General features: G+C 41.1%; 1 protein-coding gene across 6 annotated transcripts; it reads right to left on the reverse strand.

The window, feature by feature from the left end:
* Positions 1-2,488: 2,488 nt before the first annotated feature.
* FSHR (follicle stimulating hormone receptor) lies at positions 2,489-87,791 on the reverse strand. 6 transcript variants are annotated; one of them, XM_010393539.4, is made up of 10 exons: positions 87,498-87,791; positions 58,282-58,353; positions 31,580-31,654; positions 31,114-31,188; positions 23,671-23,742; positions 21,417-21,494; positions 17,675-17,743; positions 17,489-17,563; positions 12,410-12,595; positions 2,489-6,582 (listed from the first exon to the last, which is right to left on the reverse strand). In XM_010393539.4, the coding sequence occupies exons 1-10, from the start codon at positions 87,758-87,760 to the stop codon at positions 5,355-5,357; spliced, it is 2,193 nt and encodes a 730-aa protein (XP_010391841.3). In that variant the 5' UTR covers positions 87,761-87,791; the 3' UTR covers positions 2,489-5,354. The 6 variants fall into 6 exon arrangements, with proteins under 6 accessions (XP_010391841.3, XP_019138009.2, XP_019138012.2 ...); XM_019282464.3 differs by lacking the exon at positions 21,417-21,494; XM_019282467.3 differs by lacking the exon at positions 12,410-12,595.
* Positions 87,792-144,179: the final 56,388 nt, after the last annotated feature.

Raw genomic sequence — 144,179 nt, forward strand, 5'->3', positions numbered from 1 at the left:
GAGCAGTGTTCTGGCCTTCCAGCTGCTGATTTCTGAAGAAATGTTTCTAAGGGATGTGGATTCTGTTCCTTACACGACTGCAGGTAAGAGCAGAGCACTTCCAAGCACAGACAGCACAAACCATCATTGTGGAAAGGGACAAGATGCAGTAAAACTGAGGCAATGAGGAGGCAAGAGTACAAATATCCAAGGTGTACGTGCCTATCCACACAACATATCCAAGAAACATAGAAACAGTGAGCATTTCAAGCTAGTCAGGAACTTGTAGCTCACAATGAATACACAGAATTGCAATGCAAAGGTGACTGGTGATGGTGCAGTGTGGTGCCTAGATGGCCCCTAAAGGAGCTGCTATCTCTCTTTCCTGAGACATATCTGTCTTTATACCAATCTTTTGCTTTTAAACCCCACTGACTCGAACTTCTTTTAAATTTTATCTCTCCATAGGATTTTTCCATGCAAATTTCTATTACTTGATTCCTGGGAACTATACTTCAGCCAAAACTGCCCCTTTGATGCAGAATTTTGGCACTGGATATTCAAATGACTCAATAGAAATGTCCATATTGCTCAGTTCTGCCCTGCAATCTTCCACCCACTCATGAATACGCCACATTCCCATTTGTGCACTGCTCTCATCGTGAACTTGTTGATTTTTCCTGTTCTTTTTTTGGTGGGGGTTTGACCTGGTGCAGGTGTCCAGGCTGGGGTTAACAAAGACCCAGGTAACACATGGCAAACTCTGCATGAGACAGAAAACAGAAAATAAAATATTTTAGTTACAGCAAGGTTAAACAAAGTGTATATCTGATGAGTTGGGCCTGGAAACACATTTTTATCTCACCCAGCACCATTTCTGTTGGAAAACCAATGCTTTACAAAAGATTTTTAATGGACTTGGGGAAGTGGAGGGAAAAGGGCTCCTCCGCAGTTTCTTAATGTTTGAAATCCATTCCTGAGTACTTTCATCCCTAATTAAAGGTCACCTACTGGTTCGTGAACAACTGTTAATGAAGAGTTTAATTATCCAGATGACAGCTATAAAATCCTGCTCCCGTGCTTGAATATTTTAAAGCAACAAGGCCCAGATTTTCAAATATGTGCTTGTAGCCAAGTAGTTAGACAAAAGCTCTCATGGAAGAAGAGTGTGTATGTGCAATTCACATTTGTAAACAAAATTGGAGATTGCATATGCCCACATTAAAGATGCAAATCTGTGAGGAGGTTTGTAAGTGCTTACTTGACCATTTGAACCAGACCCACCTTTCTTTTCTGTTCTTTCATTCAGGGAGGGGAGGGATGGTTAAATTATTCCTTGAGGATAAATCATTTCGCATTATTAACTCTTCTTAACAACAAAACTGCATAAATTAAATGTAAGATTATCTGCTGTGTCCTCAGTGGAATGATTAGGAGGGAATCTAAAGGAAATAAATGTGGTCAAATGATTTGAAGGCTTGCTAAATGGAATGCAAATCTCATCTTGCATTCTTAACAAGCTCAGACACAGACCTGCCTCCTAATGAGCAAACTCTGCTTGGCATATCTGTGCAACCCCAAGAGCAAAGTTGTAAAGAAAATGAACCATGGTTCATTTTCTCTACTGAGTCAGGCTTTTGCTTTTATTGGCACTTTTGACCAGGTGCTTCTGGTGCTCCTATTACCTTTACCCATGGTGGCAATTTTCGTGATGCTGCCTTTAGTCTGCCAAGCTGAAGTGGCCCCATTTCTCATTTCCCATCACAACACCTGATGAATGCTTCTTGGGGAGGTCAGGTTTGGATTCTCCACAAGGTACATGCCTGAAGGAATGATGCTTCTATCAAAAAGATCAAGAAGTTGTTTTTTGTGTCCTCACTGCCAGCACAGTCTCTTTGTGTCACTCCGGTGATTGCACCATAAGGGCCAAGACAGTCATAACTCTTTAACTCAGCATTTTTGGGGGCTTGGTGAAGACTAAAATGCAATGAATGGCCACAATGAATGGCAAGTCTATCCAAGATAGAGCAACTTCAAGATTTTTCCTGTGAATCAGAGCTAGGCTTTGATTCAGTTTCCTTGTTACCGGTGGCCTGTCTCTCCTACTCACATGGGCATATGTTCACACACAGACACACACTTATTTGTCTGAGCACAAGGGAAAAGAGAATTATAAGCCCTGGCTATAAAAATGAGGGAAAAAGAAATTAGAATACATCACAAAAGAAGAGCCATTCATATGAATTAAAGAGGAAAAATATGCCTGTCTGAGTTCTGTCAATGGTTAATATCTTATTTCATGATAAATGTGAGTTAATACAAGAGATTTGTTAAAACAAAGGTATGTCAGTCTTTCTGTGTTATTTGTTGAAGAGGTTTCAAGCACACCTTTCTGTGCTTTGTTAACTCTCCAGAAGGCTACAGGAGGGTTTTCTCTGTGGAGTCTCTCTTCTGGAGGTCACAGTGACCCGACTGTGGGGGCTCCGCCGCACAAATGGAGCTCTCCAGATAAGCAGCAACATTTATTGCACACTTTGCCAACGTATCTCTGGCTGCACACTTGCTCTCAAGGCACTCTATTCTGATATTGGTTTTATTAAAATAGATTTGAGAAAGGGAAATGTAAAATAGTTTAAAGATTGCAATATAAACATGTTGTTCAGAGCTGAGGAAATCCACACCAAACACCAGCAGGCTTTTTGCACATTACAAGCATGAACAAAATGTATCTTGAGGGCTTTCTTTGTTATACTGTTTTCTTCAAATAAAAACACTGCTTAAAAAAATGATACAAAAAGACCAATATCTCACACAGGGAAAGACACAGGTCCCATAATGTCCCTCACAGTCTGTAAGATTATTGAAATTAAAATCAAAGCTAAGGCCAAGGACGTCTAAGGAATAGAAGAAGGAGATTTTTGACTTGGTAACTGCACAGTCTCTCAGCTTTGGAGCTGCCATCAGAGCTCCTGAGCAACATGTGTGGGCAGGATGACATGTCCTCCTGTTAGGGATGAGGTAAGGTGTCCAACTGTGCACGTTATCCTTGCTCCTCAAGTATCAACTCATGTCTCCTTTGGAGGAAGAGCCATGGGCTAGGTGCCTCAATCCCTTGGGCCCTGGTCTGACTCCAGCTACAAGACATGATCCTGCAAGGTCTCTTTTCAGGGATGTTAAGTGGAAAAACACATTTAACTGTGTCCTGATTCTGCAAATGTCTGGGCAATGGGTTTGCATGAAGTACATGGTCTGTATCGTGCTCATGTGCCTGATGTACCTGTGAGAGGACTTACTAGACTGGCTTCTAGATTACTATGCCTGTGCTTTCCTGAGCTGCCAGGTCTCATTCTTGGTAAATGGACAGAGCTCAGGCAAAAAAGCGTGACGTGATGCACTGCAAGAATTTTCCCTATTTATCATCAAAAGTGGGGTAGTATTTACCAATGAACATCCCTCATTTTTAGCCAAATAATAGATTCAGGAGCCTTTTTAAAATATAACTAGATTATCTGTCATTTTGGAACACCATCCTTCAGTCACTTCCACTGGGATGGGTTTTAATGGCTGCATGCCAGCACACTGTATATGACATAAATCATTTGTGAAAAAAAAAAAGATTCCTCTGAGTAGTCAGATGATCTTCCCAGAGATTAACTGTCTTTCCCACTCTTCTCTTTCATTCTTCCTTTTCTTGGATCTTGGAGGGAGTGTTACTTGTGTTGAGTAATGAAATTTCCCCCGCCAAAACACACTGTCTTTGATCTCCCCTGTTTTATGCACTAGGGAGCTGATAGTTCCTTCCTGGGCTAGGACTGAATGAATAATCACCTCCTGTTGTTATTCACATAAGATTCAGATGCTGAAATGTGAAGCTGGTGACAGGGGAAATTATGGATAGAAGCATCAAGATTTGCCACTGAATTTTATGAGTTGTAGGTAGGAAATACTCAAAGCACATCACATTTAACCATGAAGTCTCCAAGCTTTTATAATCTCATTGGGCAGAACTGTGAGTTGTTTGTGAGATGGGAATGAAGCCCAGACTGCTCTCCTGGTGTTTTCTTTATGCCCACATATCCATACACAGACACATAATCAGCATGAGAAAACCCTACCCATCCCTGAATCTTTGTTGCAACTTGGAATGATGAACCATGCAAAAATTAGATATTCAAATCATGCAAAAAGTCTGCACATTCATTGGGACGTTAAACCCCTTGTAAAAATCAGGAAATCTTGATTAAAATTTTTTTCTTCTTTTTATCTTGTTGTTGTTGTTGTTATTTCAACATATGCAGCTTATTATTTATTTCAGGTCTTCCAATCTGGACCAGCACTTGATAATGTGTGCATGAAGGTGTTTTTTTTAAAGGAGAGGAGAAATCCTAAAAGGATTATACAAAAAATTTCACATGAACTTTTGTTCAGGGATTCAAAAGCCATGTCTAGATCCATTGTCCTTTGTGCAGCCCAGACAGTATTGTATACAAATGCTGTTGTATGGCAAACCTGCCTCACATATCCTCGTGGAGCAGCCCATTGGCTCATGCTGGCATATCCAAGGCTCCCAGACACACAAGTGAATTCAACTTTGTGAAAACAACTTTAGAGAGCTCCCTTTTTACTATGAGGCATTTCTCTTGCCCTCATTCTTGCTCTTTCTTACTTGAAAACAAAACCCAAACCAAACCAGCTCCTCGATACAAACTCAGATGAAACAGGTTTCTCTGAGCCTGCCAATTTAAACCAACACAAATACCACCCAAAGTGACACTTTTGTGCAGAGTAAGGCAGGTCCACACAGTGTGGAACAGCAAAGATCCAGCACAGGTGGAGATGCCTCCTGCCTCCCTGCTGTACTCACCAGAAATGGAAACAACATGAGATATTCTCATTCCCAGCAAGTCTGTGCTGGAGGAGGGCTTAAATTTGCCTTCTGTCTCCTGTAACCCCAGGAGATATGATTAATGAAAAAAGCTAATTATCTGTATTGTTATAACACAATTCACAGGAAAAGAAATTAATCCTACATATTTTTTCAACTGCATATAACCATTACTTAATTCTCAATAAACATCTAACATCTCCCTAGAAATGAAGGGAATCTCTGCCTGCATGGTGGGAGATACCAGCTTATAGTCTCATTTATTTCTTGAGACAGTTCTACATGAACACTTTGGCACTTTGTTCTTCAAGAACTGATGAAGATGATATGTCATCTCTGATGGTTGTTCATTGAACAAAAATAGAAAAGTGGAAATAATTTTTTTTTCTCATAAAACATAAGTTTGCATGTTATGCTGAAGTCATTATTCAAATTCACATATTTGCAAGTGATTAGCCCACTGCCTCAGACACAAATTTATGCAAGCATTTCAGTTCAAGTGATTCAGGGGCACTGATGAATAAATAGCCTCATCATTGTTTTTAAATGCAGGAGGGCAATGGCCATTTCTTGTATGGAAAGTATGAGCAGATGAGGAGATCTCTGTTCTGTAAATCTGAGCTTGCATTTCACAGCAACCAAACTTGCTCAAGAGAATGAAGAAATCCCTGCGGAAAGTCTTCGTGAAAATGGCGTAGAGAAAAGGGTTAGCGCAGGAGTTGATGGGGTAAAACAAAACCAGAAGGATCTTGGAATTCGACACTGTGATGAGAGGAACCTTGAGTGAGGCTGATATGGCAAAGAAAGATATTGGTGCCATGCAGAGGAAGTCTGTGAAGATCAGTATGGCCATGCGCTTGGCGATGTTGGTGTCGCTGCTGGAAGAGACGACGCTGTGGTTTCGCACAGTGAAGTAGATGCAGATGTAGCAGACGCAAATAATGACAAACGTGACGACATTCAGCACTAAGAGAAATATAACGTAAGCCTGGGCAAACGGTGTTTCTATATCCATGGGCAGACAGATGCTGACCTTCATGTAGCTGCTGACCCCAAATATGGGAAGGAGTGCTACTGTGAAAGCAAACACCCAGCCAAAAATCATGATAATCACGGCATGGCGCAACCGCACCTTGCGGTGCAGCTGCATGGCGTAGGTGATGGTGTGCCAGCGCTCCAGGGTGATCACCGTCAGCGTGTAGACTGAGAGCTCACTTGCAAACACTGTGAAAAATCCTGCAGCGTTGCATCCTGCCCCAGTCTGCCAGTCTATGGCGTAGTTGTAGTACTGGCTTTTGGTCTGGATGTCTACGGAGGCAATAAACAGCAGATAGATCCCTATGCAGAGGTCTGCAAAGGCAAGGTTGCACATTAGAAAGCGAGGAACAGTGAGTTTGGATTGACTGCTTATTAAAATAATGAGGACAACAGTGTTGCCAGTAATAGCCAAAATGCTGATGAACCATATCAGGACTCTGAGAATGTTGTATCCCATGATATCTTCACATGGGTTGAAAGCATCAGGCTTAGGTGAGCAGGCTACGTTAATTACTTCATTGCATAAACCATAGTCAAATTCATTCTCTGCTAGGTCAAATCTGGCACCATAGTTGGAAATATAATCTTCAACTGCAGATCTTCTCTGTAGTTTCTTGCCAGACTTCTCCTCAAAGTCTTGCTTCACCTGAGATATGCTACATATCGGATGTAATTCAGTCCTGAAATTGTAAAAAGAGTAGAGTTGGAAGTTGACAGACACAGTATGAGGCAAACAACAAACGCAAAATCATCCAGTTTCCATTATCAGCTCAGTTTTTCTGGTTAGCTGATTATATGGATTACCCTGGAGCTTGAAATTAATAGTCTGGCTGGTCCCGATTTATAAAATATTACAGGGACATGTAAACGGCTTGGAAACATCATAAACTGCAAGGGAAAGGAAAGCCTAATGTTTGCCTAACACTCATGATGCAGTTATTCACCTGGATAACAAACTCTGTAAAAAGCCTCCCTGATGTGAAGCCAATTTCTCACCTAGCCTGTCACTGACAAGCTGATTTGTGCATGGGGGAAATGCATGATGATGAACACCAATATAAGGTTGAGCTTTGAGGAATGACTGAAGTCAGCTGTGCTCATAAGGAGTCTGTATAACCACAATAATGCTACCATCCCTTAAAGTTATTCTCAAACTCCCTTCTTCCTAAAGGTTTTGACCATCACTGTCTTGTAACTCTGTCAGGGCACATAAATCCATTTTGTGCTGTTCATTTTTAGTACCTCATATCATATTAGTGACTAGCCAGTAACACAAGTAAATAGCACAAATAAGTTCATGCAGGATTCCAGATAATCTTTAAATGACAGATGCTAACAGAAACACAAGGCACAACACAGCATTTTGCTTAAAAACTGTTTTCCAGAAGAAGTGGATTAGAAGTCAAGTGAAGCGAAGCAAGACCAAACCAAACCAAACCAAACCACACACCACACCACACCACACCACACCAAACCAAACCAAACCAAACCAAACCAAACCAAACCAAAATGAACATTTTAATGGAAACAGTAGTTGCTTTTGTTTCTGTCAGAAAGTATTTTTTAAAGATTTTAAGAAATTTTAGTAGCACAGGTAAATACTAGTATTTTTGATAATTTTGTGTTTGGCTTTATTTTGTAGAGTATCAGCTCTATGCCCTTCTCCATGCATAGACCTACAGAAGAAAGAAATATTTTGGCTGACATGATAGGAAGATGATCAGCTTCAACAAGACTGTAAATATCAAGAAATATCAAGTATAAACATGAAAAGAAGGGTCAGTTTCTACAACAGCTTCTAGGCTGCCTTAGAGTTTGGCTGTCCCATAAACTTGCATCCACAGTTTTGGATGCAGATCTAATCTGAGTTACGGAATAAAACAGATGACACTGCGTTGTAAAACGAACCCAAGTTCAGCTCTGCCTACAATCAGCTGCAACCCAGACTGCAATTCAGGCGTGTCATTTCTAGGACAGGAGCCCAGCTTATCTTCCACCCTGAGTACAGTTGAGGGAAGAACTCTCTAGGCAAGCAAAGTTAAAATTTTGACCAACTGGTAGCAGCCTAAAAGGGAGAATTCTTCTTTGTAACCTAATTTTACCCTTTGACTTTCTGCACTCACTACATCTCCTGAAAATTGAGTTTAAAGGGTCTGCAAGAAAGGAAAACTAATGAAGGTCCAGCACCAGAAGGTGAGGGACATTTCCTATGAGATTCTGAACATCCTCTACTATTATCAATATTTTTTATCTTGCCTGTCAACTGAGTCAGAAAACTGATTTTCTGTGAGGTCAAATATGCACTATGAAGGTCACAGTAGCAATAACAAGGCATTACATTTTGCTCTCCTGTGTTCTACTCGCATAAGGATGAGTGAAGGGTCCAGAGTATTGATCAATATATCAACAATTCTCTGGCTGAAAGGGAATACAGGCTTCCAAGGAGCAATAAAAGGAGAAAAAGTCCCTCATTTTTTAGTGCAACAGGCACTTGGGGGCACTGAAAGCTACTGCAATTGGTGGTTCTTTGAAAATGAACTGAGGGAAATGTTTGTAGCCAATAATTTCTCAGCATGAGATAAAAATAAACTTTTTCCAAAATTATGGAGGCACTGCCTGAACCTAAATATATCCCCAGGCAAGAGTGCTATGTAAGGACAATTAAATATTTCTGATTGTTACAATTCATTAATTCTTGCCTTATTATACAGCCAGTGGTCCCACATAAAACCAGGGTTCCAAGGAGTAAGCTGTTTGCTCCAAGGAAGGGTAACGAGGAGTGTCCTGCTGGTTCCCTGTATTGGGAGCAGGTAAAATGAAACTCCCAAGGGAAGGAAGAGCCATCCTCTGATACTGACTCCTTGCCATATCTTTGCCCCGTGTTTCTCACCCTTTGGGCTCTGAAGTGCACTCAGAGCAGCAAGTTAAAACATTATTGGCCAAGGGATGTGTGGGTCCTTGCTTCCTGCTGAGCCTGTGGGTGTCACAATACAGTTAAATTATTCCCTCTCTTTGTAAAATTTTCTTACTGTTTAACATTATTTTTCTCAAGTAAACTAGAAAAATAAACTGGAGAAAGGGCAACTTAGAGAACAAAATTGAAATTGGTAGAGTGCTCTGACAAAAATAAACAAAAATTACTACCTTTGTACAAGTTGTTATTTTATGCGCCTCGTCTGGATCTGATGACAGCAGGCTCTTGTGTGCTGAGAAACATGCTCAGCAGAATAAATAGTCGTGACCTCTGTTCTGTAATAAGTCCTATCTCAAACTAATCATCCTCACCAAAAAGTGCCATTAAGTGAGTTGTGAGCAACTGATAGTATGTTCTTGTGAGACAAGGCCCAGACACTATTCCTGATGCTGCCACATTTTTTGAGAAAGTAGGATTTCAAGTGACAGCTCCTCCAAAGAATAACAATCAAGTGTAAGGACAGAGTCATATCAATGCCATTCTTTTGGGCAGAAGGTGATCTTTATGTCAAAGAAAGCCAAAATCTTGCTGAAGTTCATAATGGTCTATGTCAAGTTGAGGGTTTTAACATCAGGCCTCTGCCCTCTCCACACTTCAAGGATATTATTTTCCAGTCACAGAAAAATATGAGGGGAGTTCAACATACTATACTAGACTTAAGAATGCAACTTACCTTCTCTTAGGCCAGCACCACAAGAGTCCAGTGTGATCAAACTACAGGTCAATATTTAGCATACAATCCTTAATGGAATGCGAAAAACATTCAAAACTTTCTGTTTTGTGCCTCAGACTGGCAGAGCTGTGCTCGATGTGGCATCCTCCAAAATTTAGAAAGCACTGTTGCTCTAAAAGGTTTAAGCTTTCCTTTATCACACCACCACCTGTTCGCTGCTGCAGATGGTTTTTGGAGAGGTGATTGAGCATGATCCACTACGGTAACTTATTTTATCTAGGGCTTTGAGTGCTGCAAGTGCCTCAAAAGGGGGAATCAAACATGAACGGGCAACCAGAAAGCGGCCACACATCCCAGCCTTAATTCCTTCCCACAGAGTTCCCAGGTGAACACCAGCTGCTGGTGTGATCCTTAGAAATGCACTTCTGGGAGTGATGTGGCATCATTTTTATACTACCTGGACTACCTGGCAGTATTCTGAGAGCCAGATGGCCACAAAGAATGACCATCTCCTGTGAAGGTGCATGACAAGCCAGGTCACACCAGGGTTCCCAGCACCACAAGCAATGCCTGCTGCTCTGAGCCAAGCACAGCTCTTACCAAAGGAATATTACACATTGTGTGATCAGGCACTATGCAAACTATTAATAACTTCTAAACAGCCTGAGCAGCCTTCAGTGCACATGCAGCTTGTGCCAGCTGTCACAAAAATGGCTTTGATATGAAAGAGGGTGTAGCTACTGTATGTGTGACTAATCTCTGCAAAAGTGTATGGTAATACTTTCAGTCTTCAAGCCAAACACATGCATCCACTTTCTCTCTTTAATCTGGAGGGAGGATCTCCGTTTCCCACCAATTCAGTACAAGAGACAAGACTGTATGAAAGAAATGACAATTTTTAATTATGTTGAAAAGCAGCTGACAGGAAGGGTTCGTCTAAATAATAGGTTCTCATAATTTTGCATATATGCTTAATATTTGGTAAAAAATACATCTGGTTTATATACATAAATACATTAAAGGCATGGATAAATATGTCCAATTTTGTTCTGTTGACCAGGGTGGTACAGTTGTGACCAGACTTGCTCCAGAAGCAGCCCCACCATGGCATGGTGTTCCAGAAGCAGCCCCACCACCACAGCCTGGAACATCTGTACTGGGGCTATGTGAGCTCTGCACAGTTTTGTTGGCATTTCTTTGCAAACTTACACTTACCCAGGCTGTGGAAAGGGCTGTGCTATGTTCTCCTTGGCTTCTTGCCAAGTGCTGGGGACTTCAATTCCCTGGAGCAAGTGTGTGGCATGGAGGTTTTTCAAAGCAAGTGAGGGGACTGGATGCTGAGAGCTTACCACAGGGTCAGGACTACTTCCTCCTGTAGCTTTCCTTCAATAGCAGCTCTTACTTTGTTTTTGAAAAGTCCAGTTGCCTAATTTAAGGGGTGGGTTCTGGGATTTAGGTCCTGATTAGGCCCAAGCAGCTCAGAAGCCAAGTACCTTCAAAAATATGAATCACAATGATGTCAGTGTTCCTTTGCAGATCCGGGACTAAACATGCTTTCACTGGACTCATTGGGAAATAACACTTTGCTACCAGTTCTGGAAGGGCTGGACCCATTTCTGCTTAGAAGCTACCAGGCACTGTGTCTGCATAAGACTGCACAAGTGTGTGAAAACATCTGCTGATAAACTGTTTTAGTGAAAAGTTAGCATTTTGGATGAAGAATGGGTGACTGGGGAGGGATTCTGTCAGATACTTCTGTTATCACTGCCATCTCTGCCATCACACTTGCACTCTTTACACAGTTTTGCAAACACGTGTAAGTGATATTTATTAGCTATCAGCAAACTCAGTTATCTTCCCTTGTCTGGTGACAACAGAATGTTAAAATAAAATAAATGGCTATTAAGGGTACTGAAATAGAAGCTACTAACAGTTCATTCTTTCTCTGCATGGTTTCACCTTTCTTTGAAGTTTTATGCCACTTCTGAAGATGACATCTTGAAGTCTAACAATGACTCATATTTTTTTTTCTCCCATGGAAAAGTCCAAGTCTTTCAGGACACCCAGTAAAGGAATAATTTCAAACAATAACAAGGGTTTCTGTAAGTACCAGTTCCTTATGTTTTCCAGTGGCACAAATTCAGGAGGTTCATTAAGTACTGAATGTGTACATTTCAAGACTGCATGACTGTGGTGAAAATACTCAGTGAGAACCACTGATACCTGAAGTCTCACTGCAACTTGCTAATGGAAAATTTAAAAAAGCATGGAAGATTACCTTTGGAGTCTAAAAAGACACCTTAGCCTCCCACCCTGCTCTGTTGATTTGTGTGAAATGGATCTGCTCAGAAATCATGTCCCAAAATGCTGTGAATATGAACTCTGTGATGTTTGGCCAGACAGTGCTCCAGCATCAATGAGGCCTTCTGGGAGAAGAGTTTGGGATCACTCAGTGGTCCTGTTGGCCTCCTGCATTGATGAATAAATGCTGACCAGCTTCTCTACACACACAGCTTTCCTTCCAGTTACTTTCTGAAAAAGTTATCAAACGTTTTCTGTTTAATGTCTTCAGTGTGGCTCCAGGCTGGTCCCAGTGAAAGATGGACTTATGACAGGTGGGGGCAGATCTGTGCCTAGGGAAGTGCTGATGCTACCAAAAATTTAATAATTCTCTGTAATGGAGGGGCAGTGCACTGTGTAGCATGCATAAACCTGTATCTATTTTGCATTTGTTTATTTCCATCCATTTACTTACCTGCACTGGAGAGACCTTTGCTATCCACTTTTTGAGGAATTTTATTTAATTCACTATCAACTGCTGAAAAGCACCAAAAAGAATAAAACAAATTAAATCACTTACTTTTGTCTTTTCCAGTTTGTAAATGCACAGCAATGGCTAGGATAGGTGAAGTTTGCCTCAATCAAAGATCTAAATTTGCTTAAATCAGGAAGCTTTTTTAAATTGTATGTAGACCTTGCTCTTAGCTTCTTAATGAGTTCTAATCCATGACTTGGCAGGAAACTGATTTTCGTGCTGGAAATATCCCTTTAAGAAAACATATGAGAATCTTGGTAAAAAGCAAATTTACTTCTGCTCAACAATGGATATGTGTTTAAGACAGTCCTACTCATTCTCAGAGTAGTGACTGGAAACAGATCAGCTGGAAATCCACACTGAAAAGAGGATCCAGTGCTAAATTGGGTGTTCCTCCAGCAAACTGAGCTAATATCCATTGCAAACAACAATCAAGTGATGTTAGTCTGTGAGAACAAAAGAAAATAATCCAATAATGTTCTGGGTAAAAATTAGCAGGCATATAAACTATTACTGCCATATGATTCTGGGTTTAGTAAATACCCAGTAAATGCAACAATCATCCCAGAATACTGTTAAAGGATAAAAAAAGGCTGATGAAATCACAATGGAAGTTTGCTTTATGAACATCACATCATGGGAAGGCTGCTGTAGAAAAGGCAACGAACACAAAGAGAGAAGCTCACGTGAGTACGGATGTGAGGACAGGTTGGAGATACCAGGTTTTGTACTCATTATGAAGAAAAACAGATTAAAGAGAGACAGGGGTGGCATTGTTCAGGCTGTTAGGAACAAAAAAAAATCCCAACAAAACCTTCTCAGAGGTTTAGAAAACAAATATAGCACAGACAGAAGCAAAGAAAGGGGCAGTACTGCAGGAGGTTAGGAGAGATGTACTTATGTGGAAGGCAATTACTGTGGGACAGGCTATCAGAGGCAGCTATGGAATCAGCAGCCATGAATGTACTAAAGAGGGCATTAGAGGGGCTTTTGAGAGGAAACATGTTCTGCAAACACTTAATCTTGACTTGTGCCATGCGAGTGAAGAAAGGGAAGAAGGACCAAGGGTGCACCATCTCCAGGCTAAGAGATACTTGGGAATCCATCCCCATAGCTCCAGACTGCAACACTTGGGGCAAAACATCTCCATATTTCCCTCACTAGAACACAAACCAAGTCCCTCAGATCATGACAGCCTGAGATCCACTCCTCTGAAGAGCAAAGGTAAAGATGAACTGCACAAAAGCACCCTTCCTCCTTTAAGCCCTCCTTCCTTCCTCTCACAGCCTGAGACTGATCCAGGATGATAGAGTTTGTTGAGGTTGCTCTGCTCTTTATTCTCCAAGAAAAGAAAAGATTTCTCCCTAATCAAGGAATTGGACTGACAATATTTGTACTTTTCTCCATGTCCCCCCGAAGGTACAGTTTCCAATTCATCTGTGACAGTGTAATGCCAGGACATGTTATTTGATCTCTATCACCCAACATCCACAAATCGTTTCTATTATCATATTAATACAGGAGAGTGGTGCCATGTGAGGGGGAGACCAGGTTTTAGCAGCATGTAATAAAGTTTGGACAGTTGTGTGCAAATGTATGTGCGGACCACACACACATTTGCACCGCTGTTGTCTGGTCTAGGAAGCAAAATTAATACCAGGAAAGGGCTCTGTTTGAATGCCAGCCAGGCCTAAGAAGTTCATAGGCAGCTGATGAAGCATTTTGTAAAATTGGTGGTGGGTAAAGATGATCTTTGTGTCCATGCTGTGCCCACAGTTGAGGTTTTACATCCAGGCTCTGAAGGAATGCACCACCTTCAACAACTGGACAAGGGACTGTGGCAGCAGAGGATCAGACACAAACTCTACTCCACTGCCCCGACCTGGGCCCTGTGACTTTTACTGGAAGACAGACTGGGGTATTAAAAAGTGCTATGAACTTCTGCAGGGCAGGCTGAGAGAAGCCACAGCCCTCATAGAAGAGGTCCCGAGGTCCTTGGCCTGTTTCTACAGGAGCTAAAACCGGCAGCCAATGAGAAATTTTAGGCTATCGATTTCTGCCTTGGACGCTTGAAGAGGTAATTAGGTTGCAGTGAGCAGCCTCAGTTTTCACATGTGCTGACTACTGCCCTCAGTGCTCTGCCTAATGAAAACTGTCACCCAGAGTATATGCTCATGAGTCAAAAACTAAACAGCAGGTTTCTGCTTAAATCCACAGACAGAATCACTCATGGCATCATTAAGAGAATGTGTAACTTCACAATTCTGAACAAGAGCACAGAAAATGTTTTCTTTGGCTTGTTAGCTAAAAATCATTACTGAGTCCAAATTGGTGTTACACTGTGTGCAAATAAGCAAATCTGAATAGGAATAGCACTTAGACTTAAAAATATCTAAGAGTTTACTGAATCTCTTGTCATCTCTAAATAGTTTCATAGATATTAAATATTTTTTCCACAAAAACTTTTTCTTCTTATTTAAGAAACTTTTTATGCTCATTATCCCACATAAACAGAAGTGAGTTAGGGAAAGTGCTTTGCCTAAAACCCTGTGGGTTTTTTTGGTATGTCTGTGAGGGATAGCTATGGATACACCACCACCAAGCCCCCAAATAGCAAACACAGACACTGTGCAGGTGGTTTAGTAAATTACTCCACTGAGTTACCACACGCACACCTCAGTGCAGAGGTTCTTTGAGATGGTGTTCTCTAGTTAGAGGGTTGATAAATTAAATAAGCCTGATTAACAAGATTATAAAGTGGCATTAGGAAATCAAACCAGAAAGCATCAGTGAGTGAAATACGTGTTCTTATAATTGCTTGGCTGTGAGTCATCAGCCTTGACAGCAGCCAGTACAGGAGCAGCAAAAATGAATCTGCCTTCTCTTCCAATCACTTCCCTTTCCCACTGGGAGTCTCTGTTGGACTAGCAAAAGTACTGACCAGCTGATGAGGTCTGAAAGGCACCTACAGAAATGGCAAAAAATAGCTCCTGGATCAGAAATCAGAGCAGGGTAGGCAGACTGGGGAGAACAATTTCCTCCGTGCTTGTATCTAAACTGATCTCTGGCTGCACTTCAGGGACTCAGCTGTAGAGCTGGGGATCTACTGGAGCTCTCCTGTACCTTCCATGTCTGGGATTCCCAAAGAAGACAAATTGCAAGGGTGGGGTGAACCACAGCCACACCTTGCCCTGCATCAAATCAGGACACAGCCAGAGAACTAAGGACACCAGCAAAAGCTGGTGCAAGCCATGATAGCTCTGAGAGCAGCAGCAGACAATTAAATGAAACAATGCAGCTGAAAATTGAAGCTATGAAACTCCAAGCTGGAAACGGTGTATTTCTGAATAGAAGGAATATGTATAGTTGTGGGATTTATTAGCTATTTGATTTACTGGCCTACTGTCAGTGCTGAAATCCTTTAACTCAAAATTTAATGTCTTTCCCAAAGAGAGACTCTAATTCAGCCAAGAGCTGTAAGTCTGAGGGAGGAATTGATTTGTGAAACTCTGTAGCCTGCACAAGGCCTATGATTGGTGCTGTCTATTTGTGTTTGTGTTTCTTTCACATTAATATGACGAATTACAAAATAGAAGTTGGCATTAATTGACTCTATAACATCGGTTCAAGAAGGTCAAGAGTTAAACCATCCTGATGTTCATTCTATTAAAACACTGCAGTCTGCAACATGGATTTGATTGCAGCAACAGCAAAAATATGATTTGTCCCAGCAAAGATATGATTATGGGTCAATCATTTCCACAAGTGAAAGTGCATCCCCGGTGTACACTACAGTGATGGATGAGTAAGAAGGCTCTTCTTTCATGATCCCATCCAGGATAAAAAGGTAATTTCCCATCCGCGGAATAGTGGATGTATTGGTAATGGAACAGAAAACTTTTTACACAAATAACTCACTGTTAGAAATTGAACTATCAAATGAATCTCAACTACAGGCAAATCGATTTGATAAACCTCCTGAATATGATTGTATCAAGTACAGCTTGCAAAGAAAATGCATTTACTTTTTGCTACAGGAAACAATGATTTCCCAAAGAAACACCTATGACATTACTGATGAAAAGATGCTCCAGTGTCAGTCTTTTCCAGAAAAAAGAAGATGCTTTGAAGAAACAATGGAAGTGGAGCAGAATGCAGTAACCCAGACCATAGGTCTTTATGTCATATGTGCACCGACCATCATGAAGTGGAAAATGAGGCTTTCCGAAGAGCTCTGGACTGAACTCAAGGTTAATCAGACATTTTTTCTCCCTCCTTTTCAGGTTTGTAACCACTCCAGCATCTGTGTAAAATCTTCCAACAGTTCCAATGACCCCTCTCACTCATTCTGGGTGACTTTTAGTCCTCTCTGAACAACCAGGGTAGATGCAAAGAGAGAAAGGTTCCAATGAGTCGGTGAGACAAAAAAGAATCCCATGTCTCTCTTGCAGCTCTTATGTGTGGTGGCTTGTGCTCAGAAACACAAGCAGCTGTGCACACTCACTCATACATTTTTCGGACTCCATGGCAAACAGTGGCTTGAGGTAATGGTGGCTGAGACCCATGAGCATCCTACTGCTGAATTTTCTACCACTGAGTTCTCGATTCCCAGCTCATCACCCACCAAGGACATCCTGCTATAACTGAGTAGAATGTATCTCATACCTATCCCAATCCCCATCCCCGCAGGATAGGAATTTTTTGTCAGAATTAAGCTACAAAGATGCCGGGGCAGATCTTCAGTGGCAAGTAATTCAGATTTAAGCAGTGAGAACCACTCACCCAGTCTCGATTTTGCTTAAACAGAAAACCAAAAGCATTTTTTTCTAGAGGAAAAAAACAAAGCAGAACAACTCCTCTCTTGCTCAGTTTAATAAACCATGGAGAGGAACCTGGATCTAAATCTCTCACTCTCAACACTCTCAAAAACTTGAAGACAAAGTGAAAATAAAGTTCTAGACTGAAATTTCTATTATGGATTCCTTTTTTTATTCAGAACTAGACCTCTGGTCTTGAACTCCAAGGTTTGCAAGATGTTGAAATCCAGACTGGCATTCATATGTTCTTCTCTGATCTTTTCTAAGGAGTCAAGAAGGAGAAAAATGTGATCCAAATATTACTTACAAAACAGCGGGTCCATTGGCTCCCTGGAAGACCTCATTTGGTAATTTTTCTAGGTTGTGATTATCACTTAGATTTCTGAAAAACATAACATTTATGCTGAAACAATCTGAGATAAAAAACCAAAAAAAATCTTGCAGAAGTTACTATCTTCATTTTTTCAGAATTACAAACAACAGAAATAGTTACAGCTCATCCAGGTATGTTCCATTAAATGCATGATTCTCAATGTCCTGAATTCCATTTTTATTCAGCCATCTGCAATAGAGAAAAAGGAAAAAGGAGTTGTGTTCTTATTTATGCTTCATGACTAAAATGTATGCAATTCAAAATAGGGAATCTCAAACAAATAAAATTGTTAAATGAACATTGAAATAGTGAAATTTCTACAAATCCCAGCCTGTAAGATCCCAACAGTTGGAGGAAGTCTTTGGAGAGGGCAGACATGAATAGGGTGGGTAAGTGCTACCATCAGAGATGGCAGCTGAGTAAGTTCCTGAAGGGCAGAGCTGGTGAAGATGCTGGCACTGCTCATGGCTCCACTGGGAAGGCAGCAGAGGAGCCAGGCAGATCAGGGTCTTTCCTGTTGGTGCTGTCAGTGCCACTCAGTTTTACTCTCAGCAAGATGCTTTTGAAATGCTGGGCCATGGCTTCATCTCTGCCAGTTATCAGAGAAAAAAGCCTGCTGTGTGCCATGGGCTCACAGCCGCAGCCAGGCAGGTGGAGGAGGGAGGCTGATGGTCACTGAGCCAGGCAGGAGGGCATGAAGGGGCAGCCAAACTGCCCAGAAAGCAGGTGACTCCTCCTGTGCTGCTGCCTTGACAAATTACACTCCCTCTCTGCTCTGCTGCCCAGTCCTACCTCCCCAGGCTCCTTTCCCCAGGAGGAGACACAGGTACTGAACCTTGCAATTGAAGCTCCTGGGGCTCTCTGCCAAGTTTTTACTGTGGTGCATTACCTAATTAACGTTTAACGTCCTTCCCTCTGTCCCTTCGCGGTCCTAAAAATTTACATTTAGGTCAGTTATATTTATCATCTTTACAGTGCAATCTTTCATCTCGCCTTAAACGTCACTTTGCAGCTCACGCCCTCTCCAACAGGCAGCGACAGGTCTGATTGATGGCAGAAATGGCCCGATTTAATTAAACTGTCAGCAAACCTGGACTCTTTTCTAATTCACTTTGAAAAGCTGAGCATGCAAGTGACCCACTTATCTGAGGTCTGAGGTGGTGAGCTAAGGTCAGCATGGAAATCAGTCATGGGTCTGGCTGAAAGGATTGCTCTTTTGAGGCAGATGCACATGGCTCTGTGTCTGTAATGTCTGTCAGGCTGGATCAGGAGAACTGTCACCGTCCCCTTCACTTGCCAGCACTATTAGACATGAGTGAGCGGGCACGGAGGAGAGACAGGTCCCTGCTTACAGCATTTGAAACATTTATTATATTACAATGATCTTATAAATTTGTAGCTGCCAGGCTGATAGATATGTTTTTAATCACACTATTAGCACTTACTGCATTCTCTCACTGAACACGATGGTAATGCAATGAGATACTATGGTTGTAAAACAGAGTCGCTGTAGCCACGCAGTGTGGACTGCACACTCCTGTCACCTGGCTAATAGCGTGTGAGTGGTAAAAAGAGCAAAAAAAATTACCTAAATCCCAAGACCTCATTATAGTACACATCAATACATTCCTGTTGAGGCAAATTCTCCCCTCACTTCAACCAGCATCCTTACTGACTCCATTAACTCTTACATTAGCAAGGTGACAGTGGAGGCGGAGATCCAGAGCTTGGACATGGGGGCTTTTCCTTAGCATTTCATGTCTGGAGCAGATTTTTAAAACACACTTTAAAATTCACCCAGTGAAAGAGGTCACTGCCCCTGAGGTACCATTTACACCCTATTTCAGGACTGGAAAGATCTATTTTAGAGCCTAAGTCGCACTCAGACCTGGAACCAAGGTGAATTTCTTCCATAATTTTCTAGCACTTCATTACCAAGTGTCTCCTCAGTTCCCACCTGTGCTGATCCCATGCACAGCATAAATCAGATGCAATCCAAATTACTGGTGTAAATATGCTCGGTGCCTGCCACAGCTAAGCCCATTAAAACGGTTTCTCCCTAGAATGTGGGGGTTCAGTGGGCCCTGGGTGATTTTAATCATCTTGATACGCCTGCTTTCACTAAGTGATGTTGCCATAACCATAACTTTCTGTTGAGTTGCTGTGACTTCTGTTTTGTACAGAAAAATGGCAAATTTGTGTCTAAAATGAACTAAGTTCACCACAACAGAAAGAAAGCCTAAACAGGGACTCTCATAGGGCACATACAGGGCCTCTGTCCTGAACTGCTCTAGGGAGAACTCGAGCAAAGCCAGGACATTGTCTGACTGGGGTGGTGGAGGCCAGGTCTGCTCACCAGCTCCTGCACACACTGGTGGATGCAGGAAGCCCATGACAATGGGGAGCTGCAGGAGGCAGGGCAAAGGAGCTGGAAGTCGACATGATCCCCCCACCAGGACAATTTTGCTAGCAAACCAGCAGCCTGAAGTCCCCAGAGAGGTATCCTTCAATATCCAGGCAATAATCGCATCATATAATCATAGGAAGGTTTGTGCTGGAAGGGACCTTAAAGATCACCTGGTTCCAGACAGCTGTGGACAGCAACACCTTCCACTAGACCAGCTTGTCCAAAGCCCCATCCAACCTGACCTTGAGCACTTCCAGGGATGGGGCATCCACAGCTTCTCTGGGCAACCTGTTCCACTGCCTCACCCCCCTCGCAGTTAAGAATTTCTTCCTGATATAAGGAATGAAACATTCTGGGGTGGGAGGGGGAAGCCAACTTAGAGCTGCTCAAATGGCACAGAGAGGTCAAAATACAGTAAAAATCTGGGATATTAATATCACCCTTTGGTGGAATTATGAAAACAAACACAGTATTTGTTGTGCAGTGCTTTGAAAATGCAAAGTCCTACCTGAGCAGCAAATATTATCATCACAGGAGAAAAGATAAAGCAGTGAACTTGTGATATAATTACTTGAATATATATTTGAGAAAAGTCTGTGTCTATGTGTGCGTGTGTGTTTAAAACTTCAGAACTTGAAATAGAGAGAGGTTGTGCATAACTGATAGGGAAAAGGGAGAGATAAAGCTAAATGACTTGCTACTGGCCTCTCTTCATTACTGATGGTCTGACCTTGCTCCCCCCAGAATCGACATGAGCCCAGTCAGTCAATTCAAACCTTGCTTTTCTCTCTCAGTGTGCCAGCTAAAGCACACAAACACAGTGGGAATTTTTTTCAGTCTGGCCACTGGCTAAGTGAAAGGAAGGCAGCTTGTTAGCAAGCAAACAGTATGTTTTGGTATGCAGAGAGAAGGGATCAAAGAAGCCAGCTAGTTCATTAAAATACACGACTGTTCAAATCAGATGTGGAGCCGTCTAACCATGCAGCTCCAAACTGCGCTGTGAACCCGCCTGTACCAATGCATTAACACTGTGTACAAATAAACCACATTTCCACAACATCTACATACATTCTACCCAAGTAATAAATGTCTTTGAGTGATGTGTCTGACTGTAAATATTTATGAGTCATGCCATCCCTGTGAACACAATTTTTCTCACAGGGAACTGTGTAGCTGTAGGTGTTTAACCTTGGCATCGGTAATTACTAAATTTGCTCCCTGATGTGCTTCTAAAATAAAGAGCAGGACTAGAACACAACAAAAAGCCCCAAAAACATTCATTTGTTTCATGGCAGGAAAACAGAATACAGAGATCTCAGGGGCAAGGAGAAATGTAAAATCTCAAATTGATTTTGGAAGTGTATGAAAAAGTGCCCAACCCCTGGTATCCTTGACCCTGTTCTGGAAAAGAAATGAGCTAACAAGGAGAATAATGAATTTCCTATGTCTACTCACAGAATCACACTTTCAGAACTCAGGCCCATGAATGAATTTCTTTCAATTGTACGTATATTGATATTATCTTGAATATCTCTGAAAAATAAAATACAATAGAAACTACACCTTTTTGTACTTCTGTGAGCCTTTCAATACAATATGCTGCTTCAAACACAGTATTTTTCCCTTATATACAATCTGAGGAAATACTATAGACCATAGAGGGTAATAACGTATGTTTCCAAGACATTTTTTTCCCGCAGAGCACAAACCTTCCTGATAAAAAAGGCTGGAGCAAAACATTTCCCACCTGCCCCCCACCCATACTTTCCTTCCAAATAGGCTGAAGACATTAAAATGCATAAAAGCTCAGGTCTATAACCCTGAGGTGGATGAAACAGCTCCTCCAGCAAACAAACTCCCCAGAAAACGCAATTGGAGTGGCTGTGAGGCCACCCTTTCTCCCAGCCTCCCAGCTAGAAGGAGGAAAGCCATTAGCCTTTTTGGCCTGATTCAGCAGGGCACCTACCAGCCCATGAATCATTCCCCAGCTGATGTCAACAGCTGATGTTATAAGCTCTGTATGTGCTTAAGAACTTAAATGCAGAACCCCTGTCAGTGCAGTTTGTTGAATGGACAAATAGGAATTTCCGTCTTTCCTCAGTTGTGACTGATATAAAAAAAAAACGAATGTTCTGTTGCTGGCTCAAAATAGGCCTCAAAGAAGTTAAATAGTGTTACTCATAATTTAGACTGGGGATATGGCTGTCTCCATGCTGTTTCTGTTGGAAAGCATGGAACAAAATTAATTATCTGCAAAGCTTGAAATTAGGCGCGGTTCCAAAATTATCTCTTGCTGACAGCTCCGTACAGCCACAACTCTGCACCGAGTGACACTTACACAGAGGCTTCATTCAGCAAACTGAGGTCAGCAGAGACAGAAATAGGGTCGGAACATGGCACCCATGCAAGTGAACTGTATCCCTCTGCTACAGATCTGCCCTTTATAAACATCAAGACCTGTCTTTGGCCCTCAAATATTGGCACAACTGAAGCCAAAGGGAATTTTATTATTGACCTCAGAGGAACCAAGGTTTGAAGTGAGGTCTAGTTTAGGACTCGGTCAGTATCAAGGTCTATTTATTCTTACAGGGAAGTGAGGAGTTGCACCTAAAAAATTAAAAACCTCCTGCCGGTACAGGACACAGTAATTCCAGTCTAGTTAAGCCTGATGATAAACACAAAGGTGTACAGGTGAAAGTCTCTGTAGTGACACAGGTGTTGCATTTCCATGATGGTTTCGAGGAGCAGCGAAGTGAAGTTCTCAGAATTACATATGTCAAATGCATTCCTGAAATTTAGTTCTTTTCTTACATGTGTGTATACCATATTCAGGCATCCCTCTCTGTGCTTTATATGCATTTTTATTCATATTAATGTCTATTACTAAGATAATTGCACGACTAAGGTTTCTGCAGGTTGAAATCTTCCAATCAAAGATCTGAAGATGCAGAATTTTGTGCGTTAATTAACAATAAATCTTGTCCGAAAGAACGCTTTCAGTTATTCTAAGAACTGATTGAGAAATGTATGTCAAAATATTTTTCAGTGAAAAAGAAATCAAGTTTTTCTGATATGCATTTTTTCTACAGAAGAAGTGCTTTAGGAAATTAACAGCCTATTTTCGCACAAAATTTTGCACAAATATTTTTTTCCTTGTTGACACTGGAATTTTCCATAGGAAAACATTTTCATTCTCTGGATAGTTTTACTGCCAGGGGAAAACAAAAGAGGTTATGGTAGATAATTCCCTGAGTCTGGGGTTTTTTTGTCTTTTTTCTTCTTTCCTCTATGATGTGGCCACTTCAGATGGAACATAGCTCTGAGATCAGTGACTCTTCCCATGCAGGCCAGAAAAGTGTCGCCAGGTGGCAACAAATTTCCACTGCCACCATCCTGGTTTGGATTTCAGCTTCTGAAAGAGGAGTCAAAGGCTGTTATCTGTCCCCTGTGCCACCCAGACATGTGCTGACAGTGCAGTTAAAGGAAGAGTGGTCTGTAAAGTGAAGTTCCAACGTTTTGTACAAGGGAAACCTGGAGACAACTGAGACCTTCTGAGCCACATTAGCATCAATGACTGCAAAATTGCAATCAACATGCCACTGTGGAGCTAATTAATGAACACAAGGGGAATCATGTCTTGAAAGGTTTTGCTGGAGCAGAACACTCAAAGGGAACTTCCAAAAAGTGACAAGCAAACGTTCAAACTTACAGCAAAACTTTCTGGAAAGAGTGAATCTTGTGGACAGCGGGTAAAAACCGAAGGCCAGTGTTTGATATTAACCTAAGGGGAAGAGAAGATGAAGATTATTTACTCTGCCCTGGGAAAGAAAGCCGTAATTAACAAAGAAGAAAGAACATTGGACTTAAAATGGTTGTCACAAAAGGCAGTTTAGCCACAGAAGTGGGGCTTGCCAGTAAAAAACTTGACCTTGTAATTTAAAAAGGTTTTTGTCCAAAGTACAAGCTGAATTCTGCCCCACAGAGGTAAAGAGAGAAACCCTACCTTGGATGATTACACAGTCCTACCTGATGATCTCAGGAAATTGTCCATATTAATTTCCCAACAGCATTCTAAGAAGTCAGCTGCACTGACATGGGATAATTATTTTCATAACAGCTGTTTTAAGACAAAAGTATAATCTCACCACAATTTTACCCTTTTGCTCTAATACAGGATACATTAATTCTATGGGAAATTAACATTCATTGATGAAATTAGCAGAGAATTAGGACATTTTACTCCCTAGCACCTTTGATAGTGAGGAGCCAAAACCACGGGAACATTTCAGCAGTCTCTGCAACTGGAAATGGACCTGAGCCTCTATCCTTAGATTGCCTCCACCCTCCCACTGCACCGACCACCACTGGCCTCTGCACTGTGGTTCCTGTCCATGGAACACATGGCTGGACCTGCTGATTCTGAAGGACAACCCTGTACTCACAGCCAGTGAGGTCACAGGTATCCACAGAGATGGACCATGTCTAATTTTGTCAAAATTTGTTACCCAGAGCAGTAGCAAGGACAGGACAAATATGATGTTGCCATGCAGCAGGAGATTACTGGTGGCTGCTGATGGCTGGAAGGAGGGCTGAGTGCTGGAGGGAGGAGCTGGACTGGACTGGGCTCTGACCATTTGGGAGTTTTTCCCAGACACCAAAAAGTCTCATGTTTACCCCACCAAACAAAGAGAAAATTTGGATTCTTGAAAGTTTGATTATATCTTTGTGTTTTTAATATATGAGATGGTAGAGAAAGTAACCTTTCACTGAGACTTTTGGTTTCTTAAGGAACATAGGATATGGACATTATTTTTTATCATGGCACTTAGACAGAACAATATTCTTTTTTTATTAGATGCAACTTTATTTATTTTTTTTTAACTGAATCATTCCTGAAGAGTTGAATTGTGATCAAAGGACTGGTTGAGACTGGAAAAAGGTAACATTGTTCATATGATGTTTTTTTATGAACCTAGATTATTTCAGGAGAGTTGCAGTCTTTCAGGTTTCATAATTTGAACTGAAACTGAACGCCTCCATGTGACAACCAAATCCTATATTTGAGAACTCAGGGTGACACATAAGTCCATAAAATAGTCATTCACTTGCATAAGTACTGCTCTGAGCTCCCTGAGATGGTATCTGGGTATCCTCAGATGCTGAAAGGCCAACTTTGATCTGTCTCATCTTATAACAGAAAGCAATACTTCATATGCAGGGAAAAATTAAAGTAGTATTAGTGAATATTCAAGAAGCCAATTTGTTGAAAAGAAAGCTGCTGAAATGTCATGACTGTTTCGTCTCAAGAGTCAGAGTGGTCTGACTTTGGATTAACTTAAAAATAACAGCTGTCACCATGAAAGCTCCACAAATATGCCTTTGAAAAACTATTACAGATAGTTAAATAGAAGGCATGATTAATGAAGCAGGTGGATTACCACAAGGCCCTTGTTACTTAAAATATTTCTGCACTTACACTTTGTAAAAGGAGTTTGCTGAAAAAAAATTAGAAGCAATGAGAGAAGAACCTAGAACTCCCCCTTACAATATTTTAAAATACACTCTCTAAATTACTGGAGATGTACAGGGTTTTAGTTGAAAGCTGCCTTTAATTTTAAATGAGTCATAAACTAAAAATTCACGCAATCCTTTTTTACAAAGCCCCTTTTAAACACAAATTATGGCATACATTTCCCTTAGTAGGAAAAGGAAGGAGGAGACTGCTGCCAAGTAGTGTGTGGCTACTGCAGGGCAGAGAAAACATAAGAAGCTTTTCCTTCCCCAGTCCTTTCCTGAGAAAATCTCAGTCCTCATGGTGCAGCAATGAGAGGTGAGAGGACTCTAATGCATGCTATTCAAACACTGCTCCCAAGGGCAGCTTACTCCCAGCATATCAAAATTCCACATTGGTTATCAGGGCTTTCACTGTACATGTGAGAAAAAACTTCCCCAATGCCTTGGGTTAGTTCTGATCTTTCCAGTAATTCCGAAGTGTTCAAGGCTCAATTTTCACTGGTGTCAACTGAGCAGCATGAGATGAAGAGGAAAGCATCTTTGACAAATCATTACATACTGAAGTAAATCTACAGGTGGCACAAGGCACCGATTGCACAGAGGCACAGAATGGTGATTAGGAGCAGGAGAGGATGTTCTTTTAATTAAATGCAGAAAAAGAACTGAAAAAATATTTAGCTAGACTGCAGCCTAGATCTTCCCTCTCTTTTTATTCAACCAGCAAATCTCCAGAGGCCTTTAAGTGGATAATCTTTTTAGAATGTAGATAATCCAATTTACTGAATATCTTTCCTGCAGGACAGCTTTGTCAATATATTTACCATACAATGTATACATCCTTAGTACCCTCACTTTAAACAAATGTCCTCTTTAATCTGTGTTATAACTGAGTCCCCCCTTGCCTTGCTTAAACAGCTTGGTGAGAACCTGTTTTTTTTCAGATGGCTGATGGCTGCTTTCCAAGACATTAATTGTCTTTCTGAAAAGGCTTACTGGAGTCAACACTTAAGAAAACAGAGCACTACAATCAGCAGAGAAAAAAAAAAAAAAGATCATTCAGAAACTAATTCCTGGAAGATTCTGGCTGCTTATCTCCAGATATAGCAACACATCTGCTCTTTTTTTGTGCCAAATTGTAGGAGCTCTTCTGACAAATCTGGAAACGCAGTTTACCTCATCAGTTTACTGTGGGTATTTGCTAAATTGCAAACTCAAGGTAGGCAGAGATAAATACAACACCACTCAGGAAGCATTATCTTTGTGTCCCTTAATCACACTGGTTACTTTATGGTGAGAGTGAGCCTGATTCCAGCGAGACATTCCTCTGATTCACGTATCCCAGGCTTCTTAAATCTGCAGTCCCCCACTCCTGGGGAAAGGTCTTTAACCATGAGGCTGCCATGCCAAAGGAAAGAGTGGAGCATCACTTCTTTTTATTGAAGAGTCTTCTCCAAGCAAAGGGTCAGTAATTCTGTGGACTTTGCTGCACCTGCAGCAAATACAGATTTAGGTTTAGGAAGGACCAGGCAGGTCTAAGACCTTGGAGTTGGGCTCTGTTCCTTTTGCAAGCAAAACACATGGTTTTGGTGCCTGTATTTCCCCTCCCATCCAACAATTCAGCTGTATGCCCTAAAAGTTGACCTGGAAGGAGTGTTACATTTAAATCGTTGTATTGTAAACTGAGATTGCTTAATGCAGGACATCAACACCCCTCCAAAAATGAACCAAAGGACATAGATTGCATATAAGAACAAATTTTGGAAAGAAAATGGGTTTGAAAAGCCATCACTACAATATTAAACAGACTATGGCACAGGTCTTCCTAATGAGAGCCAGATAAATAATCTTGTACCCATGAAAAGGTCAGTAAGTCACCATTTTAAAGCAGTCTGTCTCTCTGGCATATACCCAAGAAGACCAATTAGCAATTCTCTTCAGTGCTTCTAAAAGACTGGTGAGAAAGTTAAGGTTGCCTGTTTCTAGAAGGTTTAGGCTATTCAGCACTGCGTTTTCTCAGCATTTTCCTCTCCTTTGTTTTTTTGCCATACTGGTAACGATGATGCAGGAGACGAAGGGAGTGGGCTGAGCAAGAAATGTGTTTGTACCCAAGCTGACAGAGATAATAAAAAAAGCATATTAATATTCAAGAGCCGGTGGCTGTAATGAACCCATGAAGCTGATGAGGGGACTGACAAGTCTAGCTAGAGCTTCTTGCCTGCCCATAAACAAGACCGAGTGGCTATACAGCTGTTTTTGTAGGAACAGAGAGAAAGCCTTGCCAACAATGTGTTGCAAAAGTCATTAAAGTAGTGGGCTGTAGTAGCTGGGCTCAATTTTGGACATTGAGACTGATTAATTTTTTTTCTCTGTGTTTTCTAAATGAAAACCACCAGCAAATATATGTTTTTCTGAAAGATTTTCTGAATTGTGTTTTTACAGTTCTGCTACAGCCACAAAACTGTGCAAGGAATCAGAGCATGTGTCTTGTACCCTGCCAGACTGTCCCCAGAGCTGGGAACTTCAGAAGAACCACAATGTTCCAGGAAGGGGCAGGCACCCAAGTCCTCATGCTTTGAGATGCTGGTTGCAGCTTGGTCTCTCTGTACCTCCTCACACAGTCAGACAGAACCACCTAACCTGTTATGTGACAAGATATTGATGAAATCATGTGCTATTCCTTCCTAACTTACAGCAATTAATGTGAAAATTAGGCAGTGATGTACAGGTTTACAAGTTTCCAGGTTTTACAAGTTTCCTTTCCTGGCCTTAAAATTTTTATCATTTCTGCAATAGCTGCTCCACACAGATGCTTTACCCTTTTATGAATTATTTTAAACTATAGTCCCACATGTTTACAACTTTTTGCCTCTGTATTGTATAAAAAACCCTGAACAACCACCACAAGACCCCCTCCTAACTGAACTGAAAAACTATCAATCTATTAACCTCCTCGACATCTCGCCTTATATTTTCAATATTGCCTCTTCCTTGTGTCAGGCATCAAGAGGAAGGTGAATATGAGAACTGGGTTACCTTCACCAGATGCTGTTTTACAGCTTTCCATCAAGGTTTCTGCTTTCTCATTAAATTAACTACCCTACCCTTTCAAATAGCAAAGCTTTCTGCCTTTTCAGCTTCCAAAAGGGCAAGCACCACTCAGTGAAACCAGGGGATAGAGAAAATGGCATCTTTCCTACAGGAATGTGCCAGAACAGAACACGAAGGTGTGGCTGTATGTAGAGAGATGATCTGAGCATGATGTAACTCAGCATCACGCCTGGCTCGTTGGACGTAGGAAGTCCCCAACAATAACTTTGTGTCCTGCTCCTGCTCCCTGTGTTGGGAAATGATGTAGCTCCACTGAAGCCAACAATATGGCGCTGATTTTTACCCCCAGCACATCTTCCTCAACCCTTGTCAGCAGCACAAACCCCACATCAATCTGTTCATAAGCTCTGAGCCACGAAACCTGCACCTTTTGTATGGTCTATAGTCATGCAAGACTGGGGGGTTTTATCTCCTAAAATGAAGGCACAGAGGGGATGCAGCATAAATCCATTAGTGGTAAACACCACAGGTGGATTTTATGAACATAACTCAGAGAAAAGCTTTGGCACAAGAATGAATGCGGATTAAGTGGCCGTGAATAAAACTAGAAGAAATCTTCTAGTCACCAAAGCATTGAGTTTCTGGAAAAGCCTCTCCTGGAAAAAAACAAGAAAGCAGGGAACAGTGAAGAGAAGCAAGACTGTCAATAAAGCACTTAATTAATGGGATATATGAAGTGGATCCAGAAAGTAATAGGATGCAGTAGCTGGAGAGTCTCTTCTAGCCCTCCTTGCTCACAAGAGAAAAAACCTTAAAAAAGCTCCAAAACACATTTTCCTCTGATATCAGCTAGCAAGAAAAACTAGCTGAAGAGGAGAAGGGAATGGTCAGGTAGACAAGCAATCATCTGTATTTTTAATCTGTTGCTTCTATAGGTCATGGTATTGCTGCTGAATTTTTATACAGGTAGAAACCCCAAATGTTTGAGTCAACATGTATGGGAGTGTGGAATGACAAATGTTCAGAAGAGGCAACATCCACTAGTGCCAACAGAAAAGCTTTCACTATTTCAGATATTTAAAGTGTGAATTTACCTTTACCAATGATTTCTGTGTCCCATATCTAAACAACCACTGAAATTAGTGTGTTCTTTAGTGTGTTCACATTTCTTCTTAAATTTCATGTGAGATAAATGTGCTCTCATTCTTTCTACCCATCTGTACATCTGACAACTGTACTCCCCATGGTAGCTTGTTCTGGGGATTTTACATGGGATAAATAAATGCTGTGGTTTTGTTCTTAGGTGGCCAGAGCTACTCAAAGCCCATTCAACCACTGCTGAATGACTCAGGCTTGAAATGGGCTGAAAAAAGCATGTGATTTCTCCTCATGACAATGCAAACTTGAAGCTTTATTTCCCTACTGTCAAGAGAAAACCTGTTCTAGTTATGCAAACACAAAAGTTAAAGTTTACCAAGGTGCCTGATGAATTTGATAAAGTGGGAATCAGTCAAAATACTGGCAAGAGCAAAAACCCTACTCCAAATCTAGCCACATATTCCAGTTCAATGAGGGCTTAAACTGTAATGTCTTCTGCAGTGCTAACTACACCTTATCTCCTAAAGTCCAAGTCTTAAATCTCAAATCTTAAAGTAAAAATTCAAAGCAATGCCCCTTGGCATTTTTGAGCCCAGAAACTGTCAGATACTAATGATTTTCAGAGACTTTAAACACTCCTTGGCTTACTGGGAGCTACTTATCAGACCACTGACCTGATTTCATCATGTATTTAAGAAATATCTAACTAGACAATGAAATGCTTACTTTTATGTACTGAAATGTAGAAATCATGACCAGGCTTCTTGGATGAGTAAGGAAAAGACGTCTTGCATGAATAAGGTTTCTTGTGTCAGTCAGGAAAATCAGATGGGGGTTATGTGCTCAGGTGGGCAGACATACAAAAGTTAAGTTGGGATCCTGCTGGGTGAATCAATTGGCATCCTGCTCATCAAAGGGCACCATTTGAGCTGTATAAGCTATGACCATTATGGTGCATATGACATTTCCTCTAGCTGAGTAAATAAAGCTGTACCATACATCAATATGTTTGTATTTTGGGGATCTAATCATCTCACATCAAAAATTTGTGAAGACCATGCCTATAACACTACCTTTGCTAAAGAAAAAGTAATTTGAATGCTTAACAACACCATGTATGTGACATATAACAGAAGGCAGCACCATAGCAAAGACAGAGGAGATTTTTTTTTTGTCCTTAAGCTCCCAGGAGGAATTTCAGCCTAAACTTGTTTCTAGACACATAAGGAAGGTCCAGCTCCTCATCACTCATTTCAACCTGTTGCTTAGAAAGGCTCAAGAAACGTGTGTGGGAGTCCTCCGTGGAAGTTCTTATCTTCAGCTTTTCTGAGGACTGTGCAGGCATGAAAATGTGGATTGACAATGTGCAACTGGTAGTGAGGAGAGGCCATTATCCTGTTTTATCACCAAAAGTGCTCAGCACCAGCTGGACAGATACAGAAGCGTGTAATTCAAAATGACTCTAGGACTTGTAAAGAACAAAAGATCTTACAAATATCTGAGGCTTGGAAGGTGTTGGAAGGCATCTTTATCAATGTACACGAGGTTGTTGGCTTTCTCAATTCTTCTGCAAAGAGGAAATGAAACATCAGGAAAAAAATATGTCAGTACATTGATCTTAAAATTGTGTTTGTCCCATGACGTTGTGGAACAATATGCTGAGATTTTCTTTTTGACAGCAGATGATCTGCATGATTTCAGGGAGCAGCCTGCCATAGACTGGCAGACCCTACCACCTTTTGATCCTGGCAGTGATCTGAGGATAAATTTTAGGCTAAGCAAGTAAAGAAATGGGAAGCTAGATAAGAAGATGGAAAAGACAAAGGGAGATTTCAAATGCTCCTATATTGCTACAAATTCTTCAGTGCTTACCTGAACCAAACTGCAAAACCTTTGATACTTGCCTATAATGAATCTTTATAATTGTCTCCTTTGCATTTAGATTGCTCATTACTTACATTTCATGTAGTTTGGGAAGGTTGGAAAACACATTTGCTTCTATGACCTCCAAGGCATCATTCTGTGAGATCTCTCTGAAAAATAATTTAGAAGTCAAGATATTTCAAGTCATGGTGAAGCAGAAAATGGACAAGTGAAAAATTCACAAGGAACTTCTCCAATTACTGATGAGTTTTAAAAACAAGTTGGGTATCAGATAAGAAAACAGAAACACTGATGAGTACTGCTGTGGCAAGCAACAACAAGAGTCAGGAACAGACATCTGAGGCTGGAGTTTGCATCTGCAGCAGCAGCCCTGCACATCCTGCTGTCACCATTCCCTGTGCATTAGAAGTCAGGATCTATCCATCATGGGCTTCTGGACCTCTGACATTACTAATTGCTGATAGAAATTTAATGAAACCTTTTAACTCAGTGAAGAAAAGAGGGGGTGAAGGTGACTGAAAACAAAGACAGCTAAAAAGTTCCCAAGAAACATGACACAACTTCAGCAACAGGACACTGCTGTCTTGACCTAATGGGAAGTACAGAGATTAAAATTAAGCCACCAGAAGATGCACCCTTGTTAACAGCAGCTGGAGACCATAAGAATGAAGAAGTCTTCCACACCTTGGAGCAAACCCTATTTCGACATGGTCTGTAAACAGTTAATGCCCACTTACAGCCAGAGAGCTACAGAATATAAAAGCCCAGTTTACTGCTATCACCCCACCAGATTGCATCTCAACAGAATCACCAGGATCACTGGAAATATGTCCAGAGCACATATTTCTTTGGTTCCATAATCTGTGGGATGGCAAAGACAGGGCTCAGGCTCTGGTGTAATTTAGAGCTCAGGAGTTCTCCTGGTGAATCAAGCGGGCATTACTGCAGTATCACCTGTCCCAATCACATCCCTGATGCTGGCACTGACCAGGAAGGTCGAGGTAAAGACAGCCATGCCAAAAGGTTCCCTGCTGTCATTTTTTTTGGAAATGGTGCCAAAATGTTATTTTCCCAGGCTGAGGTCAGCTGTAGGAAGTAAAATTTGTAATACAGCTGTAATTCAGTGATAGTGTTATGGTCTATTGCATTTTAGTCATCAGGTAACTGTGCACATATTTGGAATGAAACCTTGGAGAAATAGATTGCAAACTGGATGACACTTGTTCCTGGATATCTTGTTCTTTTGAAATGATGATGGCTGCAAATAGATTCAAACAGGCCTGAGGTAAAACAAGAGATTATAATGTCAGGTGCACAGTCAAAAAATAATCACAAAAATTAATCTGAGGAATATAAATGTATTCCATTCTCTTCCATGAGAGATGAACCATACCTGACAGATTAGCTGCCCATTTAAGACAAACAAAAACCTTGCAAAAGAAGATATGTTTTTCAGCTGACCTTTTCAGTTTTAAAAAAATGCCTTAGTGGTTTAATATTTTTCAGTTTAATAAGAAGTTTTCCCTCCTGTTTCCTCAAGGTTTTTTTATGGAAGAAATCCAGCTCTGCTCTGCTCCAGGAGCTCTAAACTGACTGGAAAATAAGAAAATAAAAGTACATGAGGACTGACAATAGGTGCTTGGCAGGGTGCACTGAGAACTGGGTTTGTTTAGCAGTGCTGAACCACCAGCTCACATGTGAGTGTGTTCCTCTTTATTAATTTTCAGTGGCAGCAAAATGTTTCAACTGAGGCAGGGATTCCTTCATGCCGTGGGAGATACAGCCCTTGCAAGGGGTGCTTCAAAGACTTTATATTAACTTCCTATTTTCTTTAAAAATAATTGTAAGTAGAAATATCCAGAAGAATAGAATAGAATAGAATAGAATAGAATAGAATAGAATAGAATAGAAGCAAACATTCTCTACTATGAGGTATTTATTTGACAGTATAAAATTCACTTCCCTATCTACAGTCTCGATGATTTAACAACATGGGAGGCGTCTCACACTCTTAAGGCTTGGTTTGGTTTTCCTTGTTCTTGTTTTGGTGGTCAGATGCATATTTGCCACTCCCCACAATCTAAAAATCAGTAGTCTAGAAGAAAGAAAATCTTCAGAAAAAGTGGCACATTTAATACCAACAAATACATTTAGCCAGAAGACACTTCATGCCACCAAGAAGTTCAGGGAAAAAATGTCATAGATTTGTTGGCCTTATACAGGGAAAAAAAGGTTATTAAGAAACCGTAATACAGTAGTGACCTCACCCAGCAGATAGTGCTGCTGAGGGTAATAATTTTTTATGATCCAATCTGCTATCTAACTTTGGAACAACTTGGATGACACAGCTTTTTTAATGGATTGCTTAAAAATGAATGTTTCTGCATCAGAAGACTGTTTTGGCTTCCTAAGAGTGTGGTAGGTTATTGGCTTTGTTTCGATTCAAGAAATGGAAGATACGGATCTGATTAAGGTAGGGCACAAGGAGGCCATGGCACTCTGGAAGGCTTGGAGAATGCATGGTGAAGGAAAGGAATGAAGAGAGGAAGATAGAAATCTCTAAACTGTTTTTGCAAGACTAGGTTTTTAAAATAGTAAGTTTTTTAGAGATTATGTTTTAAACAGAATTAACGCTTGTGTGAGGGGCCTTTCAGAGACGTGGGAAATGACTTGGCTTTCATTCTAACATTCCCATTCACAGGTACAAAGGCCACAGTCTTTTTTTTAAACAGGTAATAAAAATATGGGCATATAAAAATATGTCCATTTACAATGACTTTTTGTCTTCCAGTTGAAGCAAACCACTGCTGCAGCTGTTGAGGTTATGAACATCTCAAGATCAGTAAAAGCAACAAAAAGGAAACTTCTCAGTGGCAGAAGGCAGTAACCCTTCTGGTGCTGGGCTTCATCCTCTGGGTTCAGGGGATTGCAGCAGTAAGGGAAAAGACCCTCTGTCCCCTGCAATGAACTACATCCTCTGCTATACTCTCTCCAGGAAAACCTGTGATGACCTTGATGCCTTAGGTTTTAACTTGCATATTTTTCAAACCCTGTACTGCCTAGTGTGTAACTCTGAAGTTTCCTGTAGCCTGTTAACTGCTGCTCTCTCATGCTAGGTAGACATAGCAAAGCCTCTCCAGGCCTGCTCTCCAGGGACACTCAGACTGTCCTAGGCCCAAAAGTATAAACCAAAAGCCTCTAAAGGGGGAAGCAAGCTTAGGGAAATGACATAATTAACTGAAGCTTTAACTGGAGAATTAACCCTGATATGCAAATGAACCAAACTTATAAAAGTGTGAAGAACTCATGACCTGTTGTCCATCTTGGGTCCATTTTGAGAGTAGCCTCTGGCTCCCCAGGGTGTACCTTTGAAGGCCCTTCAAATAAACACCTACTTTTATTCCCTTACTTTGTCTACTCTCTGTTTTTAGGTGGCCTCTCAAGGCATCACCTTACCCACCACTGTTCTCTGCAGATGAATCCCAGTTTTGGGCTGCACATAAACCTGACAGGGCTGTCATTCAAGCAAGAAGGATAAATAAAATAAAACCATTCTGTTTAGGAGATCAGTCACACACTGTGAACAACAGGCAGTACTAATCTGGGGTTTGGCTGCCTAATTAGTGTGAACTATTTATTCATACCTGGCAAAAAGTGCACACCTGCTCCTGGAAATCCCAAACAACACTATCTTGGATACAGGTATCCATGACATCAGAAGTGCAAACCACTGCTGCTCACATCAAACAATCAACTCAGCAGACTCAGATCCTCTGTAGAGGAGAGCAAATAATACCTGAGGCAGAAGCTACAAAGAGAAAAAGGCATTGCTGGCTAGTGTTTGTGCAAGTGATTTGTCTTACAGTATAAATACACACAAACAGATGATTGCTCATAATGCATATCTGATTATATGTCATCAAGAGAGAAGATGAGAATCTTATTATGTTGTTTGTTTGCAATGAATGACACTATTAGTGCTACTGGTAGCTATGGCAGGAAACCCAGCCGGCAATCCCATCATCACTTCTGAAACAGGCAAGCCTTTAAATAGATGGTGTGCTGAACAGTCAGGGGCAATTTCTTAAAAAACCCCAAATATCCAAACCACCCAGTGGTTGCAAAGTGCTTAGGCATCTGCCTGAGCTTAGTGTTCACTGCATGCAGAGCTGTACTGAAATCAACAGTGATCCTTGAAAGCATAAATTGTTTACTCAAATACAGACTAAAAGATGAAAAAGCATTCAGTAAACACCTTTTACAAAGGACAACTGTTTTTATTTTTCTGCAAAGAGAATGTAGGATACTAAGATGCAACATCACATGATTAAGGGATTTCCTCTAATTTGCCACTAAAGTAGCAAACTGGAATCGTTATTACCCATTCCCCAGCAACTGACTGCAGTGTATCACTTCCACATGTGACAGTCAGAGCTTGTGTTAGAAGGGAGAGAGATGGAAAATTGTTTAATCTGCCTGCAAATCTGCCCTCAGGCACGGCCGGGGATGCATCTTCATGACATCTGTGGCAGAGCCCAGTGTGATGCTTGGGAAGGATTCCTCTTCAAACCAGCTGTACTCAGAGCATGACCCGTAAAAATCAAGATACATTGAAATGGCCTTTTAAACAATTCTGTTAGCAAGGGACTTAGAGTTCCTGGCAGTTTCTTTGTAGTCCACTAAAGGAAAAGTCTCTTAGACTAACCAAAGTCTTACAGAAAAAACAAGACTCTATTAAACTCACAAACTAATAATCTTGGAGCCAAGTGGTGTCATATTTCAAAATAATAATATACAGGAAATTTATATCTTTTATGATAGCAATTCCTTTCAGGATCAGAGCAGAGCACACAGGCATAAGGTATAGGGTAATTTCTTTCCTTGCTTGGAAATATGTCTGTTTTTTAAAAAAAAAGTGTGTTTATGTATGTGTGCCTTTATACAGACACAGAAGGTTAACACAGACCAGTAAGTGGTAACTTGTGTCAAAAGAAGAGCAGAGCATGCACAAGGCAGAAGAGCAGCTTAGACCAGCATTAGCCCCTCACACAATGCCCAGGGCTGTGTGATTTTGAGCACGAAGATCTTGTAATTCCAGCAGCGGGAATGACATAGAGAAACTGCTGCCCACCTGGCGAGCTTGGCTGTTTGACAGCCACAGTAAATGTGGGATTTATGGATTTCTGCATTTCTTCTCCCTGTGGTGGACTAGCAGAGGGGACTGCCCTGTCTGTAAAGGCTTCTCTGGTCCTTGCTTGGTGTGTGCACCTTGCCCACAGATGGTGTGAAGGAGGGATTTCCGCCTCTCCAGTCACACGGCCCTACTCTCTGGTCCTGGTGGTGAATTAATCCCTGTAAATTCCTGCAGCCTTCCTTAAATTCCCTTCCAGAGCAGGTACCTACACAGGCTGTATGTCGGGGTACCTCCCCCCCACCATGTAGCCCTGGGAAAGGGGCCCTGAGGGCACAGACACGGGGTTTCCCTGCCCCTGCTCAGCCTCGTTCCCATTGGTTGGTTTGTGTTCCCTGCGCGGGCAGAAGGACCCTCGGGTCCGGTGACTGGAACAGTTCCTCGGCAGAGCTCCGGCCATGCGGCTGGAGAAATAAACATCTCTGAAACATCTATCAAGAATTGGTCCATATATATTTCTTTTCCATGGACTCGTTTGATACATCGTGTTACAGTATCCCCACTGTAACAATAGTGGAGAATGCGGGCAGAACAATCCCCGATCCCTAAGCGACTGATGTGTGTGAGTAAACCCTAGAAACTTTGGATTCCTCTTCTTGTTTCTGTTTTGCTGTTCCATCTCTAAACTATGGAGGAACCGTGGGAAGACCCTTGGCTCTCAGAGCCGCATATGGACATTTATCTTAAACTTAAAAAGATTCTTGAACAACAATTTGTAAATTTTAGCTTGATTCAAGCTCAAAAGGAACTGAAACACTTCCTGGCATGGTTGTTTAAGAACTTTTTCTATGTTTCTTGGGATTTAGCTCTTACCAAAGACTTTTGGAACACAGTTTGGACACAGTTGATTTTTGAGTCAAAATATATGCCGATAGAAGAATATTTTCATGAATATTATTAATTACCGAGACTGTTGAGCAATGTCAGCTGTGTCCTGGCAAAGGGAAACCTGGCTCAGGGACCATGCGACCTTGGCCACGTGCACCGAGCGCTCTGCGAGCAGCAGCGAGGCAATTCCCGCGCGCGGGTGGAGCCAAGCGAGCCGCAGTGTCGGTGGCGGAGCGAGGCACGGCGGGAGTGGCACCACCCGGCGGTGCCCGCCTGGCCCCGCGCAGCGCGTGGTGGAGCGAGCCCCGTGAACGCCTGACTGAGAGGGGCGGCATGCGGGCGGCGGCTGGCGGCGATGGCGGTGGAGCGGAGCCGCACCCAGCCGAGACGCGCGCTGGAGCAGGGCGCGGGGGGGTCATCACTCGGGGCCAGGCCGAGACGTGGGTGCAGCGCCTGGAAGTGGCAGCGAAGCTGCGACCAGAGGAGGCGACGCACGGAGAACTGAGCGGCGCGGCGCGGCCCGGCCCGGCCCGCACGGCCCCGAACGCAACCCCGTGGCGAGAGCGCGCAGGCACCAGCAGCTCCAGCGGCCCTGGCAGCACTAGCAGCCCTGGCAATTCCAACACGGGAGCGAGCGAAAGAGAAAGCAAGAACGCAGGGAGACAGAAAACAGCAGCCACTTGGAAAAAGGAAAAGATCACTGTAGCTAAGGTTTTAGGAATAGTAAAATGGTATACTTTTAAACAAAATTATGGATTTATAATGAGATGTGACAACCAAGAAGACATATTCTTTCATAGAACTGCTATTAAAAAGAATAACCCTGAAAAATATATCCCAAGCTTGGGAGATGGAGAGGTGGTGGAATTCAAAATTGTACAAGGTAGAAAGGGGTTGCAGGCAGCGGAGGTCACTGGGCCTGACGGTGTTCCTGTAAAAGGCAGTATATATGCTAGAAATTGTAGTCATGTTAGACAATATCTCCATTATAAGCCCCCCTACAGTCTCCCTTTCCTAATCCCACCTTTCCCTTTTATCCTATATCCTATTACCCCCAGTGTATTCCCAATCCATTTTTTTCATCCATGGTTTCCCTCACAAAACCATGCCTTTGCCAATTGTTTCCCCAAAAATCCTTTTCCAATGTGCAGTGGGGGATGAAAAGGGGGAGAGAAGAAATTAAACCCTCTCCTGCCTCAGTTTCCCCACAAAGCATGCCCAGAGAGTCCTGTCTCCCTCCTGTCAGCCTTAAGATGTTCCGGAGAACGTGTTTGGACATTCAAAGACTCAGGAGGGTAGCTTGTTTTGTTTTGAAACTGTCCTTGCTGTTTTCAATGTTAAGTTTTACATCTCCTTTTATTAAAAATAAACAGGTGAAATGTCGGGGTCCCTCCCCCCCCACCATGTAGCCCTGGGAGAGGGGCCCTGAGGGCACAGACACGGGGTTTCCCTGCCCCTGCTCAGCCTCGTTCCCGTTGGTTGGTTTGTGTTCCCTGCGCGGGCAGAAGGACCCTCGGTCCCGTGACTGTGACAGTTCCTCGGCAGAGCCCGGCCATGCGGCTGGAGAAACAAACATCTCTGAAACATCTATCAAGAATCAGTCCATATAGATTTCTTTTCCACAGCCTCCTTGTTTGATACATCGTGTTACAGTATCCCCACTGTAACAGCTATACACTTGATCTGTTCACCTTATATTTCCTGTGATACATTATCATTGGGTCTTTTGGCCCATTATCCTTAGCCTTTGGTACAGCTTTTTTGTGGCATAGCTATCCTGTGGATTGCTATGAATGCTTCTCTTTCACTCTATAGGTACCTGCAATCAGCAGTGATACTGGAAGTTTAAGGTACTGATTCCCAGAGCAGCCGGCCTCACTGTGCTCTCTGTACTGCGACAAATCAACAGCATTGTGTTCATTTAAGGGAAAAGAGAAGGGAAAAAAAGGCCAACAATGCTTATTTCCCCCCCTTTCTCTAAATATAAATACCCTTTAGAGCAATTTTCCAGGTCAGTTAGTGGTTTGACTGATGCCACAATTTATGTCAAGCTTCAGAAGTAAACAGCAGCAATGTGGTGTCGCCCAGGCAATCCTGCCCAGCATTCACTGGGTGAGCCCCCACAGGACCAGCCTGAGAAGTGTCTGAACTGAAAAATTAAACACCTGGCTACCTCCGTCTCCTCTGTCTCTCTGTCATGGATGGAGTGGCTCTTATTTCTTCAGCCTGATCAGAAACAAGACGGTCTGAAATCTACTTCTGAAAACTTCCCTCTAAAGTGACAGCAAAATGCTACTACATTGATTTAAACAGGTTACAAAGGAAAAGCCATTTTTCTTAAAAATATTAGAGACTTTTGACCTTTTAAAAATAGATAGTTGACACTTTCTCCTGTCACCTTTCCTTGTGAACATGAAAAACTTGTCTCCCTACCATGATTTATTGAACACTGGGGAGTTACAGGGTAATATCTCTTAGCAGATATTGACGTTTCAGAAATGAAATCAAGGACTGACTCTTCTCATCATCTCTTTACTTTGCTGAAGATACACACACATGTTGTGCTGGCCTTACTAAATAAGTGGAATACCCATTTAACCAACTGAACACTGATAGCGACTCCACACTTAGAGCCAGGTAGTGTATCTACATCAGTCTTTGAGGGAGATTATCAGGAGGTGCCAATGCTGTGCCTTCCTGTCTTCTCCAAAGGGCATGAAACCATGTTCTCAAATAAATCCGTGCAGGCTTGGGAAAAAATAAAATGCAAATTTCCTCAAGGCAGACAGAAGCAAAGGGGATTTTATTTCTATCGGTGCTTTAGTACCATAAAGCCAGCAATCCAGATGAAAGTCTGTGGAGAGTTTGGTTGCATCAAATTAATTGTCCGTGTAATGGTTTTAAATCGGTCTCTCTAATCTGAAAAAGCACATGATTACTCTGCAGAATTGGGACTGATAACAACCAGATCCAACAGACGAAGCTACATCATTAGAAGAATTGATTTTATAATCAGTACAGTTTGGGGGGATAGATACCTCCTCATACTCCAGCACTAGGGAGTGTATTACACCTATTTCAGTTTATTGCCAGCGAAGCTGAAAATGCACGAAACTTTGTAGGGCCAAACAAGAAAAAGGGTCTTCGGAGGAAATGGCAGCTTTCCCCAGAAATCTGGCTCCACACAGGCAGCCCAGAGAGATGGGGCTTAGAACTCAGTGCCCTCCAGCCCCTGGGACAGACGTATCTGCTGCCCCCGGCTTCAGGTATCACTAAATTTTATCTTTGACCATGAAAGCTTGCAGGGAAGACAGAAAAATGTGTGTAAAATAAAAACACTTACTTTGTCAATGGCACTTTTTCCCCTCAGGCATGATGGGCTCCAGAGGACGTTGAGACCATGCTATCAGACAAAGATGGGTGTTCAGCTGAGGAAGGGACCTTCTCTTTCAGAGATGCTGATATTCCTAACCTGTAACTCCTTCCATGGAAATGGGCAAGCAGCATTTATTGCCCCTTATCTTTTATTACTCCACTCTTGGCTTTAGTAGCCATCTAATGATGAATAGTTTATTAAGATGGCCTGGGCAGATGAAGAAATTACATTTGACAATCATTTGGAAGAGCAGCTGAACGAGGAAGTGGGGCAAAAAATTTCTGGGGAAAATCAATAGGCAAACTGTCTTGGACTGGGAGAACATGTGGCTTCCAGAACCAAAGTCTAGTGACAGCCTTTCCACACGGATCATCCTGTAGCAGATGCTCCCAGATACTTCAGCAGACAGTTTTGAAATGCTTTAAGGAAGCACACATTCACAAGAGGCCTCTGGAGGACAGTTCATTACTAATTCCTATACATTGCAGAAACAGGAAAATCCAGAATAAGCAAGTGCCTCAGATTGGCACAATTAAACATTTTAGCTAAGAGAGGAAATTCTAAAAAAAAAAAAATCCCTCTTCCTCCTCAATTCTGGCATTAAAAATCTTCCCAGAACACTGAGTATTATTCATCAGAGCAAAAAATATAGTACATACACCCACTTCAGTGAAAATAAATCTCCATGACTTGACCCATCATGAGAAAAATATTAGCACTGCCTAATGTTAAACCCAATTATGAACATAGACATCATCCAACAGCTGCCAGCACCATGCACTACATCTTTCAAATGTCCTCCTGAAAGGATTTAGGTTTCTTTTATTTAGTGTTAGAGTCTCCCTGTGAAATATCCTCTTCCAGGACAGAGATTTCCTTGTCTACGCTTTTCTATTTGCATTCATTCTTCCCTTCCATAAAAGCCACTTACTATTCTTTTGTTTTGTGTCTAACTGAAGCCTTGACCCTGCAGACTCTTATCCTTAAGCTTTGGCAGCTAAGATGGTACTGCATAAATGTTTGTATGATTACATATAACCTAACCAGGAAAAAGAATATTCTTTTACGCTTCCAAAGTTAAATCCAAACCTCTGCCTTGCAACAGACTGCCAGACAAAACACGAGCACCATCAAGAAGTTACTAAGTCAAAAGCTTTACAAAACAAGTGTGCAATGAGACTTTTCTATCTAGTTATGTTACAATCACGAGCAGAAAAATTACCATTAACCCCAAATCTGCAGGTTCTATAGGTTCTATACTGGAGGATGAAGAGAAGACATGCAAACATGGGAATTACACACAATCCCTAACCGTTTTGCCAAGTGGCAGCAAAGAGGAGCCTGAATCAAAATACCTTGAGTCTTATTTTACAAATAACCTAACAGCTGTCCACTATGAAACCTTGAAAAATCATATGCTTCCACTTGAGCTTCTCTGACAGAAATAACCCTCCTTTATCAGCGAACACTGCAAGGCTGCACATAGATAAGAAAGTCTTAACAGGGGGAAGGGAAGATGTCATAAAACTTGGGCCAAAATTCAATATAATAATATGTTTCTGTGTTTGTGTGGGTATACACACAATATTCCAATAAAAGCAATAAAAATGATAAACCCATGGCCAGAGGATGGTTCTCAGTCACTGAAAGCAGGCAGCAGCTGCCTTTCTGCACATCTCATCCCATTTACAAGGAGGCTGCTCAGCCGTGAAGGGCCGCTGCCACCTCTGCGCTGTAACCCCGGCTGGAGAAGCACCAGAAAAACAAAGGCTTTCTGCTCTTGTGGGGCTTTCTCAAGGAAATCCTCAGGCTGGACCCAGACTTTTGATGGGGAGCCCTCAGGAAGAACCGTTCCATAGGAATGAGGCAGAACCCTTGAGAACCCAGAGGCAATTCTTGGCCATGTGAGAACAACCTGTTCCTCCTATGTCAGAGTACTTTGATCTACCTGGGAACCCTTCTCCTCCCCCCTGTCCTGGGTCATTTCTAGATGGGGGCATAGAAGGAAGTTTGAGCTAGAGATGGTGCAAAAAGCTTTTTTGGAATTAGCTCTTCCTTCTTCATCAAGAGAAAAGAGGAATCTTCCTCCCTGGCCTCAGCACTAAAGAAGGAGGCTGAAAAGAAATGTGGTTTGAATAAAAAAAAAAATCATGTTTTCCTTAGAAGTTGCTGTGTCTATTCCTTTGCTGAACTGTATTGCCTATACTTGTGATAGCTTTTCTGTCTGACTTCCCGTATTGATGTAAATAAAATTGAGCTTACAGTGTTTTCACAGCACTCAAGCCTGGCAAAACCTTTTTCCATTTCCAGTAGAACCCTTTGGGAAAATACAACTGATAAGGGGGAAAAAACAATTCCTGAAGAGATCCCAAACCACAAAAATTACCATTTGGAAAAGTCATGCTGATGGAATACACTTAAAAAATAAATAAAGAAAATTAAATCCATCATTTCTGACTACTCTCATTTATTTAGTTGTGACTGAAGGAGATTTCAGAGTCTGCACCAGAAGGAATGGAAACCCATTGGTTTTAATAGAGGATCTGTATTTACATGAACATTCTACATTTTAGATGAGTGCATATATTCCTGGAATTTTGAGTAAGTGTTTTCTCTAGAAAGGACATGGTTCAATACACAGGACACAGCAGTACACAAACTTAATGGCAGTCCTGTGAGAGCAAATTAGCTCAGATTTAGGGCAATTTTTTTTTGCATGTTAAATACTGACTTAAAATTAAAAGAAAAATGCTATACTGTTTCTTTTCCCATCAGATGAAAAAAAAAGTATTTTTTAATTGTTTTAACAGGAAAATGAAGAAACAAATATAACATGATATTATGGAACATGATCAGAATTCCCTCTGAAAGATGCTCTATCTTGAAATTACTCAAATTTGGACCAGATCCCTGGACAGGAGTGCATTTTTCTTACATGCAGAAAGTTACAGCAAAGAGAAAGCAACCAGCAGCACCAGCACATTCTTCTACACAAAGGTAATAGGGTTGCATTATAATCTTTCCATCAGTTCCAAGATGGCTCTGCAGTGTGGCTCTGGCTAAGAGATTCCCCAAATGAATCCCTTGTGTCCCATGTGAATGCCTTTGGTGAGGACAGATTATGCAGCAGCTTGAGTACGTGGGGTTTTAATTTTTGTCTTTGCCATGGGGGCTGAATTAGTAGAATCATATAATTGGTACTTCAAAATAGCAGGGTCAGGACAGTGGCACCTGTTTAGCTTCAGGACCACACAAAGCCCCAGATCAGATGTTTTGGATTTAGTTGATCCTAATGGATTCAAATATACTTCTATATTTTGATGATTTTTTTTTCTGGTGTGCTTTTTTGGGGGGAGGTTTGCTTGGTTTTTTGTTCTTGTTTTTGTCTTTCAACTGACATAGACTTCTAATCAATTTTATAACTTATTTTCAGTTAAATTAATGAACCTTTGTGAGCATGCAAGTCCCAAGAAGCCATACAGAGAATACTTATCTATGAGACCAGTTAAAAGATATTAATGCTACAAAATGACTCTATTTCTGCTCTCTTTTTTCTTTGCATGCTGCTGAAGTCAATTTAAGGACATTCATCCACTGAAGACTGAGAGGGACAGAGGAACTCCCCTGGAGTTCAGGTTATGACCTGAACTCAGGGCATGCCTATCTCCCATCTAGACCTGTGACTCTCCCAGATACATTTTGCCTCATCATTCAAAGTGTCCAGAAGGGTAGCACCAGGATGCTTGCTCTTATATCCTGCTCCTTAAAGATGTGCAGATGGAGACCTGTTAGGAGAGCTCAGATTTGTCAGGGACATGATTACTTATGAAGGTGCCAAAGGAGAAGAAGGAAGGCCTCCATTAAAGAGGGGAGAATGCACTTGATTTGCTTTTAGGTCACATTTAGTTAAAAATAAGGTAAAAAGACTTTATTGATGTGGCTGGAAAAATCTTCCATTTATCCACAGATGAGGCACAGCGCAGCCAAGGCAATCAAACCTTCCCACAGTGCCCCACAAAGGAGTGTGGATACCCACTGAGAGCCTGGCTCTGCTGCAGAGCCATTTCAAAGTCTGGCCAAAAGAGGCTGCTGCTGCTGACAACCAGCTGTAGCAGCCTTAGCTTGCAATGAATCACCATCTCCTGAGGGCACAGGCTGAAATCACCCTCTCATGGTATGCCAGCCATCAGCCTACCCATGTGAAAATAAAACATTCATCACACACATGTGGACTGGATATGAACAAATGACCCAGAAATCTGGGGGGTTCCAAGTCCTATTACCCTCTGCCTGAGTCATTCTCCTGTCACTTGAAACTTGTTGTGACATATTTTGTGTGGGCTGCCGGGTAGGGGTGGAGAACAACCCAAAGCCTACTTTGTCTTTTAGTCCTAAAATTATGTATAACTCATTCAACTGGCAAACAAAAGAAAAAAACTACCATGAAAGAGGAAAACATGGTAGCAAGGGAAAAACTTCCTTGCTGAATATTAGGTCTTCATTTGAATTCCAGCATATATCTGAATGAATTATACTTTTTAATTTGTTTAACTATGTTAATAGTCACCATGCACTAGTGGTTTTAGCAGTATTTTCTCTTTATATGTATGACTCAAGAATTGCCATAGCAACTCGCTTCCTAATTAGCCTTCAGTTATGAACAATCAATACGATTAGACAAGGTCAGCACTGGAGTAAGAGCTGGAGTAAGCTCTACAGATTTTAAAAAAGGCTACTGAGAGTGAATAAGAGCAAGAAGAGGAAGAGAGGGCTCCTGGATGGTCTTCCCCAAAGAATGGTCATTGTTCTGCCATTACTCACTCTCCTGTGAACCGAAGGAGTTGTGGCAAATGAGAGCTTTGCCACTTGAGTGCAGAAGAGCTTTCAGCCTGACAACAGATCCACAAAGTATGGGGAACAGAAGCATCCTTATAGCTGCAGATAAAAAGACACCTTACTGCCACATTGCCGGGACTGATGCTGACTGCATATCACCAAAATCAAGAACAAATACGTCCTAGATTTTTATCAATATGAGATCAATCTCCCTGTGTGGGAAAGGTTCCTGAAACCTGGAGACTGTCCAGTTCACAGGAAGGTGCTCCCTGGGAGTTAAGCCTGTGCAGTGCTTAGCTGAGATCCCATTAGGAAGCCCTCCCTCTGGAGACCTGAGTGATTGCCCACTGCTGACACAATCCCCCACTCATTTTTACAGCCTGTTTCAGTCGTTAACATGTTATCTGTTACCCTGAAAGCACAGTGCCTGGCAGCACAGTAGGATGGAAATATAATGTGCTATTCAGAGCTACTCTGGGTCCTGGGAATACAAAACAGGATCCTTGATACTGACAGATGAAGGCTTGTGAAAAGCCACTTTACTTGTTAGCGTGTTTAAGTCTGCTACCAAGAAATACAGGCAAAGCCGAGCTTATTTTTAAATAAACAGTTTGTGTTGTCAATTATGGCTGGGCACATGGCTGTCACAGATGAACTGTAATCCATTTACTTTCCTCTGTATAAATTCATTGCCACTTGGCTCTGTCCTCTGTTCCTCCCTGGAGGTTACTGCTCTGCTGCAAATCTGCCTCCAGCCCCAGCTTATAGCACTGGGTCCCCAAACAGAGGGTCAGGATCAAGGAATGGAGGAGCCAGGACATAGCATGTGGTGACAATGTAATGACAAAACAGTCTGGACAGTGCCATGTGAGGGCACTTCAAGTCATGAGTTTTGAGGCAATATGTCTTGACCTTCCTCTGCACAGGATGTCCCAAAGAAGGATGAAAGGATTTTAAGCTCAAAATAGGCAGCTTTTATTAGAATATCAACTAGGATAATTAAAGCAGAAAAACCTTATAGGATATTGGAAGGGAACTGGGAGGATTTTATATCCTCCCTACCCTGACATGCAGTGCCTTTGGAGGTTTGGAGTTCATAGAATCATAGAATGGTATGGGTTGGAAGGCACTTTTCAAGGTCATCCAGTCCACCTTCCCTGAGGGACATCTGCTAGACCAGGTTGCTCAGAGTCCAGTCCAACCTGACCTTGAATGTTGCCAGGGTTGGGTCATCCACCACTTCTCTAGGCAACACATTCCAGTGGTTCAGCATGCAAACAATAAACAGCTTCTTCCTTGTATGTAATCTAAATCGACCCTCTTTTAGTTTAAAACCACTACTCCTTGCCCTGTTGCAACAGGCCCTGCTGGAAAATTTGTCCTCATCTTTTGTACAGCCCATCTCTAAACACTGAATGGCCAAGTTCCTCAGTGGTCTATTCCTAATGGCAGTAAGCTCTGTCCAGGCCTCCTGTAAATCCTCTTCATCACCCCTGAGGCTGCTCCCTGCTCTCCAAGGCAGTCCTGGAGTGACACATATCCATCTCTGACCTGTAAAGCTCCGGCCATTTGCAGCCCCTCAGAGCTCCTCCCCTCCAAATGGGCCCTTTATCCTGCAAAGGATAAACCCAACACCCCTTTCTCCAGGGAGCTCTGCTGCTGCCAGCTCTCCTAAAGAGCCTCATCTAACTGGAAACAGAAATAATAAATAAGCACGTTCTTTTCACTGTATCGTGCTCACCCCTTCTCACGGCACAGATGGGAAAAGCATAAATCTTAAAAATCCAGCACGAGAAGCCTTAAAAATGTGGGGAATATAGATGAAAAACAGATCACCATAAAAACCTCATTCCAAATAAAAGATAAGATTGACAAAGGGATTAGACATGTCTAATGAGCACCTTCATTTCATAATTACACTAGAAAGGATAAACATTTCCAGATAAAGATGTAAATCTTTGTGCTCTTGAGCAGAAAAGCAAGACAGAAGTAAACAATGCTTCCAAATAACAAACACTGATTTAATTCTGTCCCCACATGAAATTCTGCATTATTCCTGTTTTTAGTGAAGAAACAGAATTCTAAGAGTGAGAAAACATGGGAAGACCATTCCTGGTGTTTGTGCTGAGAAGCCCCCTATTTATTATGTGCATTTCTTCTCCTCAGAGGAGAAAGCACCCTACGAGGTGGACAAAGTATATTCTCCATGTGGATGAACTATCCCACAGTTGTTCCAGAAATGTCATCTTGGACCTCCTCCTTCAGCAAGTGGCATCAGCAGCTCTCAGAGGTGAGGTTCTGGGAAAGTCAAAGTCCCTGTCCCCAGCTCCCAGTCTTCTGCTGACTACACTGGAAAACTTACAGACACGAAGAGTTCTCCAGCTTTCTGCATTTCTCTCACAATCATTTGTAATTTCCATCTGTGGTGTTGGCTCCCGAAGCATTCAAAATATTTTCTGGCTTAGTATCTGTCTACCATTCTAAATTCTAGCAATTTAAATCTTTCCCAGACTACTCTCTCTCTATATACCCACACATATGCATGTTTTTAAGTCTATATCTATTCTGCCATGTGGTGAGTAGTTTAGTCACAAAAGGTACACCACTCTTACTTGTTTTTAAAGAATCACACACATATATGGAAGTCTTCATCAAAACCAGGTTCCTGCTCTAGGAATCAAAACAAATATTCACAGTGTTTTGAGAGCAAATTGTTCTTGGCTTGGTCACAAAACAAACAATGGGCAAAATGAATCTCTGGTTTTACACCTGGGATGAATTAGGGCCAGCAGAGCCTTTGATAGAAAAATCAAAATGCAGCTCACTAATAATGATAAAATGCTCAGTTGCCTCTCCACTGAGCAAAGCAGCCATCAAACTAATGATTAAATCCACATCAATCATCGGGCATAATAAAAATAAAGGCTGTGCAATATAATGTTGTCAGAGAATCAACATCTCCTGCTTAGAAAATAAATGTCTTGACTTCATCTCAACATTTGTTTTCCACAAATGCTGAGGGTTATGTCAGCATTTGTATAGCAATGGGAAACACTCCTTCATTGCAACGTGCCAATTCCACTAGCATTATTCCTAAAATAAACGGAAAAGCTGGATAAAATTAATATGGGAAGGTGTTCCTGAAATCCTCCTGAAATTGAACTGCCATTTCCGATCTGGTGCCAGACTTCTTCTTTCTACAAACAATACTTAGTAGTGGCAACAATAAATATTGAGGAAAATCCCATTTAGAGAAAATTGGGTGCAATTTCAAGGAGGTCACAGCTTTTGCACCCACTCACTGGTACAGTTACAATACACTCAACGTGATTAATAGAAAAAACCTACAAAAATCTTTTTTATAGTTAAAAATTTCTTTCTTTCCTTTTAAAATTTTTTTTAAACTTAGTTTTGTGTTTACAGTTCTGTTTTTAAGTTAGGACATTTTAATTCTGAATTTTATCAAGAAATTTGGGAGTTAATAATTAATAATTAACCTACAAGAGGGAACTTTTTTGGCAAATTATTTAGGGATATTAGAATGAATATAATGATTTTATCAAGAAAAAGATAATTGTTTAATTCAGGACAGTATTCTGACACATCACATGAGAAAAAACATATTTTGCCATGTATAAGCAATGAATTATATTTGAAAATGTAAAATGTATATTGAACCAGCAATTCTGAGTTCTTAGTTTTGTTGTATATGCACATAAATTTAATAAATGTACCACTCACCTACCTTAAGAACTATTTAATGCTAATTAGTAAATATATATTTTTATATTTATGAAGTCACTTCGATGGTCATTTATTCTACCTTGAAAGCACACGAATCTCATCCTAAAATACAACCTGAAACTTCCTTTGTTTCAAAATAGAGTGAATCTTCTGGAGGAAAGAGATAAAAACTGAAGAAGTGACAGATTTTGGGGAAAAACTTTTGATTCCATCCTTCCCTCTTGAAAGCTTCCATCCTTCCCTCTTGAAGCAAAAAACCCACCCGAAAGCACCTGAGATGAATGTCAAAAAGCTGGCCAGAAAGCAGACATAGCAGCCTCCTCAGCATGCAGTGAACATACCCACAGGAGAAAAGAAGAAAGATTATGGGATTAATTCTGCACCACAGGATGACCATCAATTCTGAGGCTCCTTGCTAGGTTTGCCAGTCACAATAATCAGCTCCATGCCTCTAATGCCGGGACCTGCAGTGGGGCTGCCTGGCAAAACTTAATGATGCAGAGGAAGGAAATATCTCTGTGCAATACTGAGCCTCCAGCCCATCTGGGACAGCTTCTCACTCTCCTGGTGGCAGGGGAAGCCCAGCAAACTGTCTAAGAGCAGGGCAAGCCAACTGAGAAATAATCTTACAAATTGAGAAAAAAGTCTTGATAATTCACAACATTTTCAATTGCAGAAGTGTTTGGTTTTGGTTTTTTTTTTTGGTTTGTTTTCTGTTTTTTTTTTTTTTTTGACCACCGGGCTGAGACCTTCTTTAAGAACTGTGCATTTCACCCTCAAATCTCATATTGGATGAATGAGGCTACTTGAGAGCCTACATTTATATATGCAAAAAATCTTAATTTAGCATGCACTTAGTTTTATTCGTTCTGTTTGCATTGGAGGAAGGCAGAAGAACACTGGATCAAAGTTTCCTCCTAAAAAAGAGTGGGAGCTCACACAAGCATTTGCCCATGTTTCATGTTTTATGAATTCAGGTAATCTGAACAGTACGTCACTGGGGAGAGGCATTAAAGCATTTAGCATACATTTAGACGAGTTGGTTCCCTTTTTCTTTCTCTCTCTCTGTCTAGACAGCTGTGAAACAGGGACCTGAAATGATGTGCAAGATGATTCTCCCATCAAATACTTCAGTCTTTAATGCTGGCTTCACACCAATGCAGTTAACAAATAAAGATTCTGCTAACAGTTCATTACCACAAAAAGTATTTTCTTTTTTTTCCTTTCTAAATTTATTTTATCAAAGAAAGCGAGCATCAAGATCCTAAACCACATAGAAAGAATTATGGAATACTTATTTCTTGTGCTCTAATGTGTTTCAATTAAAGTATGTAAATATTAACATGTTTTTCTGGGACTTTTTGAATAGAAAATTTAGAAAATGTTGATATGGACACTATTAATTGATTTTACATTTCTTAGCTTCTTCTAAGGGTTTTTATTTTATTTGTAATTTTGTTCCACCCAAGCATTAGCAAACAACTGAGATCAGATTATCTTTCCCTGAGATGTAGCAAAACTGTAATTAAATCTCTGCTCTTTGACATTGGCAGTGAGTAACTGACATGGATAATAAATTTCTCCTTCAGTTTTTGTAATTGTGCAAGGGATGACAACAGTAACTGCAAGTGGAAGATCTCTTCCACAGACAAGCTTTGGCAGGGAAAAGCAGAATACCAAGTGATGATGCAGCAAAATGTTTATAGATTATAATAAAGCCACCTAGTCTTCGCTCATTGCTTATTATGTTTAGAACGAAAGTTACAGCTTCTACTGGCGTGAAATAATCTGAACTGAGAACACCAGACTTCCTATATATTCACACCAAACACAAAAGGTTGCTATCCAGAGGATAGTATTTCCAAAGGCTGCAGGAGGGTCATCTGAAGCATTGGAGAAGGAGAAGCACCTCAGCAGCTCACGGCTGTACAGAGAGACAGTGGCACAAGATGTCACAGCAGCACAAGGACAGCTCCTCCACCACCATGGGACACAGGACCCCTGAGAGGAGCTCCCGTGGCTGTTTGCCTTTCTCATCCCATTTCTGGGAACCCATCTCAAAGGGCAGAGGGGGCAAATGAAGACTGACACACCCTGGCTGCTGTCGGGCTGTGAAATGCACGTCTGGCAGAGGACAAGCTTTCTTACGTGATTTTGCTGCTGAATCAGAGGCCTGAAGTGCCATCAATCCCTCCACTGAGGAAAAGCCCTGTTCCAACCCACTGGTCACCATCAGACACAGTCAGTCAGATGGGGTGGGGGCATCTGGGACTTGCAAGTCCAGCTGCAGGAGCCAGGAAGCCTCCTGGGATTGCGCCCTGCATGACCACCAGCCTGCTGACTTGTCCAGGGCTGCAGAGAAAGCCCCACATCACAGTAATGGCCCCATTCAAACATTTATTCTTTGGGATAACAGCCTGGATTTTGAATTTGTTTGCCTGTGTTGGTTACTTGCCTTAATGTTTTTGAACAGTAGTCCTCTATTCCCTGAGAGAAAATGCATAGACTAATTTAAATGCATTAAGTAGCATTCTTATTTTCATGGCCTGCCCTTAAGATGCAGAATGTTACGCAGAAGTTCCTATAATGTAAATTAGAATTTAGTATCCATCTCAAGTTGCACCTTGAGAATGTACCCTGGAGTATTTGCTACCAAAGGATGACTTTTAGCTTAGTCAGTATGTATTTTTGTACACAGAATGGTCTGTGTACCACTTTCACCTTAGGGATGTAAATAAATACTTTTATAAGTATGCACTATTTAACTTATATATCACAGCAGATCCTAAAAATCCATATTTTTCCGCTTGCAAAAAAATAAATAGCAGGTTTATCTAAACAATGCAACAAAAGGTAGAAAGCAACTCCAGCCTAGATAAAATTTCCAAATGTCTTGTATACACTGAATCATAACCATTTTATCAAAATAGCTTTAATGAACTTATTTAAGCTTATTTTGCATATCAAATGAGGCAGCACACAATACACTGTGCAAGAGGAACTGGAGAAGCTGTGAAATGCTGAACAGCTTTCTTGCTAGCAGAAGACACAGACTGCTCATCCTTAGGTGATCCTGTGGTTCCTGTCTCCCCTCCTCCCACGTCTTTGGGCTCTATGCTGACAAGTGTCACAGAGTCATGTGCAGGAGCTTAATGAAGCTCCTTTCAGGAGCACATGGGATGGGTTAGCCACTTGCTAGCCCAGGCAGCTTGGTGGTTACTGCTGAAGAAGGTCTGGATGTGAATGCACCGATTTGCCAGCTTGTTAAAACTTGCTAAAGAAAGTGAAGTCTTCCCATTCTGCCAAATTTTCTAGGTAAGACTTTTACAGTCAAGCCAAGAACTCTGGTCCTTCCTCAGCCACAGAAAGAGAGACACCCCTTGATTCAAAATTTTGTCTTCTGGCGTCCACTGTTCTCAAGTAACTCCTTTGAGTTTAGATAAAACATAAAAGGTAACTCAGTATCATCTAATTGAGTCAAAACAAAGTGTGACTTGCCTTTTAGCCTACAGGGGCAAACAGGAGAGATTTTAGCATCATCCATCAGGTTGGTTGTCATCTATGAAATAATCTAGTGCTTGTGTATATAGGTCACACAGCAGCAGCTTTTGTCCTTAGGAACTCTCACTGGATCCACAGTCTCAACAGAGAGAAAACCTGAAAATCTTGAATGCACTAAGTAATTGAATAAATGCATGATTTACAGGGCTATTTTTCTCTACAAATTCATGAGGAAGCAGTAGATATCTGCTATGTTCCATGGACATAAAACTTTTGTTTCCAGGAGTGTCAGCTCTGGTGGATTCCCTCAACCCTAAAAGCTTTAGCTTTCCATGATCTCCAGAGCTCATTAAAGCTTCAGCTCATTAAGCTCTGTTATCTATACCATGGTTCATGCTCTTAAAATGTGTCTTTGCCAGCATCTGTTAAAGAAATGCCTCTCTCCAATTACTCCAAAATAAAAACAGGGCCAGTAATGCTGGGGTTTTTTCCTCTGTGACATCTTCTAGTTCAAGATGTACTTCATCCTCACAGCTGAGTTTCCTGAGGCTGCACACAGGTTGGGTTTGAGAGCAAATGATGAACCAAAGCATGTTTTAGCTTAAACCCTTCAAAAAGAACAAATAACTGATGATGAATTTTCAAGGGGATTGTGCCTCAGGGTACAGACATGAAGCCTCTTTGGCTTGCACAGGGTAACGCAATCAGACCAAACTTCCTATAAATATGATGCCCAAGTCAGGCCTTGTTAGATCAACATGCACAAATCTACTTTGCCACCTTGTAGTAACAGGAGGAAACTCAGCAACAGAAAAAGAGAGATTTAGTGCTGCTTCTGACTGTCTCTACTCCACATTAAGCACTTTCTGTGCAGGTTGAGGATGACACAGCTGCTGCAGAGCATGTCAGATTGATTTTGCCAGGTATGTGCCTGCATGGGACTGCTTTTTAATTTAGTAACTGGAGGGTTAATTAATTCCTGGAGTGTAAACAAGTTGGTTAAGCAGGAGTCCAGAAGAACTGCCATGTTCCAGTTGACTAAGATCTAGGAGTAGACAAAACATGTAGCAAGAATAACCAATCTGCTTTCCTGAACACTTATTTGATAAACTAACATGAATCCAGAGTCTGCTGAGGTCAGAGAGCTGCTGGCAACAAGATGACAAGCCTGTTCCTCACACCTGGGGGTTTCTGAAAGAGTTTTCTGTAGGCAAATTCAAGTTGCATGTTTAGTAAGAGAAGTCTCTGATAATTAGAGCCTGTCAGTTTATTTCATAGCTTTAAACATTTTATTTAAGAAGAAAAGATCCTTCTCCCAGAACATAATTGAAGAAAGTTGTTGCACCATATGACCGTCTGCAGAACGATTGTTTCACATTTTGTCAGCAACTGAAGGAATTTAGATGGGTGAGAAGATAATGAAAAACTAGAAAATGGTTCAAGTGGGCTCTCATTCTTCCAAAAAATTAAAAAATGGCAAAAATATTCCAATGACAATATCGCCAAATTAAAAAAAAATCAGATGAAACCCAAAAGATTTTGCCTTGGTAACTAAAACTGGAGCTTCACCAGGGAGGTCAGATCAACAGCTCCATGCCAACATTTCCAAGTCACACTATTTTTTCCATTATGAATCATGGTCGTTAGTGTCCATTTGAGAAAGTCCTTAGATAGTCCAAATAGAAAACAAATAAGACCTTGCCTGGGTACTCTGACTGAAAAGTTTTTGACATTTTCTGGTGTCCTGGGCTGCAGTGTATTCTATTACCATCCCCATCAGCTGTTGCAATCAGGTGGGGCAGTGTTTCCTTGCCTCCTCCCCCCAGACTATCTTTCTGTTAATGGCCCATCATTGTCCTGCCACATGACTCAGAGATAACTCCCTCCGGACTATCTTCTGTTAATGAGCCTAATCAACACTTGGCCTCATGACTCATTACCCCATTGTGAGATGCTCCACGCAGAGGGAGGAACCAAGCATCCCATCGTGGATATAATCTGGGACTCTGACCACCAGAGGCATGCTTCCCACTGGATTTCCAGAGGACAGGAGCTACACAGCCACCATTGGACTTCCTGAGGAAGAGCAGACTCTTTTACTACAGGATCACTGCTTCAGAAGACTGCAGCCACCATTCTACCAGACTGCTACCACCACCCTGCCTAACAGGGTGTCAGGTTGTACCTTGACTCTGTCAGTTTGACAGTGTTTTCTTTTACTTTTTTTTCCCCTTTTCTTTAATTTCCATTAAATTGTTATTCTGACTTGGTGTCTCCCACTGGTTTGTTTTCAAAATAGTACCTCTGGCAAAATGTATCTATTTAAAGGCCTCAGCAGTTTGAGTGTTTGGGAAGAGACTAAAATACATAGAGAAAGCGGGAAAATATCAAGGAATTATTTTTCTTTGAAAACCTGAAATTTTTGGTCACTGTATTCAAAAGCCTTCATTTGCTTTGAAGGGAAGTAGAGTTAGGATTCTCATGGAGGACTCATCTCTGTTTTAACTTAGAATCATAGAATTATTAAGGTTGGAAAAGACAGGTATTTCACAGAATATTCTGAGTTGGAAGGGTCCCTCAAGGGTCACTGACACCACCAAATTCATCAAGTCCAACCTTTGACCAAGCACCACCATGTCAACTAAACCATAGCACTAAGTGTCATATCCAGTCCTTTCTTGAACGCTTTCAGGGATGGCGACTCCATCACTTCCATGGGCTGCTCGTTCCAATGCCTGAAAACCCTTTCAGTGAAGAAGTTCTCCCTGGCTCAACCTTGGCCTCCCCTGGTACAGCTCAGGCCATTTCCTCTTGTCCTATTTGCCTGGGAGAAGAGGCCGACCCCTACCTGGCTACAACCTCCGCTCAGGAGATGTTCTGAGGATAACCACTCTTTCTGCTAAAGGCTGAAAGAAAGCATTAAGTACCTCAGTGTTTTCCTCATCCTTGGTGACAATGTTTCCCCCTGGGTACACTAAAGGAATGAGATTTTCCTTGGCCCTTCTTTTGTAGTTAATATATTTATGAAAACACTTTTTATTGCCTTTCACAGTGGGGGCCAGCATGAGTTCTAACGGAGCTTTTCTCTTTCTAATTTTCTCTCTACATGACCTAACGACATCCTTGTATTCTTCCTGAGTTGCCTGACCTTTCCAAAGGTCATAAACTATTTTTTCACTGGGTTCCCGTGAAAGCTCTGTGTTCAGCCAGGTTGGTCTTCTTCCCCGACAGCTCATCTTTCAGCACATAAGGACACTACTTCTGTGCCTTTAAGATCTCCTTCTTGAAGTATGTTCAGCCTTTCTGAACCTCTTTGTTATTAAGGACCCTTTCCCAAAGGACTCTCTGAACCAGTGTCCTAAACAGGCCAAATTCTGCTATGCCCAAGATGGCCTCTGACCATCGCATTTCTAACTTGTCATCAACTGTCTCATCCCCTTTGGATGATTCCATCATTTCTCTCCAAACTCTGGGCTTTAACACCTACCCTGTTCTCAGAAACACACTTAGGAATGATGTGCTAGTGATAAAAATCACGAGTACAGCCATGCTGGACTGCAGAGAATACAGTTTTTCTTCAGTAACACATTTGGGAAATATTGTCACTCTTCATTTTTAGTCTACTCAGTTCTAGGGGAGCACACACATACACTACATCCGAGTGTCTCATTTGTATACATCAGGCCATCCACATTTTACCATATTGAGGTATCACATTATTAATAGCTGTTTTCCTTAAATAGGCTACAGTTTGCTTAATCTTTCTTCCTGTGCATGATCTTGCAAGAGTAAAAAGGCTTTCTTACCAAGACTGTGTTTTTATATGCAAATCTATTATTTGATTACCCACTTTTTTTGTCCCTACATTATCAAGAATATTTCTGATTAATGTTTTATGGGTTAGGTTTAGGATTTGTGAGCTATGTCAATTTTTATCTGTTTGCTATATCATCTGCAAATACCACAGTTTTGTTGATGTTGATTGGTCTCATTTACATATTGATCACACTTTTATTTTCAAGGATGTTTTGCTATAAACTGACTGTCCCCATTTCTCCTCCATGTACTACTTGTAGATGGATGTATTTTCAAATTGAGCCCATCTCCATATGTAAGTTTTTTGGTTAACAATAAATCACCACTTAGAGACATCCTATGCAATGTCTTCATACACATCTAACATATGGTTTCTGAGTAATTAAAGATAACAGAAGCAGTTCACAATGCACTTTGCAACCCACTTCACAGTCCAAAGTGCTCAATGATTTTCCCTAAGGACTAGGCTAGAATGAACCCTGCAGAACTCACCACCTTGTTGCTAAATCCCTTATTCATGCAAGAGTACAAGGGAGAAGGGTAGAAATAATGCAGAGAAATGTCCTTTGGAGTTTTGCCATTACACACACAGCACTGAAAAAGGTACTGCATTTTAAACACATTTCTCCACTCCCACTCAGACTCCTGTTGAGTGAACAGCCTGTTTGTGATCGTCTCCTGTCAGGGTGGCAAGTGCTGTTCTGTTTCTAAGCAAAATGTTGTGATTTGCCCATATATGAAATATTTCAGAAAAATCATACACGAGGCAGAATAGTTCAGGTTGGACAGTGAGTGTTATAATTTCTGGTGCTAGCACCAGCTAAGCCATAGATTTTCTGTTGTTAAAGAGGAGACGTGTTACTATGGGTTTTCCCTTCTAGTGGTGGAGCTGCAATACCTCCACAATAACATACTAATGAATGTAAGATTCATCTGTTCATCAAAGGTGCTCATAATAGTATCTCCAGGCTGATCACTAAAATTCACAGAAACGAGCTGCTTACACTCTTTGTGTACTAAGACTTTTGGATCTATCACCTGTAAGAAACTTCTCTCACACATCCTGCCAGCTGCCTCTGAACATGCACAAAACAATCCTATTTATTCATTAGTCAAAAGAGAATTGGCTGACCTATTAACAACAGGAGCTCTTTCCACAGCTTCATTCTAAAACTCTCAAAATAACCAGTTTCCTATGATCTTCTGCAATGGCAGTGTATTTATTAACTGCAACAACACTCCATGCTCAACCAGCCCTTTGACTGAAGACTGCCCGATTGCTGATATGAAAATGTATTTATGACAACATTGCTCTGGAACATGGTGTCAATAAAAAAACATTCCATTTTTTCTTTAAACAGAAAGAAAACTATATGAAGCTCAGCGATAGGGGCTTGCTCACAGGCTGTAAGAGGAGCTGCAATCAGAAAGTGCTGCTTGGAGTAAAATAGTTGTTTCCTAGTAAATATTGACACAATACGTACATTTTCTCTAGGTCAACAAGTCCTGCGAAAGCTCCTTTGGGAATGACTCTCATCTTGGTGAGGAAAAACCTCCTGAAAATAGAGAAAATGGGGTGATTAGTTACTATTCACAGCACAGGACTACACAGTAACTTTGCCAGCACAGGAGAGGCCTTTCTCACAGGCACAAGGATGGTCTGTGGGCTGAAGGCTTTGGCATCTAAATGCAGCTGTAACATCCAAAATTACAGCACAGCACTGGGGCTCCTCAGGGGAAAAAGCATCCATTAGTGGTTGCCATTTCCTTATTTGCTTCAGGAAGAAATCCAGAATTGCAACTTCTCTGTTTGCTGGGAGGGAACAGCATCTTTCTCATTTCTACAGCTCTTTTGAGTGATGCTCAAGAACAGGATGAAGTAGCCCTGTGGAGCCCGACGGGGATGAGGTGCTTAGTCAAGGCTGTAAAGTGGTCCATCCATGCTCATGCAGGATACACAGATAGTTTAAGGAGTCAGCTACTGTCTCCCATCATTGCAACTTTAATAACCTTTTGGCTTCTCACAGTCTCTCTTCTAATTAGTTCATAATGTGCCACACAATTGGGACTTTGGAATACTTGATCACACGTGCACGAGGACAACATTTTTATCATTTTTAAAGGTCACAGAAAATGCTTTATGAAGAAAGCCCATTTGAAATACCACATAAGCCTTTTTGTTAACCTGGAGTCATCTCCTTTAATCACAATAAACAAAGAGGACTAGAAAACTTCTGATGGCACTCAGCAAATGATACATAGGGTTTCTACTACTCCTTGGAGAAATAAGGCGTTATGTGCATAATTGTTTTCTTTCACACATTTAATCATTGATAAGAAGTGAGCACAAACAAGTGCATATATTAACACGACATGCTCATCACAAGACATCAGATAATATTGGTTGGATTGAGAGACAGTTGTTAAAAATGTTTTGTTCTTTTTCAAAGAAAAAAACCCCACCCAAGTTACATACATGAATGCATTACATACAAAGATCACATCCTGTGATTCAGTTTCTTAGTCTATATTTCCATGGAAATGGGAATGAATTTTTTCTGAATTACCATGTAAGTCTTTTTTTCAATGAACATATCTGCCAGACCACTCCAAATTTTCATCATCTCAGAACTGGTTTTGCATGGCTGGGATCACCTTTCAGCTCAAAAGCTGTCTCATTGTAAGGTCTGCAGGAGAACAGGAATGGGAACAGAGCCTGCTGTGCAGTCCTGAAAATTTTAACACAACACCTCAAAACTAGAGACTGACTTTCTTAGCATTCACATGAAGTGTTCATTCAATCCTCATCTATGTTTTATTTCAGATGATTAGCTGAGAATTTTCATGCAAGATTGTAATGCTTTAATCAAAGTTTTAGGGGGAAAACCTATTATTCTGTCAGAGTACCAATGTGACATGTTCCCATTTTTTAATTGTAGGTCTTTAGTAGAATCTACCCCTTCATGAGTTAATATTTACTTAAGCAGGACAAAGTCAATGCACACCTCACCTACTTCTAGAGATGTTACTGTGATTATGCCAGGACTGAACTTGGTCCCACACCTTTTTAAACACTGAAATTTATGGTATTCTCAGTCCTGAAAGACGATGAAGTCAATTTGGTATTTCATTATTCTTATGCTATCATTAATGTAAATCAGAAAGAGCTTCAACACACTGTGTCACACAAGAATTACAGTATTGAGATCATTATGCAAATGTTAGAAGGATAAAAGAGCTTCCAGAAAAGGCCTAACCTGGATTAGGCAATTTGTGAAACCCGTCTGAAAACAGGGCTGGTGTAATGCATGCAAAGCTGTGGCTGTGCTTTCAGAGTGGATGGGTACAATGGATCCTTGCAGAACACCCAGCAGGCTTAGTGCTACAAAGCTGAACCATCAGGAAACCCTTTAACTTTCATCTGCTTTGAAATATCTCTCAAACTCTGCTTTGTAGAAATGCACGCCTAATTTCTGGGCCCTAGAAAAAGGGCTTTGTCTGAAAAGCCACCTATCATTTTTTTATGGCAGTGTGCTAAAATGAATCCTCTCTCTGCAGGCGTAGGTCACAGGGACATTTGCAATTTTTAATTAAATGCTGGCCTACGCCGTGCTTCACCACAACAAGAAATTACAGTCTGATACAGAAACTAATGAAAAGAAGGGAACTTCATTCATAGATGGGGTTAGCGATATGAGAAAAGCCACATCTGCATAGAACTAAAAATCAGACCTTGGGTCCTGTGTTAATAAGGTGCCGGAATTCAGGATCCATGTGTCTAATGCCCTGGAGCAATTAAAACAGAATTGAAGTTTAATAGCTGAAATCTCATATTCCACTTAAAAAAATTAAGGTTAATTGTTTTTAAACATCTCTGTGTGAGCTATATAAAGTCAGACTTAAAGGCATAACTAACAGTGAAAATTAGAATGAGCTACTCCTTGAATTATCAACTGTATAATGAATAGGAATCTATTATAACTAGCCAAATTCTCTACTGTCAATAAATCTCACCAATTAGTCTCCAAGAATCAATGTGTGCTTAACTTGAGATACTGGCTGTGCAGTACCCATTCTTTCTGAGGTACATGGAGAAAATAAATGGAAAGCATTTCCTTGGTTTTGTTTCTGGCACTATTTTAGGGCCAAATAAATGAATACAGCCCACCTTTGCTAAAGCATGTTTCATGTCAAGAGAAGCAAGTAAACAAAAGCTTCCTTTAAAAAATGTGTACTTAAGAGCGAGATGCAGTATTTGGTCCTAAAAATTTATGTTGGCACTTAGGTAACAGCAAGGAAAGCACTGAAAGGCCTAAACATTCAGTGAATGGTGTGGAATTGAAAACCTAGAGCCAGATGCCCAACACAAGGCATGAGAAAGTCCTAGAAAGGACTCCAGTGTTGGAACCACCAAAAACTTAACAAATGACAGAGCAGGAAGCATGGGAAAAGGGAACAAGCCCCAGGTAATCACATGGTTATCCTGCATTGTGTGAACAGCTGGGAATAGAAAAATGGCAATATTAACTATTGTTACTCACCATGTAAAAGGATAGATTCAAGTCAATACATAGCTTCAATACATGCCCTGATATCAAGGAGAGGTTTCTAAATCCTGACTTAAATATCTGTTGAAAGAGATTGCTGAGGAGTTTATTGGTAGGAACTGAAGCTGTCTGCTCCAGTTTTACAACCACACTCTCTATATTTCTCTGGACTGAGCATGCAAAATTCCCACAGCTTTTTTCCATTTTTCACTTTTAATTGTTTTATATGTCTCTTTATTATATCATTTTTGTTTATCTCATGAATGAGTGTGAGTAAACTCCTCTATTATGAAGCTACTAAAAAAATGTTTCTGCTTGAAGCTAGACCAGTCAGGACTAGGGCAGAACAATCTCATATAGACCTGTTTATTTATACAGAGATATCTCAACCTGGTTATTTAAAAGATTGGGGTCTCATTTGATATGAAGCCACTGACACAGATGACTTGCACTTGATATCACTATGAAGAACAAACAATAAAAATACATCTTGTTTCTGTATGGCTGTGTCCAGTATAAGAGAAATATCACAGTGCCAAATTAATCTCAAAGCCTATAGAGGACATGACACAAAGAACAGAAATTAGCAGGCACTGCTAAAATGTTCTTGAATAACCGTCTAACATTTCCAGTTATGAAGAGATTTATTGATCTTTTCTTAAAATAGAGTCTTCTTCAGCTGAAGTAGTTCAGACAGGCAGAGTATAAGACACGAAGGAAAAAAATCTCCAGAAAAATTAATGTTCTTTCATCCAGCCCCACACGATTCCAGTGACAGAAAGGAGATCGACCTCATCATGAAAGGATGGAGGACTGGATGTCATTATTCAAATATCTGGTGCTCAAGGTATGGGTGATTAAAAAGACTTGTTAAATTAGAAGATGAAAAAAGTGGACCTATACAGGTCATTTCTCCTAATTGTCTCTGAAAAAAAGTGCAAGGGAAACCTGTGAAGTGAAACCAATGTAACTACACTGTGTTTGGGAAGTTAGCCATTTATGTGCAGAATGGTGTGTTTTACATATTCATCAAATGAATTCTCAGACCCTGGTTCCACAAGTTTTTCTTGAACGATTATTAAGGTGCTCCTTGGCATAAATTTTCCGCCAGAACTCGCTCCCACATTGCTTTGGTGTCCCCTCCTCCCAGCCCCCTTCCTTGGCAAAGGCCTCCCCTTGCCACTGGCAATAACCTAATAACCTTGCACAACAAAGAACTGCACTGATTATCAGAAATCAGACTGCTTAAAAAAAAAAAAAAAAAGGTCTGCATCATAAAGCCTGGCTGAATTTAGGTCTTTCAAAACACTCTTTAAAACTCATTTCTCAGATCTACTTAAGTCACACACAGTTAATCAGAAAAGTGTGTGCATTGTAGAATTATCTTCCCTGCCTCATGTAAATTGCAAATTCTTGACGTTAAAATGAACTATATCAAGCAGACACTATAAACTTTACAACTTAAAGACCAAAGGAAAATAAAATAAAAAGCCAAAAATATTCAGTGACCATAATGCTAAATCACCAGCTTTGGTTCCAAAGAAATAAATGTGATAGGATTTTGAAGAACATTTTTACTTTAATCTCTGAGCTAATAGACTGATGCTATCACCTTCCAATCCTCTGCAGCAACGTGCATTTTGTCAAAAAAAGATTTACAGTGAAATTTAATTTACTCTCTGTAATTCTTTTTGATTGTTTCTTTGTTGTTCCTTTGTTTTTGCTTCTTGCTTTGGAGATGTGCTGGAGGTTCCAGCACAAGCAACAAATGAATTTTTGCTTTACATGAGGGGAAGACAAAATGATTCTATGACCTATTTAATGTGCTCTTGATTAAATGCACAAATCAACAAGATCCTGCACCCTGGTGGGTTTTTCCCCCCCCCTGTTTTTGCTTGATTAGTCAATACAACAGTGAAGGACTATTTTTCTTTTAATGCAGTAATGGGAGACAGATACTGCAGACCACATCCCAGATGGGGTAAATCAATTGATCTGTGTCACTTTGGTCTGAAACTTCTGCCCTAATTCTCACTAGAATGAATCACGAGATTCCTTAGAGCTAAACGCGATTTAATTTAAATTTATGAAGAACATTTGTAAGCCTCCAGCTCACTGAAATGGGTTCACACTGTCATATGACTTCACTGTGACTAGGGTCTGGATCTAGTGAGCATCTCACTGGGAAGGGGCATACGTAGATATTTGTGAACACTAAAGTGTTTTTCCTAATCAGTTGCCTAAGTAGAAAATCTCTGGAATCTATTAAGTAGGTTGTAGGTGCTTTCAGACAAAGCTGTGTTGTCCCTTTCCTAACAGCATGCAGAGAGGAGTACAAGACTCACAAATTGGATGCTAAAATACTAGGCTTCAAAAACCATCAATCTAAATTCAAAAAGCTTGGGTTTATTTGCTTTTTGGATTTAAAGTCTTTAGAGAGCACTCATATCATGCTGCTAAGCTATTTTCAACACTCATGAGGCTTTAATTTAAGAATGGGGAAAGATTTGTATTAGTCACCTCGATTCCGTGGGATCCTGAAGCAGGGACTTCATAAAGCTGAGTAAAGCAGGATCATGAGGAATGGCACAGGCAGCGACAAAAAAACCATCTCCCACCATCCTGCTGGCTCGTCTTTTCAGAGAGATATGGCATTATCTTAAGAGAAAACCAAAGCCAAGCAGAGTCTTTTTCTAATAATGACTATTCATCTAACTACAGATTCATTTCAAAGAGTGGACCCTGATAGCACAGGCACACTTGAATAATGGAGGAAGAGCTTTGCAATTCATTTGTTCAACTGAACATGATCCACGGGTTTGAGAGTCTGAGAGGCCCAACTTCCCACACATGTAAATGGATTTATGAGAGAAAGACCGTAATCCCTTGCTAACATGCACAATCTGGATTGAAGCGTCTGATCGCTGCATCCACCTAATGTGCTTAAGTCAGCTGCTCATCCCTTTTAAATGCTTGAGAAAGGAGTTATCTAGGCCATGCAGCTGGTTTATTCCTGTTGTAGGATGATAAAAGCTGGTAAAGGTCAGTATTCCAAGGAAAATCTAGGCAATGCGCATTTGAAGAATGCAGAATGAAGACAGAAAATAGAGATCCCCCCTGTCTTTCAGGCTGGACTGGGTGTGACTAGGAGAGAGTTAATTTTCTTCATGACAGCTCATATGGTGCTGTGGTTTAGACTTTGGCCCAAACTAGTAACACACTGATCTTGCAGCTTTTGCTGACCCATGTACAGAATCGAGGCCGCCTGTTTCTCACTTTGCCCCCTGCAATGAAGAGCCAGGGATCTGGGGTGTGGGCATAGGGCAGGTGACCCAAACTAACCAGGGTTATGATATGATAACCAGGGTTATATGATATTCCATATCCTGTAAGAACATCATGCTCAGCAACACAAGGGAAAACTGTTCTTTTATCTGACTGAAAAATGTAGGGTTAATCTGGGAGGGAACGTGTCCTCCCTTTCTTGCTACTTGGGAATCTCTTCAGGTCTGGGAGTGATGTAAAGGGAACCTATGAGAAAGAAAATATTTTGGTTTGTGAGCTATTAAGGTATTGTACAGACAAAGTAAATACAATTAGCACTGTGATGATAAAGTTATTAGTGATGTCTGTCTGCTTTGCAGGTCTGAATCTAAAACGCAGTAAGCGCAGCAGCTGATGAAGAATCACTTCTTAATCTTTATCAGTGGCCTCCCATAAAAATCAATTTCCTTTTCTTTTTGGAATTAGATTAAAAGGATAATTAACAGTACTGATTGCATTCCTATTCTAAATTTAGTTAACACTTACCCAATATAATAATGCCCCCCAGCCACAAAAAGCTGCAGGGAAACATTTCAAGATCACACCCCCAATGTCCTGTAGGCATTGCACTTGCAGAGTGCCCACAACACCATAGCATGGATAACAACATGCCTGTTTCCCCAGCAGAGCTGTGATGCTGCTCCCACAGGCACACAGCACATTTGCTGTGGGATTTGTTTTTCCCTGAGGACCTTGCTTAGGTCAGCTAATTAAATGCACACAGTGCCCCTAGGCAGCTAGCAGCTGATAAGGAGAGATGAGGAAGGACAGAAAACTGTTGTGAGAATAAAAAAACAACCAAGCATCTAAAAGACTGTAAAAGTGGTCAAGCAAAGGGCTTGTAAAACTTACTCTCCCTCCTCCCTGACTTAGTTTTCCAAAGCCATGGCATGTTTAGTCTCAGCACTGATACCCTTCTCATTCCTGGACAAAGCACACGCTGTCCTCAGTAGCACTGCTACATCTCCCCACGGTGCAGCAGATAGCTTCCTTCTGAGGTCACACGTGCAGCCAGTTAAAAATAAAGCTCCAAGATGCTTTTAAATAGCTCTGCTCGAATAGGGTGGGAGGAATCTGGATATGGAAGAACAGAAAAAAATAGAAGATGGCAAAGTTCCCAGTCAGGAAACAGACTTTTACCTGTTCTGAGATATTTAATGGTCTACACTTATTGAAGTTATTTCAGTGTATTTAGGTTGGGTTGACCTTACACTGAGGCAAAGCTGGAGAGGCACTAGAGTAGTGACTATTCAGACCAGCTGCCTGTGTGTGTTAAGGCATTTTGTAAAGTCCCTGACAAACAATTTTGTTGCAGATTTATGTGCAAGTAGCAGTAGCGCACAAGATACGTCACAAACACAAATGACATTAGGTGAAGCAGGCAAAGCAATGCTCTCTTGGCAGGAAGGATCTCCTCCCTTCTTTAAGCTTACCCAGAGCTCTAGCAAAGCAAAGCTGGAGCTCTGGATTCCTCTACAGTATGCATGCACAGAGACAAGGGGTTTGCTGCAGAGCACAAATGGCAACAAACAAGTCCTCTTTAGGCCTCTGAGCAGAATCACAGTTATCATGTTCGCACCTGGGAAGAGTTTAACTGCTTGGAATGAGTTACCCACAAAAAAGGCCAGCAGTAAGCTTGAAAGCACAGTTAATATTGCTTCTATTAATGTCAAAGGCATGCTGTGAAAAGTGTTCTGTGCAAGATAAATAACACAAGTGAAAGAAGTTATCCCATCTTGGTTACAGAGAGCCAGGAAATAGTGATTGCTTTATTTTTACAAATAGCTATACTTTTATTAGTATTGATTATCCTGTAAGATACTATGCTACTTTTAGAAGAGCATGTCCTCGTTACTCACAGCTTACTCACAGGGGCTTTTGAGAAATGTACAGCATGTGATGAATGTACAACTTCCTTAAAATCTGACCTTGATATCTGGAACCATCTTTATGGTGAGGAGGAGCCATTAAAAATTCATTCACTCTGAGCACACTCTTGGCGTTACATCTATTTATACTAATATCTCTGCATATTTTCCTAACAAAAGGAGCATTGTACAAGTACTGGGTATTTTGTTCTTGCAAAAAGAATGTTTTACTTTGTGTTCTTTCCCACAGGCGACTTGTCAAGGCAAATAGGGTTCTGGAAAATGTCCACAGTCTAACCAGATGGGAGGCTTTTTAGGTATTGTCTTCAAAACTTTCTTCCCCCGCTTTTGATTCAGTGCAGGAATAGCCATCCTGCTCACACACAGCCAGTCCCTTAGACTCTTTTCCTGTCCCAAGAATGTGTCATAAAAGATCAGCAGGGAGAGAACAGTGGTTTGTTCATCGTCTGAGGTCGTACCAGAAAGGTGATAAGTGTCCTTTGTGTGTAGTGTTTCAAACTCTAAGACTTTGGGACTTTCCATGTTGGCATGGTGCTATTTTTATTGACTGAGACAAATTCTCCAGGGACAAAATCCCTTAAGTTCTGTGTTGGATGCCTTAGGAAAGGTAAGAGAAAAAGTAAGCTTTTCTGCAAAACTTCTTGCTGAACCGTCACTGGATAGCAAAACACCAAATAACTCACCTGTGTCACTTTATCTTGACAAATTCATTAGAAACAGCTAGAGTGCTTTTTATCTCCTTTCTCATCCATATCATCATAGGCACTATACCTATCCTGCTTAATGAGACACAGCTGAAATATCCCAGAATATTAACAAAATAAAAAGAAAGACACTCACTGTTACATTCCCTAATTTGCACACAGTCTAATAAGTAACAGAGTCCCCAGCAAATATTTGGATTAATTTGGATACATGCAAAGGCTTGTTTGAAGTTGTAATGAGATATCAGATACTCCCAATGCCAGAGCAGTCAGAAACTATTTAAGAAACAGCACTTAGAGACTTGATTGTACTCCTCTTTCCTCTGTATCTGAATACAAGCTTAGCAAAAGTAAATATTCTCTCTGCTATCTAATACGTGCTGTATTTTCCAAAGAGCAGCGAGAGTGTCAAACACAACTAATTCAGCTGGAATTCTTGGAAAACAGCCTCTCTGGAAGGAGGGGTCCCAGAGGCAAACAGCACCTATGCTGCTCGTCCCAGGGCACCGGCTAGACTTGTGCTAACACAGCTGTCCTGAAATACAGAAATGTGCCACACATTCCTGCTTCTCCCCCATGGTGGCAAGTGGAGAATTCACTTCTTTTTACATACTGAAGTACACATTTAAATTTTAAATACTCACATTTTGAAGTAACACTAAGAGTGACAAAGGGGAAAAATCCCCAACTTCAGTCACTCCAGCAACATGCAAAAAAGGAAATCTCTGGTCATGCCTTCCTCTGCTGACTCTTTCAGGGGAACAAAAGCTGGCTTCTGGAATTGCTGCTGCATGTGCAAGGGGGTGAACCACAAAGCACATTGAGAATGGAAGTACCCATGAGATTAACGTGAGCAACAGGTTCCTGTAAATGTAAAAGAGCTCAGAGTCCTCACACTTTAAGGCACTTTGCACATTTTATTCAAGTCCTGTAAACATTCCTGTTCACTGCCCCTGCTCACCACACATTCCCATATCACTGGTCCTCTTCCTAGTCACAGAGCTCCCACGTCAAGAACTCTTCTCAGCTCATCTCTTGGACATTGCTGAGGGAAACAATCACAGGGATATCAATTGCAGGTGCCTGGACTCTTCCAGTATTGTCCTGCACTCTCCTGAGAGTATCTCTTCTCCCTCACAGTCCTTCTCTGTTATTGAGGTCTCTTCCCCACAGACATCACCAATTTGATAGGGAATGAAAAAGCAAGGAATTCTCCCTACTTCTCCTTGTACAAAACCAAATAAATAATTACATTTTCCTATTGTTTTAGGAAGAATTACCTTGCCACTGCAAAAAGCTGAATGTATCTATCTACCTTCCATTAGCCATGGATTTATTTTCACATATTAAAATGATGCTCCTGACTAGCGTAGCACTATCCTTAAAAATACTAACTGTACTATTTCCTTTAAGACTGAAAGATCTCTTCTCAGTAATACACAGCATAAAGCCTGCACTGGTGTCAAGCATGGATCTTTACTGCATTTGAAAGCGAGTATTATTGTTTCAGAAAGAGGCCACCTTGACCACACTGGCAACTGAAATGCTAGGTTGTGTTCAGAATAAAGACGTGCTTCGTGCTCTCACCTTTAGAGTGCTTCTCAAACCTGAACCCTCTGTGGAGCACTTAAAAATAATAAACATACATGGTCCTCCTAAAAAGGGTGATAGAAGAGTGAAATACAGATGGGAGAAACTTGACCTGCTCATGGCACAGCTGGAAGACCTCTAAGAAAGAGCTTAGCAGTTATGCCTGGGAAAATATATTCTTTGCAACATCCAACCTCAGTGGATGAGACTTCTGCCCCCTTCCTACACACCCTTCCATCATCTTTCTTCAGTTGACTGTCTCTAAATGACTGTGATATGCATCTCCTTGCATAAGACTGGGTAAAAAAAGGCATGTGGATGTGGCACTGATACGATTTAGTGTTTTCAGCACGTCATTCAGACTCCTGTTTCATTGCATGGAATTGGCTCCACAAGACACTACCAAAAATAAATGTGACAAGAACACTTCAGCATTCTTTAATAATGAAAGTATTAAAAGAATGTTTCAGCTCACCACAAACTTTTTTCCTAGGTCATTTTGATAATCTTTCTAAAATCAGGCATGTTGAACTGCCACTGCAAAGTCTCAGGTTGTCCCTTACTCTTCTCCCAGGCCCTTTTTGGGAGGCGGACTAGAAGGCAAATTGAGCCTCTTAATATTCTAAAGGCTTAAGGGTTTTGTGTCACTTGTTTGCTGCACTCGTTTTCCAAAACCTTCCTCTCCCTTCTCTACTGTAAAAACAGAGGGTGCAGTTCTGACCCCTTCCATCTCAAAAAGGGTATTTGAGTACTGGGAAAAGTAAAGAGGAGGGCACTAATGCTGACCAAAGACATGATATGGCTTTTGTAAAAGGAATGACCAATTTGGCTGGGACTGTTTGGCATGGAAAGCTTAAAGGCATGCTAGAGGTCCACAGAAGTCCTGGAGAGGGTGGGCAAGGACTGATTCCAACGCAAATTCCAGGCAACCCCCTGGGCTGGAATTATTTGGAGGAGAAGTATTGTGATAATGTATCTTAAAAACGTACCCAATTCTTAAGCTACCCTTAGCAGCTCCTAAGAATCCCTGTTGTGCACAGGGTACTTGAGTCACAGCCATAGCTGATATTGCAGGGACAGAGCAGGCAAAGGAGGGGGCCCTTCCTACAGAAGGAAAAACTTACCATGATCTGCCTTTGCTGGGTGGTAACCCTGCCTGGAGACCTGGGGGCAAGGAAGTGGAAACTGGGAATAGCATGGTCTTAGCTGGAGCTGATGGGTCAAATTTGGGTTGCTGACCCCTTGCAGAAGACGCTTTCTGGGCTATACAATATCTCTGTGAAGGTTTGGGGCAAGATCACATGGTAAACAAGCTGTGGGGAGTTTCTTTCTTGCTGTACCTGAACAACTGTGGTTTTGCTTAAATTATCCCATCAATAATCTACCTGTGGCTCTCAAGTCAAAACAAAGATGCCTTCCTAATGCACTTCATAGGGCATTTCTAACCTACAAAGAAATATTCAGCAACACTGACTTCATCTTTCTGTGCCTATATTGATTCTGAAGTGAAGCGCCGTGTTTTCAAAACCAGACCAAGGCTTCAGAGGATATTACTCTATATTACCTTGTTCCTGTTTGCTTCATGACAATACCAAGGCTTATGTTTTGCCTGATTGATTCCAGCTGATAGTTCTGGCATACTGCAAAAGAAATTGCAGGCTTTAGACTGTGAGAATGACCAAGTAGACCTCAGGATAAATTAGGAACTGACTATGAGGTTTTTTTTTACTGTGGAAAGAATACCTTACAGCAGCAAACACTGAAAGATGCAGTAGGAAAAATATGCAGTCCCTGCACAAGCAGGACACTCAGAGAGCTTTGAACCAGCTGAAGAATTTGGAGGTTCAATATTTAAATAATTGTGGTAAACTGGGGAAAAGAAGGTCCAATAGTATCACTAACAAAATGCATCGACAATAAATAAAATACCACAAAATCACTAAATCCTGATCTTTGCCTAGAAACTTAAAGCCAGCTTGGTGCTGAAAAGTGTCTATCTCCGTAAGGCTCTTCTTTTAATCTATTTGTAATGATAAGGGCTTCATTCAATTTCTCGAAGGCTGAATAAAGCTATTTATTTTTAGGAACTATCAGCCAGACCTTAGACAAACCTGTGCTTCCCGGGAAGTACAGGGAAAAGATGTCCTCTGCTGGCCCTTAGTTTAGGAACATGGTGAGTCCCATGAACTCCAAGATGGCAAGATGAGTGCATTTAAGCAAATACTTTTTTTTCTAGCATAAGGGTAGTGCTTTGATTTAAGACAACAGAGAACAATACACAGTGGGCTACCTTCTGAACAAAACCTGCATGAAAAAGAGCCAGGTAAACTTTCCTGAGTTCACTTCATATATCAGAAAAAGGAATCTAAACCCCCCTGCTTGCACTGGAGGTGTGAAACAAAATGCCTTTTTTCTCAGAGAGAGGCAGAGGACAAAAAAAAATGAAACACAGAACAGAACTCTGCTTGAAAACAGAGTGAAAATAAATCAGCAGTGAATGGATTAGCTTCAGATCAGACTGCCCGGAGCAGCCTGATCTGGAACAGCAGAGCACTCAGGGCTTGTGTTTTTTAAATTAGTTTTAATAACTAGAATCAATAGCTCAAATTATGAAGAAGAACAAAAGCACAGATCAATTCGATCAAGGCTGCAGCTTAACGTTATAAGCCAAGGGGTGTCTTCTCTTGTCTGAATGTGATAAGATGGCAAAAGAATCCACTTGCAGCTTTTCAGTATCTCTCCCAGAACAGCTGCACACAGAGCTGGATACCAAAAATACTCCTGGTTATCCAAACACAAACACATACTCCCTTTTCTTTTCCCTAGAAGGAAAAAAAACCACTCCAAAATAATAAATAGAACCCCAAAATAATCCTTTTTTTCCCTGAAGGTTAATGCAGGAATTTACAGGAAAGACAGAACTAAATAGATAAACAAGCACCAAGCATCCTGCATTATATATGGGATTTAATGCTCAGATGGAGAGATTCTTGGTCAGATCGCTGGAAAAGTGTCCTTCCACACAGGAGGTTAGGAAAGGGTGTTGGAGAACACTCAGAAGTTCTCTCTAACCCCAGTGCTCAGCCAAGGACTATCCACTGGAGGGGAACAAGGGAGGTGTCATTAACTTCAATCAGGCTTTGGGCAATGGGATGGGATAGGTGCACACAGGCACCTTGTTTACCCCTTTAGGCTTTGTGTTTGTTTTGTTGGATTCTTTTTTCCCCAAGGGACTTTGCTTCAGGGAAGCTGCAGTGTCTTACTAACAGGGGGCCAGGTCACTGAGGAGCTCCCATTTCATCACAGGGGTTATATCCTAAACACCCCGAGCACCAGCTCTGAAGAACAAGTGCTACATAGAAAATTAAAGCACTTAAACACCCCCTCAGCTAGTTTTTTTCCTCCCTCCAATAAAACTTTTTGTTAAATTTAAGGCAAGTACAAACTACCAGTCCCACCTTTATTTTATCAAATACAGTAAAACTGAAGAGGTTTTTGGCACACTATGGGACAACACCCTAGAGGTGTGAGAACAACACAAGGTGCTGATAACCTCTGCTAACTCCCATTCATCCTCAGGTTGAAAAGCTGGCATCAGTTATGTGGGCTTTGTGCTCACGTAGAGCACATGAGAGTCTTTTTCATTGTTGTGGTTGAATTATAGATAAACAGCAGAAGAGGAATAGTAATCTTGTAATAATAGAATATATGACAGATGTACTACTGAAAGTCATTCACATGCTCCAGTGGTGAGCATGGTTCAAAGCCTATCTGGAATAGACTTCCATCTTGCTAATAAATATTCAGAGACTTTATAGTCTTCAAGGACATAATATTGAACATCTGACAGAAAATTCAGTGTAGATCCATACGCATTTTTTACTACATTTCGATCAGAAGTAGTTTCCTTAATGTTTATATCAAGCAGTGCCTTTGCCAGAATACACAGAACTTTCCTGGGCAAAGTATTCAATGGTTAACTTCAAGTCCAACAAAACAAACAAAATACCAATTATGATTCAAGTGTAGTGTAATTTATTTTCTATTCAGTGAGGAAGAATTGATTTTCCCAGCAGTGTCACTTACACTGTAATGATTATTGCACATAAGACAACTTAAGAAAATGATGGAAAAACAAATTAGGTGGGCTGCAGATCATTGGCTTGTCTTAACTGCTCACCTTGCACAGAGAGTTAGGGAAACATAAGATACAGTACTGGATGTCAGGGTGCTTGAAACCCCTGCTCTCCTTCCACCTCTTTGATGTTTCATATTGAAATTTCAAAAAGAACCATACCAACATTTCCAGCAAGGATGAAACAGCACATCTTGTCAGTCTGCGGACGTCTACTAAATTAAAAACAATGACAACTTGCTGTGACAGAAGGCAATTAAAGGGGTATAAATTGTCTAAGAACTTGGCTTTTTCTCTCATTGTATTGTAAACATAAAATGCTCTAATTCTATTGTAAAAATTCATTCATGAGTCACGTGAGAAAATGGTTGCCATGACTCCTTGGCTTCTGCTAGCTGACACTTCAGTGCTGATGACCAAGTGCTAAAGCAATTCAGTAAAAGACTGGGCCCAATATTACCACACCATCTAATGGAAATCAGTAGGAATTCTTCCACTGGTTTTTCAATATGTATCGGACAGATCTTTTATTGCACACAGAAACCTGAATAACGGGAACACAGGTTAACCAATCAGTGGTGCAGTGATAATCTCTTCATGCTGAGATGGAATTGTCCCAATCAGAGTTTGTAACAAAAAAATGAGTTGGCCTCACATTCTTCTGCGGCGACATCCACAGTCAGCTAACGTAGCGTACATTAAGTGCTGCACATCTTATCTAGCTGATAGAGTTTGCTGCAGAGGCTTGGTTAACCATGTTTAGTAGCTTAAGGGCAAGCAAATATGACAGTCAGCATTAGCCACTGAACCTGAAACATCCCTGCAAAGTTTCACACTTGTCCTTCCAGAATCATTATGTCTTCCCACAGATTTATTTCAAAGGTCTGCATCATTATTTTATTCTAATTGCAGCTTCCTTGTGGAATCTCCTATCTTTTTGCTCTGTTTTACATGGCAAAAAGTATTTTAAGCTTCAAAGACAAGTTGGCCTGGCAAAAAAATGAGGGGATGCATGAATTTTGTAGCTGAGTACTTTGTCGAGAAAACGTGCCACTAATTTATACCCCTTAACCTGTTGGGTTAGATTCAGTGCTTGTTATTGCAGCCCTTTTGATTATGTCACCTCAATAGCCAACTACTTTTTTTTTTTTTTTAATGTGACATTCATATCTATTCTTGCAAATAGATTGTTCAAAGAGTAGGTATCATAGCAGCCATTCTCTCTCACTTTCTCAGATTAAGGAATGCTTTTGGCAATGAGAAAATGAACATTTGCTCTGGGTTTGACAGTTGTAAAGGATGTTTATTTCCTAGGGCTTTGTTTCTAAGACTGCAGTGTTTAAAAGAATATTCTCTCCTGCTTTTGGACTCCCTCTCCAGACCCTTCCCCAACTCCACTCCCCTTCTCTGGAGCCTCTTCAGCCCCTCCATGTCTTTCTTGTAGTGAGGGGCCCAGAACTGGATACAGCATTCAAGGTGTGGCCTCACCAGTGTTGAGTACAGGGGGACAATCACTGCCCTGGTCCTGCTGGCCACACTCTTGCTGATCCAGGCCAGGATGCCACCGGCTTTCTTGGCCACCTGGGCACAGCTGGCTCATGCTCAGCGCTGCCAACCAGCAGCCCCAGGTCCTTTCTGCTGGGCAGTTTTCGAGCCACTCTGTCCAGCTTGTGGCACTGCAGGGGGTTGTTGTGGTCTAAGAGCAGGACTCAGCATTTGGTCTTGTTGAACCTCATACTGTTGGTCTTGGCCCATCTATCCTGCCTGTCCAGATCCCTCTGCCCTCCAGCAGATCAACACTCCCACCCAGCTTGGTGCCATCTGTGATCGAGGGTGCCCTTGATCCCCTCATCCAGGTCATCAATAAAGATATTGAACAGGACTGGCCCCAATACTGAGCCCTGGGGGACACCACTAGTGACTGGACACCTCCTGGATGTGGCACCATTCACCACCACTGTCTGGGTCCAGCCATTCAGCCAGTTCTTAACCCAGACAAGAGTGCACCCGTCCAAGGCGTGGTCTGATGGCTTTTCCAGAAGAATGTTGTGGGAGACAGCATTAAAGACTGTACTGAAGTCCACGCAGACTATATGCACAGGCTTTCCCTCATCCATTAGGTGGGTCACCTGGTCATAAAGGATCAGGCTGGTCAGGCAGGACCTGCCTTTCCTAAATCTCTGCTGACTAGGCCTGATCCCTTAGTTACCCTGAATGTGCTCACACTGTGAGCATTTGTGATCACACTCAGGATAATCTGTTCCATGACCTTCCCTGGCACCGAGGTCAGGCTGACAGGCCTGTAGTTCCCTGGATCCTCCTTCCAGACCTTCTTGTGGATGGGTGTCACATCATCCAACCTCCAGCTGTCTGGAACTTCCCTGGTTAACCAGGACTGATGGGAAATGATAGGGAGAGGCTTGGTGAGCCCTTCCAGCAGCTCCCTCAGTGCCTTTGGGTGAATCACATCTGGTGCCATAGACTTGTGAGTTTCTAGGTGGCACAGTATGTCATGAATTACTTTCTCCTGGATTACAGAGGGTCTATTTTCTTTCCACTCCTGTCTACCAGCTCAGGGGGCTGGTTACCCTGAGGAAAACTGGTCTTATTGTCAAAGAGGCAAAAAAGAAATTAAGTATTTCAGCCTCTTTTTCATCCTATTGAAGCATTGAAAAGATAGAAAACCACAGCCAAAATATTTTCTGCCTTTGTGTATACTTTTTGATTTTCCCATCTCCTTCACTCAAGGGTAATCTTCCAAGGCACACAGATGTTTGAGCTGATTATCCTTTATCTGGCAGAAGTAGCCTCTCAGTGAGTATTGCTATTTCAGCATTGAGATAGCAGGGAATGATTAGTGATTGGTTTGACACCGTTTTCTTTCTGGGAAGTATTTTCCACCACCACTTCTTCAATAAGATCAACAAGGGTGAAGACCATTCAGATGACCACGCAAGCTAAGCATAGCTTGGAAGCATGCTCTTAGGCTAGCTGACAGAGGAAGCATGGGCAGTAGCTTCTATTAGGCAGCTGCTGAAATACGATACTGATGTTGGAAAAAGACCTTCCAGTAGGAGGAACTCAAACCCATGGAAACTCCTCCACTGCTGCTATACTTGATGTTGAAGGTGAAATTTCGACCTCCATGTAGTCTGGGTGCATCTTTTTCTATCTCTGGGCTATTTTTAGAAAAGCAGTTGGCATCTTATTTCAATAATCTTTCACCTCAAGGGTTCTGGGACTTTTGGGCTTCTAGGATTGAGAGACAATCTGATTCACTTGAGTTCAGATTAACAAAACCCTGAGTGTTGCTATGCAACATAGGCTGAAGCCCAAAGCTATTCATAAAAGTAGGATAGCAGCATGTGGTATTTTACAGGAATCTATAAACTCCTTTATACAGTGGACATTGTAAAGATGCACTCTAGCTAGCTAGTCAGGCTAATAAAAACAGCGGTCTGCCACCCCACCAAAGCAGAGGTTAACAAGCTTTCTCTGGAATGCAGGAAATCTTCAAGGAGACGCAAGCAGGAACTTCTGAGGCACCCCTTGCCTCATTGCCTATTTTAGCTGATAACCACCCCTGTGTGCACTCAGCCTGGAGGACACTGAAGAGATGAATCCACACCTAGAACCAAGGCCGGCTCCTGGCAGCCTGACATAGAGGGTGAAAAAACCGCAGTCTTTCAAAGCCTTGAACAAAGACCCAGTCTCCCTGATTTCCAGTGCCGCCAGAGTGTCTCTTCCAGACAGTGTCCACACCTCTGACAGACAAACAAAACAGTGAAGCCTGAGCTGGTGCTGGTCCACGGCCCTGAGGCTACAAAGCTGTCCCCACCAGACCAGGGCATCAGTACATCCAAGGGCAAGCACTCCTCAGTGGGAACTTCATGGACACTCATGTCTCGATATCCAGCCCGTACAGTGCTCTGTAAAGCTCTGGATGGACATGCTCCAATTTCTACGGTAAAGTGTTCAAAACCCAATGTGATTTCTGGGGTGTGGGCCCAGGCAGTGTGCTCAGCCACAGTGCCATAACACAGCAATAACATGTAGAGAAATGGAGGTCAAACAAATATTGTAAATATATATTAAAAAATTCCTGTAGATCCAATGTTCATGCATTTGTGAAGGTCTTTGACTAAGGAGAAATATACAGAAAGCAATTAAATTCATAAACGGGTGAAAACCTTCCAATTAGTGCTCCTTAGGCAGCCCTACTGACAATAACAGAGACAACAGTTAGCCATAATTGAAATACTCACAAAAATCTCCACCTCAGCTGTCTTTGAATTACTGACTGAAACACTACTGTGAAATGCTGCTCTTCTAATACAGTGACAGAAACTGATACAAGAAAAGTACAGAAATGAAGAAAGTGGAAAAGGTGATGATGCAGATGTATCAAGTCAATAAAAATGCATTTGAGGGAAAAAACTCTAAAACTTTATGCCTCGCTTGACATTAAAAAATAGTGGAGTTATGACTTCCTCTGCCAAGAAAGAGTTATTAGAAAGAAATAGAAATATGCAAGTGGTATTTTTTTTGTTTGTTTGCTATTTGGAAAAAGGAAACGCATTGCCATAGGAAAACAGTCTGGTGAATAAGGTGGGACTAAGCCACTGGGTTAAACCCTGTACTCTTGGGAAATTGCTTGCCTTTTGCAACTCATAGCTTTCCTGTTACTGTAATGGATAAAATTACACTTACATACTCAACATCAATGTTGTGAAATCTGTTAATATTTATAGAAAACCTTGTGAGCCCTAAGACACCTTGTCAATTCCCTGTGACCCATTAAAACAATTAAAATCTCCCCTAATAATTTAAAATAAATGTAAACTTTTTTTACCTATTTGATTTGCGCTTTCAATGCCCATTTTATTTTTCCCCACAGTGGTTTCCTGTCTACTGCAATAGCACAAAGTCCTGAATCTGCAAATACATGTAGACAGGTACTTTTGCACCTGCGATTCGTCCCACCGGGAAGCAGCGGAGCTGCTTGGGCAAGCAATTAGGATGTGTACGAATGCCTGCAGAATCAGACCCTGGATTTTCTTGTAGGGTATTCCCTCACAGGGCCCACTAATGCTGATTTCAAAGGACTGGAGAATGAGGTCTGGGCTTCATCTGCCATGGCAACAATATACTGCAGATAGGAAATTACAGCTCGTGGGATTCGGATGCAGCGAGTATTTCCCCAACCAGTAATTCCACCTAGAGAGAGCTGTACTGCCAAGGCACTTCTTGGTTTGCTGTCATTTTCTAACACAGCCTGTACTTCTTTTATGACTCTTCTCTTGCCAAAAATGAAAAGCAAAAATTTCCATAGCGGCTCTGTTGGCCAAAGAAAACTTTGGGGACAAGAGAAGGTTTTTAGCATCAACCTGCTGCCTTTCCATGGGTTTACAGCCCTTCTACTTACACGTTGCTTGTTCAGAAATTTATGTGTGTCTATAAAAATTCTTGCTGGGAAACTGGACTCCAAGGAAAGACTCTTCAGAATTGACTGCTTTCCACCAGTTATCAAGAAGGAAAAAATGGGTTTGGCTGATCTGTGTTCCTTTTTTTAAAGCTGTGGAGAGGCTGGAGATGCCAGAGAAAGCAGCACAGGTGGCACTTCCACCACTGGAGACAGATGTGCTTTCTTACCTCGGTGAATGTCTGTGGCTCTCACAGGCATGATGTTTCCCACTGAATAGGATACCCTTTTACAAAGGGTCTAGCCCTCAAAAATGCCTATTGGGCTACTAAAGGCAACAGCCTGATGTGCTTATACCATGTGATGGTACAAGTGATAAAAGAAATCAAAGCTTAACCTGAAGGTAAGCACTGAAATCCAAACCTCTCAAAGCCAAGGGTAGGCAGGAGTGTTACACCAGGGATTATTTCTAAGCACAGAATATGACACCATTAAAAGGCTTTCAAAGGTGTGTAAAGAAAACCACTATAATTCTTAGCCTGCCTATGTGACGATCCTTTTCAGTGAAGAAAACCAACCTCACATAACTACATATCACTTCTTCCCATCCCATGCTCCTGGTTTATGGAAAAAGGGCAGGCAGACAGTACCTCCTCCCATTATTACTCTCTCACACCTCAGCCTGAGCCATTTTAGGAGTTACGGCTGTATATCCATGCCACTGTTTTCCAATCTCATCCTCTCCGCCCAGGACCAAACCGGCAGAGGAAGAAGTTAAACACAGACACCCTGGTCACATGCATAGGTGTGTACACACACTTCTTGGGGTAGGACCTGGTTTTGGGGCAAGGGGGAGGGAAAGTGTCTTTATAAGTACCCCATTATACCCCAAAGTTTTATGTTTAGAACATAAATAGAGGACACCAGAAACTCTCCTGAGAAAACAAGAACCACTTTCTTTTCCAGTGTTCACACAGTCCATCTGGTTCTTCATTGCATGCTACTGTTTCAAATAAAAAACCCCAAACTTCTGATCTTCATTTGAAAGCATATTCCCTCCTTGCTCCACTCTCAAACAAAAGATGAATCAAACACTGAAAACTTGGAAATTTTCCCCACTGCATGTTTATGCACATAGTGTTTTTGGAAAACCACTGAAGATTCACAGATTCCTGACTACCAAATATTTACAAATTAATTCCAATTAACTGAATGTATTTGGACAAAGGTTCATATCAGAAGGTGCATCCTCATGCATCTGGATGTGGGGAAACTTTATGTCAATGGGACCATTCTCAGAATCATGCTCCACAGACATTCACAAAACAGAATTTCCAGGCAAATATGTTAAAATGCTGACTAGTAATAGCATCCTTGAGTAGAAAAGAGAGGGAGCAGAGCTGAAAGCTTCAGCCTGCAGCTCACCCAGTGGGTATATGCTTAAAATAGGGGCTGACCTGTCTATAGGAAGCTCTGAGTAAGTTACATTTAAGGATACAGCACTATTTAGTTAGTCCAGGCAAAGAGGGAGGCTCAGCAAGCTCAATATACTTATGAAAAACAAGGATTCATTCAGCTGAGTTGGGTTGGAGGCTGTTTTCGTTTCACTCAGACACATATCTCCCTCTGCCCAGAATAACAGTCTGTAAATTCTCCTCTAGCTACCGAGGAGCAAGTGATTCTAAGTGGCTTGATAAGGTAATGGGAGATAAGAACCATCCCTACCTTCCAGGCTGAGCTCCTGAAAGACTTAAGGATAGTTGGAGGAAAACACTGAGCAAAAGTAAACAAATCACAAGCTTTTGTGATCCTAGACCCTCAAGATCAAAGAAATTACTTCTGAGTAAAAGGCAGAAATTGGGCTCCTTATTATGGTGTATGCAAGATGATTAGAAGAAATAATTTTCTATACTCTTACATGAAATCCATGCTTGAGTCTGACCTATAATTTGAAATAAGCTTCATTTTAATGACTTAAATTTCACTGCTAATAAGAGCAGCCCAATCAAACTACAGGCAAAGTGTGTGAAATAATTTACAGATTTTGTCTGAAAAGGTCAAGGTCTTAAACAAAGAAAAGTGACTTTTCCTACCAGAGTGTTTGCCCCTTGCTGTGTAAAACTAAGACTGCTATGAAAAATAATACCTGTCTTTTGTGCCCAAACTGTCTTGTTTACTGAACACACACACACACACACACACTCATTCCCAATCAGCTGCTGCCAAAATGAACAACACATGGCTGAGAGAGGTCCCCATTGCCAGACAGTGAAAATGAACTGAGTTCTTTCCACTGAAGTTAATGAAGCTATGACAATTTAAATTAACTGTGAGCCTACCCCAATTATCTTTTAACTTGCCTGCACAAGGACTCAGGAAAGTTAAGCAGAACTAACTAAGATGCCAAAAAGAGAGGAGAGAGTGAGGCATGTTGAACTGTGCATGGGTTTCTTTGGCTCCTCAGTTGGGTGTCTCACAGGTTTGTTTATTTTTCTTTGGCAGATAACTGCTTGGCTCTGCAGGACCCTCTCCTGCACACAAACTGCTGGCAGTTGGAGCAGCTCTCCCTTTCGGATGGATATTCTTACTCAGCATCTCTTCTCTGGGCTCCTCTTTCCCTGTTTTTGTGTCATTCCACATCCACTCCTGTCACCCTCATTAAACTCTCGCACAAGCAGTATTTCTAGTGACATGTCAGCCTGATGAGACCCCCTCAGCATCTGCAAAGAAAACCCTGGAGGCTCACAGTAGACTTTCTCTTGCTGGCTTATCAGGTGACACATTTTATGTGTGATACTCTTCCACAGGAATGTGATTTGCAGCTTGTGAAGATACCTCCCACTGGGGATCTCTTCTCCAGAAGTCATCTCAGAAATGTAGCTAGGATTATCATCAAGTATTTGAGAAGCTTTTTTAAATTTTATTTTTCACTTAAGTGGCATGGCCTGGGATATTGAGGGAGATAATAAGCATTATTCTTCAAGACTGCAGTGCTGATATGAATCTGCTACATGTCTGATCCAGAAAATGATTAACTCAAATTCCCAAGATGCCATTTATAAAACTGAGTGAGGAATTAAAAGCACAATTGCAGGGAGAAATACAGGGATAACTGATGAACTGTCTTGGCTTGGTAGCTCTTACAGTACAGCAACTGGTACCCTGCTGGGTCAGAGCATGAGGGGCACACACACACATACCCCTTTCTCTTCATAAACACCCTGAGCTCCCTATGTAAGGGACGGGAAGGCAGCTCATTGAAGCTGAGACAGAACCACATAAGCACTTTAATGTCACTCAAACTTGTGAAAGCATTTCCCTGGAGCTCCGACTATGCTCTGCTTTCCCAGCTAGCAGCAGTCATCTTTGAGTGATACTCAGTAGGATTCCCTGTGCCAAAGTGTCCCTGCACGGGATGAGAGATGGAGTTAATACATTTTAGTATCAGATGCAAGGAGGCAACAAAGTCTGAAATACAGTGTTTTACTTCTGCAGAGTGAAAACTGATGAGCTGTGAGAAACTGTTGTAAGGGGAGTAAGTGAAGCTAGGAAATCATCCATACTGTTGAAGTGTTTAGCCTAGCATACCATTCAGAGCAAAGGAAATTAACTGCTGCGTGGCACCAGTGAATTCATGAGTCCTCAAATCTGCTTAGTGATTCATGTTCTTGTTGGAGAAGTAAAAGATAGACCTCCATCCTACTTTGCAACGTCCTCTAGGCTTACCAGTTTCTCCACTTTACCACATTTTAGTTTAAAACTACTAATTTCGGATCTTACTAGGGCTTTTCTTTCCTGCTGTGCCTCATCACTAACTCTGGTATTTACCAGATCGCATCTCATGAATAACATTACTGTCAAACTCTCCTGGGTTTTTAACTATATTCATGACTTGAATGGGGAGACACACAAGATGAAGACACCATATTTGAGACAAGAAAATGTAACACCTACAAGTGACTGGTTTAATCTTCCAAACACTTTAGAAAAATATTTATTATCATCTCATTCAGTAGGCACGTTTGGATTCTTTGTAGGAAGTGAACCAGAACATACCTAAAATGTCTAAGAGAGAGGCTTTATTTCACGACATGGAGCTCATCAGCCCAGGAGCCCATTTTGCCTGGTTTCAGATGTGTGGGGATGTGACACAGGCTGGTTTGTGTGTGTGTGTGTGTGTGTGTGTGCGTGTGACAGAGACTGCTGGAAAAAACTGAATTTATACATTGAGAGAATATCTCTGTAGCTGACCCCAGTGGAAGGAGTCAGCTTGGTACCCTCCCAACGCTGCATGCAAACAAAATCAAGTCTTGGATTTCACTGTTTCCCTGCAAAAAACTCAGTGATTTAGTAAGTCATCAAATTTTAAGTGAATGCACTTTCATTTCCAAGATATATTTTATATATATATATATATATATATATATATATATATATATATATAAATGTACAGACAACTATAAATCTTCAGACTTGGCCATACCTCTCTCGCACATACATCAAACTGCAGACCATATAAGTAAGGTGAAAGCCATGTGCATGTATTTATTTACAGCATCAGGAGTAAGCCAGCAGAGTACTGCACTGCAAAGCAGCTCCCATTGCATGCAGCATACCTCCTCATGTTCAAAAGCTCCTGAAGCTTTAGAAACTGAATGTTTCTGTAGAGATATATATTTGGTCATTTATACCAGGTGAGGATCTGTCCTGCTGAGTTTATTATCCTTTTGTGTAATTTTCTTATGTTTCTTTTTCTTCCTCTCTTATGATCTGCCTATTTCTTTTTATCCTCCCAATTAAAATGTCAAATACAGAATCCAGCCTTAAGCATAGGACCACTGCACTGATATACAAACAGCAATCTTACAGCAACTCTGTAGCCTTCTCTTTCAAAGTAGGAGCTGATCATAAATTCAGGAAGAGAAGAATGTAACCCTAACAGATGCAAAACTGGTTTGAATTAAAAACGAAAATAATTAAAAGGGCTTTAGCCAGCGTATAATTTGCTCTCAATATGCTCTGCTGTGAAAATATTCTCATCTCATCCTGAAAAAAATGTGGGTTTATTGATTAACTGTATGATTAACCACCACAACACAGGGAGTTCAAAGCTTCGTGGGTCTTCATTTTGTTAGTTTACTTTATCCTCTCACACCTTGCCTTTCTTAGGTTAAGGTCAGTCCATCAGTATAAACACCCAAGCAAGAAGTGTAGCTGTTTGCAGGTTTCAGTGTACTTTCAGCCCTAAGTGTGAAAGAATAAAAAAAATCCTAATTGCAGCTGTCAATAACAGAGTTGCAGCTACAATTCACATCATTTTCAGCTTCTCTCACTGGGAAGCACATCTGACTCACTCAGTACGTAACACAGGACTTGCTATTTCTAGGCAGCTGATGTTTTAGTGCTCAGACATCTACTCAGCCTTGACTTGATAGTCTAAAGTAAATATCCTTGAGCGATCGTACAAAAACACCTATGCAGTGAGCAAGTGAAAAACCCTGCTGTTTACAGCTTGCAGATGCTTGGGAGAAAACACTCTATATAACATACCTCTAAACTGCTCTGACAGTGGCTAAACTGCCTCCTAGAAGCATGGAGTCATTATGGCTGGAAAAGAGCTCTCAGATAATTGAGTCTGGCCGTTAAGCCCACACCACCTTGTTTGCCACTAAACCACGTCCCCAAGTGCCACATCCACAACACTTATAGGGATCATGATTCCACTGCTTCCCTGGGCAGCCTATTCCAGTGCCTAATGACCCTTTCAGGGAAGAAAGTTTTCCTAATATTGAATCTCAACTGCCCCTGGCACAACTTGAGGCCATTTCCTGTTATCCTTTTACTTGGTGCTATTCAAATGTTTCTGCTTAAAGTAGTTTGTTAAATCTTAAGAAGGATCCCTTCTGAGAATGTCATTTTTGTCTGCATTCCTATCTCAAAGCAAGACCTCTAATGAATAAATGAAATCCTGCTGAATACTGATGATGGATTACAAAACTTGACACTGGATTTTTAAGATTGGAATAGATCTTCAAGGAGCAAACTGCCTCCAGCTGCTACTGAGTCACTCCCTCCCCTCTTCCCCTGAGGCAATTAAGAGTTAATACTTTGACACAGGTGAGCCTACATTTCCCATCTGGACTTTTGGCCGCTGGTTTCTAATGGATTGACTCCAAAGTTGTAAGTCAGAGCCATCTCTTCGGCATTTTGGTATCTATTAGAAAATACCAAAAATTCTTCTATCCAGGCAAAGATTATAAAGAAAAACAGCTAATAACCACAGCCTCCCTTGCGAACACTCAGAACATGCCAGATGCAGACTGCTTGCAAATCTGCAAAAAGCAATGTACTAACCAAGCTGTAACCATCCTCTCATGAAATTTTGGCCTGTAATTGAAAATGTGGCAGAAAGGAGAGTGATGAAAGCCCATGGATTCTGATCCCTGCTCTGTTTCCACATGGTAAGTACAAAATGAAATCGCTCACTGTAAGAGGCTACCAGCCTTCCCTTTGCAACACCCTTGCTGAAGCAGGTGCTAATCCAGCCAGGACCAAACCCCTGTCTCATGCACCACACTGCAGAGCTCATGTTTGCTGCGGAGCCTAAGCTCTCCCTGTTGGGAAGCCGATCACAAGGAAATCCCTCACGGCAGCACGTGCTCAGGACCAACCCTCAAACACTAAAAAATAACAGTAAGAATTGAAAATGTCAGCAATGGCAAAGAGATAATGGTGAGTGAGGGCCCTATTTTTACCTTTATCATGAGTTTTCCTACTGAGTGTCCCAGCTGGCTGCCACATGCCAGTGTCCCAACTTCAGACACAGCTGTAGTGAAATAGAATCGCATAGCAAAGGAAGTGCTTGAGGCTTATTAGGCTCCTGTTCTCACTCTAAAGCATTCACCAGCATGTTATTCAACATTTTCAAGGCACTAGGGAAGGACTCTAGGATAATTTAGGAAAACTATCAAGATCATATAAGGCAAGGTGAAGAGCTTGAAGTGTACTGAAGAAACTCCTCTCCATCAAACAAAACCAGACTGCATCCAGACTCCCAGAATGAGCTCTTAAGAGAAAAAAATACCTTGCAGGAGCTGTACTTAGCAAGAAGTCTCTGCTTGTGGCCTGTACAGGGTTCTTAGACACCATGGCCTTCTGTGCTCCAGTTGGTATGCTGATTTAAAAATCCTTTTCACTCACTGAGACTTTCTGAGGAAACATAAAGCAAGCTTTTTCTGTTACCAGGGGTGCACCTGCAGTGTCATCTGGAGAAGTAAAACCTATTTTAGCCACCTGAATCACCCCACTGGGCACTCAGTGGAGAGACACAGAGAAAAGGACTTTTCCAGAGTTTCCCTTTGATCCTGAAGGAAAAATCTAAATTTTATCTGTCACTTGATAGCTCTTCACCTAACATATCTAGCTTTAGTAATCCTAAGGTTTGGTATATTCAACGCTACTCTAGGTACTTTTCAAAATTTTAAGCCATGCTGAAATCAGTCCCAGGGCTATACTAATGGAAGGGGACCTGGATGACTCCCCGAGAAACCAAAAGCTGGTTTATTTTGAGAGAAAGTGAGAAGAGAGTCAAGTTGAGAGATTCTAACTCCAGTATTTGCCCAGCATTGGCAGAAGAAAGGATTTGTTTGTTGTTTTCAGTCACACTATTGTTGTATTCTGCCTGTTTCAGAGAATAACACTCATGCTAAGAGGCCACAAATTAGCATCCTCAACAAACTCTTGAGAAGTTAACAAGGAGAGGACAAATCCCATTTTACTAACAGGTGCTTTTCAGCGATACTCTACTTCTTTGCAGAAATAATTAAAAAATGCTTTTGCTTAATCCCTAGAAGGCAGACCTTAACTGTGTAACCTAAAGAAACAATCAAAGCAAAATTAAACAAAATTAGCCGTATACGCCTGGAGCACAGTTCACTCAGGATTTAGATGGCCTAAATCACAGATGGATTAGTTTCTCCTCTAGTTATGAGAATGATTTAAACTTTTAATGACCTTTTGTGGTTAATGCAGACATTTCTCTCAAGTTTTCACTGCAATCTGCTTAGTGAGCATAACAACTCTTCCTTCTGAACAAAACAAAACTTCTGCCCTAGGAAAACACTGGCATAATAACCATGGATATACTGTGGTGTGTAAAATTGGGATAGGGCTATATTTTTCTAACTAGTGACACATCATTCTTCATTGTATCCTCCCTTCAAACTTGCCACTCCACTTATTAATCAAAAGCTTTATCCAGGGCTACTCCTCTTGGTTTTGCTCTTGGTTGTAACAATGCCAGATGTCTGCGGGGGTGTTGGCAAACGGTGATCTAATTTGCTTTAAAACTATTAAAATGAAAACAATAACTTGCAGTTACATACTTGCCATTGCACAAGCTCATTTGCTTGCCTGTGCTACTGACACACAAAACAGCTGCCACACACTATTGCTCACATTACTTTTATGAAAAATAAGCTTTAAGACAGACAAAACCCATCCTCTTGTAACTCAGTACAGTATCTTCATGTTGCTCACTGTCTCCAACCGCAGCCACGCTGCTGCTCTGGTGGAGGAGGATCCCTCCCTGAATGTTTGTCAGAGTCCTTTCTGCAATGCCTTTGAGATTTCAAGGGGAAAACATTAAGTTCCTTCTTGGCAAACAAGTGCAAACCGTTGGAAAGCTCCTGCAGTACAAACAAACGCTCATCATGTCTGTTTGGGGCAGACAAGTTGCTCTGCGCCCTCCAACAACGTTAAAGCAAAGCTGTAAAGAAAGCTCAGACTTTGTGCTTCAAATTAGTCACAGCACCAAGGATGCTTGTTTCAAATTTAGTCTGCACTTTGCATTATAACGTGCAAACTCCTTTCTTAACAGAGATTTTACATTGACCATGATCAGAGAAACGGAGAGGAGTTTCAAGTGTAATTAAGTGAGCGTCGGAGGAAGGGCTGTGCTCTGCAAACAGCTGGCATGAAGTCTCCCAAGCGACTCCCTGCAAACCTGACCTGTGGCTTGCCAAGCAGCAGCTTGTTTGGAGAGCCAGCCCCAAGGCTGCTGCTCCCAACCGCTCCCTTTCCCTACTTACAGTTCGGTGGTGTTGGCAGGGATGTCCCGGGGAACCTGGAGCACCTGGCTCTCCTGGCAGATGAACACCCTGCCCAGGCAGCGGCAGGCGCGGTGCTGGCATCCCAGGCAGCCCCCCAGGAACAGCAGCAAGCAGGCAAGGGCTGGAGACATCTCTGCCTCCACATCTGTGCCCGTCTCCTTTAGCTCAAAGAGAAGAACGCAGAGACCTCCCAGGCCAACACCCTGGATGGAAGATCCGCCCCGAAAGCTGGGACAAACCATGTGGCTCTTAGGGGATGACTTCTCAGCAAGTTTCACTTCATGACCCCAGATTCCGTATGGCCTTGGAGTGGGGACAGAGACGAGCAATGCTGATTTTTCATGACACAAGTATTTTGTATTTCAAGTGGTGTTGAAATCAGGGGGCCCAGCTGTACTAACCAGGGCTCTTTTAATGTGCTGGGAAAAGGTTCTTTCTTCTCAGCTATGCAATTTTTCATGTCTTGCTTGGTGTGACCAAGAGACAACAAAGCATTTTTGCTTTCTACAGCTCAGACACTTTTGTCCCTGAAGGAGAAGCACCCTATTTATGGCAGTATTTATGCTCCCATTCATGGATCCAAGAGCCCCTGCTTTTGTATTGCTCCTAGGCAAAAGTAAGGTGTTATTATTTTATATGGCATATAGTATACTTCATAGGGTAAAAGCTCTATACACCTAAAGCCAGAGATAAATAACATGCCTGTTTTTTCACAACTGTGATTATTTTTCATGCAGTTGCTGATTCCTCTCCTTTTTCCTTCAGCACCTTTATTGGAACCCAAACAGAAGGAAACTCTACAAACCAAATTGTCCCCATGGACTGGTAAATTAATTTCATCATCTGGAACAGAAATCCCAGAAATATTGCCAAATGACTATTTGTGACACAACAGGAGGAAAATAGCTTCAAGAATATCACCAGGAGGCTTGGATGTTGAATCTTGTCAATGTTGAATCTTGTCTTTGAGTCCCTATTTGTTTTGTTTTGACTGAGCTAAAATATCTTGCTACAAATATTAATCCTTGAGGAAGGGTCTCTGTGAACTCTTTGCTGTCATTGAGTCAAGATGCACCAGGCCATTGTGTGGAACCAGTGCTTCTCTACAAGACACCTGAAATGAACATTTTGGGATAAAGGTGTTTGTGGTTTTTTTTTTGTTGTTGCTTTGCGGTTCTTTGTTTTTCTTTTAAACTGTAAATGGCTGTTTTAGACACACAGGGCTTATAAATCATGTGCTTTTTAAGTAAGTAAGGGAAGAGCCATGGGTGATTCTGCTAAACTTGACTCACATTTAATCCTTCCCATTGCTTGGAAGGATTTCTTAATCTTGTTAAAAGCTGCTGTTAGCTTGTTTTTCATGGGTTTTTTAATTGCTATTTTTTTTTCTTCCATAATCAAAAAGCATTAACAAATGTAATGAGACAAAAGACAGCATCTTTCCCCTGGACTGTGTTGACCAAGATTCCATCATTCTCACCTTTAAAACAAGCCTCATAATATAGATGTTTCTTAATAGAACTAATTAAGATTTTTAAACTCATTAAAATAATTCTTAACTTAAGAGTTATCCCAATTATACCAAATATTGGTTATTTTTCCCTCAGTCATTTCAGCCTACTCAAGATGAGAATTTATATTCACATAGAAAAAAAAAAGTAAGAAAAAATCATGGCAATCTTTTTCTAACAATGGTAGGCTTATAATGAATTGTAAGAGTATTCTTTCAGTTGTATGTGTAAAACAGAGTCCATTTTTCTAAGTTTCATGAGAATGACAGTGGCTGCCAGAAAAAAAGAATTTCTAAAACCTTAGTGACTCTTTCCTCATTTTTCTCTCTTCCTTTTCCTTTGAAAGATCTTAGACCTACAAGATCTTCTGAAATGAGTAAAAACCTTCAGTTACCTTCATCCTCAATGGGACGAAAACTGCAGAATTGCACCCTATGATCAAACAAATTCCTATTTATTTAAATTTTTTCCATAGCCCACTGAAAGTTGGAATAATGGCAGACTTCAGGATTTAAACAAAGGGCAGGATGACAAATCATTTGAGGCTTTTGGGGTTTTGTCATTTCAATACAGACTCTAGCTCCTGCAGTAGTAGACTAAAAGCAGGCTGAAAAAACTCCAAAATACGAAATGTGAAGTTTGAGGAATATAAAGAGCACAGGAATATGTGGATGCAGAGGAATTTAAGCTGTATCTCTTTATCCTGAAATACATGAATATAGATGGTCATGTTATACTGATGAAATGGATAGTAGTATTTGTGACATAGTTGAAAAAGTGGCAACATTCTCTGAATGTCCAAACAATTTTCACTGATATGAAGACATCGCAATTTGATTAATTTTGGATTTCATAAATCAAACCACGAAAGTTGTTTCAGATGATAGCAATAATTCTTCGCTATGCAAAGGTCAGGAGATGAAAAAGTATCCCTAGGGTTATAAGGCATTTTTCCAGTTATTAGTGACTTCCAAAATACAGTAAGTATGTTTTATTTTAATACAACTAGTAAAACAGAGATGTTTTAAAACATCAGGTCAGGCTCAGTAGCAAATCATGAACACAATGAAGAAAAAATTGAGGGAGGTTTTCTCTCTTCCATTTTAGTTTGGTGAGGCCATTTTATCGGTGCAGTACACATTGCTCCACTTTTGCTTACATCAGTTAAGAATGAGATGACAATTATTAAATAATATAAACCCCTTATCCAGACTGCAGGCTTCTCTTGTAATACCGTGGAGATAAGACTTTGATGGAAATATGCAAGTATCATTGCATTCACTAAAATCAGGCTAGCGTGCTAAACAGAACTGACATCTCATTCATATTGGAACAAGCACTAAATCAGGACCACAATAAAACTCCCTGAGGATACATGAAGATTCAGAAGGGTCTCTCAGTTGTTTTAAACATACGATCCAAGGCCTTAAAGAATAAATTCTGGTGTCTATCAATGTTTTGAACCAGGAGACTGTGTCCTATTTCTGCACATGACTGTCAAATGTCACATAGCCAAATGAGCACAGTCCCCTGCATGGACTGATCGGCTGGTGATCCTCTCACTACCAGCTCAGGAGCACAGTTGTCTCCTCTTGGGAAGAAAATCCGTGTAAAAGAGGGGAAAAAACCCACTTCCTGGTATCTTTCTGTGGAGTTCGCACTCCTAAGTCCTTCCTGAGTGCCAGACTGGAGCTACAACCATGCCTGAAAACCCACAGGACCTGTTGCAGGGGACCACCTTCAGAGCATCATGTACTAGGAGCAAGGATGCACTGTCATTGAGATTCAAGCTGTTGAATGTGCAAATGCAGAGATGATGGTGCTTTCAGATATTTATGAGAGCCTTATCTTTGCATCCATTTGCAGAAGAACTATGCTCCAGCTGGCAAATTGGTCTTGAGAGTGTAAACTGTTTTCCTGAGTAGGAAAACAGAAATTTCCCCAAATTGAAGCACTGTAGCAACAGACATGCAATTAAGTGAATTATGAAAGATATTCAATGATGATGTTACAGATTATGAAATTAGATGGTGTCTAGGACAAACAGTTAATTCAAAGCTATATAGCCATCAAGGGATCTTTTTAAAGACAGTAGTAAGGGATCCTGGTTGATAGGACTGGCCTCTAAAATTAGCTCTGGTTGAATTTTGCAAGCACTGAGCCAGAGGAACCAAGGGGATCTGCAGACTCCATCCTCTGACCAAGCAGCAGTGCCTGTCCTGGGTCATGCTGTCACCTGGATCAATGAGGTTACAGTTGGAAATAAAATGAGCCACCTCAACTCTCTCTCCTGCCCTCAATAAACTTGCTCCAAAGACAGCTCTGAGCCCTTTCACCTCAGTGCGGATATGGTCAGGTCAACAGCTAAATCCAGCTGTTGAAGGTGTGGGAGCAGCTCTTTTCCTTAAGGCAGGAAGGTCACCAGGTGCTGGAGTGCATCAAGCTACAGGCAAGCAAGTTCACAGCAGCATCTGCTTGTGTTTGCCTCCTCTGAAACACAGCATGACAGCTAATTAAGTAAATACTGTTTCTACATACAGAAAATGTTGTTTCCCAGCCTCAGAATAGTGTTTAATTACTGACTGCCTCTTTATCAGTGGCTTTGCTTAACAACATGCATTCTCTAAAAATGTGTAAGGCAAATCAATCACCTGCATGAACAGATGACATAAAAAACACATCCAAAAGGAGTTTATCCTTCAGAGTGGATATTTCTTTCTCTTTTGATGATTTCCAGCACATAGTTTCTCCCTGTGGCTTTAGAAGCAGCAATAGCCTCTATTGTCCTGACTGCTATGCTATGAGAAGAAAAAGGTATTTTCTCTCCATAAAAGCTGGCAATGTGAGAGGGAGCAGATCCTAAGAGGAAATCAGAGGAAATTACTAAAAGGGACTTTGACACATCACCGATTTACCTTTTGTGAATGACCAACATGGGTCTTAAAACAGCAGATCATTGAGGCAAACAGATCATTGACCTGATAAAAATATAATGTTTTAGGCTCTTTCCAGAAATAGTCTTTCTGAACAGAGTATTTTTAGCTTCACCTTTTTCCACGAACGGGGATTATTTTTAAATACATTTGAATGGACAGACTTTATCTGTGCCCTCGGAGTCGAGAACATAAAACAATAAAGTAGCCTAATAAAAGCAGTATTATTGCTCTCTCAGTTCCTTTAGCCACCTGCTCGCAGGAAACTTCAGCTCCAAAAAGGAGTGGACCTGAGACAGTAAATCAGCCACCAGAGGGAGTGCATTGACTCGGGAATTGAACACACACGTGTAAGGGAAAGGATTAGAAACTGCATGGAATTATGCTCATGAGGACTTCATGTGACCCTCTGACTCTTGACTTCACAACCTGGCTGTGATGAGTTGCTCCCTTATTAAGCTGCACCCCTGCAGGAACCAGAGCTGCACATCACACGGGGCTGTGTCCAACGCAGCAATAAGCGGCTGTGCCGTGGCTCTTGCTTCCCTCCTTCTTGAAGACGAATTAGGATCTTGTGTAAACAGCCCTACCTATCTGTTTAGCTCAGGAAGGACATTACCCAGCATGGAAGGCTCTCAGAAACTTCTAATGTTTCTGCTGACACTTCTCAGCAGTGATCTTGTTCTTGTGCTATGAACTGGGGGAACCGGGGAGTTTTGACTTTCTTTATTTCACTCTGCCCCAATACTTTTATGGTTTTGATGGCTGACAAGCTCCCACTCAGCCCTTTATCTGTGTGATTTTTCTGAGGCAATCTGAGGATATAAGCACCTCATGTATTTTCAGACCACAGGAGACATATGCAAGAGACAAGAGTGAAGTCAGAGATAATCTTTGTCACTCCATCTAGTGCTGCTCCTCGGGTTCAGGTCTGTTCATCCCCAGTCGATAATAAAAGACGCAGCCCATCTGCTAGGTTTCTATCACATGTCTGTAGAAGAACAGTTATAGAAGTACTTTTTCTTTGCACTGTCCATGAGTGGGTTTGACTAGACCAAAATAATGCACAAGAGACACCAAAGCCTGCCTAGAATCACACTTTGCATCATATATTCTCCTCTGACGCCTTTCCCAGCCAGCAAAAGGTACCTGAAGGTCAGAGATGTGAGGCAAGAGAAACCTTGCCTGACTGTGGTGTCAAGGAGCCCTGCCCACAGACATCAATAACCATGCACTGCTGGCGTCAGCACCACGGGAAACCCATGGAATCCAACAGGGACAAATGCAAGGCCCCAAACCTGTGGAGGACAAACTCTCTGCAGGGATGCAGGCTGGGCACTGCCTGTTCAGGGAGCAGATCTGCTGGTAAATTGAGAGAATTGATTATTCCCCTTTCCTCAGGACCACGTGGACAGCACTACATCCATTCTGGGGTGCCCAGTAGAAGACAGACATCATTTAACTGAGGGAGTGCAGGGAAGAACCAAGATGGTCAGGGCAGGAGTGCTTGCTCTGTGAGCTGAAGCTGTGAGACCAGGGTTTGTTCAGCTGAGACAAGGAATGGTCTGTGGGCACCTAACAGTGGCCCCCAGTGCCTATGAAGGGGTGACCTGTGGATACAGAAGAGCAGTCCCCAGAGCATACAGGACGGTGATCAAGAAGTGGACCCAGGCTCATTGCAGAGATGGAGGGTGGGAGAGCAGAAAGCACCAGACTTGGGTTGAAATAAGTGGCATTCAGAGTGGCTACAAGGAGATTTTTCACGTTGAGGAGAGTCAAGCAGCAGCACAGGCTGCTAGAGAGGTCATGCTCTCTCCTTCCATAGAAGCTTAAAAGACCAGACTGAATAAGTCCCTGAGCAACCCAGTTTGACCTCACATTGAGCAACACGTGGGACCTCCCCACGTCCCTCCTTCACCTGAACTCTTTTGTGATTCTACTTGTGGCACAGGGAGAAAAAAATCTCCCTAGGATGATTAAAAGAGAGGCTGAGTGTTCATGCTTTTCCTCAAACCTACACTGCTGCTTGCTTTTGAGCATGGTTACGATATACCACTCAGCTATTTGTCTTTAATCCCTAAAGAAAGGAGAAATGTTCGTCAGCATGAACAAAATAGGCTGGCAATGCTTTCTGTCCAGTGTTTCAAAGTTCATGAACATTCAGGGATGGTTTAGTGACAAACCTGAAGTTCTTACTCATTAAAATTCAAGAGGCTATTAATTTTTTCAAGTACAATTTATTATGACATAAAATGAATTAAAGAAACTTTAATGATGCCTCCACAACATGCCATAATTATCATCTCATATTAAAGAACGAGAGCTGCCTGGCAAAGCATACGTGAGAAATTTCAAAGATTTAAGTACAGAGATATCTCTAAGGAGGAAACTTGCTTAATCCCTCTGGTGCTTTAAAATTGGCCCATGGACAGTGCTGTTGTTTGGCCAGAGCAACCAAATTACCTGAAATTTTCTCAGGTTGGGTGAGCATTTCCAGCATTAAAATATATTAAAGAGGTCTGAAATGGAAATATCTTTACAATATACCTATCTTCTATTTTTTTGACCTCGTACAGCCTAAGAGAAACCATCTCTGCATGAGAAAAGGAAGAACTCAGCTGTGATTGATACATGAAAGACACTTAATATCCTTCCGGGAAATTAATTTCATTCTGACACTTAATAGAAGAAAAAAAAAGAGGCAAGAATGAAAAATTAACATTTGTTAAGGCCTCTAAAGAAGATGCAGATGACTAACTAATCCCTATAGCAGATTGAAGAAAAAGGAGAAAAGAAAAAAAGAAGCATTGTGCAATTAGAGTAGGTTATTAATATTGATAGAAGGAGGTTAAAAAAGTGGCTCAATTACTTTGCAGGAGTTACAGGGTTTTGTATACTTTTACCTTCATGACAGGTAGGCTAAATAAGCTGCCTGAGGTGACAATTAGGAGCCAAAGAATCACTGAGTCTTTTTTTAGCACTATACAGTGAGAATGAATACTGCACATTTGTTTTAAAGCATCCTTGAAGGGCATCTGAGGTTTTTCCTACTTTTGCTGGAGCTTTTACAGCAAATAAAAAAATGATTTTACTTCATTCAGTGGCTGCTGTGGAAAGACATTAAAACCTAAATATTGTTCCGATCTCTGGCAGCCATTTTCCTCTTCCACTCTTCCCTGAGCTTCCTGCTGGGACTCCTCAGCTGCTGCTGAACAGTACTGTTTTCCACAAAAGAATCCATTGGAGTTAATAAGATTATTTATGGAACAAGCTTCTGCCAAACATGGCTAAAAAATTCAGGATCTGCCCCTTAGCATACAAAATAATGAAAAATGACATATGCACTTAAAAGCAAGCAAATGAGCATTGAAAGGAAAGCTGGGCATGTCTAAGTCTTTATGCAGCTGTAGCCCTGGAAAAAATGAAAAAGAACAGCTCCAAGTTGCTTCAGCAAGCTCAAATTAGTGCTGTAAGACTGTCCAATGATATATTCATCCTCAGAATAGTTGTCCTTTGACACTTTTTCTGTCAGGAAGCAGGTTATTGCATGGAAGGTGACAAAGAGGAGCCTCCGATTCTTGATCTGCCTGCAATTGCTCTCAGTGCGGAGGGAGCAGGTCAGGCACAGCTCTGTGCAGGAGGAGAGGAAAAAGGTCCTGACATCACTCTTAAGGCACAGAATGGAATGGAAGGTAGGCTAATGAGATTCTGCAGATGATGAAAAAGGAGCTTGTCCATCTCTCTGAGGTGCTTTATAGTGCTCATTACCATGTTATCAAAGCGCTCCGCAGTCTAATGCCCGTTTTTGTCCCCGCTTCTGTACCACAGAAAGACCTCCAGCATAATTTTACAGATGATATCAAGGAAACTAATGGGAAACGACATCTACTGCCTGGTGGTGGGTAGATCCCCTGGGGTCCAGCCAGAGACCCCAGAGAGTTGCAGGTTTGTGCACAACAAAGTATAACCCCACAGAGATGTGCCCAAGCCAGGAAGCTGTGCTTTGGAGCCCTGCCCCTGTCTCACACACACGGGGCTTCTGAACTTCCCCTGGCCCACCTGAAGCCACTTTTGGCTTCTCTGCACATCCAGCTGTGACCTGGCAATGGAGAAGCATCCCTGCTGCCTGCACGAATTCACTGGCATCCACAACGGGAAGCTGGGGAAGGACAGAGATGCACTGTGTTCTTCCTCACATCCCAGCCAAGATCTCAAATTTCCCATTTGCATAGCTTTTTACATACTGAAACCTGACCATTTACATAGCTCTTTACATACTTGCTCTTCAAAGGAGTCAAACAAACTTTGCAAGCCACAGTTGAAGTCCTAACAGACGTATAGCTACCCAAATTGAAATCTGGCCAGTGTTCCAGAAGACTCTGACCTGTGTGGGAAAAGCAAGTGCTAACAGATTTGTGTTAGCCTGCCCACCCTGACAGATTGCATGTCTTTCACTTAGAAGGGCTCCTGTGGCTGCTACCACCCTTGTGACAATGCTGGGATATGGTTCACTGACGGGTTAGAGAAGAAAAGTTCTAGATATTGAAAAGACATTTAAATCTGTTGAATGCTGTAAGCTAAAAGCAGAAAGAAAAGTCACACTCCACCACATATTTCATTTTTCTTACCTCTACTACAATCTTCCTTACCCTTTCACTCACATGACATGGTTTAGCATGATATAATTTATCAACAAATGACACATCCTGTTGTATTACATCTACCTGAGATGAAAAAAACAAATACCTTTGGGACTAAGCTGACCACAGGTTAGGCATGACAACCCAAACCAAACTGCAAGACTGTTTTACCTTTCATGGCCACCTTCCTTTGCTGTTTTTAAGATGGACCACAAAGGGGAAACACAGTCTGTTAAACACCTCCAAACTAGGTAATTAAGAGCAGACACTGACTAATTTTTTCTTGCCCAGATGAAATTCAAAATTCTTGGAGACCCAAAAGCTCTCAGGTGAGGTTTTTGTACTGTCTCTTCAAAAGCGGTATGATTATATTTTACAAGTCTGTTCTGCATGTGCTCCAAGCTGAACAGAAATCTCATTAGGGCTCATTAGCTCATGCTCAGTGCTAACCAGTATTTCTCCTGATACAATTCCTGACTGGCCTGGCCTGTGGGTAAAGTGATGTGGCCTTTGCTAGCAGAGTAACATGTGGTGTGCCCTTGGAGGCTGCGTTGCCAGCCTTGGCAACATCACCATTGCTTGTCCAAATGCAAAGCAAGATAATTTCGTTGTACACCCAAACCACAGCAGCTCTGGGAAGGGGAAAGAAGGCACCTTGGCCACATGTGGATGCCCTCCTTGGAACGCAGAAAAGCTGAAAGTTTCCTTACAGATTCCCAGCTGAATTATCTGTTAAGCCTGGGCTTGCAGTGCTGCCTGTCCTTGGCAGCCAGTTGTCCTTGCTTGCTGCTCTGCAGGAGCAAAGGAGTTTGTATTCCCTCGGGATGTGGGGCTACTCTCAGGGCCAGTTTAAGCTGTCCATCCCTTCCGCACGTGGCAGTGTAAACGTAAATGTCAGTGAAGATTCATTTCCAAACTCTATTGACATTCACCAAACTTTCAAGGTTTTCTGTGTTTGTGATCTCTCCCACAGCCCCCAAAACCGTTTCAGCATCATCATGAAAAAACCACAACAAGCCTCATTCCAATGGTGGATCCATTGAGTAAATGTCGACATGGTATTTGTAGATGCTGAAAATGAATGTGACAATAAAAGAAATGGAAAAGTGCCAGCAGGATACAGCTAACATTACAGAATATGAAGGGATGTGAGAGAGAAGGAGCCAGGCCATATTGTCCTTGACTTCAGTGCAGCTATGCCAGAGCACCACTGCTGAAGCTTTGGACTGCAGCAGCCTGGATAAACAGCTTGCCTCTGTACCAGAGCAACAGCAGAGAGACATCACAAAGGTCATAAATCTCGGAGAATGGTGGTAGGGATGTGCTGCTGGGCCCAAATATAATCAGCTTTTATGGAGAGCTTTCCATCGCTTGCTCTTAAGCCCTAATTGCAAGACATTATCTGGCCAAACAGAGTATGAAGTAGCAGGTAATAATGATTGCCTGCAGGAACCTCCAGTAGTACAGCACACAAGATGAGGAGCTATTCTTACCTCACTTATTACCCAGGAGCTGATTCAAGGAGTAGTTACAGTTCTGCCATTAAGCCACTGGTCACCCTCATACATCTCAATTCAAATTCATTATAGGGGTGATTTTACCAAATTCTAGCAGTGACGCTGAACTGTGGGAAGAGGATTGAATTTTTGAATGAGGAATGAAATGACTTACAAAGACTCTCTTTGGAGAAAAAAAGGTTTAAGAAAACAGAATATTTAGCCTCTGCATGTTGTTATGCAACCTTGCCATCCTGGCATTAACAGTATGCACCTAACCTATGCATAAAGAAAAACAGAATGAGTAACAGTCAAGGTACACAAGCCACTATAAAGGTCTATAAAGCTTTTGGGGAAACAGAAACCCAGACCGAATATGCCCTTCAGATAGGATATTTGTCCAAATCTAAAGCTACATCAGTGATAGCACACCAGAAAGTCATCCAGCTTCTGGGCAGAAAGCTTGCCAGCAGCAGGAAAATGTTCCCAAGGCTGATCATGGCCAATATTCACACTTTCACATCCTACCACAAACTCTGGCTTTCGTCACTGACAGACCACAGCTGTTGTAGGGAGCATTCTCTGATGTGTGTAGGAGAAGGTGACATTTCTGCCACGTATGAAGGTGACAGCACCAAAGTTAAGCATCTGTAAATAGCTCCTACTTCACCTCTTTTCTTCTTTGTCTTCAACTGGTCTGTCAGAGTGTAATGTGCCATATTTCTGACAGCAGGCCAAGGCAGAAGAGTAAATACTATTTGATCCTACTTAGTCATCAGATCCCATGGTGAGATTAGAGCTCCAGATTCATTAAAGAAAAATCAAACATTATCAGACACAAAACTCTGAATCCACCCCCTTCAGCAAAAAGCTTGAAACAATAGATCCCACAGTCCCAGCTGTACTTCTCAGCTCAACCTAATGCTGAAGCCAGATGCCACCTGCAAAGGGAACTGACTATGGCACAGCATGGGGCAGGTGCGGGCTGCATGCAGAGAAAGGTCCAGTAATCAACTTTTCTTCCATTTATTTTTAAGTGCCTTTTCCCAGGAAGAGGATGGAGAGAGGCTTGTAGAGGAGGATTAGCTCCAGAAAAACCATTAGAAGAGGAAGAGGGGCACATGATCACACTGAACCACATCTAGGTAGTAGTAAGGATGTCCCTTAGGAAGCTGGTGACAGTGATTGCTCTGAGAGGAATCAGCCAGCCAGTGAGGGCAGATAATACAATTACAGGGGTTAACTTCAGCTCCAGATGACCAATAACCTTTGCATAAACCAATGGCAGTCACCCAAGGGGTGTAAGAGAACTCAGATCAAGTAGCTGAGTTACTAATGGCAATTTGCAAGAGTACCAACCCCTTAAAATATCCTCCAATCTAAAGAATGGGTGCAATATCAATCCTTAAAATAAGGTTCCAGGGAGATCTGAGGAATCACAGGCCTGTAATCATGACAACACTGGGCAAATTAGCAGAAACTGTAATAAAGGATGCATCTACAGAGCGTGGAAAACTGCCAGAGCTGAGAGAAAGTGCTGAGGGAAATCCTGCCTTGCAGATCCTTGCAGAAAAGGGAGATCTACTTGTATTTCCAAAAGGTTTTTGACAAAATTCTTCACCAAAGTCAAATAGCTAAAGGACAAAAGAAGGAGTTCTGACCTGGTTAAAAAAGAAATAAAAATAAATAGCTAGGGTCAAAATGAAGAGGCTGAAAGGAAGAGCTGATCTGAAAGAATTTGGTACAAGTCTGCAAAATAAGGGTTGGCATGGAAGTAAAGGATTGGAACAGTTTTTTTACTATCCCCTTCATTCCAAGAGCTATGGGTTATCAAATGAAGCCTGAGCTGGTTTTGAACCCAGCAGATAACAGATCTGTGTAATTCCTTGTTATTGTGGGTGCAAGAGTGGACACTGATTCAAGGAAAAATTCTATGATTACCTGAAAAAAGAGATGATTTAGGGTTCTAAATGAACAAGCCACAAGAGACTTAGGAAATCACCAGAGAGTCATGAAGTTGGAGGCTGAGAGAATATTAGGGAAGGTATTACATAAGTTTGCCTGCTTTAGGTGTCCATTTATGAGCACTTCTGGAGACAGAATAGCAAATCCTTGGTGTGAATGTTGTCCCCAGCTTTAAGACCACACAATGGCCAGTCCTGGCTTAAACAAAATTAGCTTTCTACAGTAGCTGAAGACCTTCCACTATATTAATTGAAATACTTCATTTATGTTAATCTCCAAAGTTTTCTCTTCAACATTCTCACTGTTTTGTATAGAAGCTATAACAGTGAAATATACTGGTACTGACAATTCTGGAAATGGGAGACACTTTCTAGCAGAGAGCTCTTGAGTCATATATCCCTACTGCCTCCAGATGCATGTAAGGACAGTGGTACTTTACTAAGAGCTGAAATCATTGCTTGCCAAGTAGATGTCTAATTTTATGAATTTGAATTGTTTTATGTATACCAAAAGCACAACTCATGCTTAAACTTGGAGAATATTCCTGGGTTAGGGACTCCCACTGGCAAGGGACGGCTTGCCCTGTTCTGAAGAGATGCATCAAAGTATTTCCTTTTTCCTTCTCTGTTAAACTAAAATACTTCCGAGCACTTACAGCACACAGACCTCTCGTCTTTTGGTGCATGGAGTAAACAAAGGGAAAAAATGTTTCTCCAATCATTTGCTTCAAGTCTGCTTGCAGAAGAAGGAAGCAAGACCACCTGAACTAAGATGTAGAATAACTGCAGCCCTGTCTTAAGTAGCACTACTAGCAAATTATCACAGGTATAGAAATCATCAGAGCAAAATTCAGCTGTGAAACACGTAATTATATGTGTTCCCTAGCCTGGGTTCTCTCACAGAAACACAGGACATGACATGATCTTTTCATGGTTTCTTTTTTCAGAGTGGTAGAGAAATTAATTTGCAAATTGTCTTTGCTTTGGAGGCTTTAAAAAAATTTCACTGTTCAGTGAAATATTGAGATAAAATACAAGGAAAGATGCCTTTTCTTTTTTTTGGTCCTAAAAGCTGTATGTGATCACGAAAAGGAAAGAGTTGTTTTTAGGAATTGCAGAGTTCTCTGAAAGAAAAAACCTTAGCAAGTAAAATATTCTGAGGCAAATGCCTTGATTTGGTATTTCTGATGTATTTTAACTTAATGTTCTTCATCCTTTGATAATGATTCCATGAATTTAAGTGGATTTCCAAAATAATGTGTTGATAGCAGCCTGTATAGAGAGAGTTTGTGAACTGCTACATTTCTCTACAGATCTCAGCATTGGGTACACTGGTGCTATGTACCCAGTGATCATGATATTTGCTATGCTTAAATAAGGACCAAGCACCACGCTAGACTATGGACTTTTTGTTCATTAATGTTTACCTTAGGTTTTGGATTTGGTTTGGTTTAGCCTAATTTTTACATAGTCCTTTGAGTCTATGAGACATTTTGTCAATAAATGATGATGGTATTTTGCACATGTGGCACTCCTTGCCCTTGTGTCTCTAACAAACTGCATTAGCAGAACACTCTCTGTCCCCAGCCTCTGGGAAACTGTAAAAACAAGCCTGCAGATAAAATACTTCCCTTCCCTAGGATTCTTCAACTTTTAGAGGACTCCCTTGTCTTGTACACATCAAGCTCTTATCAACAAGGTTGTTGTGCTCCCTGAAATCTAGGTGCTCAATACTTTTCTGTCTATCCTATTTATTTTGATGTTTCTGTATTAAAAAACCAACCAAACAAACACCAAAAAACCAACAACCCCCAAATCATAATTTAATTTCTATTAAAATTGGTCTTTTACATCTTCAATTTTTTTCTGATTTCTCACTACCATGGATGCTGAAAGCCCTGGCCAGCTGGGATTCCCATCTCCCAGAGGCTGCAGGAACTATCTCAGGAGGTACCACACTGATGCATGCACAGCCTCTGGATTTTTCACCTCTCCATCACCTGCTTATGGAAAGTGTGGAGCTGAGCAGCACACAAAGGATCAGAACTCCATGTTGTCAGCTCCATTTTCAGGCATTTTACTCCCTAGCTTTGCATACTCAACATTTTATTCCTATGGGGTGCCCCTCCTGAGCTGCCTTGGAAATCTGTCAGCTTATGTAGTTGGTCTGAACATGAGTTGAAACACAGCGTCACAGAATCACATAATAAGGGAATGTGATCAAAAAAAGACCACATTTGATAGAGAGGAAGAAAGAAAAGGAAGGATGGTGACAAAGAGTTAACATTTAGATACCTCAAAAAAATTGCATCATCGGGGTTAGCACTTTCTAGTGAATTTGGTGATTCTGCTTAGCACTGAAAATGCTGTTTGCTGCTTGGCATTTCAGTGCTTACATAATTTATAGTCTATTATTTGATAATGTATTGAAGCAGGTTGTTGTCTTTGGCACCATCAAAGGTGTCTGCTAATTCACTGCTTGACCTTCTCTGCATGCATGTAAAATGGAAAAGAAGTGGTGCAGGGCACACTGCGGCAGTTCCAAAAATGGCTCGGTGTTCAGACAGTTTGATTTGGGTGAACCTTACCACCAAACTTTAGTTTTATTTATCTATGCTTGGAGAAAGTAGCAAAGAGGTGGAAGAGAAGTATTTTAAAAGACTGCTGCATTCTGTTCTGCCTGGCTTCTCCAGAGAAGTATCATTTTGTTACCTAAGCAGTGAAAATGTCCTGACATTAGGGTGCAACTGGACACATTGGGCTTCTACCTAACCCATGCCCATGTAGCCAAAGGTGTCCTCTCCTGCTATCCAAAGGTGCTCATCCCTGAGAAGAAGAGGAGATGATAGCCAGCATACACGTGGAAAGAAGGATTCTGCTTCTATATAGGAATATTTATGGAAGTGTTACAGCTTTTGAATGCTGAACAGTTTGCATCCAGCATCCCAAGAGGTATAAAATGTTAGATAAAGTGGATCTACAGATCATCCAGAAGCCATCAAAGCAGCAGAAAAACCAGACAGAAATATCAGTCCTGCAGAATGTTTCGCTTCATGCGTTCCCTGTAATGGGAAGGACAGAACGTGTTGCTGGAATGTCACAAATGGAAGAAAGCTCCAAGGCTGTCCTGTGACAGGGGCTCCCCAGCAGTGCCCAGCAAACCCTGCAGTGACCAACGAGGGAATAATTTGCCTGTGCCACAAAGTCACAGTTCTTCAAACAAGAAGGAATGTATTTTAGGCACCATCAGATACCTATTGACTTCAGTTTGGACTGCAAAGCCAGGGACTCGCTGTGGAGATATAAAAAAAATTAATTACCTATATTACTCTGCTGGTGAAAGCTCACAGAAGGGAGCATAAGAAATTTTACATGAGGTGGCAGAGCTGTCACCTGTCCCTCACAGGCTTCACCCTAACAGCCCACACTACACCTGCTGCTCTCCAACTGTCCCAAATCAAAAGCATATTCCAATATTTCTCTTCCTTTTTGATTTGCATTCTGTATCTAATCTTGTAGAAAAATAAGTAGAGCGATGTCCTGGGAGAGGCAAAGAAAATTTAAATAACTTGTTTGTGCCAAAGTCATTGAAAGGGTTGATTAATCAGAGATGCCTGGTAGGGGCATAAGATGGAGAAGGTTTCATTGTGGCAGGGTTTTCTTGATGCTCTTTTCCCCAAGCATGACTTTCCTTTTCCCCTGTGAGCCACTTTTATGTTATGGAGAAAGAGTTGTGAGCCACAAATACGTGTTAACTGCAATTGATCAAGGACAAAATGAATAATTTACTTTCTGAAGAAGAGATCATCTATATTGCTACAGACTTTCTAGTAAAGAACTTTTTCCCTGATGTTACAGCCATCCTGTTTCAGCTGCATTTACATGTGGCAAGAGTGCTGCTTTGTTTCTAAACTGGCACATCCCAGCAGAATTGCCCCACCTTTTTTTTTTTTTGTTTCAGTGCTTCTGATCTTAAAGAACATGAATTATTCACAAAGAATTCCATACATCTTCAAAACATTTCTGTTAAATAAAACTGCATACTTAATTCCCCCCACCCTTGATTATCCACAATGAGGAATAATGACTTGAATTGTTGAAAAAACGATGAATCCCAGGCAGCTCTCTATGTATGGCTAAACCAACTCCCCCGTTTTTGTGAGACCTGTTCCCAGGTCTGACAGCTTGTGCTTCTTTGGCACAACAGTTTATAATTTTATAGATTGCTATATTACATCCATTTCTGTGATGGTAGTATCAAAATTTTTTTAATAGTCAAAAAAAAGAAAAAAAAAGAAAAAAAAGAAAAACAACCCAGCAGAAAAGGTTGAATAAGATATGAGAATTCTCCAGGAAATCAAAGAAAAGATGCAAATAAGTAAACACAAATAATTTCACTGAACACAGAAAATATATAAGAATAGTCAGAAAGTCAACAACTCTGCCATTTTTCTTGATCCTCTTTTAAACTTCTCATTTTAAGATATACATAAACTCTACAATTACAATTAAAAAAATGTGCATGCAGTGTAACTAAATTCACCATTTACTTGAAAAAAAGCCAACAAACCAAACAGATTTTAAAATCCTATTCCTGTTAAAAAGGTGGAGTTTTTCCGGTGGGTGGGAAAAAAGGGGGAATTTTTTCCCAGAACAGGAAAATGATGCACACACAACTCCATATGACTGCCTGTCTGGCACAGACTCCTGTCTGGGTGCATAGCAAGCTGCCTTTTCTAGAAAGAGTAAGCATGCTGCTTGCAAAAGTACTAAACACTCATGGAAATCAGAGCTACTGTCTGTGCCCTAGAGATAGTCTCCCTGTTCAGACCTGAAGTACAATAAAGGAGAAAGAATCTAGGGGAAGAACCATGGTATCCACCTATTTATTGTAGGAGGAGTCCACGCTGCATTTGCAGCACCTCTGAAATAAGCTGCTAAATAAAGAGCCACTTAGATTTGCCAGCATGAAGCCCTCTTGTTTTATGAGCCAACGTGTGGTGTGTGAAATGTGGTGAAGGCAGTCCAGGGAGATGCACAGGAAGGCAGGGAAGGTGATTAGCATAGAGTGACTCAGAGCATTGGCCATGCTGAATTTCTAACAAAGAATCTGGCACAAACATACAGGGAAAACGAAGTCTGTGTACAGACCTAGTGATAGCTGCTAAAAGATAAAGAACTGAAAGCCAGAAGGGACATGTGTATTAGCCATTACATCGGGAAAAAAAAAGAGAACTAAGATAAAAAACATTGCTAAGAACAATAACAGAAACACCAGATATCTGATAGAAATGCTGCACAAGCATTATGATGCCCCCCAAAAAGCAAGCCAGAAGGGACCTATCATGTACTTACCCAAAAATAAGTAGCAAGAATTTTAAAACTTTCTCATTTACCTGTAATTTTCAAGGTGACTCCCTACCAACCTAGGATCCCAGCCACAGGAGAGTTTGCTGAGACAGCAATGCCTTCTCTCCAGAGAGGCACCTCCAAATATTACCACCCCACTTGGACCCCTCAAGTGATTAGAAAAAACAGCAAAATCACAGTCTGGGGGCAAAGAAAAAAAAAAAAAAACCACACTGAATAAAACCCCACCAAAAAAATCACACACATAGAGACACACACAGACACACACAAACAAATAGGTTTAAGTTAAAGACAGCCATGAGGAGTGAGAAAGGGAGAGGTGCAAGGAGAATGTGAAATAGAGCCATCTGTAATCCCCAGTGCTGCAGCTATTTCAGGAAGAAAGCAGTGAGCAGTGCGTGCACAGCCCAAGGATGCAGAGGGCTTTAGTTCAGAGGATGATGTCTGCAGTGCAATTCCAGGAAAAGCAAGGACTCAGAGTGTGTGCAAAGCCAGGCACCTGTCACTCAGCTGCCATATTTGCAGCTGTACTATTAAATGAATGTTTTGATTCCAGCTGGGCTGTGGTGCCAGATGCAATATTGTTAAAACAACAGTGATAAGCAGCAATCTTAGGCTAGGCAAGCGTGACCAACTGCAGGTGATGGAAAATAAGTCTTCTGAGGCCAGCTGGCAGCAGCAGGCAGTGGCTAAAAGCTCCACAAAATGAAATCTGATCATGTTTAGGGTAAACACTTGTCTACAGAAGTATTGTACAAAGCAAGCATCTTTCTGCAGAGGTGTCAGTGACTGGGGACACTGTGGGCAGAGCTCAGGTCGTAATAGCTGCTCAAAACAAAGGAAAAACTACAGTGGGAGTGGTCTATATGAGGCAGGTGTGGATTTTGAGCAGCAGTGGAGGCTTTAAAACCCTAGTGCTCCTTAGCTAAAATTTTAAGTGAATGTCATCAGTGGCAAGAAAACACGGAAGAGCTTGAACTTGGATAGAGGAATTACTATGAAAGGATGTGAACAGTCCAGAGGACAAGGCAGTGTTCCTACCCACCTGCTGTACAGGAGTGCCTGCTGCCATCACAGGATTAAGAGACACTGGGATGTGAAGGTGTGCCAAGAAAGGCCGTGTCCACAGTGCAGGAATTAGTTGTGCTCACATCAGCAACTAGGAAAAGGCAGGGAAAGACTAGCCCCAAATTTACAAAGATTCCCATGGGGAAAAAAAGATGTACCACAGTGAGGAGGGTGGTACAACTGCTCTCTGCAGAAGTTTCCTGGAGGTGCCAGGAGAAGCATCAGAGCCATTCCCAGGCTGACTTACTACAGTTGTGGCACCTTTACAAACAGATTTCTTCACAAACAGCCCATTTAGTTTTACAAGACTAGGGACCATGTGACACCTAAATAGTGCAGGAGTGCTCACTGCTGACACTGCACATCCATCTTGCATGAAGGCAGCATCATTTTGCAGTGCATCTTACACTGGTACTAAATCCTTTTTATTATGGAAGAGGGTGTAATAGTACGATTCCAGAGATTTAAAAAGTTTTATTGTTATATTTATTGACAATACATAATAAAGTTTCTTCCAGCGTTCATTGGCTTTTTGACTGCCTCACTTATACTTTATAACTGCAGGATTTTTTTCTCTTTTTCATTTTATTTATTTTTTTTTTCAGATTTATCTCTTTGTTGATTAAGAACCACAGGATCTGCATACTTAAAAAACAAACAAACCACAGGCCTTTCACCGAATGATTAACTAAGGGAACCATTCATTAAGTTTCAAATCCATGTGGGACCTAGTGTGGAGGCATAGAAGGAGGATGGTGAAAGTACTTCACTGATAGATTAAAGAGATTACAAAACTTAAAAGCAATGATAAAGACAGGATGTGTAAGCATAGTATCAAAAGCCCAAGCACAAATAATGCTACCAGTTTGCTACAGCGTCTGCAATTTCTGAAGTAGGATTTGTAGGATTCAGCCCATTCTGGTGTCACTGTTGGAATAGTTCATAAACTCTCAGGTGTTTTTCAAGACAGCTGGATAAGTACCTTCAATCAGAATATTCATGGTCTTGCTTTGAGAGTATGTTTTTGAATTAAAATCCATTTTACGTTGGCTTTACATCACATTTTATGCTTGCATGCTACAGATTGGTTTTAACCAGCTTACCAAATCTCAGACTCCTGTTTTAAATGACTGCATCAGCACAATGCAGCAGTGCTGCCTGGGTGTCACACCATCCCTTTTGTGTGGCAGGAGGGACATCAGAGGACAATGTGAAGCTGGCAGCCTTGCAGAAACCTGCTTCACTCTGCACTGACTTTGAACTCCTCCTCATGGTGTAACCTGCCATTCTCATTACCATGCAGGAACTTGTTCCTGGTAGTTGCAGCAGAAACATCTTTAAAATTCAATTCCCAAGAGCTCTCCATCCTTGCTCAACACAGCAACCCTCAGTAACTGAGCACTAGCACAACAAGGAATTAAAATATGTATGGCACAACAATATGAAACAAATATATATGAAAAAATAAAATTCTAGTGCTGGGGAGGTGTTCTGCATGGAGACCTTTGGACTTCTCCTGGCTCATGAGAACTAAGGATGCCACTGACAAAGCCATTTAATCCCATGCTGTTCCTTGGAGCTCAATGTGTCTCATTAACCACCAAAGCAAAGCATATAATGAATAATCCACATTATCCATTAAAACAAACAAACAAACAAAATCAAACTCTTTGACTTTCCTCAACCACTATGCTTCTTTTCTGCCAGGAATGCACTTAATTGCTTATCTGAAATTTCGATTATTACAGAAACAGGTCGGGTAGAGTGAAGGGATTACAATTAACTTCTCTTTGTGCTAATGCAGTTCATAATTATTAAAGAAAAACAAGAAAAGAAACCAAAACCTAAAGGTTTTGATCATCAAATACATGCTGGATACCTGGGCCACATCTGTATTGCATTTGCCAGCCCTCAATCATGGCATGTCAGAGTCTGGATACAAATAGTTTTCCTAATCAAGCCTGACTGTCCTTGAGTGTGTTTGCAAATATTTTTCAGGTAACGTGGAAGAAAATATATTATTAAAGGACCCGTGCTTGATCTGTGAGCTGTTTGCTTTGACTGTTGGCTACTTCCTGCTGTGGCAGTGGCGTGACAGAATGGGCACCAGGAAAAGGAAAACAACCTGTGTGAATTGAGACAGATAATGTGGCTCCCTGTGTAAACAAACATTTGGCTTGAGAGCCCCTGTGTTTTATAACATTTATAAGTCTTTCTACTGGACAAGGCTGTGCAGGGAATGGTGTGATGACACAAATACTGTGACTCGTGCTGATTATTTAGGCACCACTGGAAAATCAGGTAGCAGGAAAAAACCCAAACAAAGAACAAATATTTTTGTTTTCTGGATAATGTAAAAATAGAGAATTTAGTGACGGACTTCCTCATATTGATAAAACCTTCTACCAATCAAAAACCTTTTTCAGACAAGGGGAACTGGATCCCTTCCTGGAGCCAACAAAACTGCTGTCAGTCTGTTCCTTTCGTCAATTTTTTTAATGCCAGCAAAAAGTTTTCTGTACCCACAGGTTATAAGGAGAGCCTCATGGTGCAGCCACACTCCTAACAGCTGTTCAGAGAAATAATGTTCTGAGGACTGAGCCAGAGTGAAGAGAGGCTCCAGACTCTACTAAAAAGCTTTCTCACAAGCGCCCCTCCTACCAAGATGACCAGCCAGAACCAAGGATGGCTCAGTGCGACATGTGTCTGTGCCACAGCAACACTGCTTTATTAACTTGCTGATGAGTTTAAATTCCCAGCAACAACAAAGGTCAAGAGGGTCAAGAAATGCAAGTTTGAGATGTCCAAGTCCCATTGCCCAAGTGCCCCATGTACCCAGAATCAGCCAGGAGCATCTTACCCAGGTACAGGTGGATCTGCTGGAGGATGTTTTTCAGAGAGCTCACTCACCATTTACTCTGAAACTCTCCTCTCCTCCTACCCCCTCCTGCCTTTAAAGTAAATGATATCTTGCTGCCAGAAGTAGTGCAAATAACGAGAACATAATTTACTTCACAGGGACTATGGGTCACCAATTGGCTACAGCTGTGAGAAAGGTAAATGTGCTTTTAAACTCCATTACCAGAGATATTCCAATACAGATCTAATAGAAAAGCTATTCTGGAAGACATTCTGCAAGGTAGGTTGTATATAAGCAGATATTTGCTTAACCCTGTGTTTCCAGTTGGTCATTAAACTGCTCTGAATCTTGCCAATATTTTGGGAAATATTTGCAATTTACCAATTCAGAATTCAAATACAAATATAGTCTCATTATATACCAGCTTTCCAGTCCTGAATACGTTCTTCTTATGGGAGAAATGAATAAATTGAGATCATTGGCAAGTGGGAGAGCTTTACAAGGTAATAAACAACTTTAACATTTCAGTCAAAACAGCAAACTTAATGATGAAACGTAAGTTTCACTTCTTTTTCCCAGCGAGTCATGGGAAGCATGCTTTTAGCAGCTGTTTACATCCTTCTACCCCAGCCCCTACCAGAATTAACAAACAAAAAAAATCTGGTTTTGAACATCCTAAAATCCTTTGAACATCCTGAGCTGACAAAGAGGAAAAGAAAAAGGTGGGGGGCTTTTTATTGTTTTACTGGGTTTTTTTAATGTATTACTATAGAACAGTAGTATGGCAATCTGGTGGATTCAATGGCAATTTAAAGAACCTCTCATTCTCTCCCCAGATCATCTTTGCTGTGCAGTTACTTGCTGTAACTTACTAAGCAAGAGTGAAATAAAATTGCCTTATTGACTTCATCAGAGTGCAATCATTGCTTTGGTTTTGGTGACAAGATGTGATTCAGCAGTGTGCTGGGTATACTCCAGGGCAGGTGTCAAAGGAAAAGTGCTGGGAGAGCTATAAAAGTTGCGTGTGCTCGCACTCCAGCTCTCCCACCTTCCTCTCCCCTCTCTGCCCTTATCCTGGTGTCCCAGTCTGTGGAGATGCTCGTTCTCTGAGGATGCCTCAGTGGCCAGGGTCCCTGCTGGCCTGAGCCCCGAGGCACTGCTGGCTGCCAGCTGTGGCACAAGTCACTTCACACACTGCTGCTCTGATGGTGACAGTGGCCCATGGAGAGATGAAATGTGACCAAAAATCTAATACCAGCTACATTTCAGATGCTGTCCACTGCTCTTTTTCTTTTTAAATCCCCTCTCCATCTGCTAATGGTGGTTGCATTATTTTTCGTCCTTCCCCCCCACCCCATTTTGGGACATGTCTTTTAATTTTACTTGCCATAATGAGCCAAATCTGCCCAGTCTTTCATGTGCCACATGCAGCAATACTGAATGATACACTGCAGGGATCACCAGGGTTTGTTAGAGATTTCAAGCTGAATAACAGGATCTGTGTGTTCTCAGTCTTTAATTTTTCATTTCTTGCAGCCATGAGCAAGACCAGAAGGACTTTGGGAAGGAAACTTCAGGGTCAGCTTTCAATATTTGATGCTATTAACAAGCTAGGACACCTTCAGAAATTCTACATCAGCTTTGAAAGGAAACAGACACAAATGTTAAAGTTGCTATACAAATGTTTATAGAGATGGCAAAGATATGCTGCAGAGCCAGTTTCACCAAGAAATATTGATTGTGTTGGAGCTTATGTGCTTAACTATTTCACTGCATGGATTTTATAGGTGACATTTGAAAAAGGTTAATGCATTCATCTTATTCTGAGCTAAGGGGGACCACAGACTACCATGCAACAGAGTGTTGTCATATATATACTGAATGACAGTAGTTTTATAGAAAACTTTAAAACTATATCAAATGTTAATACCTAAGTAAAAATACACATTTTAAATCAATGTTTTTTGTTATAGTCTAGTTAATCTCAGGGTGATGATGACTGGAATATTGAAGTGTGATCTCTTGAAAATTTAAAATGAATGTAGGAGAGCAAATTTCATAACAACTTGCCTCTTTGCCTCATCCAAACAACTCTTTGGAGTATATGTTCTCAGACAGAGCCAGTACACAGTGCTGAATGCTTTCCAAAGGTACGGTAAGTACCACCCTAGTACAAGAATCTCATAATTTAGCTACTGGCAGTACAAAAAATGATGACTTCACTTTAAAAAAAAACCCATTACACAACTCCTCAGACAGGTTAGGACCCTATAAAGAATTATCAGCTGAATGTTATTTTCAAAGTTCATCTACTGTGCATCACACATTTTCCTGTTGTCCTTTGCAGTTTTGGTGAGGTACAGAACAGCCCAACCTGAAAATTGCTCTCTAGGTCCTCTCGTTCCCCAGGGGCAGACTGTCTAATAAAGAGTCTGCGCCTACACCAGCAGAAATACCACCCAGCCTAGTCAAAGAGATGGCTAGGCTGACCCAGGTTAAAATGAAATTCCATCTTAACTTTCCTCCAGAGCTGTCAGTCTCTGGTCAGGACTCTAAAGCACCATGCTCATCTCAGTGTTTGTGGGATCATTTGATTTCAGCCCTGACTTGAATAGGAACTACCTGGCCAGAAGCCATTGGCATCATATTTCAGGTAAAGCTGGAATGAGGGAATGCCTGAGCCTGCTGTCCTGCAGGTTTTGATCCAAACTTCAGTCAAGAGAAGAGAGGCTCTGTGGAGAGCCTGATCCCTTCCTCTCCTTTCAACAGCAGGAGTGACAGCATCATGACATGGAGAGGGAGCACTGACTGATCCACAATGCCCAAGTGGTCCTCTGACAGCAGGGGAGGAACCTCAGTCTCTAGGCCATGCTCCCAGCCCTGTTCTGACCATTTTGAAGCTGACTCGATAAACTAAGATGAAGTGTGAAAGAATGAATCAGCAAAAGAGGCCCCAAAAGCATGAAATTCTAGGTGAAAGCACACCCAGTGATTAAAGACACAGGCTCTGCTTTGCAAGGCAGGCACCAGTGTCAAGAAATTCCTGGAAAAGGCCGTGAGGTTGAACAGACAGATGTGCAGGGTTTGGAGGGTGGGACACGATCAGCTGAATGAATCACTGTTACAGGAAAGAATGCAGTTCTCACCGATGGTAGCACAGATAATCTCTTGCATTTAATACAAGCTTTGAAAATACTCAATTTTCTCACAAAATCTCTGTGCATTCCTCCTTTTACAAACTTTAACTGCTTGTACAGACCTCACAGGCAGATGATTCAATACAGGAGAGCAGTCTGTTTTACTGCCTCTCTTCTGAGCAACTGCTGAGGTTTTGAAGAGCCAAAGTGATCATTGTTATCTCAAATGACCTCTTAATAACTCTTACACAGCACAGAGCCCACAAAGTTCTGAAATCATCATTTCACAAGTGTTTGCTGCACATATTACTTTTGGAATAAGGATCAACTTATGTCTCTCGCAAAGTCACCGCAAGTCTCCATTATAGTTCACTTTCATCAAAAATGGAGCATTTCTTGACATGTTCTCATCTCTGCTACATAACTCATATTGACTACCTGCATTTTTTATATTGTAATCTAAATATGACATAAAAAATAATTTACAGTCAAACATTTCATTTTTACCATCCCGTAGTGACATTCAGCTTTCCTAGTTCTAACTGCCCATATGTCCACCGGGACCAATCATTCTCTACTGACAGATCCATTTTTAGAAAGAAATGAGGAAAATCTTTCATATGCCTTGCAATGTAGCCCCATGGAAAAGTTTCATCTCAATGCTCTTTCTGTCTGCAGCAGGCAAGTGCTTGAGGAAATGGATCCCATGTTAAGCCACTACCAGAAAAAACCAAAACTGAATCTTCTCTTTGTACAAATGTGGAAAATACCTGCTGCTGATGAACAGCAAACCTCCTACAATGCAAGCATGACACAAACAAATTAAGTCCAACCAAGCAGAGACTCAGGGCACATGAATAGTAGGATGGCTCAGAAAAGACAATCCACAGAATCTAGAGCCATCTTGTTTTCCATCTCTGCCTTCTTATTACCCACCTGGGTAATAGGCTACCTGGATTATGTTAAAAAATTATGCCCTGTGAATTCTTCCGGATATTTTTAGAGTCTGGGGGAGTGTGTGCACATGGGTGGGGAAGAGGAAGGAATCCAGAGAAAAATTTCTTTTTCATTTCCTTTAGCCAAAAAAAAAAAAAAAAAAGATTTTGAGGTTGTGAATCTTGAGATATAAAGCATGTGAGCTTACCTAATAAAAATATATTATAATTTCAAGTATCTGGGAGGCGTCTTGCCTTTCATAATTTCCAGGGAGAGTATGATTGATTTCTAGGGATTAGTACTTCTATGCATGCCCAAAATTTGCTAACAACTTATCCTGACATGAATATATCCATGACGAGGAAGAGAAATAGGTAGATACAGATGTATACTTCTAAAATAAAATCCAGTGCTCCCAAACCTGTTTGTCTGTGTGCCAGGACTGGTGTTTAGCACAGCCCCAATGACAGCAGAACAGAGAGGAGATGATGGCTGTTGGCTGAGTTGGGTTTTAGCAGTGTCATCCACTGCTTACTCATGAGCAGTATGGGAGCCTCAGCTCAGGTCTTGCTGATCAAATGATTAAGTTCACTTTTTGTTTAATCTGCAAGCCAAATTATAAACTTTATTAGCCTAGAGGTGATACCAGAAAGGTGAAAAAAGAGGAATGTGATCATTATCCTTGAAGTTCTGCAGAAAATGCAATACTTACAGAGACCTATTTAGAAGACAAAACTTCTTCAGACAAAGTGAAAAGGAATATAAAAATTCTGCCTTTATACCTGAGAATGAATCTGGCTTTGTAAGACAAGTAATGTATCACAACAGCAGATGCAGCAGAAAACAAAATCAAGAGTATAACATGGTTGGACAAAACAAGATCTCAGCAACTGTATGTGTTAGTTACTGGTGGATGCTGAATCCTGCCATATCAGTGAATGTTTAAGAATAAGTCTGTATACACACTCTGTAATTGAATGTCAAGAAAAATGAAAATATATTGTTTTATTGCTACTGTTCATTGATTTATCGAAGTGATTTATTGTCATCGGACATGAGGACCAACAAATCATTTTGCTGACACCATCAGCTGCCTTAACTAGGTTGTCAGTTCACGACATTAAAGGTAATGGATGGTGATTATTTTACTGTAATGGGTTTAATCAGTGCTTTGAATGACTTAGCAGTCGTGTCATAGTATAGCCAAGTCATCATTCATCAAGGCAGCACTTTGTTTACCAACATCATCTATAATTCATCTGATTGTTGACAATCATCAACAAATACCTCTCAGGCTAAGTTTTATCAGAAATGAAAATCTGCACGGCTGCAGCATACTAACTAACCCCAGTTTACAACCAGAGGAGAAACACAGGAAGGTGCTTGCTCCCCTCTGAGAAGAGGAACTGTCAGCCTGAAGAGGCACTGCCAGATGAGGCTGCATTCCCCTGGGCTGTGTTTCAGCCCAGCACCAGGATTTACAGCTTTCTGAAACACACAGCGCTTGTTCTGTTGTATGTGAATGCTCTGAATTGAATTCTGCATTACACAGAAATTTGGGCTTATCTTAGAAAAAGAGAAGTGCAACCAACCTGCTCTGTATTCCCAACAGAGGAAAAAGTACAAGCATAACCCGTCTGTTTTCTGTCCCTGAATAGGATTGAATCACACAGTTATTTGTATTATGATTGAGTTACTTGTGGGGAACTCCAGATTCATAAAAGTTCCTGCTAACTTTGTGGAAAAGGGTGCAGTAGTCGAAACATTATCTTCTTAAGACAGGCCTTTAGATCATTATTTGTATTATGACTTTTATGGGTAAGGGTCAACATGCAGATTGCTAAAAATGTTTCATATTGAGCTGACAGGGTAATTACCCAATTACCTACAAAGTTAGATTGTTAATACAAATTACTGGAAACTTTCTAGAGCTCCAGTAGCTTCCCTACTACTTTTAGTTCAAACTTTTCTCTGACATTTGCCTCACAGATCTCAACATTTATATTCTACTTATCTACTGGTGCATGGACAGAGAGCTACTTTAGATGTAGCAAAAGTACAGTATCAAAGTTCTGCCTTTCAGACGTGAGAAAGACCCTGGCTGAGTAAAAGACAAGTGGCAGCTGTTCCAGACACCTTAATGGAAAAGGAAATAATTTCAAAGTTATGGGAAAATATTTTACATTTCAAAAACATATTTGATTATTGTGTATAAATATGTAAGAGACCAGCAGAAATGGAGTTTAAAGAAAATAGATTTGAAAAGAATATTTAAAGTAAGAATAATCCTCTCTTTCTTACTTCATACTGAAGGTTTGGCTTACAAATCTTAAAACTATGAGAAATGAATGCATTTTGTGAATAGGTCGATCAGCTTTTGAGGGTACAAGTAGGATAAGGATTAAAAATTACCTTCAAGGCCAACAGCAAACAGAAATCAGAGTTCCAGTGCAAAGAGTAGACTAGACTAGAGCTGTCTGATGTGCCCAAAAAAAAAAAAAAAAAAAGGTGCCTAAAGCACTAAGGAAAATATTAAATTATGGTCCGATTGCTCAGGAGAAAATGTATGACCAGCTGTATAAGCACTCATACCCACTTTGTCATCCAAACTGTGAAGAGATAGAAGTGAAATAAAGACAGCAACACATAGCATTAGGAATAAGTTATCATGTAAATTAGTAATATCCTGGCAATATCCTAGACTGGGATATCCATGGATTAGAGATGGTCTGCAGTAGGGAAGTTACTTTTATTAGAGTTAAGAGGAGATTAAATGAGTTATTAGAGATTTCTTCCAACCCTAATAGTCTTCCACATGCAGGGAAGCTGAAGTGAATAGGAAGAACTGATAAAGAATGACATGTAGCCAACAAATGTCATTACTATAAAATGGAAAGGTACCAATGCTGGTGCAAGCCCAAGACTATAGAAATTGTACTCATTTGGTGAGGATTGTTTGATCATTTTAAAAGCAACTGATATTAGTGCCAAACAGAAAGTACAAGAAAAAACACCTAAAAAGCTTTGGAAAACTCCAAAATTACAGTCACTAAATATTGAGTATTTTCACAGAACATGACCCTGAAAACTAAAATACTGCATTTATTAGCATCCTGGCAGTTATATATAATTTCTTTAGCAGAAACTCCTAATACAGTGAGACATTACAGTCTTAAAATTTTGCAATTCTGTTGCCTAAATACCTTATTCAACATTGCAAGATTCTTGAACTAGATGTCTTCATGGAAAGGCTTTTTCACAAAGTTCAGTTTGCATGAATAACATGCTGGATGTTTATTCACGAACTTTGCAACTCTTGTGTCTTCTGAACTCAGGCAAATTTAGCTATGTGTATATAGTCCCTGTATTTAGGATATAAAACTGAAGCTTAAATGCTCTAAGGTCCAGGTTTGCTGACTTGGCAGGCAGCAGGGTACCTCATCACAAAGATGTTATGACACTGAGCAGAATATTCTATCTAAAAGGCAGTTGCTAGGTCTTTCAGGAGATGAAGCAAACCTTAAATACATGCAAAGAGAGTATCTTAGTCAGAGAAGCTTGATATTTGCTAATAATATTAATAATATTCAATATTTTCTTGATGAAGTCTGGTTTGGGGAAGAGTGTTTTTGAGCTTCTCTTTGGTTTGGGGTTGGTTTTTTCATGAACTGGCTGAAGGTGAAAACTCAAATTTGATTCCTGCCAGGGAAACCTTTTTTGTAGAAACATTCCCTTACTTCCAGCACCTGCCATTGCCCTTGCATGGTCTGACCAAATATTCATAAAGTCTCCCCTTCTCAAAACTGAGGAACAAGAGATCTGCACATTTAGAGAGTGTGTACCTAAAGCTTTCCCCCTTGGTATTTCTGAGATGCTGAGCCAGCATGCAGAGCCCCCTTTTAAAGAGACATTTTCTTTGTAACATGTTTTACTGATGTCAGTAGCAGCACTGGGCATATTAATAGGAAAAAAAAATGAGACACATTAATAAAAAGTGCCTTCATGGAGCTGCTTTCATGACCCTGACTCCAGAACATACTCAGATATTTGGCAGAAACCACACACACAAAGTGAACTGTCTGGGTTTGGAGTCAGTGTCCCTCTAAGCTGACATGTCTCTGACAACTGGGGTGGCAAGAAGCGCTGTTGTAGGCAATGCTTGAGTAATGCCTGCACTGCAGGCAGAAGAGGAGGCAGCAGAGCTGCTGAGCTTTAATCTACACATCTCCAGCAGTGCCAGCACTGAAGATACAGCAGCACTGGCTTCAGCCAGCAATGCATTAGCAACAGACTGAAACCCACGCCTCTCTGTCTTCATTTATCCTCATGTTTCACCAAGTCTTCAGAGAGTGGTGGGGGATGTGAAATCCCTCAGCACAGGATTGATTTGAGTGTCTTGCAGAGATAATTCACACGTCAATACTGTTAACCATTTCATTTTTTCTTATGAAGGAAGGGAAGGAGGATAACAAATCACATTGGAATCTAGTTTCAAGCTTCCAGCAAACTCAACAAATCAAGAACTGGAAGCTATACTGAGCTGAAGAAAATGGTAAAGGACATGTTATGGAGTCAAATCGGAAAATCACAGCAGGGACAGGCAAAAGAGATGTCAAGGATCAATTAACAAAAAGCAAAGATTTTCTTCCAGAATGATGTATCAGTAATAGTGTGTCCGCCAAAGAGTTTCTAGAAGCAACAATTAGTCAAAAGGATTGTGCTTTATTAGAGGAGTGAAATCAATGCAGTCAGTGGCTGTTAGGAAATAGAGAGATGACATACAGTTTCTCTGCAGGAGAGAAGTCAGAGCAACTGCCTCAAACCAAGATGTAAACAAGCAAGGTTTTAGATCAGAAAAGAGTAAGTTATTAGTATTTCAGTAAGAGTCCTGAAAGAAATCACACATGGAAGTACTCCTAGCTTAAACAGGCTCCATACATACAGAATCCTGAGTATTTCTTTAACAGATCAGTGGAAAGCTACACCAGGAAATCTGACCTTTTACACCAAATGAATTAATAAAAATGGTAATAAAGAAAGAAGCAGCACACAGACAAATAAATACAACATAGGAAAGCCAGAACACAAAGCCACGTCCCACGAGGGTATTCAGGCTCTCTGAAAGAGATGATAAATGGGGATGAGGCCATTTCAATTGATCTTCTATACTTGGATTTCCAATGAGGTTTTGACAGGTTTTCCCAAGAAAGGGTTTTTAAAAAATTAAACTATATGGAAATAAAAGGAAGGTCTTTTCCAGGATAACTGACTTATTAAAAGGCAGAATGTAAAGGATAAAAATAAATAGTAATTTTCATAGTGTAGGGAAGTTAAACTGTGAGCCCATGTGAATCATCCCCAATGCATTTAAAGCTCAGGAAAGGAATAAATAATGAAGTGGAAGAGTTTCTTCATGATTCAAAATTATTCAGGGCACTGAAAATGAAAACTGATTACGAGAAGCAGCAGAATGATCTCACAATGCTGAATGATGGGTCAATCAATCAATGTCAGGTGAAGTTTAAAGCATAGCATTTGAGGGAAAAATAGTCTAAATATATATATTAATGTACTCTAAATTACCCCCCAGCATTCAGGAAAGATCTTGGAGTCATTACTGATAGTTCTTTGAAAATTTTAGTTCATGGATCGGGGCAGTGAGCAAGGAAAACAGAATGGCAAGAATCATTAATGAAGGACAAAAAACAAGACCGAAACCATCGTAATGCCACTTCATAAACCCATGGTGTTCCCACAGCTTGAATTCTGCATGTCTTTCTAGGCACCCCACCTCTAAAAGGATAGAGCAGCAGTAGAAAACTGATAAAGACAATCAAATGATCCCCCCCAAAAATACAGTATCCATACAAAGAAGGATCACACAGACTAAGTTTTTTTAAACTTGGAAAGATAGGATGGATTTATGTAAAAATAAGGAATGTTATTGCAAAGGAGTTTAGAGAACAAGTTATTCATTATGCCCCAGTTTGATTTGATGCTTCTTAACTTAAGCATTATCGGGCAGCAGATTAAAACTAGGAAAAGAAAGCAGATTTATCTTTTTGACCACAATCTATAACTAAAATGTCAAAATTAATTGCCAAGGAAAGTGTGGGAACCAGCATCTAAACAGGTCTAGGAAAAAAACCCCAAACTACTCACCACCACCTCAACAATACATAAATTAATGAAAGGAATTACCTGTGAGAGCCTGAAAGATGGGACTAAAAGAGCAGGCTTGATCTTGATGCCTGTCACGGCATCATAAACCCACTTGCTTCTTCTGTAAGAAGCCCAGATCTCTTTGCTCTCATTGACATCTTCCCTTTCCCAATAAATTTTAAGTTGACTGGTCTATTTAAAATATGATTTCACAACACAGGAGCATAGGGGTTGAAATGCTAGATGGAACCCCTAAATGTAACTAAAATAATGATTCAGGTTTGATGAAAAGAAGATGTCAAAGTGGTGCTCACTCAGAAGATTCTCTCCATGTTGCTGTATTTACCTGAATCTACACTGTATCAGTGTATACACACACACATATATATAGTGTAGATTCAGATATATATATATATATATATATATATGCACACACACATATAAAGAAACAGGATAAATTTTTATTTTTTGCATCCTTTTGTGCCTCCCACATGCAATAAGGATCTTAACCCTGTTGAGGAAATATGCCTGAAAATGGAATCATAAATTTGACTCTGCTCCTCTGATCAATATAGATCCTCTTGCACTCTTTACTTGACTGCATTAGAGTGAAGAATACAGCAGGACTTCAAAAATGTGCATTAGACTGTAACATATCCTGATGCACATAGAGGGGCAGAGGCTCTCTAGTCTTCCCAGTCCCTTTGGAAACTGCACTGAACTTTAGAATATTGGTTTAGTGGCTGGCTTGAGAGAGGAGAATGATTGTATTTTTACTTCCCAGTGAATTTCATCCGTTCAAGTTCACTCAAACAGAATGAGGGCAAATTGAGCTGAAAAAAAAGCAAAGGGTGCCTGTGAATCAGCTGAAGGAAGCTCCAGCTCCATCCTCCATGGAAATTGCTCTTTTTCCTCATTTTCCTGAATTTGGTGGCAGTGACTGCACCAAGTTTGTAAGCAGCTCTGCGTGGCTTAATAATAATATACTGGCAAAAAGAAACATGTTCTTTTCTCTGGTTTTTATTGCCTGTAAAATGCCATGAGAGTTTCAAATTCAAGCAATCAATGTGAAGGAGAATAGACCATAAAAGCAAAGATTATTGCCTCAGAAATAGCTCTACTTTCCCTATCTCTCAATAACGAGGCAAGAACTTTATGGAAGATTTGATAGTGTCTGGTGCATGGTATAAAGGAGAAAGAAACACATACATGATTTGAAACCAGGAAAAAAATTACTGGATTTTACACAGCTTGGAAGAGAGAGCTGGAAAGAGCAGCCTCTCATCTTTGCAAATAATGCTCTTAAGTTAAAATCTGATCTTAACATTCCTATTCTGCACTGAGAAAATTAAATGCAACCACCAGAGAAAAGTGCAAAAAGTCAAATGTATTCCTGCAAAAAAGCAGTGTGCAAATTGCATGCAAATGAGTTGTCATTTTGTAGGAGCACATCTCCTCCCATTAGAAAAGGAAAACTTAACTCAAAAGCATGCTGTTCACATGCTGTTTGTAAGCTATTAAGGTAGACTGAAAGAGATGCTCTGCAAACTCCATTTTCATCAGTTTCTTGCTGATGAAATACACTCAAAGACCTACTTTTAAAAGATACACAAAGTTAATTTATTCTTCAGTATGAAGCAGAGAGAGATTCTGGGTTGTCTTTGATCATGAAGACATACCTAGTTATGAAATATATGCCAGATGCTTAGATTCAGAGGGACTGGGTTTTTTGGTCAAACTCTGTCATTAGAATATATTTTCTTTACCTTGAACATTTTAAAACATCTGTTATCAAATTCCTTCAGAAATTATTTCAAATGTACTGGTGCTGGTCCAGACATTTTCTTTTTACTTTTCCATTATTATGCATATGTCAAAATTGTATCAAACTCAGCTAGACTACTAATATGAATTTCTTATCTCATTTACTCTGGAAATGCTTAAAGAACAGGTATTTAAAATCTCAAACATACAGCACAAATAGAGACAGCTTAACATAGAAAACCCCACCTTCCATTTCCCCAGACAAAAATGACTGAATCTTCATAACAGTTAACGCTACAGTGTTCTTAATGACATTAAAACAAAACTTGAAAGAAAATTGTTACTTTTGCCCTGTTCATGGTGTCCATACTCAGAGTGGTATGCCATGAAATGGTGCAGGAAATTTCCATATTTTAAAACTCCTAATTTTTTTTAACTGATTTTTATTTGGGGGAGAGCAGGAATCAACCTCAAGAGAAATTTTAATAATTTTTTTTAAACAGAATGAAAATACTTATTGACATATTGACATTCACCAGAAAGAGAAACACACAGAGAAAACAGCTCTGCCTTGCAATGCAAGACCCTTCAGAGGCTCCTGGTGGTCTAACCCAATTTTTGAAGAGATTCAGTGTCTGAACTCACTTAGATCCTGCAGCATTGTTGGGTGTGAGGCTTTAATGGCTGGAAAAAGCTGGGACATAAAGTGTATGGGCCACCGTTCACCATCTGCGTTACCAGAGTGACAGGAGGGGAATATTCTGAACAGCAATACATCTGAGTGAGTGAACTTGGGCACTATGGCAAAAAGTCATCTGACAGCCAACATCACCAGAGATTAATTAGAGTCCAAATTAGAAACAAATACGGTAAATGTGCAACTTCAACGGCTAAAGATTTCCTCTCTTTTCAAATATGTTTTTCGTGTTATATTTTGGGACACAAATGTAATATCGGTCTCAAAATATCCTCATTCCCTTTTTAATATAAAATTTATTCTGTTATGTTGATTTTTGTTCATCTCTGAGCTGGAATTTAACAGTAGATTAGATCACTTTAGAGCTTTTGTTACTATGGTAACACTGCACTGCTGTTATATTTCTTCACCTCCAATCTTGATTTTGAGGTGAGTGGTTATATTTATTCCTGTCCTTTACAGGATCTCAGTGTGATGGAAAAGCATTTGGTAGAAGAAAAATGTTAGCATAAGCTCACACCGTAAGGTGGGGAGTCCACAGTGGCTAATTTGTGCTGAAGGTCAAGTGTGCTGTGGGCTAAATGCATTCACTTAACTTTTAAGGTCTTTCAGTTCTAAATTAAATTAAATTACAGGTGAGTAAAGTTTGTGCTGGTCACCCTTGAGTTGCCTCTCTGAATAGCTTAGGAACAGTATGGCCCTAGAGAGGTGCTCTGAGAAGAGACCAGCTCCAGCTCTTCTGAGAGACGTTTATCATCCAGCACAAAGATGGAGAAAGCCAATCCAGCAGCACCAGCCAGGTCTTGCTTTATGCTCTACAAAACCTTCTCCTTCTTTGAAGCTGCAGTCCACACTGCAGAAATTTCCTGCACATTAGGACCACAAGACATGGAGATTGCCCCCAGCTTCAGAGAGCCCAACTGTCCCCCATGCTGCTGAAACTGCTGCTCTGTGGAAAATTAATTCCCCACCTGTCTGCCCTGTACCTGGCTTTATTGGCCTATAATAGTGGGTATATCACATGAACACCAAGCATTCACAAAAATACAGATAGTATTGGAAGCCAGGTTCATTCAAAACATCACCTGACACTTCCCACTGGAGACTTTTCTTTCATGTTCCTTATAATTTTGTTAAACTGAGCAGATGCTTTAAGATAACATGTTTATCATTGAATGTTTAGATGAGTATCACAGGATGGTTTGGAAGGCACCTTAAAGATCATCCAGTCCCAGCCCCCTGCCATGGGCAGGAACACCCTCCACTAGAGAGGTTGCTCAGAGACTCATCCAATCTGGCCAGGAGCACTTCCAGGGTGGGAGCATAATCTCCTCAGTCTTTCTCTACAGAAGGAGAAAGACTTCTCAGGTAAAGCAACTTACAATACAGAGAGCCTCCTGAATAAAATTGCCTTTGGGAGGCAGGGCTTTCTCGCAAAAAACTAAAGGAGCGTAAGGCTACTTTCTTATTAAATTATGACTAACACTGTGAATACTCCTTCTAGGCATTTATAGCATGCTGATATGTTCATGGGAAATTTTAAGAAAAAATGTTTGGGCAATTTTTGATGTAGACGTACAGAAAAAATACACTTTTCCCATATGGCTTTTGTCTGGGACGTGCCTTTCATCTTCTTGTGAAAATCAAGCCAAATTCTGTCAACTCAGGACCTGGTAAAATATATAGCTCACACACAGAGGTAAGACTCTTCCACCTTCGAAATAAATCCTCCCTTCCCAGCCATGTTAGAGCCTCACCTCTCAGCCTCCATTCCCAAGGGAGTGGGAAGAATTGTTCCATCCCCTCCAAGCTTCCAAAAAGCGCATGCAAATCCCTTTGGTTTAGACAGCAGGCAGGATTAATTGCTTTTTAATTAGGGAATAAATTCCATCTGCCTAATTCTCCCAGCAACCACAGGGTGGCGATCGTGTTCTGTGCTATCAAATTAATGGCTTTTGGCTCACAAGGTCACTTTGCACAAATAAACATCATGTGCATCCTCTCGAAGGATTCTTCTTATTCCTTGTCTTAATGCTGAAAGATTGCAGGATTCATCATATCCCACCTGCGTCTGGTTTTTTTTTGCCATTAATCTAAATCCCCACTCTTAGCTTATTTCATCACTTGGTCTTATTTCATTTTTCTCCTCATCTGGCAACGAGTCCAATGAAAATTATTGCATGATGTCATGCAGGAATTCATTTCGACCCAGTGATATTTTTAGGGGTTGCAGGCTACCTCTCATAAAGATATCTGATTGAATAGTAACTGGTAAACACTAAACTGCATATCAAGTAGCATAACTCACTCCAGAAGCTCACTAAAGCTTCATTGGGTTTGTCCTTGAGGCAATGAAAGTAACTACCTAATATTTCACCATCTCTTTGATCATTTTTATAACATTTAGTAACCAAAGAACATTAGCTGAAATGTAGCATCTGCTTCTCAAAAAAAAAAAAAAAAAAAAAAAGCAGCAATTTTTTTATTTTATTGTTTTTTTACCTTCTCTTTCTAATGAGATTGATTGAGACATAAAGATGACAGGTATTTGCATAGAAGCCAAGAGCAATTCCACAGGAACAAGTGAATCTGCATTAGTAATAGCAGGAAAATAATGAAAATACAGAAATCATTCAGAGCACAATAACAGCCATGGTTGCATTTAACAATTACAAGAGAGTGAATTGATCATATCTAGGGAGGAAGGCAACATTCTTTGGGGATGAAAGCACACTGGCAATTTCTTGATAAAAACGACAGCTTGTTTTGCCTGTAACTCCTGTGATTGTTTCCCTGTGTGGCTGTAAATTCTCTCAGAGAAGACCAGATTGGCAAAACTCAAGCCTACTTTGTACAGGACTGAGGAACTGTGCAAAGGAGAAGAGGAGAATCGGATTCTGCAATATTCACTCCTCCTGGATGTTCACAGATTTTCCAATTTGGTTTTAAAATAAAAATATATTAGCATCTAGCTAGGGCAACTTAAGTTTACGTATAAAGTAGGCCAGGTTGATCTTGATGGAGTGAGAGAACCTGTCTGGAATAAAGATGATTATGCTCTACAGGAAAAATAAGAATGGGCAGCTTATTTGGGATGCAAATATTTTGACATTTATTCAGTGCTTTACTTGGCATCAGCAGCAGAAACAGTGCATATCCTTCCTGTACCACTCAACAGAGACCTCAGGAGAAAAAGCCAAAATACTGGAAAAACAATGGCTTGGTGTAGTATTACTGCGCAGAAATCTTTGGCCTTACAGTCAGAGTACCTTGGCTTTCACAGCCCTGAACTGACACTCGAGCTGGTTAAAGGCATGTACCTCTCTCCAGAGAAGAGTGTGATGTGTGTTGGTAGAGCAAAATTCAGTTCACTAGGTGGGTATACACAATTTTGTCACAAAAGCAAGCAAAAAAAAATCCATCCTTTCCCAGTCTTTGCTTTGAAGCATCAGATTTGCATTTGGGATCAGCGCTAGCTGGCTCTTGGGGAAGAACTTTTGTGGACAACATCTGGCTGGCTTCTATCCTCATGTGAATGAAACGTTTCAGCACTGGTAGAAGTTGTCTCCCAAATGCCCTGGGGCACAAAAGCCACAGCACATGTAAGTACACTCAAGGTACAAACCCATGCATGCTGGGCATCACCAGTACTGACATTCAGCAAACAGAGAGAGAGAACGTTCCTGGCCAAGAGAAGATAAAACCTGTGACTTCACTAATCTCCAGGACAACTCTGGCTCACAGGAGGCTCCACTAAGTGGAAGCAGCTACAGGTAGGAAGCTTGCTAGATGTGGTAGCTGAATCAGCCAGTGCACAGTCAGGACTGGAAGATCTTTCCAAATATGCCACCAGTGGAAGGAGCTGAGGGAATATCAGGAAAAGTTGGGGTGGGGAACTGAAAGACAAGGAACACTAGTGTTGTGGTAGCTCTTCAAGGAAGGTCAGTGAAGAAGCTGAGAAACAGAAGAAACAAGAACCAACTCACATCTGTGTCAACTCTTTACTGCTGGTGAAATTCAGCCTGTTCTCAGAGAAATTCAGATGCTCTTGAAGAGGAAGAACACCTTGAGACTGAGGTCTTTAACCACTTAAATGACTCTGTCCTGCTCGTATGGGCAGGCAAACTTGGCAGTTTGCTAAGTTGCAACCAAGCCATCGGACATACCTTTCCTGGGTGTCTGTCCCTTTGAGTTTTAACTTGATATCAGTAGGCAGAGATAGACACAGAAATCCTCCCGAGGTGGGGAACTTGTGAACTGGGGGGCTAACAGTGGGTAACACTGGGAGAGGGAGCTCAGACATGCAAAGGGAGGTCAGACTCTCACAGCTCTCCTTGTCACGGTCTGGCAAGTCCCTTCATGCAAAGAGACTTGTGGTGCTCACTGTGTTGGGGTCACTAGCCCAGAATAAGCAAGATAGAAAGACGCTTTGTCCCCGCATTTAGCAGAACTGGTGCGGCAGTGTGAGTGTTGCACTTCTCCTCTTTCCCTTTGGAAGTGTAACAGCATGTTTGTGCTGCCCTGTCATAGTATCACAAGGAGACAGTCCCATTTTATTGGGAGAGCAGGAGCAGCCATCTGCTCTTGGATGTGAGAGACCAGATCTGGAGGGTCTTAGTTATATGCGATCCTCCCTCAGCAGAGAGACACAGCTGTGCTTTCGGCTTCACTGCAAAAGGGCAGCTTGCTCTTGCTAACACTAGTGTATCTTAGCCACCTCCATGAAATCCTAATGGCAAAGGAGTGCCTTGTGGAACTTACCTGGAGACAGAGTGATCAAGGGCAGAGTACTCGTGGCTCTCCTTATCCCACTGTCTCCTTGCTAAAAATGAGAACAACTTGTTCTACGACTTGGCATTGAGTCACATGAGACTTATTGGCTATGTCACAACACCCCATGGCCCAAGACAAACACACTCCATCCAACACAGGTCATCTGAACAGAGAGCTGTTAACTTGTCTGCCCACTGAAAAGTTCTTCCACTAAGGAAAATGTATGAATTTACCATATAGCAGAGTTGAAGACGACTATGCCCTTCTTAAAAGGATTTAAATCAACCAGTTCAACACACTAAAAGGCACATGCCTTTTCTTGATTAGGCGTTCAGAGAGGGCTAATTAGACCAGACAAGTTTGCAAAACTCAACCTAGACCAATCATTTTTATACGAGATTGTCAGCCAGAGCCCATTAGCAGGAGAGAAGAGAATCAGATTCCAGTTCGGTTCAAACAGAAACTTTGAAGCCCACTAAGATGACAACCATGATGTTCTATCTGAAGAGAAATGATAAAATGATAGCATTAATCCTGAAGTCCTGAAACTGTTAATTTTTTACTCTTCCTGGTGTTTCACATACTTAAATGCAGTACTTTACCAGGTGTGAGGACAAAATCTGCAATTTTCCTAATTGCTTTGATTTCAGACTAGGACATTCTTTTCCACTGCAACATTTTTCTAATTTCAAGCACACAACAACAAAAAAACATCAGCTGTGTTTCTGGTGACAGATGAGACTGTGTCCTTCTGCTGACACATTTTGTCTAAATAAATTTGGTTGCTTTCACACATTTTCTTGATTAGTTTTATTGCATTTTACTTTAAGAAGAGACTAATTCCTTCGAGGAATTAATAGAGAATTATACATGTCAGAACCTCATCTGCTGGAAAGCACTGGAAGTCAGGAAGGCTATAAATTGGCCAAGTAAAACCCAAGACACTTCACAGGAGAAATGGTGTAGAAACAATCTAGCATACCTTTCACTTAGACACATGCTTTTTAGTAGATAAGCAAAATTTGTCTTGACGTATATTTGCATTTAGTCCAAAAAGATTCTATATTTATATATGTATATATATTTATGTATATTTTTTGCATTATTAAGGTGCAGAAAATAATTTGCTTTCCAATGTTTATTCTCTTCTTTGTTCTGTTTCAGTTTTGTACTGCATGTTCCCTAGTTGAGGACATTAAATTTCTATTCATGTTTTGTTCTTCAGTTTTTGTGTCCTTGCAGCTGATTCAAAACAAGGATGCTGAAGAAAGAATAAGAGCATTTTTATAGTAATCCTCAGCCAATAATAATTAAAGTTGCAGCTGATCACATGATTTAAAAAAAAATCTTGACATAAAAGAGAGTCTGAATGTGAGACATTTGAATTTTAATTGTAAATGTTGTCTGGTGATTTGATGGGGTTTGTTCTGATACAAACACAGCTTTCAGTGAAGAATCACACTCAATGTATCAGACACCCAAATGTGAAACATTTGGCTTAGAGGCCTATTTATATATAAGAATTGGTCTTACCAAACTAGTGAGAGCTGTTTCAGTCCATTCATCCCTTGAGTTTCAGAGGAGAAGAGGTTAAGGGTATTTCATGCTGCTTTGTTTCTGCCAGCACAAGTCCAGAGGCTGTGAAGTCCATCTGCAACAAAGCACTCTGCCACAGGCCATGTGGCCTTCTTGCTTTTTTTACATGGCTTAAGATGTTCCATATGGGTGATAATAAGATGAGCTGCAAGAAGCTGAATTCTTGACCCCACACTTGTGTTGCTGTATTTTATACACCAGAGAAGTGTTAATTATAAGTTGAGAACCAGTAGCCTCTAAGGGCTGAAGTATCAGGTGGAGATGTCCCCCTATCTTGAGACCAGCGTTTGCTCTTTGACAAACGCGCACTGCTGTGCCACGGAAAAGAACGAGATCTCCTCTTCAAACGGAATATTTTGGGCCCTATCAACTTATGTATGGGGTTGCCCTGACTTAATGAACCATCCTCTGCTACTGAATTGTAGGTGTGATTCACTGTCGAAATTTTATACTCACTTCACATAAATTACCATGCTTTGAGTCAAACAAATTATTATTATAGGCTTCCTTTCGTAATCTTTGAATTCAGTGTAAAACTACAGCTCACTATGGTTTTAAAAGAAAACCCAAGTGCCATAATTTAGGGTTAAAATCTTTGCCTGCCTCCTACTAGTGCCTCCATGTATAAACCCACCCCTCTCTTTCCAGGATCACCTCTTTCCTTTCCCCCAGGACTGTGATTTTGCCTTCCTAGTCCATGGTGATTCACTGGGATTGCCCCCACAGAACTGACTTTGGCAGAAGTACTTGCCTTTGTGTTGTTTCAAGAGGCAATAGGTATGGGAAGCTGGACCCCCATTAGCTTCCAGAAAGCTCTGTGTCGTTCTGTGCAATACAGACAAAGAATTAAAAGAAAAACTGTATCATAAGTGCCCAACAAATCCACCTATATGCTGCACTTATCAGCTCATCATCCATCATCCATTAGTTATCCTGATATACAGAGACACAAATTCAGCTCACTCCCTGCATTCCAGCCTGCCTCTCCTTGTTAGCCTTCACTCATCACACACCAGGACAGGCTCTTTATCCCCTTTTCTTGATTGTTTGTCTGGTGTTTTGACCTGACCAAACCAACACATGCAGTTTTCTCCTGGAGGAATAGCTCTCACCAGATGACTGGACCCAGAGAGTGATTTAACTACTCATTTGTCTTAACAGCCGAGAGCAGACAGATAACAAAGAAATGCATATTACACAGAGCCCTAACAAAAGCTTTTTCTAAATTGTTTTTTCCACATATCATTACATTTTCCTCCTTAAGCCATGCAACTTGAGATGAACACCTTTTAAAAACAGCATCTAGGGTGCTAAATCCTGTCCTTCTGAGCCAGGTTTGTTAGGATGTTTTCACCACTCTTCCACATTTATACTGAGAGGTTCAAAGTATAGCTGAAAGAAAACTGTCTCTATTTCTAAAAAATGCGGGCTTTTGTTGTCATAACCTGTTGATGTTTGTTTGACATGGGTGAGTTTTCATCTGTCTGAAGTGTGCATAACTGAAAAAAACTTCAAAACTGCACCTAAAGCTTAGGTTTCAGTGAAACTGTTCCTACAGTGTTGGTGAATTTTCAGGATGGTTGACAAGCTTTGCATTAAATTGATGCTGCTAATGAAACCTAGAGGTCCGCATATAAACCTCAGCAGCATTCCTTCTTTTCCATCCTCTCTCCTAGGCCAGTTTCTCTATTACTAAAACTGCAAGAACATCATTCAAAAGACATTTACATTTCTGCTTTTACATCAAACAAAGCAGCTGTTCCTGAATTATCCACTTCTGAGAATATTTTAGGAATAGAGGATAAGTACTGGCTTACCAAAAATCTGATGTTCTTTTGTCACATATGTTGTGGTGGCATGAGACCTCAGTGACTCTGGAAATTCTAGATTCAGTCAATTAAGTGAGACTTGGTATGTTTTGTGCCACAGAAAATGGAGGAGCTGACTGGCCCAGGAATCTACTTTGTCTCCTACCTTTTAAGATAGCAACCAATGTAGACCTTCCAATACACACCTTGTAAAAAGCAGGTAGGTGTGATGAGCACTAAGGCTACATCTGATCCCAGGCACCAGCTGCTAATCTTGAGAGGGCTCAGTTTTTGCCATAAAGATGTGATCCATGAAGCTGCCTCTCATCTGATCCCCTCTCCTTACCCCTTAGTTTTGGGGTTTTTTTTTCAGTTTTCCTATTAATGTATTCCCTTTTAATGCTGGTCTAGATGAAGGAGAGGTGGGCCCAGCTGCAGCCCAGGAGGTGTTCTGCTGTTTACAAGAAGTTATAGAGATAGTACAGACACAGACTGTGCCTTTACTCCTCTTTCAGATATACTGTGTGCTGGTGGGAGCTGACGGGAACTTCTCTGGTTCTTATTGAAGCATAACTCTCCCTGGGCCAGTGGGATTTTTATCCAAATAATGAAAATATCACGGCAGGTTCATGGTATTATATTTCACACGTGGGCCTTTCAGAGGTCAGAAGATTTCAGCTACTGTAACATACGCATTGCTGGATTGAAGAGCTTGCACTCTGGGGAGTGAGAGATTGACATCCAAAAAGAAAAAAAAAAAAATAGCACGTCTGGGATAAAGAAAGGTTGCTTCATAGAAAGCAGACCTTTAAAAATGCTGTATTAATACAAAAAGTATACACTGGGGGCTACCATGGTGGTGTAGGTGCATGAGTGGTTTGTACAGAGATGGGCTTTTATTTCACTGCAGATTCCTCATCCCAGGGAATGGGCAACACTCAGCTCTGTAAAGGTTCTCTTTAATCTTCAGTGCTTCTCTTACAAGTGAGGCAGTGTTACACTCACAGAGGGGTGTGAGCCACCAGCCCAGGGATTTACAGGGCAAACAGAGCCTTCACACAGATATTTAGTCATAAATATTGTCATTACAGAGAGGCGCAAGCTCTTGTGCTTTCGTGATTGAAACGCCTGCTGCGGGTCAGTACTGTTGTTCAAGGGTCACTCCACAGGAACCCAGTCTTGACCCAGCTGACACCTTTCTGATAAGAACTGGAGTGTAACTGGTGTCTGTCCTCACAATGAAACAAAGCAAGGAGTGTGGTCATACAGCTACACCACATATTCTCTATTTAAATACAGCAATAAGTGCCCATGCCTGATAACAAATGACACCCAGCCTACACAGAACAGGATATTTACCACTATTTTCCTTTGTCAGCTTCAGGAACACTAACATTGTCATCTGTTTGGCATGCTTGAGCCATAAAGAAAAAGGCACTGAGTTCTGATATAGTCCAGTAAAGCGCAGCACAACCCCAATCGTGCTGCCTGCCAAGGCTAGGTAGGGGCAAGTTACTAAAGGTGCAGCAGCTGGAGATGGCTCACCACTGTGAAACTATGGCTCTTTCTTCTATCAGTATTCCTAGGTCTAGTGAGTGTCTACAGAAAAAAAGAGCTCAATAAACTGCCACTTGATAAGGCAAAAAGAAAAGAAAAAAAAAAAAGAAACAGATAAGGGCGAAAAAAGTGAAATTGAGTGTAATGACTTCAATGCAAACCAAACACTGTCAATACCTCTGCTGAACTGCCAGGACTTTTAGAAGCCATACATCAACAGTCCATTAGTAGCAGTAGATTTTGAAAAATCATTACTTGAAGTCCCATGTTACAAGTAGTGACTTTCATCTGTTGTCTCAGTGGGCTAATCCCTCTCGTCATTTTTAATCCTCATTCCTGTGCCTTGTAAGCTTGATCATGTTTTCTGTGTAGTTGGGTGTTCTGTCAAATAAAGATATTCAAAAGGTTCCTGAAGCCTGCTGAAAGCCCTTATCTTTACTCAGAGTTTCTTAAGTAACATTTAATTTCTCAAAAGAGTGACTGCAACATAGAACAGGCTGCATTTTGGGAGCTGCCTGCTGGGCTGTGGATAGGAGTGAGGTATTGCCATTCCAGGTAACTAGAGGGCACTGAAAAGGAAAACACCATCATATTTTAGAAAAAAAGAACTATTCAGACTTATTAGATGAATTATATGCCTTGTTTGGGTTTCAGAGTGCTTTCAGATCTTCTGTTCTAACCTCATTTTATGTTGCTCACCATTTTCTAATAGTGTCAAGCCTCTCCTACCCTTCCCCCAACCAAAAGGATTTAAGCTTTTTATGCATTTTGGGATTAACAGAGAAAAGTCTTATTCACTCCTAGAGAAATTTAACACTTTATCCCATCCCAAGCAAGCAGTTTGGTGAGAAGGGCAATTTACAAACTTTGACTTCCTCACAATTCTTATCCTTTTGGATATAGGGCATCTCTTACTTTCTTGATCACAAAATATACCTGACTTGCATTAGTTATTAGATATGTTATGGCTTTTAAAATTAGATATGTTATGGCTTTCTGTCATAAAGATGCTGAAGCGACAGAGAGGACATCTGAGCTATTTTCTGCTGCCAGCCCTGGATGGGAGAGGCAGTGCTCCTGCAGAGTGAGTGTGCATGTGCAAATGATCAAAATGTACCTTTCTTAATTTCCATCTCTTTTTTCCAGTTGAATAAAGGAACAAAGCATATCAAAGTGGAATGCTCAGACTAGCAACCATAAGAAAAACCTCTACCATTTGTAACAATTATACTATGAATATATGTAGCACAAAAAAGTGATTAACTGGGTAGAAAATTCATTGCACTGGTCTGCATTAAGGCACAAAAAATTGACTTAACAGAGCATGTTTTCTTTATGTTTGTCATTAGAGATATTTAACAATGCTGAAGAGATGTGTGGAGATAACTTTGTGCTCTAAAGATACTGCTGAATTTGCAACGAATTGCAAATATGTCAATGACTTTGCATTGTTTGCCTCTAATAATTTGCTGATCTGTTGTCTCAATGTCAGAGCAAATTCCTCTTGAAAGGGGAAATTTACTCTACACCACGTTGTCTCTAACGCCCCGTGAAGAAGCACTTTTGCCCCATTTTTGACACCTTGTGGAAAGCTAAACCTGTTAATCTCATAATCAATTATTACTCATCTGAAAATACACCACTGATAACTCCTCTTTCATCTCTCCACACTTTGTATCCACTATTAATACATCTCCACTGTCAGACTCAGTAATTAGTGTATGGATTAATGAACCTTAACCAAAGCAAGGGCTGAGAGTCTGAAGTTACTACACTGAATACAAAGACAAGATCCCATTCTATTAACAAGTTGTTTGCACAGGCATCTTGAAGTTTTGTTTTTCATTTTTCTGCCTCCCACAGTCCCTTGAAAGGTAAAAAAGAGATTGATATTTAATGTTTTTACAACAGGAGGATTTCTTTAGTGATGCCTAATATTTCATTGTAGAGAAGGGACAGTTATCACTGACTTAAGCACTGTTTGTTTTTTTCATGGAATAGGCATCATTTTTATAAAGAAACACACGTTTCCAAGTCATGGAGCAGAAATGCCTTAACCTTGAGGAATGACTATCCATGTGCATTGCCAGATGAACAACCATGGGATACCCCATCTTGTGAGCACAAAGCAGCAGCACTGAGTCTCTACACTGTCCTGTCACTCAGACGTCCACTCCTATGTAATAGTGACACTGTGGTTGCAAGCCTTGATCAGAAGTATGTCAACAAAAACAGAATTCTGACCACACAGGTCTCAGTTTGGGCAGAACTGATGCACGTAGCTGCTGAATTTCCTTCCTTACTGTTACTTATCTACAGACAAAATTGTAATAGCATCCATCTCATCAAAACAAATCTCACCTTTAAGCACTTATCAGTCCTTTGCTAGAAAATACAGAAGGGCTGTTACAGGCAAGATTACACTTATCTCCTCATCTGCTTGTTGCCCAGTGAACTACCTCTGTTAAATTTAATTCATAGTCTAGGGGGTGTGTTTTATACTCCTCTTTAACTGCTGACAGGCTGTTGTGCCAACTCTGGAGCTGCCATTTTCAAAACCATTTGTGAAGACAACAAACACTTCTTGGATTAAGTTATTTTTACCAACACTGTATTTAATTACTGAAATGATGGGACAATTTAACTACAACCAACGATGAAAGCCTATAAAGTATTTAAAAGGTAGTCTCAGGTTCAAATAGGTTTTCCTCCTTTGTCCCCAACGCAAAGTACAGCAGTGCAATCCCGAGGTGTACACCATGGTACAGCTGTGAAGCCTTTTTCTTTGGATGAAAGCTGGTGAGCAGAACCCACTCAGCAACAAAAGGCCATCCTCTGCAACCCCAGAAACAGGGGTTCATAGTAGACATGCAGGAAAAGAGCTGCTGGTTCAAGTACATTTTTCAGCTATTAACCACCTGTAGTCTGAATTATTCAGCCCAATACAAGTTACAGATGACTTGTTGGCCAGAATGAACAATTTGTGCCATAGTAGCCACTTTGACTGTGGTATTTCTTTTTGTTAACATGAGCCCTCATTTAGATTATAAAGTTATTTCACAATTCAAAGCTTAGTGCCTAGAGCTACTTTCTGTGCTATAGAAAGCTACACTGTGATTTTCATGAAGAATAATACCTGTATTGTTTACAGAGCAGGGCTGGAGACAGCTCTGCTCACTACCACCTGCAGGCATTGAAAATTAGAACAAGTACATGCTTAATCATTTACCAGGAAAATGGAACAGTTACAACAGTTACAATAACAAAGCAAAAAAAAAAAAAAAGAAAAAGGCAATATGCTGCAAGAGTGTCAAACATCAGCACTTTTTGACCTAGTTCTCAACGAGTAGTTTCTCAAGCAAAGCCCTTCATTTGGTAGGAGAGACATTTTTGCTTGCTGGCTACTCAGAGGCAGCTGAGACAATTTAGTGAGAGTCAATCTGACAGCAAGTGGAAGCTCAGCTTCTAGAAAATAAGTACAACTGAGTTTTGATGAAAGCAATGTGCTGAACTGTAGCATTATTTGTATATGGCTGTCTAGGAAGGAAAGTGAGTGGTAATTCTTTGGCTTGGATTTAGTACAGTGAGTTAGTTTGGTGAAGCAGTGACATACCTGAGAAGCCACCAGGTGTATGCCATTGTCACTGGCTGCCTCACACACAGAACTCTCCAGATGGGCTCCTTTCCCTTCCTGATAACAGAGGCTTCTTCTCCATGGAATTAAACAATAATGCTCAAGGTCAGATCCTGGCTAAAGTTTTCTTCTGGTGGGTTTTTGGTGAAGGTAGGTGAAGCTTGGGGCAGCACATAAAGGAACCAGAGTAGGTCTGAGTAAATGAGGTAGAATAAATGCATAAATATTTCTAATTGTTTAGCTTGTTGGCATCTTTATTAGTTGAGTTGTTTGTTGAAAGCAAAATAAATATAATGAGAACTAGATTTGATAGCGCAAATGTGTTCAGTTTATATGCACCATGTCCTGAAATAAAATGCATCCAAGGTACCTGCTGCCTCTTAAAAATAAAAATAAACAGCCACAATGATCTTATTAACCATGTTATGAGAATTTAGGATTCACATCTTTCACTTTAACCCTTATATTTAAAGGCAATACTTTCCTTAGCAGATCAGCATCCTTCCAGATGTACAATTCTTGCACAATACCTCTCTGCTAGGACTCGAGAAGAAACTGTAATGCCCAGTGGCCAAGAGCTTGATGTCACAAATGTAAGACCCTACAGCAGGACACCATTTTGTCTTTGACAGCTGTTCCTCATGTAGTGCAGAGTGTGGACACACTGTGGCTGCCAAGCAGCAATCAACTGCGCAGCACATTTGCCAATATCCACCTTCCTGAGCATTCCAGACTTGGACAGCCATCGAATCCATGCTTTCAAAGCACCTTGGATGAATTTTACCCAGTATAAGCAAGAGCTTCTGGTAATGCATAGTCCCAAAAAGGTCTCTCCAAAGGCAACCAATTTGGGAATGCTACTGGAGTCAGGCAAAGAAGAAGGAAGGGAGCTGGCCCTATGAATTTGTGTCATGCATTTTTACAAATTTCTCCAGGAAAACTACCTCTCAATTTCCAAGAGAGGAATAAAACACAGATCAGTGTCTCTAACCAAAGACCAGGTGCTGATGCAAATCTGTGGAAAACGCAGTTTGTAGCAGGATCACCTGGCGAGGTGCTCCCCAAGGGTACAGCTGCACCACCAGCAACATCAGCACACTCCCAACAGCAAGCCCAGCCCACAAGCAACCTGACACTGGCCTTACAACTCCTGCAACGGGTTATCCCGGCATTGCTGAGCTGTCTGGGGTGAGCAGTGCCCTTGTTTTCACACCTCCTTTCTGTGCTGAAGCAGAAAAACTGTTCTCCAGCTCCGTCCTTGTTCACCTGAACTATTTGTGACCAGACTTATTTTAATCCTCCCCAGAGGAGCAGGCAGTGGGTGTTTCAGCCTGTTTCTCTGCCACCTGCAAAGATCAGTACTAAGCAAGGTCTGGTCCTTTCTTGCCTTCTTCTCTTTAGGCTCTCATGCCTGGATGGGAGCAGGACTCTGACAAGCACACCCACTGTGATCACGAGAGGGTACCAGCAGATACCAGATCACTGCACCAGCCACAGACCATCATCTTTGTGCAGGCCTTCACAAATACTATACTGTCATGTTGTCCTAGCCAAAAGAACAGAAAAGAAAGAAAAAACCTAGTAGGAATTATGTATATCATTGACAAACACAAGCATGCAGGGAAACATAATAATCACTTTTCTTCCTGTTAATTAAGAGCCTCTGTACTTTGTCTCAAGTGGGCATCCAAATACTGGGCTAGCCCAAAATTTTGTGTATTGTGTGTGAAGTATTTTGTCTTCAGCATTCTCTGAGTTACTCACATTTTGCCATTGGGAAGCAGCATCAGTTTGTGATAAAACATCCCCCCAAGTAATTCAGGGAGGAAATGCTGCTATTTTAATGCAGAGGGGGGAAAAAAAAGTGCTCAGAAGATACCTGAATCTCTTTTTTTTTGGTCACATGGTTTACTTGGAAGAAAAAAAAGTCTTTTTTCACCTGGTTTCACCCTGTAATAATGCCAAAATCTCTGCATTACTGATACATGTATCAGAACAAAGAAAAGGCTTTTGAGACCTACATGAGTCTGTAGAAATAAATGGGTCAGTCTGGGTTCAGAGTCAGAATCTGTGCTCAGCCACTACAGCTTCAGCATGCTTGGGGAACAAAAAAAAAGAAAAAAAAAATAATACATCCAAATAAAGGCTGCTAAGAGCCCTCCTTATTTCCTTCAAGAAAGTAAGAGCCTACAGGGGTAGAAATAAATTAGGTAAAAATTAATGGCTTTTTAAATTCTAACTAGTAAGCATATCACCCAGGGCTAGGCAAACTGCTCAAAAGAAAAAAAGAACCCAAACCAAACTGAAACCCTATGATTTTTGTTTTTCAGTAGCTGGGAATACTAATGCAAGAGCTCAAGGCAAATACATTAATTCCCCCCCTAGCTATGCAGAAATAAATTGTTATGTTCAGCACTGCTTTCTTCAACCCATTTTAACATGTTGGTTTTTTTTCCCACCAGATTCCTCTCAACAATAAAATTTAATTTCATTTAAATAACAAAATAATGCCCCAAACTAACCCCAGGAAAGATGGACATTAATTAGAAAGCATTCAGTTCCTGGCTCTGAGATAGATTGCATCTTTTTCATAGTTTGAAATACAGATTTTTTTTTTTTTTTTTTTTTTGCTTGTGTTAAAGTTGTCAATGCCGTGCTTGGAGTTCAGTGGCACTGAAACAGGAGGGCCCTTGCACAACCACAGAGCAGGCTTTTTCCTGCAGCAGTGTAGGTGCACAGGCACAGAAAGCAATGGTCTACCAGCCGCAAAACCTAAGTCTGGCAACCAAGCAAACATGTGCTGTAATGCGATGCCTGAGTGCAGAAGAATTTCTTTAATTGCACCTCGGAGAAACCTGATTTCCGTGAGAAATCATAGAAGACCATCCTTGAGAAATGAGGCAGCAGGGTTAAGGAGTAAAGGTGTTTGAGTCCCTTTCTGTTTAGAACTACCTGTAATGCTGACACTGCCCTTCCCAGCATTGCTAGAGGATGCTAACATTTCCAGTATGGATAATATATTAATTTTAAATGCAAAGGGAAGAAATCTTAACACAATTTGTCCCAAGCATATCTCAGTTACTAGAATCAAACAGAACCTAAGAAGCAGGTCTAATTGGCTATCACTTTTCTGTTATCTGAGTTTGGCTTGCATGAAATTTCCCATGTAGATGAGAAGATAAAACACATTAGAGCCAACAATCCGTCCCAATCCATCCCAACAGCTTTGTAAATGCAAGACAAAGCTAAGAGAAACAAACCAACCAAGAAATAACCCTCCAAAAATGCTTCCTGTGCTTTCTTTCGGCAAAATAAGGTTGCAGAAAATGCATCAGTTGTCCCTTTATTTCTGTGTCATTCGACTTGGGAGATTTCCACAAGACATAAATCAGAGTCCTTTTTTTTCAGGGGCTTAGAATGAGGATCAATGTTCTTGATCTTTTTAAACTCTGTGCCATCTGCAAACCTATCCAGACATACAAGCTGGCACAGAAAACCTTCCCCATGTTACAGTTCATTCCTTCCCTGTTTCACTATGATTACAGAGGAAGTCTAATTTACCATAAAAAATTACTTGAAACATAGAGTGCACCAATGAACCTCACATTAGTGGGGCTTTTAAGAACACTCATGCTTTCAAAAGTGCAGAGAGAACCAGGCTGAGATGAGACCTCTTGAGGGGAATTTGAAAAAGGATGCTCTTCAAAACCTCAGTTTAATACAACATTTCCCACAGATCAGAAAGTGCAGGTAAAATATCTGACATCAAACAAGCAGGAGATGGGGAAAGCTACAGCAGCTGAACATGGTTTCAAACCTAAAGGAGTGGCACATTTGATAGGAATGTTTTTCTTCCCTGTTTTCTGAAGAAATCCTGTGAACACCAGCGAGTCTCTACTGATGTTGAGCATTTTCTGGACTAGGAACAGGTGTGCAGTGGCGAGGAAACCACCCTGGTGAGATTGCCTGAAAATCTTCTGAGGGCTTTATGTGCTCCAGGCTCCTCCTGGTTGCAGAGAAACATCTCTGTGTGATGGCAGACGGGCATCAGCTCTGCAGGTGTCTGCTGACCCAACAGCACCACTAGAGCACTTCAAAAAAATATTGTTCCTAAAGGTTTTTCCTGTCATCACTGCAACTAAGCTTGAAAATGTGAACTGGAAAGGGCTGAAGCCTTTACCTGTGCCTTCAGAGACTTCATAAAAAGAACCCCCAAACTTATATCAAATACTTTACCAAAAGAACTATACAGGAAGCATATCTGTTATGGGAGTGGGGAAAAAAAAGATGCAGGATAATCACAGGTACACATCTGCTCTCCCCAGCCATGATCTTGTGTGCTGCTTTCCCCCTCTCCCCAAGCACAGCTCATCACTGACCAGGCTCTTGGTGGAAACTGAGTGCCCTTGGCTATTGCTCACTCCTTCCCTGATTCTCTGCTCTCAATGCTTCCTCAACATTACTCTCCTCAAAGGCTGAGATTGGTGCCCACGCATCACACACCAATAATCTGGAAGCAATACATATTTTTGCACAATCACGGCTGGTATTTGCTATATCTTGAAATGACTAGCAAGGATTTTACATTTTAGGAGGAAGAGATTCATTTAGCTGGTAAGGCCAGTGTGGTTGTCACAACTGTGTGGATCAAATGTAGCCCTGGGGTGAAAATATGCGAGTACATGAACTCTGCATTAAGTTTTCCTCTATGGGAGAAGTCTTGTTATTTATACAATACAATTAAGGCATATGTCCAACAATGCTTGTAACATAAATATTTTAAGATGAAGGAAGAAAGACAACAAAACAAAAACTCACTGTCACTCAGTAAACTGCCTCAGAAATGAAAATAAACTTAAAACAGTGCAATTTTCCCAGATGAAAAGCAAATCGTGAAATGAAACACGTTGAAAAAAAGCAAAGAGGCAGGAAAACACCTCTTCTCACCCAGAATTTTCTTACAAAACATTAAGATCTAGTAAATGCTTAGACAATTCCCAAACCTGAAAATGACAAGACACATATTTTTGATATAGTGCATTCCAATTCAAGCCGTCCTGATGTCAGAAGGGCATGACTTGAGAGAGGAATGTTTAAGGGTGAAGAGACCTTAGATTTTGCAGCTTTGGGCAATCATAACTGTTAGAATACAAACTGGTGTGATAGATGCCAGAGCTGCAGAAACCAGGGACTAATTGGTTTAGGCTGTGCCCTCAGCCTGGAAGGTATATTTGGCACATGGTGATTTTAGCTGAATTTCTCTTATTTTGCATCACAGGTCATGCTTAAGTCAGTTCCCTACCTCTGGGCTCTAATTCAGAACACAAACAAGAATTTGTTGATTGATGGAAAAACTGATAGGCAGGTAGTAAACCCAGCATTCCTTGTCTTCGTTTTTTATTTATATTGAATAAGTGCCCAAAAATTCCACCTCACATTAGGGTCTGACTGCTGCTTTTTCAAGAGAAGAGCTGCAGTGGGGAATCCTTTCTTGCTTTGAAAAATTTTAATATAAAAAGTAATAGCAGTGAAAAACAGTGTCTAAATGGAAAAAAAATCCTTTCATAACAGCCTGTTGTTTGCTTAGAGATTTTTTTTCTTTTTATTATTGGTTTTTTTTATTGTTTTCAGAGAACATTTTATGTTAGGAAAGCCAGGATCCCTTAAACTAGGAAGACCTTGAGATGAAACGTATAACAATATTTGTCCATTTTCTCAGTGAAAATGGATGGATAATGATGACTTGAACTCTTCCCTCATCAAGATTTATATTTCTAGTTTCACTCCCAAAAGAAAGGTTCACACCACAGTCTCAATGTTGACATCATTTGGTGCAATACAGTGCTGCAGTAATTTAATTGCTACAGTAAAAGAACCATAAAAGCTTAGCCCTTTTGGGTTTTGCTTTGTTTGTTCTGTCTTCCAGTTGAACTATTGGTGAAGAATGTGCAGCAGGCTCGGAGAGAGGAGAAAAAACTAAAGTTTAAAAGAAAAATCAAGCTTTCTCCCAGGAAGGTTCAGTCATTATGTCATTAGCCATAATATTTTCAGGGCAAAACCAGCCCAATTTGTCCCTGACCCCAGAGCATTCAGCGTAGTAAAAGCCACAATGGATCCAAAAATGAGGCTCCTTATCAAGCCTTCCATGATTGAAATGTGCTACGATTTTCCTGTCCCTACTCTTGGTGTTGTTTACAGGATACTGTCCTGGTTTCTGCTGGAACAGAGTTAATTTTCTCCCTAGTAGCTGCATAGTACTGTGATTTGGCTTTTGGATGCCAATAATGTGTTTAATTGTTGCTGAGCAGTGCCTAAACTAAGTCAAGGACTTTTCATCTTGTCCTGCTGCCCCACCAGTGAGCAGGCTGGGGATTCACAAGATTATGGGAGGGGGCAGCTGACCCAGCTGGCCAAAGGATATTCCATACCATCTGATGTCATACTCAGCCTATAAACTGGGGGGAAGCTGCTGCTTGGGAACAGGTTGGCCATTGGTCAGCTGGTGGGGAGAAATTGTCTTTCATTCGCATCGCTTGTTTTCCTTGAGCTTCATTTCACTCTCTTTTTGTGACTTTGCTTTTTTAAAAAATTCATGATTTTAATTTTATTTCAATTATTGCACTGTTTCTATCTCAACCTGCCCATTTGCTTACTTTTACTCTTCCGATTCTCTCCCCTGTTCCTCCAGGGGGAACTGAGTGTATGGCGCTGAATTGCTGGCTGGAGCTTAACCATGACACTAATCCATGTGTAATCCTGGCCAGATTTCAGATGCTGTGAGAAGGAAGGGAGTAGCTGTGGAGGGAGGATGTGTTTTTCCACATCTCTACACGAGGCACTCTGAGCACTTCCCTTTGCACCACCTGTGCATGAGTTGAAGCCCTAAAGCAAAGAACAAGACTTTGCATTGGCAGGGGGAGTGGAAGGAGCACAAGATCAAAACCAACCCTGTCCTGGAAAGAAAACTGTGAGTAGATATCAACAGGTACTCCTGAAATCCTGTGTGGGTCTGGGCTCTGGGGGTTCTACCACAGTCTTGGCTTTCCAAACTGGGAAAAACCCCTCTGTCTTAGCTTGTGAGCCAGCATAAAGCCAAAGCCCTGTAGGGAACCTTTGACTGCAATGTTCACCCTCTTACAGTAGTCAGCCTTCAGTCTCCCCACTTTTCTTCCCTCTTTGTTTCCAACCCAGAAGACTGCCTTGCAAACAGCGTATTCCCACTCTGCTCTCAGATACAGCATCAAGGGAAAGCTGCTTTTGCTGGCTCCCTCTCCTCTAGTAGCCAACCATCCTGGTTAACAGCTTGCTGTCACAAGGCTTGCTGGCTATGGAAGAGCTGCAGTGACAGCCAGCATGACATTTACTATTAGTGCTTCACTGCTGCAAGGGGCAGGATGGGAAAGGAGCTAGTTCATCCAAGGACACATGGAGCTCCGAGTGGCAACCCTACTTCCCAAGGTGGCCCCTCATCACTGCAGCTCTGCCTGGGCAGGCAGCAGGACTAAGCAAGAGGCTGAGGTTTGTTTGAACACCTCTACATGCTATGGCACAGACAAAGTGGCCCTTACACAAAATTTTTTTCCTCTACAGAAATAAGCCTGCGTAGTGGATTCATTCTGTAACAAAAAAGATCACTCCACCTCAATTACTCCCACTTATTCCAGAAGAAACAAAGTGACAGAGCATGAGGAAAGGCTGAGGTTGCTGCTGTAAGAAGTGGTCTGTATAGCTCAGATTGATGTGGTTTTAGAGACTGTTGCTGAAGCCAAGCTGGACAAAGTCATCTATTCCTGAAGAAGAGAGAGCTTTGAGAGTGACCTCGAAAGTGAAAGCTGCCATCAGCCTAAATTCAGTGCCGGCAGGCGAATTCTGCACTTGTCCATCCAGAGCAATACTAACTCAATATTAGATCTCCTGTTCCCAAAGCTACTGAAAATACCTCACTCTGAAGCTACAGAAATATTATCAGAGTCTGCTGCAAATTTCTGTGGAAACCTGAACTGTCCTATTTGCTGGATAGGGAAGGGACACAAGGGGTAGAAACACAGTCTGCCTGTTGATGGCTGTATCACTGATTTCTTATGCAATCTCTTAATATGGTTTTATTTGTCATATCTGAGTTAGTTTTTCCAGCAGACACCTTTAGTGTCACCAAGACATTAGAGGAGAGGCCAGGGATCTGAATGAGCAACGTGGTGCCTTATGTCTCCCACACAGTGGTGCAGAACACCACAAAGATGCCCATATACAGAAACTTTTTCAGTATTTGAAATTAGACAGCAGTGATCCTCTTTTGAGTGGGAAACATAGACTTGGAATGACGTGCCAGTTCTTGAGGATTTTATATTTCTCAGTAACAGAGTAACATCAAAGGAATTGATAGCAACTAATTGGTTTGATTTGAAACTGGATTATTTTTACATGCACACACCAAGGAAAGTACCTTTTAGGGATAAGTTCCTTGATGAGATTTCATTAGAGCTATTAAGTATTATTTGCTGTTTAAGATAGTATCATCAGAGCCACCATTGCTATATGAAGATCTTGAAGGAAAGAATCAATTCTGATAGTAAAAAGAAGCATAAGGGGGTTTTGACATTGATAAGTTTAGGTGTGCATGAGAACTTACTTTTCCACGTGTTTTTTGAGGCAGAGTCTTTTCTTAGGAGTCTGCAGATTTCAAGTGGATGAAGGTAAACACACAGTGATAAGCAAGTGAAAACAGCAGAGATCCAAATTTTAAATGTGAATCCAT

Source organism: Corvus cornix, chromosome 3 (assembly GCF_000738735.6).
Source record: "Corvus cornix cornix isolate S_Up_H32 chromosome 3, ASM73873v5, whole genome shotgun sequence".
NCBI lineage: Eukaryota > Metazoa > Chordata > Aves > Passeriformes > Corvidae > Corvus > Corvus cornix.

Coding starts and splice junctions, on each gene's coding strand:
- FSHR (XM_010393539.4), bottom strand. CDS start 87,760: ATGGTTTGTCCCAGCTTTCGGGGCGGATCTTCCATCCAGGGTGTTGGC. Junction 23,743..31,113: donor CTTCCAAGCCTCAGATATTT/GTAAGATCTTTT, acceptor TCTTCCCCTTAG/GTTAATATCAAACACTGGCC. Junction 17,744..21,416: donor AGTTCTGAAAGTGTGATTCT/GTGAGTAGACAT, acceptor TCTCTATTGCAG/ATGGCTGAATAAAAATGGAA.